The sequence below is a fragment of the Emydura macquarii genome, unplaced genomic scaffold, assembly GCF_026122565.2.
Source record: "Emydura macquarii macquarii isolate MOO-44397 ecotype Brisbane River unplaced genomic scaffold, CSIRO-AGI_Emac_v2 contig_1644, whole genome shotgun sequence".
Classification (NCBI taxonomy): Eukaryota; Metazoa; Chordata; order Testudines; family Chelidae; genus Emydura; species Emydura macquarii.
In genome coordinates, this window is record NW_027131781.1 from 4017850 (window position 1) to 4162028 (window position 144179).

The following is a 144179-nucleotide window of genomic DNA, read 5'->3' on the forward strand; positions in this document are numbered from 1 at the left end:
TCCACTTGGTCACCACTGACTAACAGAGTTCTACAGACTGCTATTCCGATACAGGTAACGAGTGGGCGAGGGTTGGGTGGTGTTTTGTTTTGTTTTTTTAAGTGTAATGTCTAACATTCAATATTCACATACAGTTGTGAAGTCAGAAGATGATGTGCCACTACCACTGACAGCAACACAAGTGCATTTTAAACCATATTTCCTTCTCTTTGTTTGACAGGTTTGTTTTTAGCAGAAATTTAATCTGTTGTGGCCAAAAGTAGATATTCACTGACAGAGCCATTTAGGCCCCAATTCAGTAAGCTACTTAAGCACATTGCTAACTTTAAAGCACATGAGTAGTTTCATGCCTTAAAATTTAACACGTTTAAGTACCTTGTTGATCAGGATCCCCTTAATTATTTAAAAGATTAATACTGGAGGTTAGAAAGAAAAATCTAGAGTGAAGGGGTGTCAATGCTGTTAGACGGGCTAGAGCCTATAAAACTTTTCTCTCTCAAACCAATACTTCGGCTTGAGTTTGTACTGAGTCTGCCCATAAGAATAACTGACACACTAAGGAGCCTGCAACGTGTTTGATGAAAGTGCTGGAATGCCACATACCAACTGACTACACAGTCATGTAGAACCAGAAATGACATTTAAAACACACTCCCCATGAGCTATGTCCTTCAAATACAGAGAGATTTCTATGGAACAGTACAGGTAGGGTTTATATCACTTTAAGCATAATAAATCTGCACTGAAAAGGGGATAAGAGGAATTCAGTTTCACCATCAATTGTAAATGGTGTTTCCAAAAGAAAAAACCTCCTACAACTTAAAACTTCAGAAATTCCTTTCCTTGTTCATTAACATTACTGTGAAGAAAATAATGCCATTTGTGTCCAAACTAAATAAGTAACTCACAGGACAAATGCACAAGTGTAAAATCTTCAGCATCCAAAAAATGAACTGAAGTTTTGGGCGGGGGATTTTTTGTACTTTTCTTTTTTTGTCTGTTTGTTTTACCAGTCAGGCCATCTTAGGTTTATATACAAAAGTAAAACTGAAAATATAGTTTTGTTCTCTGTACATGTCTTAATTTTTTTTTCCCCCAAAAAAGGAAAAACTTGTCTACGTTTCTAAACAGAGTAAGATAAAACCAAGCACAAAGATCTCTTTTTCTGACAAGTTCATTTAGTCCAAGAATTAGTCCAATGAAATAATGTCTGGCATGATGCCAAAAATAGATGCCGTGTCCGTGCTGCTTCTGTTTGCAACTGGATGGCCATGATTCTCTCGCAGGCTGTTGGAGGAAACCAGGCTGCTGTTACTGCCACTATTGCTACCATTTGTGGCGGGGAGAGCACTGCTTCCTCCTGCATTTAACTGATCGAGAAACATCTGGGATGAAGTGTATGGGAAAAACCGAGGGTGTAAGAGTTCTGGATCATCTGATGCAGACACTGCCGCAGCCGCAGCGGCAAGAAGGGAGGTGTTGTAATGCTATGGAAAAAAAGACAGCATGTTAAAGTTACACTCCTGACTCCACAGGTTTTCTTCACAGCGGCACAAACAAAGTAGAACACACATATACTTTCTAAGCCTCAAGAATACTAGAAGTTGACAACCCTTTGTCTACTCTCTGTGGTCCAAGTGTTACTTTGTAAGATAATTTGTACAAACAAATGGACTGAAGACTTTGGTTTCTAAAGCCAGAAGAAAATTGGAAACAACAGTGTTGTTTGCTTCTACTGGATAGTAAGCAATAGCTCAATATTCCAAACTATAATGAGGTACTACTCGGATGGTGAGAAGCAGTGTAACTTCCCTTTCTTACCCCCTCAAAAAAACCAACATCTATTGGCAAGAAACTATTCATATTTCAATGGAATCTTTTGGCCAAAAATAAGAGACACAGACCACCCACTACCAGGACATTAAAATATTATACTTATTTTTAATGTAGGAAGACCTCTCTTACTGAACTCCAGAAACAGATATAGGAGTAATGTGCTTAAAACCAGTAGGTGGCTGGGCGTGTTCCCAGCAGTACAGTTTTTTTTTAACATACAGGTGAGCCCCAAAAGAAGTGAGTTTTCAGCTTTAAAATGACATGAACGAGAAATACTAGTTGCTGACGAGCCTTTTAAAATTTAAAATAATTTGCATTTTGCTCTTTCTGCCATTGGTTTCCATTCTGCATTTCTCCTCACTGACAATGAAAACTGATTGCTCATGTTCACTTCCTGGTACTCATTCACCAGTGCAATGATGTGATATTTGCTATGCAACAAACTATGGGGCAATGATTGTTTCAGAAGAATTTCCGTTCCTGGTTTTTTTTATTATTTCAGAAAAATTTCTCTTGGCATTCAAGTTTTGTAAAACCTTATTTACAAATAGCTAGACATTGGTTCAATTTCTGCTTCAATGAAATCCCTTTACAAGGGTTTACTGTATTTAGTCAACACAAACTTTTGTTGCATTACTCGTTTTTCGCAACTTACCTGATTGTCTCCTGATAGGAAAGGGAAGAAATCTAATCCTGTGAAAAGCCAAAATAAAAAAAAAAAAAAAAATTTTTAAATAAAAAGGGGATTCAGTTTCTCAAAAGAACATTGCTCCACCCTCCCCACTGAAATCAAATAATTTAACCAAAGTGTGATACAGTTGATCATGAAATTTAACTCCTAGTTATACCCAGACACTGAAAGACAGTTTGTTGGAGAGATATAGTGTTTTCATCCCTTCAGGTATGGTTTAACCTGAGTTATGCATACAATTATCTTTTACGATCCCCAAAATAATATTTTGTATTACTGGACCACTAATCAATTGTATGTTTACATTCTTTCATGATAACCTGAACGTTTTATGTACAATTCATAGCCGTATGAAACCTAACCTTGTAAATCATAAGGCATAGGTGTCATGTGGAATGGGTGTCTGTAGTCTTGAATAAGTGATGTATTGATGAAGTTTGTGTCACCAGCAGGAAGGCTTGGAGTTCTTGACACGGGAGATGCTTGATGGGGTAGATTTAAAATGCTGCAAGGGAAAGAAAGGTTTACAAAGTGTGAAACCATCGTTGGCTTGAAATGTTAAAATACAGTTTGAAGACTGCAAAATCCTGCTTGGGGGAAAAAAACAAAACCCAAAATACCAACACATGCATCTGACAGAGCTTTAAAGAGCAAAGTTAGTATTTAAGCCATAATTCAAAATGTAGCATGAATTACAGGGAAAGCAAGTATCACTGAGGCGAAAGTCATATCTCTGATACCAGGGGACACCCCCGCATCAAATTTCAAAGCCTTGCTCCAAAGCATAACAGTCCTAGACCTTCTCAACAAAAAAACAGTTGTAAGACTTTCTTTGAGAGGGGGGAAAACAGCACATTTTTGCTAACCTTGCTCTCAGAAATGGCTGAACCGTTTGAGCAGAAATATAAAACAGTCTGAGGCAGACATTTGCATGGAAAACTTCAGCCCACATGATTAAAGTTTGGCAAAGTTATAAAGACATGAAAACAGATCTTATAATGGAAAGCGTTAAGACAACTTTAACTTTAGTCAGAGATAGCACTGCCTATAATAAACCAAGTATGAATAGCCATCACGAGTCAGGACAAAAAGACCTGAGGATTGAAGCGTTGAATATATATAATAATAAAAGCCCGCATAACACCCCAACAATTATTTCTACATGCTATACAAGGCATTTCCTATGGAACAACAGCAAAGGAGATCTTGACAAGACCCATGATCACTGAGTTGCTTTTATTACTGGAATAATCATCATTACAAACAGCACAATCCCTTTGTATAGCCCCAATATTTTCATCCCTGCATGTTTTGCCAGTGCTGCACTATTAACAGAATGGCTATTTATGTCTCTGGTTATTCTGGTTTTCTATATTGCTACTTTGCTGGTGGTAGTTGCTGGCAAAAACAGATAACACTCCCACACCACATCTATTGTTGCTGTTCTCAGTTGTGCACTCTGTTTCTAAAATTCTCTACTAGAACAGTTTAATTTCCAAGCCTCTCAAAACATTTGTTTCTTAAACTACACTGGCTTTTCAGTGCTTTCTTTTTTTGTCACAGATTAAAAAAATTGCTTCACTCGTACTACGTTTTGTAGTAAAACCCATACAGTTCGCCTGTAAAGTTGCAGCAGGACAAATATTCACTTCTGCTAGCACACCAACATGTTTTTAAATCCCAGTCTTTCTGTGAGTTGTGAGCTACTGTGATTAATCCATAGTTTGTGGTATCAAGTTCTGTTGTTATAAACACTCGGTTATACTTTGAAAAACGAACTTCCCAGGTGCAATTAAATTTCAGTTGAAATTTTATTTCTACCATTGCTTGTCATGAACATATTTTCATCTCAACTAAAAACAGTGTACACCTTCTTCTTACCCCTTATTATTTAGTGGTGATGCAGGAGATACAGAAGGACAGCTCCTCTTGGCAGACGGTTCTTCCTCCTCTTCATCTGAGGAGCTGTCTATGGTTAGATCAATCACTTCTACTTTCTTATTTTTATTCGATTGGTGGTGAGATGACACCTGATGATCCAAAGAAGAACTTACGCATCCTACAAAGATTTAAGAGCCAAGGTAATTATTCGAGCCATGATTACCATGTAGCATTGCAATGAAGGCCAGCGTTGCTCAGTTAAATTAAAATTATACATGCTTTCCATAAACAAAGCTTAGAAGCCAAAACAAAAGTGAAAAAAACCAAGATTAAAAAGCATTAACAAAGCTTCAGAAATGCAGATGGGCTCAAATGGATGTTAATGTTACTCAAACACCTTGCTATCGCTTAATCAATAAAATGCTACCACAACACAAAGAGAACTTTTATGTTCCATTGCTCACAGAGTCATGGTACTCTTCTAGAAACAACCCCACATTTTAATATTTAAAACAATTGGTTTAGCAATATGACATTTTGTTTGTACCTTCAAAAACTTAAGACTTACCATCAACTCCATTATAAGACGCAGTGACTTCTTGAACCTCCTTCTTTGATCTCATGGGAGCCCATGACCCATCCTCCTTAAACTGAATTTCATCGCAGTCTGTGCAGTACTTCAAGATTTCCATAAACAACCTGTGAAACAAAAACCTTAATATCCATCTTCAAAAAATAAAAAGGAAATGGAGAAGAACTTTAAATTAGAATGATTTAGAACCAATCTTTTGAAATAATTAGACCTATCTGAGAATTTCAGGCATTTTTCTCTCCTCAGTACAAGTTGTCAAAATGGAAACTGAAATTTTAAAATATTACTTAACATAATAACCTCCACATTCATTTAATTGTACAGTAGAATGTCGATCGTCCAAACCTTAATATGTTGAACTTCTTGTTGTCCAGAACAGGTTCATGCCCACTATGTATATTAGGATGAAAATTCCCTGATTTATCCAAATTTAGTCAATGACTTCCCTGACATTTAGATCATCATGGGTATAATGTATTTTTTTAGGAGTCCAATCATTTAGAACTCACATGGACTCTAGTAGACTGTATCAAGGAATGATTCGCAAATTGATAAGTAAGCACATTTTCCCAAGCAACACAGTGAGGAACAAGCACTGCTCATAATTGCACACCTCAATTTGTCTGGGTTACCATCACTTTTTTCCATTATGGATGGAGTAATGTTTTTAAAAAAAAAAAAAAAAAAAGTAAACACCCAGCTTCCTTAAACTGGCTGTGAACACAGCTGGCCTTCCCGGGTACCAAGCGGTCTGATGGGGAGAGCCATTTGTGAAGTAGGCTTTCAGAAATTATTTAATTTGTAATGTGGACAGGGCCACAGAGTAAAATGAATCAAATCCTTTAAAAGAGGAGGGCAGAGGGCAGACAATAATACTTTAAGGAGTGAATTTCCTATGGACTTAGAAAATATTTTCTCTACTGTTGAGGGCTAAAATTTAACGGATTAGGAGAGAAATAGTTAAAATAACATAATCACCTTGACATTTCTTCTTTACCACGAGAGCTATGGATGTTACCTGTTTGGTGACTCGTGTAGCACTCTGTAGAAAGATTTACCTCTGGGAAATATGTTTCAACCTAGGAAAGAGTGATCCTTCCCAGTAATTAAAATTAAGCTTTTTCTCCCACATGGAACCATTAGAAAATTCCACACTCACCCTCCGTTTTTGGAGAAGCAAAATCCAGGTGGATTGGGATCTAAAGAACTGAATCTATATGTTGCATGGTGTCCATGCTTTCAGTGGGCTTTTTTGTTTTTTTAAGTAATTAGCATCAGGGAAATAAATCCATGTAGCAACTCCAAACGTGGAATGTGCATGAAATTTAAGATAGATTTCTGCTATAAGCCATTTCAAATTTGTATGGTACTGTTCAGTTAAAAATATCTATTATTAAACTTTTTATTATTATTAACAATTTCAAAACTTGCCCTGCTATTCCTACCTAGAAGTTTACCTTGATGGAATATTCTTCAACAACATTTCAGGGAAACAAGAACAAAAGTCTTCTCGATATTAGAAAGGATAATGCCGTCTATCATCTACTTTTATATTACTCAGTTTATATCTAATTGTTAAGTGAATTGTTTCAAAATATTAATGATGGTGCACCTGCTTAGTAGCTTTACAGAGATCAATCTGTGAAGTAAGTCCGGGTGACATGAAATGAGTGCAGTATCCACAGAACCCATTTTACAAAAGAACGCACTGTATCCCAGACACAGTACATGGCTCAATTTATGCACTGTATTTTGTTCCAAATGTTACTTACCCATCAATTATGAGGTGTTCATACGGAGCCTTCTTGTCACATACAGGACAAACCCAAGTAGGTTTCTTCTCATTCATTTGAATATACAGAGTGGCATCAAAACACTGCAGATGTGAACATGTCAGGGCCCTACATGGTATAGTTAGCCGCATTTTTCCAAGCTTTAAGAGGAGAAAAAAAAATTAAATTGTTGCTTCTTCTGAAAAACAACCGTTCATTTGTTTTAACCAGGAAGATAGAAACTGAACTCTAGCACAATTGTAAGCACTAAGTATTTAGAGAAATATGTGTTCTGATTGCTATATTCAAGTCACACTCCTTTGCTCTGGCTTTTCTGTGTATCTGATAGTATCAATAAAAAGTGCTACTACAAATAGATTTTTTTTTTAAATAAGTTCATACACGGGTAATGGAAGACCACTTCATTTTTATACTGCTGGCTCAAAATGCAAAGTCAATCTACCTTGTATCACTTACCATAGTATTTATGACTAATAAATACGAAAAATAATTATTCTCCCTCATTGGTGTGTACATATTCCAGATATTTACAGAAATACGTCCACCCCCTTTCCCTAAACCTAGCTTAGCCATGCTGTACCTGTTTAAAACTCCAAGGCCCAAACCAGGGACAAATACTTACACAAGCTTAACTTTACTCACAGAAATAAGCACATGCTTAAGCACGTGAAGGATCAGAAACAAAAATCTTTCCAGCCAAGTCTGTTCCTCCAGCTGCATCATTTTCATTGTTCTCCCCTAGGGGTCTTCAATTTACCCATATGCTCCCCGTAAGGACGTGCATACATATGAATACATAGATGCAATCACGTAAGAGGTACATATAGGGAGACCACACATTACCATTAAGCATACGATTTAGTCACAGGGGACATGGATTCTGTGACTTTACCGGACCTCTGTGACTTCAGCTGCAACTGCCAGCAGCTGTGACCAGAAGTCCCCCCCCCCCCCACGGCTGCAGCCGAAGCCGAGGCTGCGTGTCCCTGTCCCACAGCTTCAGCCAGGGCTGGGACCAGGGCTGTGTATCCTCACCCTGCGGATGCTGCTGTGTGCCCCCTCCCATGGCTTCGGCTGGGGCTGCCCCTCCCATCCCCCAGGACTGCTGCTGGAGCCAGGACTCTGTGCCCCCCTCTCGCCCGACCCCCAGTGGCTTTGGCTGGGGCCACGGATGTGTGTCTGCCTCCCCAGCCCCCTCTTGCTGTGGCAGGGCCTGGAACCCCAACCCACGGAGCTCCAACTGGCATTCCCCCCACCCTGTTACTTTTAGTAAAAGTCAGACAGGGCACAGCTCCTGTGAATTTTTTGTTTATTGCCCACAACTTTTACTAAAAATAACCGTGACAAAATCTTAACCTTAGTCATCATATATTACCTCACCATCTCTCTGAGGAGATGTCATTACATATGCAGTCCTAAATTCCTCTGGCCTTTTTGGCTGCTATATCATACTAAAAGCTACAGTTAATTTGCCATCCACGCCACCTAGTCTCTTTCAGCATTACAGAATACCTACAGACATATTGTGGATGACAACATAACAGAAGATCATGTTCAATCCCAGCCTCTGACTGTCTTTTCGTTCTGTGTTTGTACAGCACCTAGCACAATGCTTTTAACTGGGCTATGCTCTTAACTGGGGATCCTAGGTAATACCACCACCCAATCAACAACCGCAACCCTGAGATATGTCCAAAATGGAAAAATATTCTCCAGGAGAACAGTGTACAGGCATACCTAAGCAACGTAAATGATCACCCTCACACAGCGTACTCAGAGTGCTCAGACTAAGATTTAGATAAGAAAAATCTCGACAAAGAAAATACCGTTCAAAAACCAATCCAGAGCCTAAAATGATTACAGGCTGTGTTATTTAAGTAAAATACCTAGTGGAACTGTTTGCAGGATGCTTTCAGAAGTGACATGGCTCCTAACAGGCAATACAGGGCTGGTGCCACAGGATGGCACTCGCTCTCAAAACAGCAACAAAGCTAAAAACACCAACACAAGAGAACAAAGGCTCTGCTTGCAGTGAACTTCTGCAGCGACCTTTAAGCAGCCTGAAATACCTGCTTCCATTCTCAGCAACATTCATCCATACTGTTGTTTCTAACCCTAATCTTGCTTTTTATTCTTCCCTCTGGTTTTCAATCACTGACACAGTAAGTCACCACCAGATGGAAGGGGGGAGAGAAGGGGAGTCATACATCTCCCAGAGGAATACACAGTGCTGCTGGTATAGAGAGCAGTCAGCAGGAGGTGCTATGCATGCCATGTGTTTGGCAACCCCTCCACCAATACCCAGGACCAAGCACATTATTTTTTTCACACAATATGAATCCCCCCGATCCGTGTCTGTCCTAAATTCATCTCTCCCAGATGGGAGGTCAATGGCTCATTTATCTTTTGGGCACAATGCAATTCACGAACTACCATCGGTATCATGAGTAAGCATGTTGGAGCTAGAAGACCTTCGTTTTCCAGAACCGTGATGCTTAAGTATGATGCAAAATAAAAAAACCAGCAGCAGCAGAGCTGTGCTACAGGGATATAAAACTCTCAGGAAAAAACAAGTATTGTAACGAGCTTGGTGCTATCAGACGTTGAATACATTAGAATCATAGAATATTAAGAGTTGGAAGGGACCTCAGGAGGTCATCTAGTCCAACCCCCTGCTCAAAGCAGGACTAACCTCTGCTATATCATCCCAACCAGGGCTTTGTCAAGCCGCAGCTTAAAAACCTCTAAGGATGGAGATTCCACCACCTCCCTAGGTAACCCATTCCAGTGCTTCACCACCCTCCTAGTAAAAAACTTTTTCCTAATGTCCAACCTAGACCTCCCTCCCTGCAACTTGAGACCGTTGCTCCTTGTTCTGTCACTCTTAAACACATTCCACCAAATAATGCAATACCACACACATCAAGAAATAGATGTGATCTTCTCACAGTACCATTTCCACGGTGCACATATCATTTGTGAGTACTAGTTAGGACTTAATAGGATACCTAAATACAGTATATGTAATGTGGACAAGTAATGATGGTCTCATTTTCTAACTTTGGCATGAAAACTTATTGGGTTAGATCCTTCAGTGTGGCCAGGCTGTGTTAATGTTCCTAAGTAAAAGACATAGAGGGGAGGGAAACTTTCGGATCCTCTTTACACCCCACACAAAGGAGCAAAAAAGGTTGAAGTCCACTATTTTTGGCTGCAGTCTCGCTTCAGTTAACCTAATAACAATATTATAGGCATTTACTGTGTATGTTCACAATAACAAGGAAAAAACTAAAAAAAAGACGTTTAGAATTTGCAGAACCACAATAATTGCCAAATTTGGATTTCTTTTCATGTCAATTATTTACTCCTGTCCTCAAGGCTGAGATTATTTTTGACACATTGTCTTCAAACTTTCTCATGCAAACTGTCCTAGTAGCAGCCCCTTCGCTTGCTAGATCCTGGGTCAGCTCCTTCCAGATCCCTACTAGAATTCACAAAGTGGGGGTAGGGTTTATTTGTTAAAGCAGCTTACTTACTAAATTTATTTGTTAAAGCAATTCAGAACACGCTCAGAGGTGGTTTCTCAGTCCCTTAGAAACTTTATATTTTTCTCCTCTCAAATTTAGGGCCCAGTCTTGCAACCGTTATTTGTGCACGTAGTGCCATTTATTCCCTTAGAACTACTTTCATAAACAAGCTTATGCCCGCAGAAATTTGTTAGTCTTTAAGGTGCTACAGGACTCTCGTTGTTTTTTCATAAACAAGAATTATCTTGCAAGTAAAGGCTGCAGGACTGGGTTTTTGGCAGCCACTTTTCATCATGTAGGGCTGAATACATGCCATGCTTTACATTTTTTGGTTTTGCTACTTGAATTACTGGAGAGAGAAAAAAAGTGTGCTAAAGATGAGACTTTACTCTCCTATAACTCAAAAATGTTGAAGAGATTTTCTTCAAACTTTCCAAAGGAAAATTTACCTTGGGTCTGAGACCAAGCATGTAAAGTTTCTGGAAAAAAATTCTTCCTGGAACTGAAAGTTATGTATTAGCAAATGAAAACAAGGATTTGTCATACAATTGTGTTCACATGAATACTATGTTATTAGTCGCCATCCTAGTCTGTTTATATTGCAAACCCACTTTACAGGACACATAGGAAGATAACAGTCTCTACCCTTAAGACCTTCTGCCATGACAGAATAGTGAAAGAGGAACAGTGAAAGCACTTTTTAACTAGACTGCACTAAATAAAGGTCACACTGAAAGATGACTCCCAGAGTGTGAGCATGTCACATACAGAAAAATGTGCCTAAAATAATCTGTTCTAAACTTTCAGTTTACTGGAAGAGACTAGGCTTAAACAGACAGAGGGAGCACAGACTGAGCAATAAAACCCATTCCACAAGAGACACTTCTCAACACTAAATTGGGTATTTCATTTATATTTGACATCAGCACTAAAAACTTAATTTTTCGTTTCTGAATTAACTTTAATTCAGCTATCTTTAACCTTGCAGACTGGACCATGGAGACTACTACTGAAGTAAACATCTAACTCCCAAAGAAGCACAAGGATTGAAGTGATTGAGCTCCATTAGCACGGTTAACTCCTAATAATTAGATAGATAGGTTCCTGGATTTAATAAATGGATTCCTATTATTGCTTTCTATTGGAACCTTATTAGTATTTAACTTTAGGAAGTAAGAGCATTGTACTTAAAGAATTAAACCATGACAGTACTAGCACTTCCTAAGGTAAGGAGGTTCCAACAGTACACAACAAAAATTTAACTATAAATATTCAACAAAATAAAATTACTCTGAAGTTAATATTATTATGTATAAAAGAGTGCTCTCAACTTTTAAATTAATACATTATTTTTATTACATCTCTCAAACTCTAAAGAACAGGATTTCACTTTTTACAAAAGCAATACTCCTGCACTTTCTTTTGCTGAATAAAAAGAGTACTTTTATCAGGTGACATATGTGTTAAATACTATTATAGCTGATATGTGCCATATCAAAAAGCCTTAAGACTGAAGATTAAATATCAAAATACCCAGCACAGGTATAAACATACAATAATTTGTCTAACAAATATTTCTATGAAAGAGAGTCAGCGATGTGAATTGTACTCTTTGCAAGATGGAGTTTTTGTATCCAAAAATATCTTTGCATTGTCAGAATCAAGAGGCCATTTAATAACCTTACAAATAAGCCTCAATTTTGCTAGGCAACAGAATAAGTAGCTAAGTCAGCTTTATTCTTGAGAGTCAGATTTCAACACTGAAAACTTTCAGCATCAGGCTTGAGTTGATCTAGACAAATCAGGAAACAGATGCATCCTTATTCTTGACACAGTTTAAGTTTTAGCTGCGATTAAGACACCGTTAATAAATGACAGAGCACACAGTGATTAAGTGTGTTAAATTGCAAGGGAAAACTAAGAGTATGCAGGCTGCAAAAATAAAGCTCATAACAATTATCATTCATATTGTGTAATTCAACTGGTGATCAGAACTGTAATACGTACAAACTATTGTTTAAGTCCTCTTATTTTCCAGCTCCTTTCACCTTGGTTAACAGTTGAATAAATCTGTTCTGATTGGTGTATATCTGATCTCATTTCCAAATTCCATGGGACTTATAATTAAAGTAATCTGTGAGTTGCACAGATTAGTATGGGAAGCAAGCAACCCTGTCTATTTCAAATTTTGTAGCAATCTTTATTTGCTTACATTTCCTTTGGCCTATTGCTTCTTTTTTAAATTGAAACAATAAAACCCTACCATTGAAGTGTAGGTATATACCTATCAACTTCAGTTACAGGAATTTAACCCTCTAGATCCAGGAGCCAGTCACTGATGTGTGTGTATACACAGATACATCCTTCTTATTGCTGATAGTGGTTGTACCATGGGCAAGCACCAAGGAGTTAAGCTATGTACAATATCTAGATACACTATCCCATTTTAGGATCCAACCCTCGACACTTAAACATAATTAACTTAAAGCACGTGCATAGCCTCAGTGAAGTGAATGGTACTCCCATGCTCTAAGTTAATCACATGCTTATGTGCTTTGCTGGATCAGGGTCTTAGGCACTGGATCCCAACTTCACACAGTTAACATACAAGTGAACACAGCGTTTAACTTGCATTAAAACTTGTCCTGTAACAGCCACTTCAGTTTCATCAGAACCAACTTTGGAGGAATTACTTTTACACTTACTGGACAGAGAAGCGAAACTCTTAAACTGGTTGTAGCTATTTCACTGTCTGGGTCTGCAGTCAGTTTCTCTTTTACTGCCATTTGCAGGAAGAAAAAATAAAACACAGAAAAAGCTTGTTATACACACATCACCAGGATGATATAATAATACACATGCCTAAAACAATCTGCTTTAAACCTGCCATTTGCTGTGTCTACTGGGAATGAGCAACATTGACTCTGGCAGTCTGTAAATCTGAAGAAAAAAATTTGTGTGTGCATGTGTAGAGTATAGTTCCTATGCAGTGTCTACTCTCCAAAACTTCAGTGGAGCACCACAAAAGGGGAAACTTCTTAAAACACAATATAAAGCAAAAAAGCACAGATTTAATATTTCATTTCTAAAAAAAGAGTTTCTACATTAAAATATTAGATTTTTATGGGCAACCCATTTTAAAGTGGTATAATCTCTAATAAAGCAATATCAAGTTCTTTGATCAATTGCTGGATTTAGGCACATTAAAGAAAAACCCAGCATTTTGTTAAATCCTGCATGTAGGCTAGCAACGCTCTGAGCTTTTGAAATAAGTATTAGGGGCTCCAATTATTCAAGAGAAATGCACCAAGGGTTGCAAAATTGATAGGCAAATGGAGGAGCATGACAAGGCACTCTGACAGAATAATGTTGTAAGGATTGTAGTCATATATAAAGGTGCCTCCCTTCCACCTCTTTCCACCCTCTATTTTTGTCTATAAAGAACTATAAAATGTAACACAGTTGAGATTTAAACGCACAAAACTCAGGCAATTCCAAGTGACAGTGGCACTGTGATCCCTAGGTGCTGCTTCTTAGTGGTTATTTCATTAATGTTTATGCCTTGTAAGTGCGGTGTGGCCACACTTACACAAAGTCCTGGAGGAGAGAAGAGAAGTGAAGTGGCTTAGGAAAGTTTGTTGGATTGCCTAATTTTTGTGCCCTTAATCTCAAGTCATAATGTTATATTAACATGGTTTGATACACAATTGTTCAATATTATTTTTGTACTTTCTATTTAATGGTGTTGTATTCTATATAGGCTATTATACTGTGCTCATCACGAGAGTATCGGAAGTAAATGAAGCAACATGACTTAAGATCTGTCACGTTTGCTCCCTCATCCTCTCCCTGGGAAGAAATGTGCCCAGCGGAGTGTTCTGTTTTGGGTTTTTTAAGATGTTAATTACACACACATTACCATATCTTTACATTAGGGACGACAGGGTCAAAAAAACGCACCTTGCACTCAGACCACAAGGAGATGAGGTTTGTGACGGTCTGGTGGGGAAGGTCATTCCACAGCCAGGGACCAGCCCCCGGCAAAGCTCAGTCTGGTGCAGAGATGAGCTTTACCCTTATTGTAGAAACTTCCATAGTGCCAGAGGAGCCAAGTGGTTGACAATAGTCAACAAACCTATGTGTTGGCATCATGGACCAACATCAGCCATTGAGTTCACATGAGGAACTCTGAGCAAAATGCCAGTTGAAATTAGTTTACCATTTTTTAACAAATTAAAATTGGATAAGTTGAGTGGCCAAAAATTCTCTTGCATTTTTCCTCTACAATGGCGATGGACTTACTGGGTTAGTGCATAATGCAGGCAAAGGCCTTTGATTACTCAGATTTAGACTGGATTTCAGTGACCGCCATTAATGGAATTAATGGATTCTAGATTTTCTCTTTTTAAAAGAAAGATCTCTGCGTTCACTATATGTTTTTCCCTGCAAAGGGTGAGTTAAGCAATGGTATGTAATTGGGGGGGTGGGGGAAGCTAAGAGTTGCAAAGTTAAACCAGGAGTTGTGTGGAAGCCGCAAAGAGCTGTAACTGTCACAGTACTGCAGTGAAACAGAACAGCCAATAAGTCTGAATTAAGTTCCCTGAATTTCTGAAGGGTGGGGAGGTTTTTGCTTTCCTTTCTTATTCCCATGATTCAAGAATTTAGATTTACAAAAAGTAGCCTCAAGTATTGTAGCAGTGGCCAGTGCCAAAGATACAAAAGCTGTTTGTTTATTTTTAGATAAAGAATTTGAATATATCAGACGTACTTAGAGCTTTAGAATGATCAGGATTCCTTATTCCTTTTGCTCGTAACCTCTGTAGTAAAACTGTAGAGGACAGCTGTTTTACGAGATAAACTGCCATAGAATAATTCTGGAAAACAAACATACAAAGAAACATCTCAGAGCTGATGTAATCAAAACAAAGAATCTGCATAAACACCATATAAAATTTATAATCTCCGTGATTATGTGGACCTAGACATCAACCATTGCTACAAAATGGAGGCATAACATTTTCAGGCTACAGAAAATCCACGGTATCTATGTTTTCAATAGGTATTAGGAAGTTCATAGGACCAGGATTTTAGTCTTTAGTAGAGAAGCAGCAAGGCGGATCACAAGCTCCACTGAGATTCCAGCCAGCTCCAAGGGAAGTTATGTATTCAGCTATTCTACCAGCACAGTTATAACTTTTCTCTTAAAGTTTCAAATCTGCATCCTGGGGAATTTAGTCTACAAGCAATTTATAAAAGATAATTTCATATAAAGTATAAAGCCAAGTGCAGCCCTGCACACACATTTAAGGGAAACAGTCATGTCAAATTTGGGCTCAAGTTCAAATTGTGAAAAATAAGCTTTTACAAAAGTTAAGCCCAGTAGCCATGCTTCGATGAACATATTTCATTTAACTGCACTTGTAACAAGTGGTCTTTAAAAAAAAAAAAAAAAAAAACCAACCTTTGCATTCTCTGCAGTGTTTATAACCCAATCTCTACAGCACTGCCCTGACACATGAGAACCTGAAAGGGAAGTTGATTACAGAACTCCACATCTAGTTTCATTGTTGAAGCTGAGAGAGCAAACTAAAACTGTACAGTTGTGAAGAGTTAGATTTTTAAAGTTCTTTCGGGGTTTTCATATTAACAATATTGTATCGTAAGTACATTGTCTTTTTAAAAATAGCATGTGAAACCATGCAGTACAAGCAGAAACCCCCAAGGACAAATGATAATGACCAAAAAAAAAGGTGTCCCCTCATGTTGCATACCAGGAGCAGATACAAAACTATTTGTTATACTGTCTCTCTCTCTCTAACCTCCAGCAGCATTCACAACTATTTTTTTTAAATAGAATAATCACATAAACAGGCTCTTTTAAACAGTTTATCACACAAAACACATGCTAAGAATGTTCTTTGAGGGCAATCCCCCACTTCTGGATCCCTAAGTCACTTCCATTATTTATTTAGGATCATGATAAATATGAGAAAGGATTCAACCATAGGTGGTGGGTGGAGAGGGAACCCAGTCCCTCCCAAAATCTATTCTCTGAGCCACTCCACTGTCCAAGTTCAGCAGGAAAAGTCCCATGTTTGGCTGAGCCAGGGCCCGAAATGGGCTGGGGCATACCATGGGGATGGCCCCATCTGAATGCTGGATTCCTGGCAGATGGAACTAGATTCCTCAGCCCCAGCTGAGGGTGCTGACTCCTAAGTGGACCTTCCCAGGAAGGTTCACCGGAATGGGGTTAGAGTCCCTGGGAGACGATCCTGAGGGGACTGGGGGAAGCAGGAAGGAGGAGAGTCCTGGAGGAAGGGGGGTGGGGATCCAGAGGTGATTGGGCCCAGCCCCACAGCACAGAAGCAGCCACCTGCATTGTGAGTACAGGGTGGCCTCAACGGTGCATCCCTCCCGCCCCCAAGGATATTTTTACCAGTCACCTATAACTTCAATAATAATATGTATGTTACCATAAAATTTCACAATTTAAAAGGCATCAACCTCCACATGATTTTAAATATTTTAATGTTACTAAAGATGCTTCCATCATTAAAACCCTCTACTGCTTTAACGTGTTTATTTAATGCCTCAATTAGGACAGAAGTTAAGGAAATGCTAATTAACACTGCGAAATTATTTACCGACAGCTTGAATCTACAGTTAGGTACTTGCCTAAGGCAACTTTCACAGAAGTCTTTGCAAACAGATTGTGCAGAAACCACAATTATGACTTCACTAAGGTATCCTCTATCAGCTGAGACATGTAACCCAACATTTAAAAAAAACAAATGCCACACTGTTATCTACCATGCACGTCCATAAAATAAAACTAATTTCTACTGATTTATTGGAAGGGTCTCAAATAACAGAATTAGGAAGCATTATTTCTTGTGGGGGAAAGATCTGACTAATTGATTTTGTTAGATACACTGAGTTGATTTGCCATTACTCTTCTAGTTTTGGTGACTATACATTCAAAAGCTTTTGCAAGATACAGTTATGCAATTTTAGTTACAGCAAATGTCCTTTTACACCCTGGAAGCTTTGTGAAAACAGCTACTTCACTATAAAAACAACATTGAAAAAAACTAACCCAATGACAGAAAAAAATTGCAGTAAACTAAAGCAGGTGAATTTTCTTGAAAACTTGTTTTACATTTTTGGAGGGTTTTTTGCCTAAAACACTGGTGTTTTAAAAAGAGCATGCAACAGGCATCTATTCCATAATCTGACTGCAGATCTTGTCGTGTTTCAACTTAAATCCATTTTGATAGGGGGAAAATACAAGAGCGATGTATATCTCACTGTTGTGCATGGATGGGCAATAACTATTTTTTCTACACTGTTTCAATGAATCATGGGTTCCAGACTACATTCAGAATAGATGATACTTCATCTCAGACTAATTCTCAGACTCTAGAGAAATAGGATGGTTGCTGTTGGCAAAGCCACAGTTTATCAGCATTTCTCAAGTCCTCATTGATTTTATGATGTTATGATTTTGTTTCACCGTGAACATACAAATTCTCAATGCATTGATCACTGATAAAGGATTGGGTCTCAAGGAGTAACTATATTATCCACCCACACACACATCCCAAAATATAGATTTTCCACAGGCTCTCTCAGATGGATAGAATTCCTGGAACATCATTTAAAAGCACTAATTACAACATTCTGTCTTCCCCCCCAAAAGCTGCTATAAGACAAAACAGTACAGTTAATATTAAAGTATGTGGATAAACCCAGCTGTGAGAATTGAAGCGTTAAATGGCAAGGTTAAATCCCCCATGCACTTCTGAGTTTTCATGCTTTAAAAGATTTACCTCTGCATTTTCAGAGTTAAGAAATACTCCCCCATGCAACTTATCATGCAGTGGTAGGCCAGCATTTGATCTATTCTAAGGTAATGTGCTTCAGCACACAGGCATAGAGCGGTAGAGAAAAAAAAAGAGGCAAATAAAAAATCCTTAGTTACCCATTACTATACTCTGTAAGCATTTTTATCACCAATTAAACTTGCTTGTTAGCTTTCTAATGTATGCTGAAATACAGATGACTAATAAACTTTTCTCTAATACATAGATCTGACCAAATAGTAACTCACTCTTCCAATTTCTGCAGTCCACGAAACGACAATGGTGTTTGGTACCGTTGTAGACAATCTGACAAGTGAGGTAATGTTGATTGGTCGGCTAGGTCGCTTTGGTTCAACGCCATTTTTGGTTGGTGGAAGATAGCCCTAAAATGGAACGATTTTTTTTTCATTTTTCCCTTTACAAGAGATATTTTAATCTCATTTTTACCTAACAAAAATTCCCCACACTGTTGTGGAGGGATATTAATCCACTTATTTACTAAGTATTTAAAAACACAATCATCAGCCAAGATCTAAATCTTGGAATTGTGAATACCACTCCAATTTGAAAACTACATAAAATCAATCTCATCTTCCCAATGCAAATCTTTAGATTTAAGGAATTTTATACCAGCTATTCTACATCAGTTAGTGTTGAAAGTTTACCACAGCAAACCTTGGAAAACCGTGCAACAGTCAAAGTAACAATATGACAACTCCTAGAAATCATGATAAAAGTTACACAGTCATAGACATTTAGGAACCAACTCATCACTGCAGAACCAGGCTTGTAAATTTAGTTTTAAATATTTATTTGTGTGTGGACACTACAGGTATGTCTACACAGCAATTTAAACCTGTGGCAGGCTTGTGTTAGGTTACTTGGGCTGCAGGGCTGTAAAATTGTGGGCTCTGCGACCCAATGAGAGAGCCAAGCTCCAGCCTGAACCCGAACAAATACACCACAATTTTACAGCCCTGCGAGCCCAAGTCAGTGACATGGGCCAGCTGCAGCGGTTTAATTGCTGTGTAGACATACCCTTTGACAACTTGGGTACTTAGGTTTGAGCCCTTTCCCTTACGCAGCAGGGCAACATTTTTCAATCCACCCCAACCCTATCCACTGAAGTATTAAAGGGTACCTTTCTGCAAACTCTTTTCTCCATTGTTTGTAGTGTTCAACCCTGAATGTCTAAAGACTACAGTCTAGGCTGGTGGGTTGCCACAGTAATGTAAATCAGTGCCTTGATCTGTTTAGTCCTTCAGGTCAAAGAAGATCTCTTTTCCGTATCTGTATGGTGACCAGTGCAATGGGCCCCCAATCCCAACTGGTGGCCGTGGGTGCTACCCCAATATAAATATTTACTACAAATTATTAGTCTCCTGCCTGGTTCTGTTGGATGTTCTCTTAAGAACCACAGTTTGCCTAACGCTTTATCCAGTTCATTCACTCACCAACCAGCAATCAGACCCTCTCAAAATGTCCAAACAAACATTAAAATCATGGAATCCACTACTCTTGGCAAACATACATCCTTAGCTATGATACTCAGATTATACAAATCAAAATAATATCTATTACTTACTGGAAGGCTACATGGTTTCCCATTTACTTTCACACAGAGATTGGGTGGGAAGTGATCTTCTTGTGGACAACTGGTTTCTGATAAACAAAACCTAAATGGAAAGAGTTTTGATCACCTTTCATATTTAAAATGTCTTAAGAAAGTTCTTAAAGGACTTCATGTTACTAGAAAGGTATTTTCGCTATTGAATTATGTATGTGTGTTTAGGAAGATTCAGATGATGGTCTGAGCAGCATGTGGAATTAAATCTTCAACTTTGATACGTAAGTCTGGAACTATTGGGTTGATCTGTATTGCTATGTGACCAACAAGCAGAAAAGCCCCAAACAGAAGTACAGCTTTGGATGAAGAGGACTCTAGGTTCCTCCGTGCGTGTCTCAGATTCCGCAGACTTGCTTCCATGACTCCTTCATTGTGAGACGGAGCATGTTCCTGGTACCAGAGCCCTTTAATCTCTGCTCAGTTTCTCTTCCCTCTATCTTCTCTGCCTGACCTTACCTTAGTAGAAGCCAAGGTTTTTGCAAAGGAGAGAATACATGCTACTTCTCCAACTATTCCTCCTCTACTAAGATAAACTGGCCAGCTGCTGCAGCAGCTAAGGCTTCTAGTGTTATTCTGATGCTCAAGGTCAGGCCTTCTACCTCAGTTCAGACAGTTTCTGATAACGCTAATCTCAGTATTCTGAAGGGATGTTTGCTGCTGAAAACTGTATTAGACAGACTGTCTTTTGTTCTTTGACGTGACTGTAGATCCCCAAGACCTTGTACGTGACAGGTGTGCTGATGGGCCAGATCCAAAAGTAATCTTTTAGTTCCTCTAGATGTCTGCTAGGGGATTGCACTACCCATTCAGAAATCCCACTGATTTAAAGAGAGATTATAGGACCAAAACACATTTAAACTGTGGCAAGTCTGTTGGTAAACCCAAAAGAGACTGATCGTGATTTCCCCACCTCCTGTCTCCCTGGATGAAAACAGGGAACGGGGCTGCTCTGCTTGACAACGTCACCAGCTGAACAAAGTGGCTAGCATCCCAACAGAAAACATGCTGGCAAACCCTCTCTGCTTCCTCTATACATCTCCCTGAGGGAGGCCCGGCACCCACATCCAACAACAGATCTGAAGTGGGGGCAGGAGCATGAGCACAACCTAGAACAGCTAACAGAGGGAAGTTGTGGTCACAGTTGAGGGCAGCTGGGGCTGCTGACAGACTGGATGGAAAGCCATGAGGAGCTTCTGGAAAGCGCACAGAGCAAGAGCAGAGAGCTGTAGTCTGCTCTTTTTGCAGCAGCCCCAGGCTGGGATGACTAACAGGAGCCAGCTCCTTCCTATGCCTCCTTCCCCCACTCTTATTTCTCCCCTCACAGCCCCTGAAAGAGCCATAATGATTAATGGGGAGCATACACATTAGAAGATGTCATAATAAGGTTTACATTTCCAAACTATTTAAAATTCCTCTGGCCTAAAACTGTATTATTTGAATACTGTACCTCAGCTGGACTTGTACTGTGAAGTCACATTTGGTCCCAGAAATGTCCCTAGCAAAGATATGACAAATACAAATTAAAAATATGGCACATACAAAAACAACCTGAAAAGCAAGGCTCTGATGAGTTGACTACTCTACCATAATCTGCGATACTTCATCTCCTGTGCAGGCACGCTCCTCCAAACAGATTGATCAATCCTAAAGTGAGCAATTTGATCAAACACCCATTGAAATCAATGGAAGTTTCCCACTGACTATAAAGGGCATCAGAATAAGCCTCTTGCCAGCAGTTGTGACCCATTCTTTTACTACTATACCTACACTTTCCATATTCGCCACTATCCATGGAGCATCCTCCTTTCTCCGGTCTGTCAAACTACCATGCTCTGTTCTTTGAAAACACTTCTGAACTATTCATCTCTATCATAAACAACGAGAGTCCTGTAGCACCTTAAAGACTAACAAATTTCTGCGGGCATAAGCTTTTGTGCATCTGACGAAGTGGATTGCAGCCCACGAAAGCTTATGCCCACAGAAATTTGTTAGTCTTTAAGGTGCTACAGGACTTTCGTTGTTTTTGCTGTATACAGACTAACACGGCTACCCCTCTGGAACATCTCTATCAGGTTGATCACAATAACTGAATCAATATTCTCAATCTCTGAATCTTCCTTGTTTTTATATATTAGAAGGAAAATTCCAACAAGCCACCATGTTCACATACCTAAGAGGAGGAATCACATCATCACACTCATCCCCTTCCCTCTCCACCCTATCACTCGTGAGCTCTTTTGGGCAGAGTCTCTGTTTTTTGTATGTTTTCTGTGAAGCCCCTAGTATAAATACTGGGTGCTAAGACAGGTTTAGGCTTGTTTTGGTTTTTTGAAGATACTGTAAACTGGTTCAGTTTCAGAGTTCAGAAATACTATCTTGAAGGATTTATAGAAATCTTCATTTCACTTACATTGAACTGCTGATCTGCTGCACTTGTTGGGGCGTCAGTGCAAATGCAAAACAGGTTTCTCGAAATCGCTGGCTATTATCTGATGCTAGAAGAAAATAAGACAGAATCGCTTTAAAATACAGCAACAGGAAAAGTAGAAGTAAATGGCACCTTGCTTTAGAATAAAACTAAATAGCTGAATATATATTTATGCCACGTAGTGTTAAAAATATCTGAAAGTTGTTTGTTTTAGTAACTTATTTCAAAGGCACATAGATAGGCACCTTTATTAAAGCTTTATAAAAATCAAAAGAAAATATCTGAATGTTTTAATGAAAACAATATTAAGGCAGTGACAAATCAACTGAAGAAACAGAATGGTAAATAGGAAATGCTCAGAGAAATAAAAAAAGCTTAACACAGTCAAGACTATTGTTTGGCATTAAGACAAAATGAGTCAAAAAAGCCTTTATGATCACTTTTTTCTCAACTCATTTTCATTATACACTCATGTATTAACCTGTAAAAGTACATTAATTATATACATGAGAAAAATACAGAATTTACAGTTGAATAAATGAGCAGCTCCTCTCAAAACCACAGGAAGATGCAATATATATGTAACAATATATGCTATATACTCTCACCTCATGAGATGTACAACTCAGGCATAACAGTTGTGCTTAATTTATTAAAATATAAATCTTTCAACATAATGCAACACAGGATCCATAATAAAATAAACATCATGCATGTACCAACACATCTGGTGGTGAGGGAGGAGCATACGAAATTCTAAGCTACCCAAGAATGACGCTTGTGCCTGCAACTTCTCCCTTGCGTGAGGATACCGCAAGGATCACTGTGATGTTATGTACAATACAATCTGTGAATAAAATACTTCCAACTGCAAGGCTGTTAAAAATGACACCTTTCCTAAGCACTAAAAGTTGCTTGCTTTTAAAAGATATCCATCTAGGACATTTTTGACATGCTCATCACCATGGTATCAGAGGACAATTTATAACAAACAAACAAAAAACCCATTCAATTTAATTACTTCTAACTGTTTGTATCACATTATGATGACTAACTCCTGCTTTGTGTTTTAAACACCTACCAGTTTGATAATTTTCTACTTTGCTACAATGCACTTCCAACTCATTCCTGAAGAACCATAGATGTTTAACAGGATACCAGAAACATCAACCCAGGGTAAGGCAACAATATAACAACAGCTTGGAGCCAATTATAAAATGGACACTGTAGGTATTTGATTCTAACCATTGCAATGACACTTTTAAACTACATTCAGATCTTTATTTTGTGTCAATGTCACAGGTATTGGGTTTTGTCATTTGCGTGCACTGACAACATGCAGAACAGCTCATTATAAGATATTTTATTGACCGGATGGGTCAATATATACCATCAACAGTACTTATGAGGGACTATAACTGTTGAGCTATTAAAATGTGTGTGCAGGCAACCAATAAAGCCATACAGATATAAGTAGACAACATGCCAGTAACAGAAAAAAAAAAAGCGTGTATATTTACTCTCCTGTCATTTATACTAAGTCATTCATTTACAATATCACTCAGGATATATCCTGGCTGGTTAAAGATACAGAACATATGTAAAGTAGGACAGTGTTTATTAATAAACATTTATACTATGGTAGCACCCACAGACCAATCAGGATTAGGTTCTAGCACATGGCATCAATCCAACAGCTGTCCCTGCTAACCACTCCTACTGCCCCCAAACTCCTGCCATTTATTCTTCTCAAAAATGCAGAATATCGTTTCTTCCTCTGCCAAACCGGAGATAGTTCATTCTGATGCAAGGAGCAAGATCCAAATCAATCACAACTATGACAATTTATGAATTTTGGAAAAGTATAAATACAATGCACACAAAGTACAATATGGACAAACCATATATATTACACAAACACTCCATAGCTAGCTACAAAAGAACACGCTAATAAGTGATCTACTGTATTCAACCCAAGATAAACTATCCAATCATTCTAATATGCTGCCCTACAAAGAATGTTTGTTTGTTTTTTTAAATGGGATTGTTCTCTTCTTTGTTTTTGTTTTTTAAGATACAAAAAGTGGCCTGTTTCTTGTTTTGATTTTTCAATTTCTTGCTTGTTTTTTACCTTAGAAATTTCAAGTCTGGTTTTGCTAGAGAAGTTCTGGAAGGTCTCAGGGATGTTTGTTGTGAGCTGCAAAACCTTAATTGAAGGACAAGGGTGTTGAATGTTTAACAAAGACTTCCTTTATCAGACATTTAATTATTCAGTGAAGTTAAATAGGTGTTAACAAAGTTCTAGAACAGTCGGACTAGAAATCTCTTCAGCACCACCATCAGTCTATGTGAAACCTAGATGTAGAATGCAGGGAATTAAACTAACAGAGAAAAACATTTTAAAACACACACATGCATACACACTCTCTCCTTAGATATACATAGACAACAAAAAAAGGCATAAACTCCATTTTCCACCCTCTTCTTTGCAAGACACTTTTAATCCAAAAGCTTGTTTTGAATTTTGCTAAGAAAACATATACAGGCCCATGACCTTGAAAAGTAACTTTGAATCCTCTGCGTACTATTTCATGGTGCTTCCCAGTTCAGTCAAATTGTTACCATCTTAAAATGTAGAAGTACATTCTTATGTGCTGACATGGGAGATTCCATAAGTCAAACTTCTCCACGTGCTACCGCTTTGGAGCATTTCTAAAAGAAAGGGATGGCTTTTGCTTTAATTGATTTAGTTTCAAAAGATGTTATTTTATAGAAATGATCACCCCTAAAATGTATAACTTTTAAACATCTGATGAAATCATAAAAATCTTAAATGAGCCTTTCTAAATTTAGTTTTTTCATAGGATTAGTGTATTTATCAAAGAACATTACCTAGGTTTAAACAAATGGTGAAAGAAGTAAGAAAAAAACTGGGGTTGTTTTGTTTTGGCTTTTTTTAAACCATCATTGTTAGTTTACATTCCAAGATAACTGCAATGAAAACATCTGAGTTTTTCTACTCTTGGCTATCAATTGAATGCCCACACATCCCAATATCAGAGGAGAAATCAGCATGTGATAAACCAGTGGTTCCCATACTGTCAGTGATCTACACACATGTGCTTGCTCACAAGCTGCAGGCTCTGCTCCGATTGCCAGGTGCAAAACAACATTGTCCAAATATTGCTTTTCCATGTAAGCAATCACAGGAATGACCCCTAACTGCAAATGGAAAGGAAGTGTCCTTATGAATTGAAGAAAAGTTGGTCCAGAAGCCACTTAAAAAAAGGTTTCAGAATCCTAGTCAGATAGAGCAGTAAACAAATGATAAACACTGTCATCACCATCTGCAGGAAACTGTGTAGCTCTGTATGTTGGTTAAATGCTTGCTCCAGAATAGCATGGAAGTCAACATTAGTTTGGATGTGATCTACCAAACCTCTGCCTGTTACTATTAGTAGTGATACTTTCCATCTGAAAAACAACATTTAAATGTAAATATGTCAAATCGTAGAATTCAGTGTGCATTCTATTAACTGAATGTAAACTTGTAAAATTAATATAGTCCAATAGGTAACAAAGACCACAATTGTATACTTGCATTTATATTCCTTTGTAATATCAAGGTCAGAGTCACTTTTTAAATGACATGTGCGATTGTCTTGAACTCTTAACAGCTCAGGAAGTGTTTAAGTTCGTTTAAGTTTAAGTACATTTAGAATGTCAGACTGAGTGTTGTGTGTATGTACACACAAGAGAGCTTTAAACAAGATACTCATTTAAACCTTTTACATTTACCACATTCTAATTTTTCGAAGGGCAAGTGCAAGGTCTGAAGCAGGTCAATCCTGCCTCAAAATATCACCATGATTGGTGATTTGAGACTTTGTGCTGCCAACTGCATCTGTCTACCCAGACATCTAAGCTCAGCATCTTTGTTTGTAACTGGTTCTTCTAAAAAACAATTCTGTACATTCGAAGAAAAAAATACAGGAACTGATTTTATTTTAAATTCATTTTAACTTCTTTCTTCTGAATTATTTCAGTGTATCTCAGCTCTGCATATTTCAGAATGCTAAAAGCTTGTATTAACTCAAAATATAAGCATGTGCCGTGCCATGCCTCTTAGTTTCATAAGTAAATGACCTCTTCATTCAACTTATTCATTTGTTAAGTCTTCATAATATTCTTTTCCTACAAATTTGTCTTAAGTGGATCTGTTTTTGGCATGATAATATCTCACATGAATAAATAGACAAATAATATATTAAGGAATCACTTAAAAATATATATATAAGAAAGTCAACAGATGATCTAACAAATATTCTCTCTTCTCACTCTGCTTCTGAACTGGACAACTAGCTGCATGTGGCCGTATTCTATTAGTGAAATAATACCTGCCAAAATCTGAAGGAACCCAGTGACTGATACATTTTAAATACACTGTAGATAAACAATGTACATTTAACAGTCAACACACTTCAGTTAACTTGTCAGCCCCCTGTACTGTACGTAATCCATTCTCTAAAGTTCACAACTGCGTTTGACTCAAAGGTGCAGGATGAAGAGTAGAATGAGCATATTGAAAATTATGTCTTCAGTCTGGATGCAAGATGCTGTCCATAAATTGCTTACCACATTAGGGGATGGGTGGGTACTGAACTTTGCATGACCTGTGTTTGTTTCAGTGTTACAAAATGTTACCAGAGGTTGGGTGGGTCTTGAAATGCACCAAAAAATGTGTTCCGTAATTTTATGGACAGCCCCCATGGCACAAGATTACTGAGACTTTACGCTTCCTAGTCTGCATGCTTGGGAAGCAAAATACAAAATAATAAATCTTAAGGGAGCAAACAGGTATGAACAATGGGACTGATTTGAAGCTGCTCTGTAATAACTCATGAATATTACGTTCTATCTGTTTGTCTAACAGATATAAGGGGAGTGTGTCTTAGATCAGCATTTTTCAACAACCAGTCCATGAACCAATGCCTGTCCCTGAGAGCTCCCTGACATAGTTTAGGACGGCAGCAAGCTGGTCTCTAGTATCAAAAAGGCTGAAAAACACTGCTCTATCTCATCAGATATACTTGGCTTGGCTTCACTTTCACATCCTATGATGATCTTTCCCCATCTTACAGATCATCTCTTTCATTTAGTATCAAGAAGTCAGCTCCCACCTCCAATTGGCCTATGAGGCCAGCCTCCATTATCCACTTGTTAAATTTTCAAACAAGAAGCTTCCTGCTTTCTCCCACACGACCCCTCCGCCTGAGTGATGCTCCCTGTAAACATCTGCAAAGTTACCTCATTATCCTCCTTTAAACTCTCCTTTGCCATGATGCCTACAAAAAGCTTGACAACAGTTAGGCCACTGGTTTGCTGAGATGACAGACTTATCAGCATGACCAATAATGTCTCATTGTTTCCTTGTACTCTCCCATCTGTGGTGTCTCTTATACTGAGGGCTAGACTACACTTAAAACTTACAGCGGCACAGCTGTATCAGCTGCTGTAAGAGCGCTTGTGTACCCGCATTATAAAACCACCTAAATGAGCCAATAGCTGGCTATGCGCCTAGTATGGTCTTTCAACCTTGTTTTAAGAGGCTGAGGCCCTGCCCCTTGTCAGAAGCCGTTGACTCCATGGATCTAGCCAGGGATAGCATTCTTGGGGTTTGTGCTTCAGGAGTTGAAGAGGAGGCCGCTCTCTTCTTACCTCAGACTGGTCAGAGGATCTTACTCGGGCATGGAGAGTGAGGGTCGATAATTGATCCTGACGATCTTGAGGGTCTCTACGGGGAGGAGTGTGAGCTGGAATCGTAGGCTGGACGAAGGGACTTCTCCATCAGGAGCAATTTTAGTCTAACATCCTGGTCCCTTCTTGCTCTAGGTTTCAAATCAAGGCAGTGGGAGCAATTCTGAGGAACGTGTTCCTCTCCCAAACAATGAAAGCACTCTGCGTGGCCGTTTTATCACGAAGGCGGCCCCACAGGAGATGCTCCTCTTAAACCTGGGAGAACCAGGCATAAGGGTGAGGTAACAGCTTCCTGACCGGGAAGGGAGGGAAGCAGAAAGATGAAAATTTACCCTATGCCAAAGACTGTAGGGTCATAGAAATTAAAATAAAATAGTAGGAAAAACTACTACTACTAATTTTTTTTTTTTTTTTTTTTTAGAAAGAGGAAAAAACAAAGAACTATGTATCTATCTAAGGGAGAGTTTACTATAGAACTATCTAAGGAGAAGATGAAAAACATGCTCTGCTAAAGGTTTGTTCCAGACCACAGGCAACAGAGAGGAACCAAGGGTGATCAGATCACATAGCGCTATATATACTTCCCATGCGCTGCAAAGGCAGAGGAGATCTGACAGGCATGGAGAACCCATGGGGACATCACTCGAAGAAGAACTAGAAAATACCTAGTTTGCTACCAAGTAATTTTGTAGGGTGATTTTTTTTGGGGGGGGCGGTGGGGGGGAGGAGAAGAAGGTGGGGAGAATACATTCACACTAACAAGTCTTGTTATAGGCAGGCGCAAAGAGTACTGCTGAAAAATGACACTGGGTCCAAGTTAATGCTTTCAGCACTGGATCCAGAAGCAAGCATATAAAAAGCTCAGTTATAAGAAATTCACATTATTTAGGAAGTATTTGGTACAGGATTTACAGTTGCAACGTAAGTCAACAGAAGCTAGGAAATTCATAGTGAAGTCTAATGTACATTGCTTCTCTCCATTTGATTTCAAGATTCTCTCTGGTAAGCTGCGCTGCTACAAGAAAAGCTACTATAGTAGTCATCCTAGGGGAGGGGTAGGGAAAGAATTTATCTTAATCAGGGTCAAAATCCAACAAAATATCCCTAACCAGCTCCCCCACCACATCCTGTATACAATATACACTTCCCTCCTGTTAACCCACCACCACCAAACCCTGGTCTTAGCACTAAGTTTCTCCCTTCCACTCTAATCAGAGAGGCAAGAATTAGAGGACGCACCTTTTGAATGTTCTATCCTTTGCTCCCCTTAATTCTCCACCACCATTTAAACGCATCTGTATAATACAGAGCATAGGATGGAGTCAGCTGGAATCTGACCAGGGCCATAGAAGAGTGCTACCACTTATGAGAAAAGAATGCCACTAATCACAGTGGTGTCCGTCACAGGAGCACATTGGACATTTGAACAGATGAATTCTTGGCATCTAGGAATGTAAGTGATGGGATGTTCTAGGCAACCAAAAACGTTAACATTCTTATGTCTGTGCAACAATACATGACAGCTTGGCTCCAAGACTTGGAACAGAACAGTCTAGCATTTAATAAGCAACTGACAATCATGATTCCTACATTCTTTTATCTGTTCTGCCACTGACTTGCTGTGACACCATGGCCAACTCATTTAATCTGAGTGCCTCATTTTACCAAGCTGTAAAAAGAGTCTAGTAACATTTCTCTCCTAGATGCTGTGAAGCTTATGTTTGCGAAGTCCTTTGAGATCTTTGGATGAAAGCTGCTAAAGGAAATGTGCAAATTATTCTTCTCGCTCATGGAAAGTGACCCCAATTCCTGCCTACAGTCTCTGGAAGAGAAAGGTAAACCCCCTTGTCTGGGCTGCAATGGAATTGCACTAGAGAATCTGTCATTGTGCAATGACAACGCAGCATTCCTAACTGTAAGTGCAAGACATACACGGTCACTTAAGTTCTCTATTTCAAGCTTTGATCAATTTGTTGTAATCTCAAATTCATTTATATACACAGAGCTTTTAGCAATTAATTTTTAGAAGCTGAAAGTAAAAAAAACCCCTAAATTTAACAAGGAAGAAAAAAAGCTTTTTGAACAAATGCCTAAGTGCATATGATACTGACAGATGGAAAAGACTAAGGGCTACAATTAACTCGTGTAAACATCATGCGTTTTAGAACTTTCCATAACTGATTTTATATACAGAATAAAGAATGCAACTGGATAAACAGTTGTTTACACTATCTTTTTATATGTATTATAGTATTTCTGAGTAATGAATACAACCTCTGCTGACTTTCCCAAGGTCAGGAACGAAATTCATCATTGATACTTGTTACCCCATCCTCTTCTCCTCGCTCCCAACACCACATTTGTTTGGGTTTTATCCACCTGCTGTGTCTTGTCTTTTACACTGTGAGCTCTTTTGGAGCAGGGACTGTCATTTACTATACTTTTGCACAGTGCTAGTGCAATGGGGCTCCCTTGGCACTACCACAAAATAATTGTTAAACAACCAAGGCTCTTAACTGAAATACCCTTTCTAAGACACCAACTAAGCCAGGGATCCCTGAAAGTCAATCCAAAGTTTTCAAACCTGGGTGCCTAAAGCTGGATTCCCAAATCTGTATTTAGGCATCTAAACATGAGCAGCTTGGTTTTTCCAACAGTGCTGAGCATTAACAAATCCCACTAACGATCTGCAGATGTTTAGGGGTTTTTTTTTTGTTTGGTTGGTTTTTTTTAAATTGAGCCACTTGATTTATTTAGGCTCTTAAATCTGAATTTGGGGGGCCCAACTTTAGCCATCCAGGTTTGAAATTTTTGCTGTCTATCCTCTACAGCACTGAGAGCAGCTAAGTCATCTTTAAGGATATTAACTATCTTTATCAAGGCACCCATTACAGCAACATCACAATGCTGGTTAAAGGGGCCTTGTGAAGGGAAGTATATTTTCAGTTTATACTGATGTGAAAGTGGTTGAAATTCCATAAGAAGAGTATGAGAGCTTGGGGCAGCCACCTGAAGCAAAGGCTGAGATTATCTTGGGAATCTGCCTCTTAAAATATGCAAACAAAGTTTGGGGATTAGGTAATTCAGATAACAGAGTTCCTACCAAGTCCTATTAGGACAACCACCAAATCCTTGTGTCACCCTAGTTTTCTCTAGCTTTTTTAATTTTTGTTTTTAAGCTATTGTGAGGAGAGAGAGAAGCACTGACTGAGAAATTCCAGATTAAGGCTCCTTCTAATGCCACTGGCCCTTCTGGTATCTGCTAAAGAAAATTGAGATCTTTCTGTTGGGTTTGGAGATCAATAAAGTATCAGAACATTTCCCAGCTCAGCATCCTCTCCCACGTATAGATGAGTGCACAGTCTAAACGGAATGTTTTTACACACACACACACACACAATTTAGCAAAGCACTTCTGCACATGCTTTACTTTGACCATGGGACTACTCATATGCTTTGAATTAACCATGTGTTTAAGTGCTTGTTAAACTGAGCCCATGGTTCCTTCTGGCACAAGCTTTCACACTTAAATATAAAAATCCCACTCTGATCTTGGACAGGAAACATCTAAGAATCAGCCATTGCTGGACCCATTCAGAGGGAGCAGATATGCCTTTGAAGACATGCATACACCATACTGAAGTATCTTGTAAGAAGATAGACCTCAGTTCTGAAGATAGCAAGGTAGAGACTGAGCAATCTGCTACAGTGTAAACTAAAAAACTATATTCCATCGCCTGCAACTGAAAAACTAACAGACTGGTTTGAAACTACACTAGACTTGGGGGAAAAATGGAGACCCTAGACTACAGAATGCCTAATTTTTGTTTTTAAGGGATATCACGTGCAAATAAAAGTTGAAACCAAAAATTACAAGAAATTAATGTGTTGTGTTTCTAGTTTAGTCAAACCACAAGAAAAAAATCGGCACTTCACTCTTGCATATGAAGAGTTGCAAAACCGGAAATCAACAAAACACCAAGTTCTTTCAGCTCCTCTTTGAGATTTCTGAACTTCCTCCCACAAAGCACATCAGCATATGTGTCTTTTCTTTCTCTCACTTTTTACAGATTAACTTTGCTTATAAACCTCACCTCGGTTATGCATAGCAAGGGGTCTGCTTACCGATGTATGAAAGGCAGCAATGGCTACTAAGTAAAGTATTTGCAGCTTCAAAATGGGACTTCTAAGTGTATAAAGTTTTCTAGTGAATAGTCTTGACTGAAGCCAGTCTTACAAAGACTTAATTCTGACTGCAGTTCAGTGATACCATCTAGTCTCAAATGCGCTGATTGCTCAAGTGTCAGCTAAATTTTTATCACATGATTTATCACTCCTTTTAATGGTTACTTTTTAGGTAAATGTAAACAGAAGATGTGTTACTCTCCCAACTGCTTCCAGGAAGCAAACATTGGGTGAGGGGGGGGCAGGATTTCACCCACTGAAGTCAGTGGGAACTTTTTTATTAGCTTCCACAGGACAGGATTTCACCCAAGGAAATTCACCTCAAAAGGAAGAACTGGATTTGATTGAGGCCCAGGGCATCCAGCAGAAGTTCCTTCCACCTGCTGGAGACAGGAATCATTGGAGCCTGGTAGCCAAGAAACAAATCCTTTACATAGGTACAGGGACATCACTAAAAGCTCTGTTCTGTCTTCCCCTGCAGGAAGGATATGATTTTGTCTACCAATGGCCTTCCAGCAGGAGAAGATAGAAGAACAAAGCTTTCGATGATGTCCCTGTACCTATGTTCAAAATCATAACTTATTCTAGATATAAGCCGTGTATCTTTTAGATCAAGATACAGCAAATGCCAGTTTATACCGGAACATGACTAATTATTAGCTATGTGATAGGTAACCCTATTTTATTTAGTGAGGTTCTGGAAGAGTAAATCCTCCTACAGTACTTTTTACCTTTTAATGTAAAAAGCAAGTTAAACAATTCTCAGTTACATACACAGCAATTGCAGATATTTGTTGAAGTTGTTTACAACACTGTTCAGAACAACTATATAGCCAAAACATTTAGTGACACACACACAAACAAATACCACCTTCTCCTTGCAAGAAATGGATATAAGTATTTCTAATGCTACCTTCACTATGGTATCTGAGCACCAACAAAGTTATGGAAGATCAATATTCTCACACTGCTAAACACCAGAAAGATCTAGTTTGTAAGTGTTAGCACAGGGAATAAATTCTAAATGTAACATAAAAAACAGGCAATTAGAATCCCAGAAACTGCTTTTCAAGTAGGCTAGAGACACATTATCATTCTAGAGAGAAATACCTAGGTTGCTCATAGTTCAAATGCTTCAAATACTCAAACATATCAACTATAATTGCATTACAGAAAAAGGTTAACTATTGTTTCCATTATAACCTTTGTTGCTGAGTGGACTCACATTTGGCTATCCTGATATATGTTTGGCTAAAGATTGGTTTGAGGGCACTCAGTACCTGGATAATCAGGCCCAAAGTATGTACACTGAAATGTACATTTTTTAACTTTGGGGTAAAACAAAAAGTATGTATGTACCCATTTGATAGCTTTTTGGATGGTTATACTGGGAAAAATTCTGGTTCTACTCAAATCAATAGCTCCTATTAACTTCAATAGGCTCTCTCTCTCTCCCCGCCCCTACACACAAACGCAGGTCTGTTCTACACCCCAGTACTGCAGCTATGCTGACCTAACCACTGGTATAGATGCAGCTAGGTCCATGGAAGAATGCCTAGCTACTGTCGCTCAGGGAAGTGAAATTCCTACTGCAATGGAAAAACCCCTCCCATCGCAGAAAAATCATGTTTAATGCAACCATTGCATTCTACAGTAAGTCCTGTGATCATCAGTTCAAATTTGAATGAATTTCTTTAAATTCAGAACTAATTCAATAGAGTTTGGTTAACTACATTAGCAGTACTAAACACGTTTTAGCGCAAAGGAGATCCTCAGCAGGCAAATTATACCACCAAAAATATACTGCTTCAGCATTTGTCCCTTCATGTTACAATTAGATTTTGACAGCTCATTATATACTGAAGTCACTACCACAAAAACCTCAGTTTTTTTAAATTAAGTAAATGGTTTAAAGTTTTGCTTTTACAACACAAACTACAGCTATTTTACACAATAAGAGGATATAGTGCATCAGCTATTTGCCGATGTATTTGATAAGGGTTTGACATTTGTAATTGACATCACATCAACTTCACCATTTTCTGTTTCATGTGTGTCAGTTTTAAGCTGCTAAGCAAAGATTAGCTTGTCATATGCACGTTTTCTGATCAGATCTACCAAGTCAATTGTGAAAGCAGGATGACCACCAATTAGCTGCCTATCTGCATAAAAAGTGTTTTGTTCAAAGGTCTTTCTATGGTATACATTGTAGTAACTGACATTAAATTTTTGCAATTTAGTGACACAGTCTGTAAAGGCTTTGTATGCTTCTTTTATGTGACCCGATGTGATTCCTTTAGAAGCTATAAAGTCTTCGTTACAGTTTTCAAATATATTCAGATATTTTAGAGTTATTCTGACAAACCAAAAACAGGCTAGCAACCTAACAATTCTCACGTAGTTTAGTGTGCCAATATAACATACAAAGTGTGTTCTCTTTAAACATTAATATTTTACAGAGAATCTAGAAAGGGCCATGTTTTTATAGTACAAGAGCATTCTGAAGCTAAAACAATACCCTTTCAGTATTTTCTGGGAGGAAAAAAATACTCCCTCCCCACCGAGCACACACAAGCTTGGAACAATTTTAGAAAAGTTCTATAGGTGGTTCAGATGATGTTTTCACTAAATAGGAACATAATGTACTAGTTTAATTCTTCTGAGTGAATCATTGCCAATTGGTTTAGACAAGATAATTTTCAGCAAGATAAAGATATTACACCCAGAAGTGAAGTCAAGTCACGATTGCTTGCATCAGTCAACTGTAGGTTCAATCCAGAGTGTTTTAGTAAGACATATTAGAGAAGAGTTTGTACAAACCAACACAACTCAAAGAAGATTCTTCACTAAGGGACTTTGACAGAATATGCCCCCGTGTTCACTCTTTACACACTATTGAAATAATGTTGGTACAGGGTATGCCTTCTGTGGTATCATTTAAAAAACTCATAACTTACTAATCAATAACATCATGACACAATACACATAGCAACATTATATGTAAAGTTATGAATATAAGATGAAATGATGACTGCACTATGCTTCCCAGATAAGGCTAGGGAGTGGCTAAACCAGTTCCTCAGAGACAAATGGCAAGCAACAAGTCTGATGGACCATTCATCACCTGCTAAGTGGCCATTCTTTAGCCAGGAAGGGGGCAGGGACAAAAAATCTATATTTTAGCAAAGAAACAGCGTGGAATTTCCTTTCTTCACCAGGCTGCCTGTGACTTCCAGCTGGAAATGCTTCTCAAAGAGGGACAAGACTATAAAACTAAGGGGCAGACACCCCAAGACATCCCTCCCCCCTCTCTCTTCCTGCCCATCATATTCTCTGCACTTGAAAAGACAAAAGGAAACAGTGGTTGCGCTTGGGGGCGGGGTCCTGGCCAGAAGAGTTTCGTCCATAATCTTGCAGGAAGCATGCGGTGAGAAGTTCTGCTTCAACCTAATACGGCGTAAATTAGACACTAGTAAGCAATCTAGATTTTTTGTAACCATTTCTGACTTTATGCCTCATTACTTGTATGCACTTAAAATCTTTTTGTTACAACAAGTTTATTAAGTGTATTGTTTTACTAATCCAGTGTGCAACCTGAAGTGCTTGGGTAACTCCATTTGGGGTAACGGGTTGTGTGTATATTATTCCCTTAAAGGAATAACAGACTTAATACATATGTACTGTTCAGGAGAGGGCTGGGCAGTACAGGACATACATGTCATACATTGAGATTCAAAGTCACAGCTTTATAAACTGTTAACATACGAATTGCCAACATCACATGGCAAAATACATACATTAAATAGCCTTAAATCATCAAATCAGACCTATTCATTCACTAGTCCATTTGTAACAAGCCTAACACAAAAGTTTTTAAATCACTGGATTTTGACTAAGTTATCAAGCAGCATTTTTCTTTCTTTGCCTGCCTATCTGTAAACTTTGATTATCATTGATGGAAATATATTTTTGTTGATTTGTGTGTGCAGTGAAACTGACATTTATGGACATTCACCAATAAAATCTAATCCTTCCAAAACTAATCATGACCAATATGCATTGCTAGAACACATTGAATTAGAGATTATACTAATCAGCTTGCATCAGGTGCATCATCCAATACAGATGCTTTCTTGACTTTGCAACACCTAACATTGCTAAAGATCAACTGTGTCCCAAATACCACCGAGCTGAGACCAGACATCTCCTATTCTCATAAGAAAAACAAGCCTATTGACAGCCCTCTTTGGGGCCAGAAAGGATGTGGTAATTCCTTCAAGTCTCAATGCTACAGACAATATAACCTTATAATCTTTTTTATTAACTGCAGGGCTGTTGAAAAGCTAAACAAGAGTTGTGTACTGGAAATGCTCTGAGGGCAAAATGAGCGAGTCTGCAATTGAATAGAGCAATGGCAGGGAATGACAATTCCACTACTCTGTGATACGGAGTCTGCTATTTTGAGTTCTCAAAAAGAGCACAGCTGTTCCAAAATACTAGCAATGTAGATTGAGCTTTATAAGTCCAATGTGGCTTCATAGCTGTTTTGTCCCTGCACTGGAACAGCTCATTACTGCAAGCTATACGGTGTATCACAAGCCAAGAGAAAGTAAAAGGTGGCTGAATAATTATGTAGCCCTCTAACCTGGGCTGTCTGTCACAAAGAACATAGTGCAAGGAGCTGTGGCAGCGACTCTAAATGGAAGGTCTTCAATTGTGAGGGAGGTAAATCAGAATTCCAGTTTCCCATCAATACTGCCCATCTTACAGGCATAGTAATATTAGAAGATATTTTAACAGTCTGGAGCTACATTATAAAGAAACAAGAGATAAGAGGCTTATATCGATTGCCTTTTTTTGTTCTTGACAATAGAAAATGGCTGATAAGTCCCATTTGCCTACCTAATAATTGCATTAATTAGTGAACTGGCTACCTACACTATCTGAGTACTAAGGGTGTAATTCTATTTTGAGTAGGACAAACGAAACATTTGTGCCTTTTCTAGAGTTTACTAAGGGTATGTCTACACTGCTGAGTGAAGTCAACTTTCAGCAGCCGATTTTTAGAAGTCACAGCAGCGTGTACACACGACGCTGTTTACGCAGGTCTCGTGCGTCCACACTCACCACGCTTATTTTGTCTTTCAAAGCAGTGCACTGTGGGTTGCTATTCCACAGTGCAACTAGCCACAGTGGCTGTTGGGACGAGTGTCATCGTCCCACGATGCAACGCTGCTTCCCCCTCCCTTCTTCCCCCAAACAAACAGGAAACCAATTTTCACGCTGTTTTCTCGCCATTGCTTCGGAGACATCGAGCCAGCTCAACTCTGTCCTATTATTGTGAGTGTCACAAATACATCGCGGCTTATCATCGAGTATTTTCGAAGTAGAGCAAGAAGCTGAAGCACAGGCAACAGCGATGCCATGAGGCTGCCCTGCTACAAGCCATTGAGCAAAACAATTCATGATTGCTGCAGGCTGTAACGCATCATCTGCAGTCCATGGAGCGCAGGTTCTGGTCCAGGGAAACAAGCACAGGCTGGTGGGACCGCATCATTATGCAGCTGTGGGATGATGACCAGTGACTGCAAAACTTTCGTATGCAAAAGGCAACTTTCCTTGAACTGTGCTCGGAGCTGAATACTCGCTTGAGACAAGCTGTGACGGCGGAGAAGAGAGTCTCCATCGCGCTGTGGAAGCTGGCAACTGCTCAGTTGGGAATCAATTCGGAGTTGGTAAATCTACAGTGGGCACCGCCGTGATTCAAGCATGCAGGACCATCATTAGACTTCTGGTATGAAGGATAGTGACTTTGGGAAATGTGCAGACACAGTGGACGGGTTTGCCATGATGGGGTTCCCAAACTGCGGGAGGGCAACTGATGGGACGCACATCCCTATCTTAGAACCTGCCCACCTAGCAACCGAGTACATAAACCGCAAGGGGTACTTTTCCATGGTCCTGCAGGGCCTTGTGGATCACAGGGGTCGTTTCACCGACATCTATGTGGGGTGCTCTGGGAAGGTGCATGACGTGTGCATATTTCGTAATTCAGGGCTGTTCTCTAATATGCAGGCCGGCACTTTTCCCCCCCAACCAAAAAATTCACATCGGGGGTGTGGAAATGCCCATAGTGATCCGGGGGGATCCTGCTTACCCCTTGCTCCCTTGGCTAATGAAGCCATACGCCAGGCACCTTGACAGTGACAAGGAGTGGTTTAATAAGAGGTTAAGCAGTTGCAGAATGGTTGTAGAATGTGCCTTTGGGTGTTTAAACAGTAGATGGAGGAGTCTCCTCACTAGGCTGGACATGAGTGAAAAGAACGTCCCTTCGGTGATATCTGTGTGCTGTGTTCTTCATAGTGTGTGTGAAGCGAAGGGTGAGAGGTTCCCCCAGGGTTGGGCTGCAGAGGCAGAAAGACTGGCCAACAATTATGAGCAGCCAGATGCCAGCAGTACGCTGAGAGCTAACCGTGGAGCGCTTTGAATTAGGGAAGCTTTGAAAACCAGGTTCTGCAATGAGATACAGAACTAATTTCTGTTCCTATATGTTGTTTGCCTTTGGTGAACATCCCTCCTCCCCCCCACAATCAATATCTGTACCCTCCAGATCCCTCCAGAGCAAGATATGATTTAATAAAGAAACGTGTTGAAATGATGCAAACTTTTATTTATGAACATTCAAGTCATGGGGGAAGGGGAGGAGGGTTCATTCATTGTCTCAAGGGGTAGGGTGGTAGCTTGCTGGCCAGCTGTCACTGGGGCCGCTGCTGCTTTCTGCTTGCCTTCACTGGAGTGGAAGCGAGCATGTCCTGTAGCCTGGCCAATCTCCTCCAAGATCTCTTGGGGGCGGGGGAGGGCAGCAAAGCCCTCGGTGGAGGAGCATTATGGAGGGGCTGCAGCGGTACTCTGTCCTGCCTCCGCTCCTCGTGAAGCTCCACAAACCGCCGGAGCATGTCTGCCTGGCCCACATGATTCGCAGCATCTCCTGCATGGTACTGCGATCATGCTCCTGTATTTCTCTGCAGCTCTCCCTGTCCATGTCCATATTCTGAGACAAGGTCAGCCGCCACGCTCTGAGCTCGGTCGCTGAGGCATTCATGAGCTCACCAAACATGTCATCTCTTGGGTTTTTTTTCCTCTTTCTAATCTGCGATAGTCTTTCTGCAGCATTTCTTGAGGGTGGGGCCAAGGCTGAGGTGTCTACAGAAGGAAAAACAATTCACAAGGTAGCCATTGTTAGCAGAGTGAAGAAAATGATACAACTGCAACAATGTAGACAATACTCCCCATGCAGTGCACAGGGCAAACACAGACCCTCATTCCACTCCTGACATCCAAGAGGGGTCTGCTCGCTGTGCCCTTACATAGAGGATCTGCAGACACCGGGGTGGGGGAGGGTGTTTATAAGGTCTGCTTAAACCACATAAAAGTAATCCAAGTGACTTGATAGGACACTACAATGGGGAATACAAAGGTACAGGGCATCTGCTGTATAGCATGCGCCGTCTTCCCTAGGTGACCATGAGCGATATCAGTCTCCTGAGGGTCACGCACGAGAACGGGAAGATTTGCTGCACGCAGCGGGGTACCAGCTGTGTTCCGCCATGATGCAGGCTCCCTTGATTGCAGTGTGGCACAGCAAAGTATCCCACCGTGGAGGGAGGAACAAGGCAGCCCTCCCCAGAAAACTTTTGCAAAGGATAACAGATTACCCACATGAAAGTTTCCGTGAGATATCAACTGATGATTATCAGAGCATATTTCATCACAGAAATAAACTGTTCCCTGGGTAACCCCCCAGTACAGTCACCAAAACACCTGAAATCCCCCTTCCTGCCCCCTCCCCAATGTAAAAGGACAGAACTGCTAAGAAGAAAAAAAACTCACCAGATGTGCCTTCCCCAGGATCATTAGTGCTGTCCTGTGTGCTGCTGGACTGCTCTGGGGTCAGGAATAGGTCCTGACTTTCAGGGAGAAAGGACACCCCGCTCTCATGCACCCTGCTCTCCTCAGCCTCTTCCTCCTCCTTGTCCACGGATTCCTCATCATTGTCCATGAACTGTGACCTAGCGGAGGTATTAATGCTGTGGGGCGGCACCATGGTGGGATTGCCACTGAGAATAGCATGCACCTCATTGTAGAAGCGGCATGTTTTGGGCAAGGAGCCAGAACAGCTGTTAGCGTCCCTGGCTTTCTGATATGACTGACGCAGCTCCTTGATCTTCACACGGCACTGCTGCGCGTCCCTCGTGTGTCCCTTCTCCAGCATGCCCTGGGATATCTTCCCGTAAATGTCCAGATTCCTTTTGCTGGCTCTGAGCTGAGCCAGAACTGACTCCTCACCCCACTGACCGATGAGATCTAAAACCTCTGGTCGATTCCATGCTGGAGCGCGTTTGGGCTTTGCAGTAGCCATGAGGAGTACTCTCTCCACGCTGGCAGCACAGGAAATGAAAATTCAAATCTTCCCAGGGCTTGAGGGGATGGGGACATTTCCTGGTAGTATGACCACAGTACAACACAGCGCAAATGTCCAGAGCAGTCGCAATGGGGCATTGTGGGATACCTCCTGGAGGCCAATAAAGTCAATTTAAGTGAAGCTGTGTCTACACTGACACTAAACTGAATTAATACATTCAAATTAGGTGCTACGCCACTTGCAGAGGTGGTCTTATTAAGTCGACTTTTGCCACAACTTAAGTCGACTTAACAGTAGTGTCAGTGAAGACGCAGGTGTTCAGAGATCGACGTAAGTGACTTTATGTCAATCTCCATCACAAGTGTAGACCAGGCCTGAGAAACAATTTTGAAAAGGATTAAGTGAAACCTAAAATCAATTAGGCTACACAGAATTCAAGAGAAGTCTCTGACCAATACTAGAAACTGACAACGGGTTCTGTTTGTGAGAAGTAGGGAGCTAGTCATTCTGAATTCCAACTCAAGTCACCAGGCTGGCCTCTTAGCGGGAAGAGGGGGATGAAATCAAATAATTCCTATTCAAGTCTAAAAGGTCCAAGGAATAAAGAAAACCAAAATAGAACAGTGCGGGCTGTATTTCAAACAGGAGAGAAGTCACAAGGGCCTGGAACATGCAGCAGCCATTTGAAGACAAAGCAAGCGCTCTAGAAGTCTAACACACTTGGGGGAGGGCGGGAAAGGAAGCTTCCTTGCAGCAATGAAGGGGATACCAGAGTCATTCAGGGCAACCATCCATCAAATAGCCTAAGACATTAACTAAAACAACCATGTATCCAATAACAACAAAACAAATATTTTATTAAAGTAAAGAAATTAATACACAGCCTTTTCTATACATCAAGGAAGGCAGGTCCACAACTGTATTTACATTTAGAACTACCTAATTGTAAACCAGTTATTTAAAGTTTAAGAGGTTTTTTGTTTTTTTTTTAAAAGCTGAATCAAGTGTTTACATCTGCAGATTACCAACTGCTAAACCAGTGAGTTTCTCCTCACTGACATAAGAATACATATTAATGCTTTTTTCTTATATTTGTGGCTTTTTTTCTCCAAATGCCCTCATGATACCTGTAGTCAGTTCTGCTAAAGACTAGAAAATTACTATTTACCCTGCCCTATAAGAAAAAACCAAAAGGACTGGGTCTCGCATACATCCACCTAAAAGCTCCTCCCTCCCGCAACAAGTGGAACAAGGAGTACAATTCTTGTAAAGGTACTATCTTCTCAGTCACGGCTTAATGGAAGAAAAGCACAGTCCAAAACATAGCTAGGTTGCCCATGTTTTGATCTATCAACATTCACTATGCCCCTTAATTAATTTACAAGATATTTGGCTTGAATGTAAGTTGCATCCATTGTACTCATCCTTGCATTCTGAAAGTTCACACATGGGAAAAATAAGCAACCATATATAAACTGTTTAAGCAATAAGTCATGACAGAGCACAAATTATGATCTCTTAATTTAGGCTTGGTTTGTTAGGCATAAAGCTAACAGTGGAGTACGCTGACCACAACTAGGAATGAATGCATACCATAACTCACGTTCTAGAGTGTCTTAGGGCTTGTCTTCACTTACCTCTGAGATTCGGCGGCAGTTGACCGGAGTTATGCAAGTTTTTTGCGTAGCTTGCGTAACTCCCATCGACTTCTCTGCTTCTGTCCTGCGCGCCATCTTCACTGCACTGCGCCGACGGGAACCGCATTCCCGTCAACGCAGCGCTACGCTACTTGAGGAGGTGGTCTTAATATGTCAATTTCTGGATCGACTGAGTGGGTCTTCACTGACCGCTCAGTCGATCTAAAGAAGTCAATGTGACAGCGGCGAATTTGCTGCCGTCAGTGAAGACATAGCCTTAGTGAAATTACAGTATTATAGTGTTATATTTTAAAGTGATGAGAGAACATTCTGAACAGCTAATTATCCTGTACTGCAGTCATTGCTGGTAATTTCTATAAGCCAATTAGAGATTCCAGACAAACAAAATAGATAGGTACAAAAATTGTGTGTAACGTTGTGTCCTATCTGAAGTAGGAAGGATAACATTTATTCCACATCTGTTAACCAATTAGTTTCTGTTGCTGCATTCTTACTAGTTCCTTGATTTTTAAAGAAATAGCAAGTAAAACAACTTGTGATCCCACCATAGTAGCAACATACAAAGAGGATAAATACTCCCAGATCAGACCTTGTTCATGCATGCACCCATTGAACCTACAGACACAGAAGTTATCTGCTCATTCTCAGAACAGAATGAAAGTATATTTTGTATTCGGATTTCTCCCACGGGTGTCTATGGAAGAGTGGACGTAGTTCAAATAGCCACTGGGAGACAGAAGTTTGACTTTTCAAAATCAATTACAGAATCAAATGTGTTTTGTTTGTCTCTAGGAAGTTCTCTTTCACAAAGCAGATAACTGGTTCCACACTCCTACCATTCCCACAGCCACTTCCTTGTAGTTATCAATGCGATATCCTTACAAGTAGAGTTTTCTAGGGTTCCAATTCAATAAAGCACTTAAGCATTCCAGAAATCCCACTGAAATCACGGGGACTACTTAAAGTTAGGAGAGTGCTTAAATGCTTTGTTGAACCAGGTACCAGAACCGAAGCACAAATTGCTACGTGCTGCTCTGTAAAACTCCAGATTATCCTAGTCAGCTACACAAATATTTTGTAGAAAACAACCACACAAGGCATTTTAAATACAAAAAATTGCAGCCTCTAAAAGATTGCAGATCTTTCATAGGCTAATAAATTTAAGTTCAGAAGGACTATTATGATTACTTAATCTGATTTCCTACATAACACAGACCATAGATTCTTTTTGTTTTTGCTGGGTCCAAGTTTCTGTTGATGAATTTTCTGTTTTAACCACCTGCTTTTAGTTGTTCAGACTTCCTTATTTTTTAAGTTCTCTTTTCTAAAGCTTCATGGCATAGTGCTTGTTTTTTGCCCATTCCTTCCAATGCAGATGGTGAACTTCTATACTGCAGGCAACAGTACTTAGTGTCTCAACTATACTTACTACTTGAACCAATTTATGGGTGTTACTTTAGATGATGAGTCTCCTCTTGTGCGCTATAGAACAAGCTGTGACAAGAGGCAACCATTTCTTGTATCCAGAAATATTGGTTCTCTAAATCCTGTCTTGATGTAACATTTAAGACAGTTTATATGCTAGAAGCTGAAGTCCCCCCATTATTATTGAAGAGGTATTCAAAATACAGAATTAACAACATTATAGCCTTACCTAGACTGGTTGGTTTTATCAGTTCATCCAGCAAGTCGTAAAAAGGTAATTTCTGAAGCTTTATGTCTGGATGGACAGGGTGAAGCGCAGATGTAAGGTGGGGAAGCTCCAGTTCGTGTTTAGGTCCCAGAAGAGAAACAGGAAGCAATGGTGACGTTGCAGGGTGGCCATCATAAGTGAGCTGTGGAATGGTAGATGGAGACAAAGTTGCTGTCATGGAAGTTGAGTGTACGCTGGGGAGAGACATGTCTGCAGGTGTCATGATTTTCTGAGGGAACCTCCGCCTATAGAGTTCTTTAATTTTCATTTGGACAGCAGGGCTGCAGCCGGCTTTTAACAAATGCAGTGCTTTTGTGAGAAGTTCGTGTTTGCGTCCGTGCTTGTTCCTCCCTGCGTAGCCCAGAAGTACTTGCAGCTCAGAAACTCTAAGGCTCATAACCATTTGCTTGAAGACAAACAAAATTCATAATTATTAGTATTACTGTTAACATATCTGCAGTGTTCATACTTTTCTGTTAATCTTTTTGATCTGATAGTTTATTAAAAACCTGACCATTTCTATCCCATCCTTGACTTCTAAAACACAACTTAAAATGTGACCTTGGTTTATTGAATACTAGCATCAATATAGATGTACTGAACTTTCATTTGCTAAGGGTGATCCAAGACCATCATGGCAGGAGTGAAAATTTTAAGAAAAAGAGGGCCAGCTTAAGAAAGACCAGGGGAGAGAGAGAGGAAGGAGGAAAGCTAGAAGGAAGATTTGTAAGGTGAGTTACCAGTACATGATTCATAAGTTTAATATTTTTTCTTTCAATCGTACATTTCAATAAATGCAGTTATGGGCTAATAATTTTGGTTTCACTAACATGACCAGAAAGTTAGTGAGTACCTGGAGCGCAGGACCAAGTTTTAAAACAGCCTTTTGAATTTGCTTTTGCTACATGGAAATTTAGAGTAGTGTTTACAACAAAAAGAAAGCTGACAAAGAGCATGAATTCATTCATAAAAAAAGAATGAGAGAAACCATCTCTAAAATTCAGAGCCCACTGACAAGTACCAACCATCACAATGGACTATACTAATGAAATAACTTCAACATAAAGTTTGCAGTGTATTCAATACAGGTATTTCTTTGGAAGGATATTTTGTTACCCATAATCTTACTTGATTCCTACTCTTAGGGTTTTACACTGCTGCCTATATCACCATAGTACTTGAGCATAATCAAAATATTTTCAAGTTAGAAGAAGAAATTACTAGCGTAGTCGGTGTATTTCTTTTAACTATCAGTTTCTTTTGTCATCATTGTTGTTTTTCATGTCTTTCCCCATATCTACTAGTCAATTTTCAACCCCCCATGTCAATCCTACCTCTCCTCTCCCCCACATCCCTGTTAAAAAAACAGAGAACTTAAGAGAAGGCAATAAAAGATGCAGCTACCTTAGCAACGATAGCTAGCAACTATCAAGGACTAGTATGCTCCAAACTTGAAAAATATTACAACATTTTATCAACATAACTTCAAATACTATGTTTTTTAAAATGCATTCTGTTTAAGCTGTCTACCTCAAGTGGCTCCTCTTAACAGGAATGAATAATAAAATGTTAATTTTAAAAAACAACATACAAGTACATGTGTTTATAGTCTATGCCATTTAAGATGAAGGACATCTATTGGTTTGCCTCAAGATCCATTTTCTCTTAGGCACTTATATCAAAAGCATTACATGGTGCTGACTTAGTTTTTTTAGGGTGGGAGTTTTTACATGCAAAAGAAAACCTCCAAAGAGGTGGATAAAAAGACAGCCACGAGAGCCAAAGCATTTGACAATGTGTAAGTTTGGTGATACTGGTATTTTAAAAAGGTGTGACAGAACTTAAATCAAGTGGCAAAAAAGAGAAGAGGAACTAAAGTATGCATTGGGGAGGGAGGAGAGACATGGCTGCAGATTTCAAAAATAGAGAGGTTTATTTATCAGTTTCATTTGGCACTGACTATCACTGTTAGCTGAATTAATATTAATTTTTAGGTGCCATTTCCAACCTAAAATTAGCAATTCACTTCTATTTTCCTCTTCACACACACAAAATATTATATATAAGCTTCTCCATTCCATTTATGGTTGTATCCTCTGGTCCCCTTACTCTTGCATAGTCTCTCCTCCTGTTTCCCAAGATGCCTTGCTGAATGAAACTAATGACAAGTCTAGACTGTTTCATGGAAAATTAAAAGCCCATAATCCAGCACCTAAAATGATCACCTGGTTTTTCTTGTCTGGAGTGTTCTAAAACCCGATCTTTATTATTTCAGTATTTCTGATGTCCATTTACAATGATAAATTCCAAGATAATATTAATTGGGTTTGAGGAGTAATTAGCATAAATTTGGGCCTAAAATAACTGCTATATTTTGCAAGCAGGTAGTGTCAGGTTTCTGCGATTCCACAGCCATGGAAACTGCTGTGGAGTCCACTCCTTCCCACCATTTGCTGCCTTAGTATAATTTAAAATCTAAGCTTCCATTTAAAATAAAATGTTGCCACTTGTGGTTATGAAGATAACTTGAGATGTGAAATGAGTATAAACTGATGCTTTGATGTCTTCCTTGGGTCTTCAAATCACCTCAAACAATAGTTCTGATATGTATATTGCCTCACTCACTTAATGAGTTGTTAACTCTGAAACCTAAAATATGACAGTATTAGAGAGGATGCTCACTACTTGCTGTTTTAGCAGAAACATCTAAACTGCACGCTTACCCCACAAACCCAACCAATCTTCTCCACCTCCCTAGATGTCAAGGATCTGAAATGTTCCCTACCCGGCTGATAAAACCTCCAGCTTCCTGCATGAAATCTTCAACAGTGTGGGTAGGTGTTATCAATAAAGAGCCTGTGGTATACTAAAAACTGAGGGAACATAATATATATAAAAAAAATCAGCTTCTGTACTGATTATGTAATTCATCTTCATATTTAAAAATGAAGGTGTCACAGAATTACTACTCTGTTAACCTAAGAACGGCCATACCAGGTCATACCATTGGCCACATAGGCCAATATTCTGTCTTCTGACAGTGGCTGGAGCCAGATGCTTCAAAAAGAATGAACAGAACAGGGCAATTATTGAGTGATCCATCTCCTGTCATCCAGTTCGAGCTTCCGGCAGTCAGAAGTTTAGGGACACCCAGACCATGGGGTTACAACAGACAAATAGGATCCAAGCACCATGCTGCAGAAATTAGGGCCAGCTTGGTGCAGAGTACGCATGGTTTGGGCATAGTTGAGAGATCTATTATCATCTTTTATATGTGCAGCTACTCCATATTCCTCTTCTTGCTAAAGGGCATTTCTTTACATGGATTTACTTAAGTAGAGCAGATGAGATATTTCATAAAAAGAGGGGGTGTCTTAGAGCATTTCAGTCACTCACAATATAGTGTTGACAACTGAGAGGGAAAGTGACATTTAAGTACATCTGAGACACTGAAATACAACATTTTAATCTTCCTTGTGTTTAAGAGGCTCGTTTGTTAGGCACTATAACAAAATCACCTATGGCCCCAGCTAAAACCTCTCCAACACATCATCAAGGATCTACAACCTACCCTGGAAGACAAGCCCCCACTTTCACAATTCCTAGGAGGCAGGCCAGTCCTCGCTCACAGACAGCCTCCCAACCTGAAGCAAATATTCACCAGCAACTGCACACCATACAATAGAAACACTAACCCAGGAACGTATCCTTGCAACAAACCCCGTTGCCAACTCTGCTTGCATATCTACTCAAGTACACCATCGCAGGTCCTAACCACATCAGCCACACCATCAGGAGCTCATTCACCTGCACATCTACTAATGTGCCATACGCCAACATGTGCCAACAATGCCCCTCTGCTATGTACATTGGCCAAACCAGACTGTCTCTACGCAAAAGAATAAATGGACACAAATCAGACATCAGGAATGGTAACATTCAGAAACCAGTAGGAAAGCACTTCAATCTCCCTGGACACTCAGTAACAGACTTGAAAGTTGCCATACTTCAATAAAAAAAACTTCAAAAACAAACTCCAGTGCGAAACTGCAGAGCTGGAACTCAGATGCAAACTTGACACTATCAGACTAGGTCTGAACAGAGACTGGGAGTGGCTAGCCCACTACAAAAAATAATGTTCCCTCTTTTGACATTCACACCTTCTCATCAACTTGTGGATGGCCTCATCCACCCTGATTGGATTAACCTCGTTAACACTCGCCCTCCTCACTGTGATATAACTCAGCCATCCTTGCATGTGTATATATACCTACCAAACTGAAGTTTCCACTTCATGCACCTGATGAAGTGGGTTTCTGCCCACCAAAGCTTATGCTCAAATAAATGTGTTAGTCTTTAAGGTGCCACAGAACGCTCGCTGTTGAGGCGTTACAGCTGAAGGGTTTAAACAACTACTATAACCATTTCCTCAGTGGCTAGAATCCCCCATAATTCTGCAGTTTTCTTGTTTTGGTAAGAATCTACAGATTCAGTTCTTGGAAACATTGGGGAAACCCAGGCTGGATAAGGAAGTTTTCCAAATAGAGAAACACTCCATGAATAGGTATTTTCCCTTTAAAGGTTAAACACAGGAAATTTGTCGTAAATACAGATATGATGAAAGAATGGTTCATAGTTTAAGCAAGATTCATAAACCAAAATAAGTAACATTCCTCACTAACTTCCTATCCTGAAACTCCTGTACTTGAACCTTATTTTTAAAAAAGTGCAGTAACTGAATGACACTTGCAACATGAAGTTAAAAATGACATTGGGTACACCTGCTTAAGGGGACACAGCAAGTTGAAATCTAATCTGTTTGATAAATCAACTTTAAAATAGTTTCAGGTACTTCAATGCTGATTTTTGTGGGTTTATTATGTGCTTCCCCCCCGTTTGTTTGTTTTTAAGAAATGTTCTTCTTCCCTGATGTAGTACAAGAGAGCTACAGGAAAAACACAGAAACTGACTAAGGCCATGCCCATGCTAGCATTCCGCCAGCCCACTTATCAGTTAAGGTGTGAAGAGGTTTGATCCCTGACCGACACAACTGTGCTGGCAGAATCTCCTAGTATAGATGGAGTTATATACCCCCAAAACTGTGCTTTTACTGGTCTAGCTTGTTTCTCTTGGGAGGTGAGGGGGTGGAATAAGCTATGCCAGTAAAACCCCAGTTTTGCCAGTATAAGCTGCATTCACACTAGGAGGAGCCCTTTGCCAGTGTAGTATACCAGTATTCCTTTACCAGTAAAGCATTCCTAGTGCACCTCTGGCCAAACTGAGTGGGGAAACACTGACTAGACACCAAATGCTGTCAAGCACACAAAGTAAACAATCTGAAAAAAATAATTAGTTCTCTTATTTCTCCAGCCTAGTCTACACTTAAATGTTTTTCTGGTATGGCTATACTAGCAAAACTCCTTTAGCAGAGACACATTTTAATACAGTATTGTGTCAAAGCAGAGTATAAGCAACTAAGTCGAAAAACACAGAGGGGCTAGGATAGCTGAAGGGCTGCTTGACTCATTAGTCATGACCTTGTCATTTTAAAGGCTAGATCTAACCTGTAAATATAAATCTGACATTTCTTGTTTGGCTACCTAACACACAAATATATGCATTAGTCATGAAGAAGAATTATCTCACGTATAAAAATCTCACCCTGATCTTCTGGTGCTGCATCTCATGGTTCATTTTTCACTTTAAGACACAGATGCATTGATGGCCTTGGGCGAGTCATTTAATTTCTGTATCTCAATGGCCTCCTCTGTGAGTGATGTGCTGACTAAACCCTTTGAAAAAAGTCCTCTACAAGTACTATTCAAAATTGCCCTCCTAGCTTTAAGACTCTCGTGGACTTGTCCCACCTGACTTCTGACATGGATGCATACATCTACTTCCCTCCGAATAGGAAGGGATGTTCTCCCATTTTTGCTGCCTCCAACTCTCAATCTTCCCCAATCCTTTCCAGACAAATAACTACTTGTTAATAAAGACAAAGTTTTAGCAAATAGTGGAAGTAAAGATTGTACAAGTGCTAAAGGAGCAAGAGGGAGATTTTTACGTAAATCTCTCACATTAGCTAACACTTTCTCCTTTCAGTATGTGCACTTACTAATTTTTTTTTTTAAATGATTCCACGAAACAAAACTGTTTATGCTGTTTAGGATATACCCAATATTAGCTACACAAGCTGATGGTATGATTCCCATCTATTGCCACACCAAGTTAAATCTCAAGAATGACCCAACTGTGAGAGTCTGCAGAACATGTCCACGTCAAAGTATGAATTCTATTTTGTTTTGTGGATCCCATTTTGGACATTGTGGATTAGAGCCTCTGTTTTGTAGCAGAGCCTTGACACTGAGTGGACAGACTATACATGAAAAACTCTGACAGAGCAATCAAGGGCTGGCAACATCAAACTTCCTTACTGGAACAACAGGTTTTCTGCAAGGAAGGCCATTGACTTTGAATGTCACTAAACAGAAAGCAGGGGGGAAGAGAAAGAGAGGGGGCTGCAGCCGGGACCTCCCCCCAGCTTGCAGCACCAGGGCAACGAGCAAACTTGTAATGCCCAGTACCAGGGCCCAGAGTTAGCATACTACTGTGCTGCAGATTTACACTCAAGCTTGCTGCACACTAATGGTTTGTCTAGACAAGCATTGAGACCCCTAGAGTTAGGAATAGCAGCACTCAATCACAACCCAGTGGACATAGAAGCATACGAGATTCAACAATTGGATCACATCATGACAGATGGCTGTCAGTGCAGAGGGAAAAACAGGGCCAGGTTCTGACACCAAGCATTCAGTTACTAAAACACTTCTAGTATCACAAGATATTTTCTTCAAAGCAGCAACGCACACCTGATTGACATTGTCATTAATAGTTCCGACAATTTGCTGGGTGCTTTACAGAAAGGGTTCTTTCCTAGAAGTGGTTATAACCTGAAAGACACCACTGAGAATGAACATTTCTACATTCACAGTAGTTGGTCAAGTGGCATATTTAAAGAAGTCAGGAAGGACAAATCAGTCCAGGATGGTGACTAGAAAGTTGTCATCCTTCTCTGGAATGTTACTGCATTGGCAGACACTTTAAAATATGTATTTGGATGGGCACCAGACCACACTTTTTGCCTGATGCCACACAAAGTCCTTTATCACACCCCATCCATTATTCTAAAAGGTTCTACTCGGTACTAATGAAGCTGAATATCTTATTATTTTTTTAAAACAAAATTTTTAACCATGTCTCACTGTGTGTGACTTTTTCACACTCTTGAGCAATGTAGCTAGGTTGTTCTACGTTGTAGGTGTAGACCAGGCCTGAGTAGATAAGGAGAACTGGCGGAAGTTATTGTTTAGATGACCCTTAAGGATTCTGACACATTTAATGTTTGCAGAGTTCTATAACTATTTCCCAGGCAAACATGAACAGATTTTTTTCTTCTACTGTGAATCAAACTATAAACTACTACTCTAGGAGGTTTACAGCATGGTTCTAAAATATGGTTCTAAATGAGGTCCTCAAAAATTCATCCTCGTTCACAATGAAAATCATACTAAAGGATTAAATCATAGCATGAAAAGGGTCTCCCTTAATCTCACTATACCAACAGCATCCAGCAGTATTAACACATTGTTTCACTGCTGAATAGCTCTGTGACGCTAGGAACAAGAGTCTCTCTGGATCTTCTGGTAAAATCTTACAATTGCTGGTGATGAGGCTTTAAATCAAGAGTGGCTAAGATTTGTTCATCCCTTCAGGATTTTACAAACTACACAGCTGGAATCTCAGGATCACAGGAAGATTTATGAAAATATTAGCAAGAACGTCAGGAAGAATAAAATACTCCTTCACTGTTCTGAAGTCACATTCCCTAGTCTTAAATCCCATTTTGTAATAAGACTTGCACAAGCATGCTGTTACGGCAGGACTATAAAAATTGTAATCAGCCAATTGAAAATGTGTAAGAGAGAAAGACCAAAAAAAATTCATGGAAGCTCAAGCCCTTCCGTGACAGGCTGTAACTTCCTGTATCTGTCTAATGCATACAGAACACTAAAAGGCTGAAGTTACAGTAATTCAATACGGAAGGGAGGCAAAAGCAGAAAAGTACAGTAATAAATATACAACACACTATAACCTTTATGGAGAATATTGCTATTCATAATGAAAAACTCTGCTCCTTTCTAGCATTATCCAAGGAATGTTTTCCCAGTGTGGTGGGGTTTTTTGGGGGGTTTTTTTGTTTTTTTTTTTAAAGTACAAAATAATAGGTAAGGGCCAACTAGGTGTCCCTGTATTATACAAATAAGGATGTAGTATCCTTTACCTGAGGAAAACCTTATGTTTTGTATTTGTGCCCTGAGTAGATTAGTTCAGATTAGTTAGTAGAATTCTTCGTTTTGAACAAACACGTGCATTCACTCATACAATTTGCAATTAAAAAAAGTATCATGTAATCCTATTTTATTGTTAAAAAAAATTCACTATCCAACTGATTTCAACATGCTACAACTGACAGGAAAGAATGAAACTAGAATTGATCCATTGTGCCTGTTCCTGCTCATCTAAGTCAGTCACCTTAAGCAGCTCACATGTAAAGAGTATCTAGTTCATGGTTCTGATTTGCTAATATTATGCTTCTCACTCCAGGCGCAAAGGTATGATATACAGCTTCAAAAGTCAGATGCCATTTACTGTATAATGTTCTCACACAAACACCTGACCGTCTTCATGCTAGTAATACAACTGAAAACCTTTTAACACATCAGTTCAAAAAACAGTTTTATCACTTCAGAGTTATTAAAAATTCTCTTTGGACATCTAAGAATAGAAAAAAATCTCTTTCTGGCACAGTGGCTTGCTGATTTAGTATAGATTAAATTCCATCATTTTGATTTAATATCTCACAAACGAGCTGTAGTTGATGTTTAGAACCTGTGGTCTCGTTCATAACAGACCCAGCAGCTAATGAAAATTCCAAGAGGTTATCAGAGCACATCAGTGTCAATATATTCCTGGAGGGGGTATAATAATAGAACAGCTTCACACCTTCTGTCTTGTAGTTTGGCCAACAAACTTAAAAACAAAAACAAAAAACCCAAAAATAAGCAAAACAAAAATACACAACTTGTCTGTGTAAGTGGTTTAAAGCCAAGATTTTTTTGAGCATCACTAGAAATTTCTGGGTATCCAAATGCCCAATTTAAGATACCTGAAACAGGGGGACTCGCCTCATGCATGCCTGCTAATGGCTAGGTGTGGTACCACAACCTTTTTCCGCTCCTGGCACCCCCTGCAGGTTGTCGACCTTGCTAGACATGTCTTTTTTAGTGGCTCAGTCCTCCGGTCAAATCACACAGTCAACAATGAACCACTTCTGGGATAGCAAAGAGTTCAACACACTGTGTATCAGCCTTTACCAAGGTCTTTAGCCCACATCTCTGGGCCCTTTACATCCAGCCCTTTGCTCAGGTTTCTAGAGTAGCTTTGCTCCCTTCTCGGAGCTTAGGCCACGTCACCAGTGGGCAAACCCAGGCTCACCCATTACTCCGGATTCCAACCCAGGAACCCTATAAACAACAGCCATGTGCTGCCCCCTTTAATTAGTTGCTGCTGCATTTTCTTGGCCTCTTCCCACCTGGTTCCTTTACCTTCGCCTATTTCCTTAGGGTTAGAGCTCTCAGGTCCTCTCACTCCCAGGTTTAGCAAATGTAGCCCGTCACACTCCGTTGGCCAGAGCAGAACACCCTTCTTCACCCCTCTTATCCCAGCCAGGAACCAACCTGCTAAGGCCCTGCAGCTTCTTTCATCGGAACCTGCTCGGCTCAGATTGGCTGCTTCCTCAAGGTCTCTCTAGGCAGGCACAGAGGACCAACCTCTGCTGCTCTTTTCTGGGAAGGGGTGTAATAGCACCACAGGAACTCCAGCAAGGGGCCACGAAGGGGCTGGTACACCCCATCACAACACCTTAAAAGGGCTTGGCTTTCAGGAAGTACCAAGCATCCAGATTTTGAAAACCAGACCTCTTTGCAGTGTCTCAAGTTGGTCACACAAAAGTCACAAGTCACTTTTGAAAATCTTGGCCTCAAGTCTATTCTAAGGTGGGAAACACTCACCTGCATCTAAATGATCTTCAATATGGAGCCAAATAAGTACCTAGATGGATATAATATGTGGGAATGACGGTTTTTATTTCCACCGGAACTGTTCTCTAAGTAAAAGTGCTCTGACATCCTATCTGGAATCTCTTCTCACTGATAGACATGCTCGATACTGCTCAAAGATCATCTCCGTTATGGTCAGGTGTTTGAAGCCAGAATATTTTTAGAAGCTTCCTTTGAAGAAGGAAGAAAACTTTGAAGAAAACGATTTCTAAGACGAATCAACCTACCCAAAAGTGAGGAAGTAAGTTGGTGAGTGGTTTCTAATCATACTTAACAGAAGTCCTTTGACATTGAAACAATCTCTGAGCAGTAGCATTTTACTCCAAACGTATGCACAGAAGGCCCTAAAACTTGCCATTAATACTATCATGTTTCTGTATCCCGTTCATCTGATGCCGTCACAGAATATACCATAACCTGGAAGTAGCAAGTTCCGTCTGCTCTCAATTACATCTGTGGAACAAACTAGTGCCAATAGCATAAGCGTTCTGTGGTCACAAACAGGCACATACATGTCTATATATTGCATTGGATACAGAGTAAAAATAATTAAGACCAAGCTTAGTCAGCTTGGTTGGAGTAATCAGTGCTCACACGTTTTAGGCTGAGACTTGTACTACTACAATTCCAGTTTTCCAAGTTCATAGAAGAGAGAATTTTGAAGAAACCGGCAGCACATGGGCTCACATAGGACTGTTTTCTGGGCACATGAAACCATATTTAATCCTATATCAATAAATTGACTTAGAGATCTTTAGGGACACCTACCACTTGTTGGAGACAAAACTAATGGAAAGCCCTGACCAGGAAAGCCCACTCTGAGAACAAATATCAACATTCACTTGATAGCATGGAAGATATAAGATGATATGATAAAATACATTCTCTTTCCAGTGAATGACTATCTGTCATTACTAGCTGCCAAAAGTTTAGGACTCTGAATGCCATCCTCCCAATGTCTTCAAGCATGTTCCATGATTTTCAGAGATATCGGTGGCATTTGCTATGCCATATGACCATAAAATTGCCACTTAGCCATATTTAGGCTGTACTTCAGTTAATACAAGTCACATCTGATTTTAATCCACTCCAGAAGCTTTATCTTTCTCAAGAGATTTTATTCACTGGGTGTACTAGGTTATTACTACTTATATTAGAGTTTGCGCAATATTGTAGTAACCTTTATTTTACTTCTCGGAAACTCAAATTTTCTTCCCAGTGCATTCAAGCTTCATTTTCCCCAGTGTATTTAGCCTTGCAGATAGCACTTGTTTTACAGTGCTAGCCAGTAACATAATGTTAAAGACAAGTAATTACAAAAAACTAACACCACAATTTTTGTATCTACAATGAGGTGTCTGTGTAAAGAATAAAATAGCTTTTGGGGTAAAGACAAATGAGGAAGGTAATAAATAAGACATGCTTTCAAGGATCTGGGAATAGGATTATTGTCAGACAAATTTGTTTTTTATTAAAAAATGCTCTTACTCTTGACTAAGCCCTCAAGCTGGTTAATGGGACACTTAATTCCTGTGTAACAAGCCTCACTGGAGCCCACCTAGGTCTACAAATACAACTGTGTTAAGGACCCCAGTTACAAAACGGTTGGACCTTGACTCAATTACAATATGTCTAAAAGATAACATGGGAAAATTATTCCACAGTATCTGTGAAATTGAGCCCATTAGTCATCTATGGAGCATTCAAAGTTCAACTTTGTCTATCCCATTTTCCCTTGTAGTATAACAAGCAAAAATTAGGAAAACGTTTGCTTTTACAAATCATAATGAAGACAAAAAGATAAGCAACCATTTTTTCCACTTTTTGCAAGTCCTTTTTATGTCCAGATTTAAGCATCTGCACATTTTTGAAAAATCAATGCCCACATATGCAATTATAAGTATTAAACTGCGATTTGCAGAACAAAAATCCAATAAAATGAAACAGGAAGTTCCACTTTAGCCAGAACTCTTGATCACAGCATTGACTAGAGATGGAAGCTGTGTTTTTATTTTGTAAAAATATCATCTCAATGGCACCACTGCTCTTTAAGAAGCATGGCATATGCGCCGATGAGTTCTTTGATGGCTGCTGAGATGGATGCTCAAGTGACAGTCACCACGGTCCACAGGTAGGGCACATACACACACTAGCAATGATTCCTTCCTCCTAAACATCATCTAGTGCAAAAGATAAATACCAAGTTGCTTTTAGAACTCAATTTTTAAAAGAAACGATGGACTAAGATTTATTATACTGAACTAGAATGCAAGTGGAATGTAACTAATGTACTCATACATATTGCAGTGGGGGGAGGGGGAAGAAAGGACTGCCAGAAGTTGTTTGTGGAATATATTAAGTGCAAGAATTACTGCAATTCAAGATAAAGACTATTTTTGCACTCTATTTTGTTGCTACTTGGTTTTGGTAGCAGTCATTTAAACCTCTTCAAACTCCAGTACACATGTCCCTCTCTTCAGTCTTGTCAGCCAAATTAAGTGTTTGTTTTGAGCAAACAAGTTTGTTCCCATAGCACAGATGTTTACGCATCTTCAAATTGAATTTTTCTTTAATCTCTTCTTTACATTTTCTTTTACTTTAGAGAGCTGCAAAGCAATCTGTTCTTCATGTCCCATCATATGCCCTGAAGAATATACACTTTTCTACCCTTTACAAATAAGAGCACGATATTGAATTTTAACTAGTTACTTAACATGAAATGAAACAACACTTGGAGTATATTAATTTGAATAAAAGAATAAATTGTGCAGTCAAGCAGCTAGAAACAGGATAAGACACACCTTAAAGTTTGCAACATTAGACTTTTACTCCATGGTCACAAATTCCCAAGCAGCAGCATAGGAGATAGCAGCAGACTGGACTGTCATTCATTACTTCAGGTATCTAGATGAGTTTCAGTTTATAACTCAGTATCTAAAGTTAATGTCAACGCTGGATACTGAACTGCATTCTGAAGCCAGCATACATACCTCCACAAAGTAACCAAGCAAAGTCACCATGCCTATATCTTGGTGGATGACAGACCTGAGAAAACAGATGTTCCATTTCCTCTGCTGCTATCATCCCAAGACGAAAATAAGTGACAAATTTATTTTCTGGCTTTGTGGCATCTCCCTCTGAAATATGAATTCCCTCCCCTTGTTAATTACACCAACAGGCATACAAAAGGAGTGATTCTAAATTGTCCAAGACTTGTCTACATATGGAGTTGTCCCTGATGAACTATTCCAGAATAAGTGTGCCCACAGATGACGTTAATTGAGATAACTCCATGTAGACACAAACCCAGTGTATTACGGCAATAGATCTTACAAGACCTTGCATCCCCCCTGCCAGATGCAGGAGACAGTTTGACAGAGTGCTCACAGCAGTGACAAGCCAACTTAGGGCAGGTCTACACTAGAAGTGCTACAGTGGCACAACTGAATCGGTGCAGCTGCACCACTGTTACACATCTGGCTGGCAGGAGACCACTCTCCTATCGGCATAATTACTCCACCTCTGCGAGAGGCAGAAGCTATGTCGGCAGGAGATGCCCTAAAAAGGACGCTTAAGCATTACTGCAATATCCACACAGAACTAAATTACGAGAAATCTGGGAATACTGCCCTAAAACCAAATATAGAAATGTTACTCTTGATTTTTGTACTAAATTGCCCACATTGTAGTCATGTACAAAACGCTGTCCTAATCCCACAAAAGGAGTCACATAACAGTCTGCCCACATGGATTCTTCTGTTGAGATTAGGCCCTATCATGTTAGTTTGTATTGTGCTTATGGAGAGATGAGCACACAAATTGCGTTCTTCCATTTGTTTGTGAAGCAGCAAAAAAGCATTGGAGTAAGTTAATCTTTTTGCCTATGTACATAGTTATTAGTATGAAACAGAGAAGCTTTTTACTTTACCATTATAACCCTTACACTACATTCCCGCTTATACCAGTCTCCGTGTTTCCACTGCATGAATGTGGCACTTTCCAGCAGTCAGAATACTCTCTTCAAATCCCAATACTCACTCGTGGACATCCTCACCCTAGCTTAAAAATCACCTCTGCTAAATAAGTTTGACTACTTTTGGCACAAGGAAACCCTAAAATGACTATAATTAGTCACTTGACAACACTGTGTAGTGTTAGTTTCTGTTTCATCTGTATAGTCAATTTCCCTTGGGTCTTTCATACAGCAGGGGAGAGAGAAAAACAGTGTATAAAAACTGGTAAGGAGACTCAGGGGCAGAGCAGGTCTAGTACCAATAAACAACCTTTAACTTCTTTATTACATTTGACTATATTCTAAGTTGTCAGTATTCCTTTAAATCGAAGGTTATCCAGACAAACAGACAGAGAAATTTCAAAAGATAAATTAAAGACCTATTGGAAGTCTTAAATATCTATTTGTTTTATTCATCAAGATGTTTTCTTGCAAAGCAGAAAACCACACAAACAAAAATAGTGATTTCTAAACATTTTAGATTAAAAGAAGCCAGTCCCACCATATAAAGATGTAATACACACAAAAACAGCAACACTAGTAAAGGCACAGCTGTTTAAATGAGATAATCTGGGGGGGGGGGGGGAGGGGAAAAGAGGGGAATCAAGCGACCACTAATTCGGGTCACCAGGAAGCAAAACGAACAAGCTACCTCTAATTAAGCCATTTACTCAGCTAACCCTTTTCAAACATGTAACATTTATAAAAATACCCATTTTTATAAGGTGGAACAGATTTTTCTAATGTATCTTTTAAAAAAAAAAAAAAAAAAAAAACATATATGAAGTGTTTACGTTTGGGTACAATATACAGCATGCTGAAAATATTTTTGACATTCACTTCCTTGGGATGACCCAAAATTATATTTGTGGTTCCACTACTGAGGCCAAGGTAGGGAACAAGAGAAAGGTCTCAAGCAAGGAGCTGGGAGCAAGGGAGGGCATGGATTTGGGACTAGCTGGGCAAGGAGACTGGGACGGTGAGTGGGGAGGGAATACTGGGACTAGTTAGGTAAGGAAGAGCAAGGACTGGGACAGGTTGAAGAGGACAGAGAAGAGGAGTCCTGCTGGGGATAGGAGGGAAATACAGAAGAATCTGGGCCCACTAGAGCACAGTCCCCTATGGAGCCTGGAACAGAACTCAAGAATTCTGATGAGTTCCAGAGGGGTAGCCATGTTAGTCTGTACACAGCAAAAACAACCAGAGTTCTGGAGCACTTTAAAGACTAACAAATTTAATTTCAGCAGGCATAAGCTTTCGTGGGCTTCAGCCCACTTCCTCAGATGCAGTTGGTTTCACCTCCCTCCGCTATTATAGCAAATATCTGTGAAACCCATTGAAAAAATTTTCTAGAACCCTCTAATCTGGTCCACATAGCAATAACATGTTATCCTCCTCCATTAGCTCAAGTGGCAGAGATGGTAGATCTAAACCAAGCTGATGAATCATGTATGTCAATATGATGCCACACAATGGAATCTCTGGTTTTTTTAGCTTGCTTTTTTAAAAACCCAGGAAGTCACACACACACAAAACAAAACAAAAAACCGCTCCCTTAAAAAGACATTGAAGTTGCAAAATCAAGCACTTAAAAGTTAAGAAATTCCAGAATTAAGGTTGTTGGTCTCCCACCCACCCCATCCTGTTTAATTACAGGATCACATACCATTTTTTTTCCACAGAACCCATCCTGGACAATGCTTACTTAGTGAGTAGGTAATCAATATTTTGTTTCCTCCCCTTTTTCAACATGTGGACCCAGGCATTATTTACTGCACACTATTCAAACTCTGCTTTGAAGACCAAATTAATTTTCTTTTGGGGGTTTCTTGGGTATGAGAGCTTCATAATTTTCATAGCAATCCTGAGAGATGCAGAAGTATTATTAATTCAACTTTACAGGGGGATTGAGAGAAGGGAGACAAGAACAATTAGATTGGCAGATTACCCCATATTTCCCTACTGCAGGGTTTCTTGCTGGCTACCATCAGAGAAAGGATACTATAGAAGATAGATTATCGGTCTGATACAGTCTAGCTGTTCGCTTGTTCCTAAATACACATTAAAGTGTGCACAGTGTAAGTTTCAATTAGACTTACTATTAGAAACAGAACTGGGGGGACAGAGGGCAGGAAACTCTATTGAACCATTACCAATGTTTTAAAGAAAACATGAGATATTGGAACTGGTCCTTTGAAAATGTAACTTTCAGGAAACAGACCTAAAACAAAAAACCCTTGTACTGACATTGTAACAACTGTATTACCAAGGATGTGCATGGATCCAGACATAGACAAGAGTCACATTCAGATATTCTTATTTGGAAAGATCATGGTTCTAAAAACCATGCCAGAATATAAGGAAAGAACCAGAATATAGTGCCAGAATATAAGGAAAGAACATAATTAGGCTAACTCCCCTGGATGTTGAGAAATGTCAATTTCCATTGTTTGTCTCAAAGCCAATTTCAGGTTTTAGCCCAGAGACAACTGGGGAAAGTGGGAGGGCAGGACACCAGCCTGGTCCTGATTTGGTAACATGTTGCTGTGGTCTCTACCCTCTCTCAATGCCCTGTGTTTTAATTTTCTCCCTCACCAGCTGCTAAAAACAGTGTCCAAGCACTGAGACTAAGTTGTTTCCCAGCCATCTATTACACTGGCAGAGTGAAAGTAACAGCCACTCATACCTCCCAGTCACGCCATGCCCTCCAGCCTCACTGCCACTATCACCCAGCCCTTTCAATGTTGAACATTAATATCTATGCATTTTCATGTTGTTATCATAATACACTGTATTTTACACAATAGTCACAATATTAAGGTCCCAAATACCATAGCCATGCCCTCCAGTTTTCCAAACTCTCCTGTTTTTACTATGTCAACATGTAACACAATTCTCAGAAAAATCACTTAACATCTCACGTCTGATTTTGAGCCAAACACTAATTTATTTAAATACTCCAGTGTTAAACATTAGCATAAAACAGAATTGGTAAGTGGATTTAAGTCCCTTTCACTTTCAGGTCACTTCTTCAAATCCAGTTCAAAATGATAGACTTCTTGACACTATCAGCTGTTTCGGTGTTTATAAGATATGCTGTTAATCAGTAAAGTTCCCAGAGGGTTTTGTGGGGGAGAGGGAACAAAAACAAAAAACCATCAACCCACAACTGTTGGAGAAAAAAAATGTTCTTGGTGAAAGAGGGGAATGGGACTGAGCCATCAATTTATATTCTTCAATGACAAGGTTCTTTAAGCCAAGATTTTGAAAAGTGAGTGGTGATTTTGAATGACTAATTTGACACACCTTAAAGGGCCTTGATTTTCAGAAAATGCTAAGCACCAATCCTCTAAAAATCAGGCATCCAAAAATCACTACTCATAAGTCTTGGCCCCCAGCCCTAGTTGCAAAAAACCCTTCAAACCAAACAAGATTGTGAAGTGAAAGTCTGCAGACAACTCCAGTGCTTTTGGCACTGCTCACAGCTTTACCATTTATTGAAATTAACAAGACACTGGTCACTCTATGGTTGCTATTCAACTATTTAAGGCAGCAGTGAAACTGTCAAGAATCATGTCAATTTCATTCTGTTTATGCTTGAAAAAACCATGTGCAGCAACAGAGCCACACATTAGATCTATATACTAGGCAGGACAAGAAGAGAAGGCTGGGGGTAGGAAGAGTAGTAGTGACTCAACCCTTTCACAGCAGCCAGCTGAGTATTGGGCTATGTTTACACTGCAACCTTATAGACTCAGACTATAAGGTCAGAAGGGACCATTATGAGCATCTAGTCTGACCTCCTGCACAATGCAGGCCACAAAACTTCACCCATCCACTCCTGCAATAGACCCCTATCCTAAGACTGAGTTACTGTAGTCCTTAAATAATGATTTAAAGACGTCAACGTACAGAGAATCCACCAGCAAGTGACCTGTGCCCCATGCTACAGAGGAAGGCAAAAACCTAGGCCAATGCCTATGCCAATCTGTCCTGGGAGAAAATTCCTTCCCAACCCCAAATAGGGTGATCAGTTAAACCCTGAGCATGTGGGCAAGACTCACCAGCCAGACACCCAGAAAGAATTCTCTGTAGTAACTCAGAACCCACCCCATCCAACATCCCTTCACAGGCCATTGGGCATATTTACAGCTAGTAATCTAAGATCAGTCAGTTGCCAAATTAGATTGTCCCATCATACCATCCCTTCCATAAACTTATCAAGCTGAGTCTCAAAGCCAGCTAGGTTTCTTGCCCCCACTGCTCCCCTTGGAAGGCTGTTCCAGAACTTCACTCCCGATGGTTAGAAAATTTCATCCAATATCAAGCCTATGTCAGCAAAATTCATATTGCTCTGGGGTGTGAATATTCCACCCCCCTGAGCAACATTAGTTACACATAAGTGTTTGTGTGAATAGCGTATGCCGCTCACAGAGATGGGTTTTTTATGCTGATGGGAGAGCTCTCTCCCATCGGCATAGAGCAGTCTTCACCAGACATGCTGTATCAGTACATCTACGCTGCTGCAGTGCTTAACACACACACACACACACACACACACACACACACCCCTTCGTTTTTCTCTTCCTTCCTCCCCTCCTTCCCCCCCAAAAAAGAAGGCTCTGGGTTTAAAGGAGAATAAGGGGAAAGAGGCTTAGAGATCCTTCTCCTTTTCAGTATCCAGAGCTTCAAACACCAATCAGCCACCGAATGGTACAAAAGATGTATTCCCTGAGCAAAGTCCATAGATAGCAGCCTGGTAAGAATCTCAGCTGTGGGTGATGGGCTTCTGACCAAAGAGCATTTTTCCCCCCATAGGCCTTGTTGATGCCTTTGACATCTTATGTAACAACCTCTCTGAGTAGCAAGTACCTACAAGGTCTTGAAAAATATACCAGACACTTGTCTCATGTCTTTCCGCTGTCTCTTGTCTCATTCGCTGGCTATAGTCCTCTCATCCTTAGGCCTTGTCTTTAGTAGGAAAGTGCAGTACATTAAACAATAATTAGAAAAATGTTAACTAATGTAACAGCTTGCAACATGTTTTTGCCCTTAGAGTGGACAAAGACAGTAGTGTCATTTAAAAAAAAATGTTAGCTGCTCATGGTTAATCCCAAGGCAAAATCACGTTTAACGTTGTGTTAGTTCATGCATTTCCCACTTGCACTATAGACACCACCCTAAGAGATGATTACTCTAAGTCAGGGTTGAAGCACATGAATGAGGCTGACTGGAAGCTGTTCTGCAGGAAGAGGGAGTATTTCACTTCTCAACACCACCAGTCTGGTACTCTCTCATCCCCTCTTTCAAACACTACATTTATTTCATAACAAAAAATAAAAGGATTGCCTTAATTTAACTCATTTTCCACCCAATGGAAATAAGCTCTGTATTCTAGCTAAAAATGTATACATCAAGTTTCAGAGACCTAGAATTTAAAATCTACAAGTTAAAAATCACAAAAAAAACCACACTACAGCATAGATATTGTAGTTAGCTCAGCTTGTGCCACACTAATGACTGCTACTAAAATCGCAGTGGAGGAAGGTCATAGTTCAACATCAAAGCTATTTGGTCAAATTTTCCATAGAAAAGAAAGTACAAAAACTACATTACAGAAATGTGAAAGGGCCAAACTAAGGCAATCAGAAAGTCATGATGGCTTGGGCAACTTTACCTCAGCTCCTTGTGAGCAGCATTACAACAGCCTTTTTCTACTACTATCACATGCTATTTTTAACATCCCAGATACCTGCCTTATTCAGAGCACAAGATGGATGGTGCTCAGTGAATGAAACAGCTGTTCAGTATTTCTTTTCATATTTATTGTTCAGTGAATGGCCCCTCCTTCATTTATTGCACGCAACCAAATCATGCACTGAATAAGGATTTCTCATTTAATAAATCTTTACACAGTGATCATCGATGTATTAGTTGAGTGACACACACACATTAATGTATTAATCCTCATAACATCCCTATTATACATATACAGAACTGAGGCACAGAGAAATTAAGAGACTAACACAAGATCACACAGGGAGACTCTGGCAGGGAGAGAAACAGAACTCAGACCTCCTGGGTTTCACTCTGTTGCCACAAGCTCATTCATCCTCTTACAGTAAGCTTCTGCCACATTCACTACACAACACGCAGCTTCCACTGTGATTAAGACAATGATGCCCTGGACCTACAACAATTTGCCATACAACATTATTCAGGTGCAGAATGAAAGTGACAGTCCTGAAAGACATAAAAAGCATATCACCACGATCAAGACACTTTTGTAATGCAAAGGCACAAGGAGACAAATAAATGCTTTGTCATTTCCTGCTTGAGTCCTTCACTTTGTGACTTAGTGTTTTTATAGTTTACTTTTTATATTCAACTAGTTCTTTGAGTCTCGTCTACTTCCCCATACACCTCCACTAACCAGTAAGATACAGCACTGCCTATTAGCTTTCCTAAGCTACGCATGCATGTGCAAAAACAATAGAGTTACCATGCCCCTAAGAGATTACAAAAGCCAGTGTGCACACATAAAGTACATACTCTTCTAGTTTTGATAAATCACAACTAATTTTAATCAAAGTCTCCAGATCAGAGATGACTAATGCTGCCAAATTTCAAGTTTCTACCATTTATTACCAATGTGCTTGAGCTGTTTAAAATAAAATAAAAAGTATTTTTTCTTTCACTCATTTCCTGAACAATTGACTCAAGTATTCAGAAAAATGTCCACTCTAAAGTGACAAAAGTCTGTCAAATTTCAGCCAGAAAATGATAAAAAAAAAAAAAAAAAAAAAAAAAGGACTGAAGTTACAAGCAGCTGAAAATAATCTTAGAATAAAAACATGGATGCAAACTCAACTACAGGGATCCCTATCCAAAATGCCTGCAATACAAACTGAAATTACAATATCTTTTGTTAGTTTGTTGTGAACCATCCAGCAACATGCTTCAGTAGATTCATTGAAGAGATGCTGCCAGGTGTCATCCTAGGGTCCAAGGTTTTACAAAATCTAGGGTAAAGAATGTTTTGTTTTTATTCCAAATAAAAGTTCTAGAATTAAACTTTCCTCTGCGTACTTGCAAAAACAAGGCAGTATTACGGAGTACTAGCAACTCCATAGTTCGAGGATGAGCAGAGATTCAGGTTCAACTGATTTTTCAAAGTGCTCAAGAATTTACATGCATATTCAAGTTGTCCTGAAAACTGCTAATCCTCATCAGAGGCTGGGATAGAGCTGCTGGTACAAATTTGGGATCATTTCATCACAGGGTTCCTGGGATAAAGTGCACAGAAAGGACCTGTCAGTAAAATTTTCCCATCCATATAACACTGTTTGCACATTTCTGTGGCTTAGACTATGGCACTGATCTGTACAAAATTGAGATTACTCAACTGAATTGGATCTCAGTACATTATGTGACAGAGTGGGATGTGTGTGAAAAAATGGTATAGGTCTCCATCAAACCAGGAACTCCATTTTGTTTGGTGATTTCCATTTTTGTACAATATCCCATTTTGTGTGCTAACTGCCATTTTGTGTTGTGTTAAAAAAAGACAAGGTCAATTTGGCACGGTCAGTCTATTCCAGACACTGCTCTACCACAGAAGACTGTAGGACCTCCCCCAGTGAGGATCACCAATGAGAGTATCCTCAAGGGCCATCAATTGAATGATTCTCAACTGGCCCAACTCATAGACTATAAGGTCAGCAGGGACCATTATGATCATCTAGTCTGATCTCCTGCACAATGCAGGCCACAGAACCTCACCCATCCGCTCCTATAATAGATCCCTAGCCTATGACTGAGTCATTGAAGTCCTCAAATCATGGTTTAAAGAGTTCAAGGTATGGAGAATCCACCAGCAAGTGACCCGTGCACCATGCTGCAGAGGAAGGCGAAAAACCCCCAGGACCTCTGCCAATCTGCCCTGGGGGAAAATTCCTTCCTGACCGCAAATACGGCGATCAGCTAAACCGTGAGCATGTGGGCAAGACTCACCAGCCAGACACCCGAAAAGTATTCTCTATAATAACTCAGAACCCACCCCATCGAACATCCCATCATAGGCCATTGGGCATATTTACCGCTAGTGGTCAGAGGACAATGGGTTCCTTCTTTTGGCTGGGGCTGGAATTACCCAGTTTAGGTACATGATAAAAGATGGTCAGAGATGTTTTTAAGGAGGGGTATGCTTTTTGAGAAGAAGGCCCATTCATCGCCACAGAAGATGGGGCTGGAGGAAGAGAGCAGGAGGGAACCTGCAACGCTGACCAGACCTTAGACTCACAGAGGTGGTGAAATCAGATTAAGGGGTGGGGAGGAGGGTGAAGAGAGAAAAAGAAAATAGTGTGTTTCAGGACTATGGTGCTCTATCCCACTCTAGTGATGGCTGGGCCTGCTATGGCCTTGGCTAACAAACATGGGTCCTTTATTCAGGCAGCAGAGTCGCATGGTTTTAGAACCAGAAGTTCTAGCTTTGATCCCCACTGCTGCTAAGTCACCCAGGGCATCCCATCACAAATGCACCGTGAGATGGGGACATCTTGGAGCAGATGCAGTGCACTGTGTCAACCAGGCAAAGGAGCTCAACTCATAACACACGCACATGGGCCATGTCTACATTAGGTAAATATACACCTATTCTTCAATGGAACAGTGAACATATTTAAACTCTAGCAAACAGACAAGCTATAGTTTTACCTTAATAATACTGCTTGAGTTGAAGTGTCACCTCGATTAGCTACACTGAGGTAAAACTACGACTTGCCATACCTACGCTAGGATTTTCAAGGGTTGGCTAGCTCATTGTAAAAAAAAAAAAAACCCTTATGACAGGGCATACTTACTCCCCACTGGTTCCCAAAGAGTTAATTCTACCCTGTGGGCCAAGGAGGCCCTGCCTCCTCAACCCTGCTGGGCATGCTCTGGCTGGAGACTAGGTATAAGAGGGAGCGATGCAGCTCAGTTGGGGCTCACTGCTGAAGTAGGAGGATACTGCCTGTCTGCTTCAGTCAGGGAGCCACAGACCTTCCAGGCTGCGGAGGCCAAAAGCCATGAGACCCCGGTAGACCTCAGGATGCCTGGAACTGGCTGGACCTAGTGGGAGCCAACCCAGCTGAAGGAGCACAGGACACTGAAGGTGCAGATGATCACTGAGGAGACAGGTTTGGCAGTAGCCCAGGGGACTGACTGCTAAGCTGGACAGGTCAGCGTGTTGCAGTCTGATCCCTACTGACCCAGTGGCAGAACACTCCATTGGTGTCAGGGCCTGGGCTGGGACCGGTGGAGCAGGGAGGGTGTAGGGTCCCCCTCCCTGGCCACTGCCCACCTCAGGTGGCTGCCCAAGCCCTTACAGCTCTGCAGGAAAGGGCAGCCATTTTGACTTTGCACCCCCTGCGGCTAAGGAGACAGATGCAGGCTGTGACACTAGGCCTGAAAAAGCCAAGCAAGTTGCATGGCCCAACTCTGACCTTTCAAGATATATTATAGGAAAATACAATGGTAGTGAGGGATGTTCCTTATAAGTAGACTAGAGCTTTGACATGCAAGTGTATTGTTGGTAGTTTGTTTACGTATCTCGTTAGAGGTTAGCAATGTAGATAAACTGCTTTCCTGTCTCACTGCTCTATTGATTAAGAGTTCAAAAGGAACATCTGAACATTTAGATGGAACTCTGAATGTAACAATTACTGTCTTGTATTTCTCTTTGAAGTTGAAGTAGTAAATACTAGTAAATGGTTGTAAATGACCAATTACTAGTTATATTAGCACAAGGTTATGGGTTGCACAGGACATAAGATGATACTTCAGAGTCCCAAGTAATCATCTATTAATTGGTCAAGGAGACACCTGTCAAGAAAATATCGGTCAGCCTGCATGGATTTATAAAAGACTCTAGTGCACTGATCCGTTATCTCAAATCTGTCCAAGCTTGTCAGGGAAAGTTTGGATTGCAAGACTGAGACCCCAGCACCAGTCTGGAATCACTCTAATTCTCATGGGAGAATTTGAACAAACTCTGCACGTGGACTATTTAGTCTTAATTTCTCTGGACTGGATTTCTAACAGACGCTCTAAACAAAGACTGATGCCTCCAAGCTGTTTGGGTAACTTCAGAGACTTTGCAAATTAAGAACTTTGCAATTCAGTTCACTTCTTTGAAACTGACCTAAGCTTTATTTTCATGTGTGTATGTACACTGACCTTTTAACCATTACTCCTTCCTCTTAAATAAATGTTTGTTTAGTTAATAAAGCCAATGCTTAAGTGTGTATTTGGGTAAGAGCTGAACTACCCATTGACCTGTTTGGTGATGTCTGATCCTTTGGGATTGGTAAAATCTTTTTACATATGATAAAGATTTTCAGTAAGCCCCAGCATATCTGACTTGGCTGTCTGGGTGCTAACCAAAGGGCTGGATAGTTTTAAGGGAACTGAGTTTTGTCTACTGAATGACCAGTGAGGGCAGCAGAACCTGTATGTTGCTGACTGGGTATATCTTATGGAAGAAAAAGCACCAGTATTTAGGGCTTTGCCTGCCCCATTCTTTGGGGTTTGCCCTGTTTAAGCTATCTCAGCCTGGCTCCCCTGGAGGCCAAAGTCTCACGAGGCTGTAGTGACCCCTCCCACAGCCCAAAAGAGGAATAGGGCATGTTTCACTCATGCCACCCCTCTCCCACAGGAAACAAACAGTAGCCCTTGAGCCTGAGCACCACCCAAAGACTGAATACAAATCCTGCCCTCAGTTGATTTCTGGGAATGTCTGGTACTACTCAGCCTCCTCTCTGCTGGGACTGTAAAGGAGATTCTTCAGTAAATATTGCCTCAACTGCAGGCTGTGTGATGGAGCAGCACTTGTAACTCCCCAAGTTAAGACTGCCTCTTGAACAGAGGCTTGCTCAATTTTTCAAAGTGTTCTATAATCTACATATAACATTTTGAAAACTGGTATGCCACAACAAGGATAGACTGTGTGGTATAAAATTTGGATTCAGATGGTTAAGAGTCCTGAGATACAATTCCCCCTCTTAAAATGTAAGCTGCTTTTAAAATTCAGATCTATAATTTATTTTGCATGGCTGCCCCTCCTCAGTAGGCTGCCCCTCAGCTCAGCTACTCAATAGCACCAATTTAGAAATACGTCTGTATTACACTACAGAACTTTTACTAGCTCTGCTTACTACGGTTGTACCTCTGAACTATTTCTTCAAGAACTGTGAGCAACACTGTTTAGGTGGAAACAAGTACTGCCCCTTGAACTGAAGATCCTTTGAGTTCAAATCCTCATCAGGAGACCTGCATGTTGTGCACATTAGCCCGCTCCACCCACCTTTTGTGTGGTGTGGAACCACAGCACAACTCCTTTTGCAAGTCTGAGTGGTGCATGCAAGTTAAGCAGCCCACAACTGTACATGCAGTGCACCTGCCTAACTCCCACCCTTGGACAGTTTGACAGCCAGTATGGCATGTGACATGGTGGCTTGAGGGCAGGATCATATGAAAATGACTAGTTCCCACACAGAAACTGACACCAGAGAAGCCAACACAGAGGACCCAGCAAGGGCAGATCAGTTCTACATGGATCAATTCTCCTGGTAGGCATGATGGATCAGCACACTGCTGGAAACAGACATGCTTGTTACATGACACAGGCATGCACAATGAGACCCGGGAAAGAGGGAGAACACCTACTGAGATGAATGAAATACTTCATTCCTCTGAGTCTACCATACTGCAGATAGGTGTACTGCAGCCCTTCCCCCTACACTACCCCAAAAATGGAGTAAAGACTGAGTAGGCTTGGAAGGATCAGATTTTTAATCCGTAACTGTTGATAAACATCCATTTCACCATACACACAAACTGACAAAAAGGATATTTCCATTAACTGAAATTTACAGCTAGGCAAGGAAAAAAAAATACCCTTTCATAACATAAATATGATTTAAGGATTTTTACTTTGTATATTTAACATGATGATTCAAAAAGTTAGTTTTATAACTTAAAGTATCTGAACATCTGTCATTAAATGTCCCCCCAAGTTCCTGCAACTGTGAAAGTGCAAACAGATAAAAATAGAAAAATGCTTTAAAATAAAACACTGCTTATCCAGCAAAACTCTAAAAAATAAAAATCAAGTGCTGCCAAGCCTAGCTCTGAGTCATCCTCCTTCTCCCTTGCTGTCTCCAGCTGGGGGATATCTGATGGGCTGTGAGGCTATGTGCTATCTTCCCTCATGGTAGTAGCCCCTGCAGCCTTAGGAGGGGCATGGTGGGACCAGGAGGAAGGCATAGCTGAGAGATGAGTGGTGCATCCAGCAATTCCCCTTGTGTCCCTTCACTACTGCCACTGTCTCAAAACAAAGGAAATTCACTGCCAAAAAAAGCTTCACTGATGCAGCATTAAAGTTGTCCAGCCTTGCCTTCTACACATCAAGAGCATGGAAGGTGGCTAAACTTAAACCGCTGAAAGCCAGGTAGGGGAATTAATGTAGTGTCTCCCACTCCGTACCCCCACACCCTTTACTCTGCCCCACTCATCTGTCAGAGGTAACAGAACTGTTCATCCTGGGCCTAAGGGTTCCCAGAGACATCGCCTTTGTTTCCCCACTGAGCTTTGATACCCTGTGATGCACGCAAGCAGACTGCTTGAACCACCCCACAGAGAAACAACGGATGAAAACAGAGGATGCACGGAATGTCAGTGCAAATGGAGAGCTGGGGTGGGCACAGAATATGGGACTTAGAACGGAATGAAACTTACCTTCCCCTATCTTGAGGAATGTAAGCTTCTGGAGGAGAGAGTGAAACCATTCTAGCAGCCTGATACTTTTCAGATATTTACAGGACTTTCAGGCATTCTTAGACTTTTAGAGCCAAGAGGGGCCATTACAATCATCTAATCAGACCTCTTGCATAGCAGTCCAGAAAACAGGTATCCCCATTTCCTCTATCTGCTCTTTCCACTTGGCAGGGCAAGATACAGCAGCTTGCTACAACAATTCTTGGATCAACAGAGCTACAGCTGACACAAGGAGGATTAGCAAGAGCATATGAGAAGGAAGATGGACCTAGAAATGAGTCAGTCACAACACAAAACATGATAGATTGTTAGGGCTAGGTCAGATTTTATTTGGTCCAGGTTCCTAGTGTCAGGTCAAGGGGGACCGAGTGAAGATTATGGGGACAGCCCATGGGAGATATTGCCTTAAATCTGTATTTTTTGGTTTTCAAAGGTTTATGTTTAGCATCCTGTGTGTTCTGGAAGGGCATGAGAGAACACTAGACAACATTAACTTTGTATTAACAGTTTTTTTGGCAGTGATTATATTTAAGCAAGAGAGCCAAGAAAGACTAATTTATTTTTTACTGATGAAGATACTGAAATTCCAAACGTAAACAGTTGTTGAGAGCTGTAATGGTTGAGAGCTTTTTTTTTTTTTTTTTTTTTTTTTTGGTAAATTCTTTCACTTTTAATGACCAGGGAAGTTAACAAAAAGAATCTACTTTTTAAAGATATGCTTTTTAAACTCTTCCCTTTCAGTAACCATTTACACTGAAAAGAATTAGTTTTACCATATGAAATTTCTGCATAAGTAAACATTTTCCCTTAAAAATATTCTCAGTGTTAATTAGCTGAGAAAGTGTTGCAATAGTGACAGAGCAATGAACAGTGCAATACATGAGAGAATCAACAGTCAGAGGCAAAACTGAGTTTTATCGAAAGGATTCAACCATGCAAGCACATGTCAAGGTGGCCAGCCAAACAATGCACTTTCCCAAAAGGAAAGTTTCTCTGTTTAAAATACAGATGTGCCTACAAAAATCCAGAGTCAAGGTTTCTTCTCACAATGAACAGCAGTAGTTCAGGCACTTGAGGTATGAAAGGTGTACATGGTATATAGTGGCAGCCTTATGACACAAAAGCATACTTACACTCTGCTTCAACTTTGTCGTTCTCATAAGGCCTTGATTCCCTTCTATACATCCAGATAGAGAGGAGCCTTCCATCAGAAAGGCACCTCAATGTCTTGCATTGGAGCCACATCACCTGAGTGTAGCAACAGCAGCCAAAACAGAGATACCAGTATTTCTAAAACAAGTCTACATGCAGAAAAAAATGCTGCCTACAAACAGAACTGAAGGGCTAAATACCAGTATTCTGAAATGAAAGGAAAGTAGAGTACTGAAGCCCCCTCAGTCACAAACCCTCTGGGATCCTGGATGATCTCAGCTCCCAGAATGCTTTCTCCTCACCCACAAAATAACCTTTTAAGTCCTTGGTTCCCAATACAAAAGGTACAGGTTCTGCTATGGACTCAAGCATTATTGCAATCAACAGGGATTACAACAGATACTTAAGGAAAATGGAGAGAATAACCCCTCAGAGGGAATGGAAGGGGGTGAGGGTACTTTAAAATAAATCACACAATACTTAAACCTCAATTGTTTAACAGTTTGGGGGTTCGATGGTAAGGAAAAAATTGGTCAAAATGTTTGGGCTCTGCAAGAACAGGTTACAGGGACGAAAATAATCATGCTAAACACAGTTGTGAAATGTTGCACTTATCTTTATGCTTCACATAAAGGCAGGTTCATGTCACACTATTCAAAATTAAAAGACTAAAATACCAGTTTTTGCATAAGAATGAAGGGGCAGAATATCTATTGTTACTACATCCTGCTTTATGGGATACATTTAAGAAGATTCCCTTACATGTCTGTCCCACAGCGTATTTCACAAATGGCCAAATAAGCTAGAATCTTTCTGTCCTCTAAAAGTGCCAGGGATGGGGGAAATCAAGCTAGAGAAGAAGGCTGAGATCCTTTACCTGTACTTTCTTTTAAAAACTTCCAATCTTTTAATAGTTAATTATATTATTTGTATCATCATAGCACCTTATACCTTGATTGTACAATAAAAAGGGAAATAAAATGCAAGTTCCATGCAAAAAATAACTCATCAGCATTTATTAAACTACTATAAATGGTTCCTGCATCTTTCCTCCGCTTTCCCTCAAGAGTCCATGAATAAAAATTCTACTCCTAACCACTTGAACAGTCTACCAAGGGTTGTGATGGATGCTCCATCACAGGCAATTTTTTTTTTTAAAAAAGACTTTTTTTAAAAAAATATATATATATATATATATATATGCATGCATGCTTTATTTTGGACAAGTTCTTTGGCCTGCATTATACAGGAGATGAGACAATGGTTCCTTCTGCCCCTGGAATCCAATATACCTCCCTGCAAATACAGTAGAGGCCATCCTAAAGAAGTATAAACCCTTCAAGTATGTGCACACTATATTTGTATATATGCAATATAATTTTTATTGGCAATATATTGAAATGCTGTGGGTTGGACTTTTAAAGGGGAACAATGATGCACAGCTGCCCACTTCATTCGTTTGATCTTTGCAGTTCTAGTGTGAGTAAAAGTTTAGAGGTATCTAGTTCAAAATACATTGGAAAACATTTTCATATTTAATTTTGCCCAGGTCAGTAATGTGATCTATTGACTCAAGAAAAACAAACTTAAAAGCATAGAAGTGTGCAAGTCAAAATATAAAAGGGTTAAGTAAAGATGCCTGTCAAAAAAAATCTGTACATAAATTCTAAATGGACATTAAAATAGTTAGCTTATATTTATTAGCACTGGCAATGCAATTTAACTTAACTTCCATACAGCGCTTTGCATACTAAGAGATCCGTTTATCATTATTATTACTACCTGAAAGCTATACTATTAATGTGCCCCCATTATAACAGCCTCCCTACACATAGCAAAAGAGTTTTTGAATTTTTTTTAAAATCAGCTTGTACCCACTCACTTTTTTGTGTTAATACTATGATGTATTTTATTCTAACTCTTGGTTCACTTTTTTTAAAAACAGAAATTGTATCCAACAAAAAACACACCAGGGATCTGTTCAGTCCCCAAAAGCACTTTCTTAAAATGATAGGAGAACAAAGAAGGAAACCTCCCAGCATGCGCTTTCCAAACCAGCTTCTTAGGACAGCATCAAGACAGACAATACTAAAGCACAAGCTTTTCTTTTTTATTCTTTGAACCCTGTATAAGAATTGATTACCCAAAACTGTGTAATGGTTTCCAAAATACTTGAGTAAAAGGCAAAGATCAGAACAACCTAATAACCCATATAGAGATATAAGAAATACTGAAGGAAAGGTTTAATCACTCAAGTATACTTCCTCTAATTAGAAAGAGCTTTAAATAGCTTACCCCAAGATAAATTAGAGTCTGCATGCAGTTGTATGGGGGGAGTAATTAAGAATAGGGAAATTCTCACACCTCTCCCCTTAGAGTTCAGGAAATAAAATAGACTTTCAAAAGTCACCTTGTTTCATTAACAAGGGATGAAAACAAAATACTGGTTCAATTTATTCAGAACTTTTAATATACCAAGAAATATGGTACTCCTACGCCCAAGACCCACAAAAGACATTTGGCTTTGCATGAATGTTTTTTCAAATAGCACAAAAATGCCCAAGTCCTGTAGAATATTTCAGTCCTTTACATCTTCGTTAGGAAATGGGACATCAATTTATGCTTTATGCCAAATGTCTAATTCACACTTTTGTCTGAAAATTGTACCTTTTACAAGTAAGTGACTGAGAAAAATAGTTCTAATTTTTTTCTCAATTTTAAATATTTGACAGCACTGTGTCGTCAAGGTCACTGTTTTCTCTGTATAATTCTGTAGGTCCTTCCCACAAACAAGACAGGAAAATGTTATTTCAAGAACAAAAATTGGCAAGAGATGCTCAGAGGCAGGTACCTTGCAACTACTTAAGTTGGAGTTTTGTTTAAGTTTATTGGATTTCAAGTTGATGGCAGTCACTTAATTGGTCTGTGGATGAGAGAAAAGGGCAAATTTTGCCTGAGAAAAATAATGCTAAAGAAACTCAATATTCACTTTACAATTTTAAATAAATTTTAATTTGTCTTAAATTCTGTTTGAGAGTTTTCATTCAGGTAGATCCCCTTTTAACATCAAATCTAGTATGAGGAAAACTGATTTCCTTGAGTATATTCTTGCTTAATATATTTCACACAAATTCCAACATAACATAACACCTTACTGTTAACACACTCCCTGTAAAGATTCACTTCATCCAGCATTTTAAATAGGATTTCTCAGGAGGCCTACAACCCAAGATGTAATCTACCCATAACTCAGTAAACAGATGTGATGTTTCTTGTTTCACAACATGCAAAGAAAAAGATGAACAGGGAAGAACAGAACCTGAAAAATGTATTTTGACTGGGCAGGTGGAAAGCTTTTCTTCACAACAGGGAGCCTCCGGTCCATCAATTTGTAAAAACTATAAGGTTGTGTTGTTTATAAATTGCAGCACTAACCCTTGTGGCTACAAATATAATCTTCCAAATGTACACCAATGCTATGTTTCTTTCCCAGGTCTGTAGATTTCAGCTGCAAGTACTGGTGGTCTTCCCAAACAGCTGTAGAGTGAAATTAACAAGCTACTAGTCAGTTTCACAATTACCATTCAGAATCCTGAAGGCAGCAATGAAACTGAAAAGAATCATCTCAATTTCTTTCTGCTGCTGGTTGGGAAAGCAATGAACTGCAGCAGCAGAGACTAGCATAGGAAAAGGCCAACAAACAGAAAAGGAAAAAAAGGCAAAAATAGATACAAAAGACAAGAAATGGGAAGAACGCTGGATACAAAGACAGCCCTTGCTGACAGCAACTGGGAGGCTGGGGAAGAGGCAGAGTAGGAAAATCCTCCTACCCTTTCCTTCAGCAGCCAAGACAACACCCCTCCCCTCTCTCCATAAACAGTGTCAGGAGGTTCTGTAAAAGCAAAAGACTGGAGCATCACATTTATCAGACCTTTAAAGTATTGATACAGGTGACTGTACTAACAGGAATCCAAGTCTTCTCCCCCTTCTCAACACTGTCCCTCCACTAATGCCACCTCTCACCCATCCAAAAAAAAATATTGGGTATCAGTTTCTGGCTGGTAAATTTTTCAATCCATCCAAATCAATCAACCTAAAAACATTATTAAACATACCAACCAAACCAACTGCTGTGAAACTGTTAGTGTAGAAAATATAAGAGTGCATGTTGCTGACTGAATCTAAGATGAATTAAGCAGTTTAGCAGGGAAAACAAATTTCAACCTTTTATCTTTATTATGTAGACTGCATAATTTTTAGAAGGTTGGAAGGAAAGTGGGAGAAAAAAAGACTTCCTAAGGTCTCGTGCAATATGACCAGCATGATCCCCCTGAAAACAAAAGGTAGTAGAGGATATTAACAAGATCCATTCATCTTCGACTGGCACAGAGAATCGCCATCATTGTGTACACAGATCCCAAAGGAGCTAATTGGCTTCCTGAACAGGCACAGAATGTTTTTGTTTGTTTGTTTTTTTTAAAAAAACCTCTTCACAACCTGACAAATTCCCAGTCACTAGATACACCCAAAACCAAATCTCAGATGGACGGGAAGAGGGAAAAGACTGAGACATTTTGAAATATTAAGGAAAGGGGATTGCCTTGGACAGAATATGCATTACACATTATATACTCTAAAACCTCTTACTGTGGATCTCATTCTTCATGCTGATCAGAAATATATAAGAGTTGGAGGAAAGAAAAGGAGAAAACCTGCATATGCATTCATAACATATAAGATTTCCATTATGATCCTCAAAGTTATTTGCACTTCACTTTTATTTTAAAGAGTCAGAAGGAACAGCATCTATGGTTCTCTTAACAAATAGTTATATTGCCTCCTCAAATCTATGGTGATCCCAGCCTGACCACAGCACTGAAGTTGTGAGGGGATCCACCCATGCCAAGTTCGCTCATTCAGACAGCAAGTACCTCATTTTAGGATTTGTTTTGAAACAGATTTTTCAGAAATCTCTCTTGAAAGACATTGCAAATATGCATTCCTATGAGACTTTAAAACTCATTTAAATCCCCTTTATTCAAATTATCAAACCCAGAGACAGAGAACTATGTGAGGGGACAGAGGAAAGTTCTCTCCAAGTTCTTTCCTCTCCTAAAGAGGGAACACCCATCAACTGGGTTTCCTTCTATCCCTCTGTTTTCTGAGAGCAATTAGGGGGTTTTAATTATAAAGCAGGCGAGGCTGTCAGTTCAGTGAAATTAAACGACAGTTCCTCCTCCAGCCTCATCATAACACACATAGCAACCCAATCCCCCAGATTCCCTCCCCCTCTTGTACTAACTAAAGCATCTCCATGGGGGTCCATTAAAAAAAACTTTTCTGAGTGCTCAGGATTGGGGGAAGGGTGAGGATAGGAAGGAGGATCTCTGGCAACAGTCCTCTTCTCTCCCATCCCCACTGAGACACTGAAAGATAGAGAGAGATGCATCCTTCTCCTGTGATCACTCACTCGGTTCTCTTTGGCCTTTTGATGAGATTTCTAGCTGCGCTAACCCTCCAGGAAAATACTAACCCTCCAGGAAAATACAACCACCGTGTGCAGTAAAACACAGGCCACCACTCATATTTCCTTCCTGAGGCAGAGCCCCCCCACCCCACGTCCACAGCCCTTCACACAACACGAAGTGGTCTCCCTCTTCTCCTCAATGGGAGTTGGATATTTGGGGTGCAGGGATAAGTTCCCTCCTCCAGACAGTGTATGTATTTGGGGGAGGGGGAAAGTTGCAGCAGGCACATTGAACCAATGTGATTCCTCCAACACAACCCGTCCCTTGGTCCCCCCACGATGTGAGTGTGGACCCCGGGGGCTGGGGCTGAGGGCAGGGAGCTGCTAATGCTGGATGAGGAGAGCCTCAGTTTCCCCCTCATCCCAGTCCTTTGAGATCACCCCTCGGCCTCTGCCAGCACCGGGAAGGCTTTTGGGGCTCGGTTCTCCCCACCCCCAGAGAAGGAGTGTGGGGATGGGCAGAGGGAGGGCATCTCCCCGAGGAGGAGGAAGGGGAACTGGGGAGGAGGAGTGTGGGGAGCCTGGGACGGGCAGGGGGCAGCTGTGAGGGGGCTGGGGACGAAGGACAGGTCCCGTCCCCCCACATCTGGGTTGGCCCCACAGCCCGTTGCTAGGGGCAGCCGGAGGGCAGCCCGCCGGTCGCTGCGGGGAGAGGGCTGTGGGGAGGCAGAGGACAGCTCGGGCCGAAGGACAGATCGCCCCCAGCCTGGCTCAGCCCCTGCTGAGAGAGGAAGGGGGAGGGGCAGCCCCCCGCACCGCTCAACGGAGAGGGGTGTGGGGGCGCAGAAGGCAGCTGCGGAGAGGGGGGAGGGGGAAGGCAGCTCTGGCCGGGCGGGGGCGGGAGGGAGGGAGCAGGACAGGTCCTCCCCGCTGGCTTGGCCCCTCAGCCCTTTCTGCTGGGGGGTGTGCAGCGGCAGAAGGCTCCCCAGTAGCAGGCAGGGCCCGGCAGTAGCGCGCTTTCCCCCGCCCCCACAGCCTCGCCGAGTCCGGCGCTGCAGAGGGGCCGGGTCCCGGCGGCGCGGGCAGCCGGAGCGGGGCGGGGAGGGGGAGGATGGCGGAGGGAATTGAAGCTGCGCTTTACCTTTAGTTCCGCACTGTCCGCCATCTTGTAACTCCCGGCGCAGGCGCAATGAACCCCGCCGGGACCCCGCCCCGCACGCCGCGCGCCGCGTTTGAATCACAGGGCGCCATCTTGTCCCCCCCCCCCCCTCCCCGCCCGGGCCGAGCGCGAGCGGGCGCGAGCCTAGCGGGTGGCCTGGCTCATCTTCGGGGGGGAGTAAACGGACGATGCGGGTGACGGGGGAGGGGTGCGGGGGTGCCAGAGCAAAAAGGGGCCAGGCAGGGGGGGCAGGGCCGAGGCTGAGGCTGAGCAGCCCCGAGGCCAGCGGCTGGAGGCAGAAAGGGTTAAATCCTCTAGTCGCAGGGGCTGGGGTGCCTGGCCTGGCCCTGCTGGCTCCAAGGAGCCTGCGGACCCCGGTATGGGGCCTCCTGCCACTGCTGGGGCGGGGCCCCCACCCCTTGTGAGCCCCGGGACACCCTGGGCAGGCGCGGGGGGGGCCTGGGGTGCTGTGTTCAGGCCCCGCCCCCTTGTCTGAGTGCCTGCCTCAGGGCCCCCTGTCAGAAAGCAGGGCCGAGGCCCCCAGCCCGCTGCCCTGGCCCCTCACTGGATTTCACCCCGCCAGTAACAAATGTGAACCGGGTCGTTAACGCCAGCCTGACTCTGGAGTCAGAGGCTCCCCTTCAGACTCCCCCGGCCGCCTAGCTTACCCCCGCCACGCTGGACTTTGCGATAACAGGTCACATACCCAAAATCACATCGCAGCAGGTTGCTCCCCCTCCCACGAGACCAGTCACTTATCCCAGATCACCTGGCCCTTGAGAGCTCACACCTCAGCGAACACGGGTACCCCATTCTAAACTAAACTAACTCAAGGTTTATTAGCTAAGAGAAAGGAAATGAGAGGTTAGAGCAGGTAAAACACAGGCACAAGTGAATCAGATTGTAATTCCAAATGATGTCAGTGATGTCATAAACCCAATTTCCCAAAAAGTGTATTTAGGGTTCCCAGATTTTATCTGGGGCTTTCCACTTTGCATGTGGTACACTTCCTTGTAAGAGTACAAACTGTCCAAAGATAAAGGATCTGTCCCTGAATCCATCTTTATAGCTTCTCACAGAAAACAAGCTGAGAGGATCACTACCCACAGGGCTTTTCCTTTAATGACAGAGAGTGAGGAATGTGTTTAGAGTCTGACTTCTGATCATCCCACACAATGACCACTTGCTTTGAAATAAGAACTCTTCTGTTAAAGTTCATTTGCATTCCACAAGGCTTCTTTCTCCTTTGATGGGTCATATAGGTACACGGGTATACACAATGTAAATATTTGCTATTACAGTATAACAGGATACAGATACGTGAAAACAATGCAAGTAACATCATTAGTTTTCACGGAGTTTAAACACCAAATACACTCTTATACATTTAACAAATCACTTTCATCTGTACTAATACCTAGTGAATTGACCTGGGACTTGCACATGAGCTGGCATCTGGCTCATGGAGAAGGGGGCAGCACCACAGATGATACAAACTTTGGCTGTGAATGCTAAAATAGGGGCCCTGACACCCATGACAGATTCCTGCATACACCCAAATGCAGTGCTCACAGCTTCTATGTGAAAGTGAAAGCTACACCATTTTAAGTCCTGCTACCATAGAGGAGTTGTGATGATTTTTCAGGGTTACCCAAGCTGTCTGTGGTGAATCACTACAACCTGCTTACAGCAGGAGGGAGCCTTGTGTTACCCATCACACGTATAAACCTTCACCAATTACTAGTTATTGGCAACTAGGGTGACCAGATAGCAAGTGTGAAAAATCAGAAGAGATGCTGGGGGGCAGTAAGTGCTACATCAGACAAAGCTCTGAATATCAGGACTGTCCCTATAAAAATCGGGACATCAGGTCACCTTACTGGCAAAACAAGTGCTCCGCTCTGAACTCAACAAGCCTCACTCTTTTTCCAGTGCAGGCTAGCAATTTACATCCTCCGTTTTGTTATACTTGAGTGCCCGATTCCTTGTCTTCTGAACACCCACAACGCACATCGACCCACTGCCTCCTGGAAAGCAGCGCTAGCAGCACTAGTTTCAAATCAGTTCAACACCTTTCTTAGCACAATGCACTTAGACAAGTTTATCGTAAAATCAAACTGAAGTTTATTTAACAGACTGAGATAAAGATTCAAAATAAATCCAAGTAAAAGGATTTGGAAACAGAAGGTTACTGGTAAAAGAAAACATGCAATCTACAGCCTATACTTAAGATACCTTATTAGACAGGAGTGTCTCTCTCACCCAAAGGTCATTTCTTGCAGCACTTGTCCAGTTGCAAAAGCTGGGATCCAATTTTCATGAGCCAACCGCCCTGGCAAAGTCACTCCTGTGATGGATAACCATTTGGGCCATTTTTCTTTTCTCTTATTCAGTAACAGGCTATTATTGGCTCACAGCTCCTCAGGCCTCCTCTTCCAAGAACTCTCCTGGGATTCATGTGTCTTTGAGTATGCCTATGGCTGCCTCTTCCACAGAGAGTAAATACAAATAGGCTCTTGTCCATTGTTCTCATGTTGATTGGGCTCCCAGACTCCCCCACCTCAGGTGATAGTTTTCACACCAAACAGATCTGGACCACAGCATCTTACATGTTACTTAGTTCTAAAATTGTCATGGTTATTACAAGATGTTTGTACGGGAATCAATGAGCTAGTTCTTAGCTTTCCAATATTGAGAAAATGGTCAAACACAGATGTAATCTAGCTGCCAGGGCAGGTGTATGTCACAGGGGTCCTGGGAAGCCTCTCATGCGTGGAGGTTGCACTGAAGAGCTCCTGGTAACAGAGGTGCTCTCTCACTGCAGGGACCTCCAAAGAAGGATTTTAACTGTGAATGGAAAATATGGGTATAAATTACCCATTTTTCTCCCATGATGATCTGAAAATCTTGGCTTTATGAAAACAAAACCTCCTGCATCCATAGTCCCTAATACTTTAGACATTATTGGAAGCTGTAGTGTTTTAGACTGTTACTGTCCAACACTATAGTACTAACTATAAGGTTTATAATGTGGTGTTAGGGAATGGTCCCCTCCCCACTCAGAGCTTCATGTACTGCTCTTTGGGGAAAGCATCACCTCCTTTTTGCCTTCTGGAGTCTGTCTGGATTAGACTGTTGCTGACTGCCACCATCCAGGGCAGCAATCTAGTGTGGAGTGCTCGGCTTACTGCCAGGCTGTCCCCACAGGTGTTCTCTCTCGTAGGAATTGCTGTACATGCAGTGGGAGACATAAGCTGTGCACATGCATAAAGAAAATGTGTAAGTTCTTTCTGCACCAGTGCAAGAAGAAACGGGGGGGGGGGGCAGCCCTGAGTTTTCCTAGCATATACAAGATAAATGACTGCTGTTTTTTTCCTCTCTACAAAGAGCAAGGAGAACAGTGGGAGATGCCTTTTCATGGATTTTAAGGCCAGATGGGACCATTACATCATTTAGTCTGATGATCCCTTCCAGAAGGGAAAGGATGGCTGTTGGACTCAGGAGGATCCAGAATTTTCCATGGCACTTGTGAATGAGCTGGGTTCCTTTACCAGTAGGCATGATAACGTAATGCCTTTTAGAAGGCAAATAAGTTATAACATTACTTATGAAAACTTAAAGTTATGTAGGTTGCAAAAATCAAGCAACTTAAATGGTACATGTAGGTTACTCACGCAACCTCAGTTTGGCTCCCTTGTCTATACATCCTGATAAAGTTTGTTTACATAATTACATACTATTTTTTTCCACATAACTTCTGCCTCATTCAGTTCACAGGATGGACAGTGTTCATGAAAATGAATCAGTCAACTGTTTGATATTTTGTTTGCTGAATTCAATTAGTGCCCCCTGCCTACTTCAAAGCCTGCAATTAATACAGAATTACTAATTTCTTCATGGTCTTTTCTAGGGCACTTGTCATCACAGTACAAGTACTTCAAATTCATGAATTTTAAATCTGCACTGCCAGGTAAGAGGGCAGTAATATCCGCATTCTGTGTATGCAGAAACTAATATGAGAAAACTTGGCTGAGGCCATAAGAGGAATCAGTGGCGGAGTCAGGATTATTATTCAGGACCTCCTGAACCCCAGTCCTGCGTTAACCCTTCTCATGTTTGCAGTTAGCCAAAATTTGGGATCTAACAGTTTGTTGCCATTAGGAGGAGAAATTGATGATGGAGTCAGGTATATCTTTAATGCAGGCCTATTTATTTACCAACAGTGTACGTAAAAAGCCCTGGTTTCCTGAACACAGGAGGAATCAAACTGCAGAAGACAGTTTCTTTGCTCACCATACCAACCTTCTCTCCAGCCAGCACTTTACCCAAAAGCGCTCTCTCAAGCTTTTTCTTAGGGTCACAGAATCATAGAAGATTAGGGTTGAAAGGGACCTCAGGAGGTCATCTAGTCCAACCCATTGCTCAAAGCAGGACCAACTCCAACTAAATCATCCTAGCCAGGGCTTCGTCAAACTGGACCTTAAAAACTCTAAGGATGGAGATTCCATCACCTCCCTAGGTAACCCATTCCAGTGCTTCACCACCCTCCTAGGGAAAAAGATTTTCCTAATATCCAACCTGGACCTACCCCACTGCAACTTGAGACCATTTCTCCTTGTTCTGTCATCTGCCACCACTGAGAACAGCCTAGCTCCATCCTTCCTGGAATCCTCCTTCAGGTAATTGAAGGCTGCTATCAAATCCCCCCTCACTCTTCTCTTCTGCAGACTAAACAAACCTAGTTCCCTCAACCTCTTCTCATCAATCAAGTGCCCCCAGCCCCCTAATTATTTTTGTTGCCTTCCACTGGACTCTCTCCAATTTGTCCACATACTTCCTGTAGTGGGGGGGGGGGTGGACCAAAACTGGACACAGTACTCCAAATGTGGCCTCACCAGTGCCAAATAGAAAGAAATAATCACTTCCCTTCATCTGCTGGCAATGCTCCTACTGATGCAGCCCAATTTGCCATTAGCCTTCTTGGCAACAAGGACACACTGTTGACTCATATCCAGCTTCTTGTCCACTGTAACCCCCAGGTCCTTTTTTGGAGAACTGCTGCTTAGCCAATTGACCCCCAGTCTGTAACAGTACTTGTCCTTGTTGAACCCCATCAGATTTCTTTTGGCCCAATCCTCCAATTTGTCTAGCTCACTCTGTATCCTATCCCTGCCCTCCAGCATATCTACCACTCCCCCCAAGCTTTGTGTCATCCATGAACTTGCTGAGGGTGCAATCAACCCCATTCTCCAGATCATTAATGAAGATGTTGAACAAAACCAGCCTCAGGACCCATTCCTGGGGGCTGCCAGCTAGACATGGAGCCATTGATCACTACCTGTTGAGCCCGATGATCTAGCCAGCTCTCTATCCATTTTATAGTCCATTCATCCAACCCATACTTCCTTAACTTGCTGATAAGAATACTGTGAGAGACTGTATAAAAAGCTTTGCTAAAGTCAAGGTATATCACGTCCACCGCTTTCCCCACATCCACAGAGCCAATCATCTCATCATAAAAGGCAATCAGGTTGGTCAGGCATGACTTGCCCTTGGTGAATCCATGCTGACTGTTCCTGATCACCTTCCTCCCCTCCAAGAGGACTTGCTCCATGATTTTTCCAGGGACTGAGGTGAGGCTGACTGGTCTGTAATTCCCCAGATCCTCCATCTTCCTTCCCTTTTTTTTTTTTTTTTTTTTTTAAAAAATTTGGCACTATATTTGCCTTTTTCCAATCATCTGGGACCTCCCCCAATCGCCACGAGTTTTCAGAGATAATGGCCAATGACTCTGCAATCACATCAGCCAACTCCCAGGTCACACTATCAGGACTTCTCTTGTCATGTCTGGGGCTTCTTTGCTTCTTCTCAGTGTGTTTCTCTTGTTTCTTTCTGTCTCTCTGTCAGACACACAACTGCAATCAAAATCAGTCCCCAGCCCATGTTTACATTCAGGCCCCAGTGAAGTCCTTCTGCCCACATAGTTCAGATTCTTCAGTGGCCTTAGAGGTGGCCTGTGTTTTGGGTGTTGACTCCTATTGTTTGAGACATCTCTACCACAGGGACATTTACTTGTTCCCTCATTTAGACTGAGTAGAAGGCTTTATTACATTCCCCAGCTTCAAATAAGTTTTTCCCAACCCCCTTCTCCCCCCACATAACAGACCTCACTGCCTTATTGTTTAGGTTCTGAGCTGCCACAGCTCCCATTGTCTTCAGTTGCAGTTCTGATTGTTTGGCTATTCTGCATGTCAGGCCCCCGAGGTGTCTCAAGTCGGGCTCCCAGAAAAATGAGGAACAATTAGTGGTCACTTGACAATGTTTTAGGTTAAATGACTTGCTCAGCATCACATTGGAAGACCACGGTAGAGGCCAGGATGGAACCGAATCCTTTGTGACAGTCACAAAAGCATCCTTTCTCTTCCTGCAGCCCCTGCCTTGTTCTTTGCACACCTTCCGACTTGTAGAGCAAACGAGGCAGGGTTCAAACAAACCACCTCATGCACCTCATAATCCCGACTAATTGTCAGCGCACTGTCCATTTTGTACACGGAACACATCCTGTGGAAAAAGCAGTGTGTGATCATGTAATTATAGAGATTGTATCAGAATGTGTACAGCCAAGGAAGATAAATTAAGGTTGCATGGGCAAGTTAAACTGGCATTTTCTAATTTCTGAGCTCTTGATTTTGCTATCTAAATAAGGTTCTTTTAATGGAGGGTTTTTGGTGGAAGGGATAATTTTGTTTTGTTAATGTGATGTCTTAGGTTGTTTTAAAGAGGTAGAAACATTCTCTTCTGTCACTCGAGGTAGTTAAAATATTTATAAAGACGAATCTGGGTACTCCCCATATGTTTATTGTCAAACATTTTTACAATGGAAATCTTCACCAGTCTACCTTATTAGCATGCATGTTTAGTCTTACCAAGACTGCTAATCAATAAATAGCCACCGTGGGGGCCTCAAGCCCTGGTGCACCTTGGTCCCTCCGCTTCTCTGCCTGTGGCACAGAATAGTCGAGTGTCCTGTGGCTGTAATTCTTTGGTCTCATTTCAATTGCTGGGTTTAGTGGGCAGGTGCTGGTGGCCTGTGATATACAGGAGGTCAGACTAGATGATCATGGGCCTTTCTGGCCTTACACACACAGTTTCCATGGATATGTCAACTCAGCAACAACAAAACAACACCTGGGGCACTGAGTCATGGAGCCCAGGTCAACTGACTCAAGCTCATGCTGCCTGACTCACGATATCAGTGTAAATGCTAGCGCCTGGGCTCCAGCCTATGCCCTAAGACCATCCCCCGTCACCAGGTTTCGGGCTCCAACTCCAGCCTGAACATCTACCCTGCTATTTTCAGCCCAGCAGTGCGAGTCCCGCAAACCTGGGTCAGTTGACCCGGGCTCTGAGACTCACTGCCATGGTGGCATTTTTTATTTTGCTGTGGAGGCTGCCTTCGGATACATCTCGCTAGCCAAATACAGCGTGCACTTCTCAGTTAGAAGTCACTGAACAGTGGTTCCCTGAAGAAAATGGGAATATAAGACTCTAAAACAAATTCAAGAGATGTCCCTGTCCACAGATGTACCATTCTCCCATCTCCAGAGTTAGCTATTTCAGTGGACTAACCCAGCCCTGTTGGCAGTACCTTATTTTAAGTGACATTATAGAATGAAATGATTTAACACAGGCGATAGATAACCTATTCATTTGTTTCCTGCAAAAGTCTTTCGCTGAGTCCAACACCAACATGCAAATCCCTCTTTCAATGTTTGTGCCTTTAAAGGCTTGTCTCCCCATGCAATCTGTTTCCCACCGAACACCTGGCACTTATGCAGGGGCTTTAAGAGCTTTGCTGAATCAGGGCAAAATGCCATCAAGCCTGATATAGAGCCATAACTCCTCTTAAGGCAGGCAACCTTAGAGTATTGACTATGGCCTGCATGGGGAGTTTCCTCAATTATATGAAAGGAAGGAAGCAAAGTGTAAACAGAAGAGTGAAGGAAGTTCAAATGCCAAACCCTGGATTATCTCAAAGTACACATTAATATACTGTATCTTTTTATATCTATGTGTTGATCTCATCAATGAAAAGGCAATGGACTTTAAAAACAAAAACAAAAAAAACAACCTTCTAAGCCAGAGCTTCTTATAATACTCAGTAAAAGACTTTGAAACAATCACTTCACCCTGACTGTTGTGGGGAGAGAAGAGATTGTATTATACATGGTGTTAAATTTAAGCACAACCCCTTCTGAAATGACAAGCAGCTGAACCATTAACATAACAAATTGCTACTTACGCCAAAGTATTTAGCTTTTCTGACACATTTTGTATCTATGACTCCTTCTGCAGACACAGCTGACACAGATCCATTATTTCTCACTTTGGACTTAATATAACTACATTTTGGTTTTATAACTATCATATGTACTTAAGTATAGATGAAACAGTTTCAATTTTTTTTAAATATGCAGTAAGGGCTATGTATGCAATACATTTGGGCTTTTTTCTCCCCCTCAGATTTAGGGATTGGGATCCCAGGGCAAGAAAAGGTTTTGTTTACACACTGATGATTTTCACAGATTCTCCCAAGGTTGTTCTAGCATTGATTCAGCTCCACTGGTAGTATTAAGGTGAAGCACTAATGTAAACTAGCCATTATCTCCATGTCACTTACAGCTGCTCTTTTAATATTGCAAGTGGCTTGTAAACAGAGCTGGTACAAAAAAATGGGGGGGCAGGAATTTTTCATTTTGAAGTGGTTTCCATTTTTCAGGGTTCAAAAGTGGCACAAAGTCTTTGTTTTCTTCCAAAAAAATCCATGAATTTTTTTTCAAAAAAGAAAATCAGGTTTAGAAGTTTCAGTTTTCAAATATTCAAAATCTTCCATGTTCATGCCCCTCCTTTTGTATTGCCATAGTGCAATAAAATGATTTCTAAAGTCCACTGCCCACTCCCACCATTTTCATTTTGCTACTCTAAAACTTTTCCAAAATTTCCTCAACTTTGTAAAAGTTACAGGATGGCAGAATTAGTTTCATTTTTCCTGGAGGCTGGATTCTCCTCCCACTCATGCCAGTGTAAATCAGTAGTAACTCCACTGAAGTTAGTGGACTTACGCTCTTGTAAAGCCTATGAGAGGGGAAACTCAGGCTCCCTAGTCTTGCTCCCACACTAGTGGGAGATGGGAATATTATGCAGACAATTATCATCCCAGGCTTCCTTTTACTCACCCCATTAAGCCTTGGGATTGCAGCATATTATAGTGGGAATGACCATTATAGATAAGGTTGCTTCACTATCTCTGTTCTAACACCTTATCTTCATCAGTTTAGGAGTTTCTGAAACTTTCCCCTTTCTTTCTCATTTTCCAGGCTTGGTTTCTGCCCAAAGATGAAGCAAAAACCAGTTAGTCCATTTTTGAGAATTTTTTTTGTTTTACTCAATCTGGTTTCCATTATAAACAAATAATTGCAACTCATTTTTAACAGCTCTGTAGCTGGAATGTGTAGACCTATAGACTATTGAAAGTTGGCATTGAAATAGCTCTTACTGAGAAAAATGTAGAGAAGAATTCTGGTGGAAATTGCTTTGATACACAAGCAGATCTGTGGACCAGTCACTGTTCCAGATAAATCAAGGCCATTCATGTCTTTATATGCAAAGTACATGCAGAATTCCACAATATGCTACAGATTAGGTTTAACAACATAGGACTACTAGTGAAGTGTCACTGGCATATGCAAACCACCTAATCTCACTACTACATTAGTTGAATTAATTACCTCATCCCCTGCATTGGGGCTAAGGAAAGATATGTTGCTAGCTGAAAAAAAGAAAACATTCAGTCCATGCTGGCTAAGTTATTAAAACATGCCTGAGAGAGAATTTACCATATAAAAAAACTTAAGTCAGTTAAAATAGATTGGGCCATGTTGCCAATGAAAATAGTGTAAATATACAACAGTGAAAAATATTACAAGGCACTGCATATGTGTAGCTAAGGTTGTAGAAAAGGTTTTATATTGCCTTACTTGAGAAATGTGTAGTGTTTGATCATGCAGCTAAAGACAATCATCATGTATTCTCACAAGGGGGCCGAGTTACAAGTCATATGTGCAACCATCATTTGGGGCATTCCTTGTGCAACTTAATTTCTTTTCAGGAAGTTTTTTTGTGTAGCTATATTTTATAATGCCAGAGACTCCAAACCTAGCTACATCCAGGTACAATGGGAAAAGAAAAAAAAAATAGAGTGGAAAGTTTTAACTTTTGTGTATTTTAATCACATTGTTGAAGGCTTTGTGTGTGTGAGTATTTTCTCTTCCTGGATTACATGCATTCCAACTCCAGTCAACCAGTTCCTCAAGTACTTTGTTGATGCACACGTTATTACAGTTTTACGACAACAGCTACATGAGCCGCAATTGGCCCTTTTTTATTATTTGTTTAACCTCTTTCTCCCCTTTAATATCACATGAGTGAATTGAGTGTTTATGAAAGTGACTATTAGCGCTGCTTTGACCTGGTCAGTGCCCCGCAAGCTTACTTACATTGCTCTGCCAGTGTCCCTTAAGCCTGACTTGCCAGAGTTGTTTTATTTTACGCCTATCTTGAATAAAATAGACCAGAATAAGGCCCCAAATTCATTGGCAGGTAGGCCCAAAAGCAGGTTCAGACGACAGTTTCTCCAGAAAAAGCAAGTACACTTGCAGAAAAAGCATGCACCACCTACATCCCCAATGATTATCTTCATGTTTGGCTTCTGAATGAATGATTCCTTAAAGGTTCACACACCTCTGCTCCTCATAAAAAAAAGATTCCCACATACAAGGAGGAGAGAGATTGGATTATTTGTAGACAACTATGGTTCCATGCAAAGGAAAACAAAAGTTTTGACCAATTATTTAATGTATAGGGTCCATAATCTATGCAATTCATCAAAGACTATTTGTATTAGACGGACATCAGGCTGTAGGATAACTGCCTTCTCCATTGACAAGGAAGATGAGTAAATCACTTCCTGCTAGCACCAGCTGAGAAAACAATGGGCTGTATCCTGCAGGCTTGATGGGTTTTACTCAGATTTTATTCCAGGAAAACTCCCACTGATGGGTGGCTACAATAAGGATTTAGTTCTCTCCAGGGTTTATCTCTCTACAGACTTTTATTAGCACTGATAAGGAAAGAGTCACTTTTTAAAATGAATTTTAGGAAAGCTTTCTCAGAGCAGTGATTCTTAAGATATTTGACTATACATGTAAGAGCATTTCCTGCTCTGGGGGGATTGAATCCAGTTTTTGTCAACAAAATGCAGCTGCACTGGACTGCAAGCGTCTAGATGTAATTTTAAATCATTTTATTATCAAGTCTTATACCATGTAGACGAATTGCCAGTATAAAAGGATGAATGTGAAATGATTGTAATGGGCCATAACCAATTTATAATGAGGTTTAAGATGAAGTGGAGTATGAGTCTCCAACCTAAATAAAACCTAGGGGACTGGATGACTCAGAGGACAGGAATTGTTCTGGAACATGCAAGAAGTTGCAAGTGTAGGAAAACTACAGGATGTTTCCTCTGATTTTAGCTAAAACATTGAGGGGAATTGTCCTAGTTTGGCAAGTATGATGAGAATGCCTCCAAAACTTCATGACGGATTTGTAATTGAGCAGCATATGGATCCCCTTCCCCCCCCCCCACCCACCCCACCCCACACACACACACTTGCACTACACCTGCAGATCTAGCAGAAACAAGCACAAACTGGGAAATTCTGCCAAGGTTTTCATTGCAGATTTCCAGGACATTTTACATTAGATTTAGAGGGCCTAACCCTTTCAAAATTCAAGCTGTTTAGTTTCGTTTCTGAAGTTCTGTACAGGCTAGATCCCAGCTACCTGCAAGACCATGTGTTATGCTTCCCAGGGATACCCAGGCCTGAGAGGCACCTTGCTACCACCTGCTCTTAGCGTGAGGAAGCCCTGTGTATGCCTCTCAGACATCAGCTCCCCAACTCCACTGGCCAAGAGCAACACAAGCATTATGTGTACACAGGCCCAGTTTCTTCTCTACAGGTTAGCAACAGGTACACTCCAGCTCTCGAGCCCTCCAATAGGTCTCCCTGTATCATCCAACCCCTGGTCCACTGGATGCTGGCAATATTCCCAGATTAGCTTCTTTCAAAGAAACTGCTCGCTTCAGTTTATCAGTTCCACTTCAGATCACTGCTCCGCTTAACACACAGCTCTGATATAGGTTTATAGTGAAATCAAGCATAAGGTTACTTAAAGCACAGAGATTCAAGTAACAGCAAGAAGTAGCACTGGAAACAAATGGTTGCACACAAAACACACTCAGAGTGCATTCTAGAGTCTAGACTTAATTACCTTGTTAGGCTCATGTCTTGCTCACCCAAAGTTCTTGCAGCATTTTGAAGCCAGGCTTGAGAGACAGACATGCTGTCAGCTTGTCTCCTAGGGGAAGGACACAGCGTGTTTTTTTATCTCCCAGGATATACAAGTCCCATCCTTTGTCTTCATTCACAAATAGGACATTTCCACCCCACCCCCTTTCTGGTTCATTTCTTTCTGTAGATTTTCTCTTGTAGATTTTGCAGCCTTTCGCCTGGCACTGGACTCAGTCTGCAAATAGCCCTGTGTGGTGAGGCAGGCAATACACATTTGACCAGACGTGGAGGTACGTGTCTGTTGGCACCTGCCTGAAAGGAACCTGTCCCAGACATGTCACCTCCTGGTTACCTGCCTTAACTCCAAGGCCTTAAGAACACAATTTTCAGTATAGATACAGAACATCTTAAATATTATCCATTTTGCAACGATTATGACAACCAGGCAGCTACTGGCTCTCAGCAGAGACGTCATGTCACCCTTTGGTGAACTACTATGTACTATGTGCTACTATATCTGACCCAGGGGATCCCTGTAAAACCCTATACAACCGCTGTGCCCTCTGCCCATTGGCACCAAGAGGTCTCTGGGTCCTACCATGGTCCTGATTCAGTATTGCTCAGCACCTGGGCTGTCATTTAAACCAGTGCAAACTCAGTATTATTCTGCTAGGACAGCATTTTATGCCCACTTTGCACAGGGGAAAACAACTGTACAAGATGGTGGAAAGTGCAGTCCTGTAACAACAACAAGCTTTTTTCTTCTTCTAAAAGTCTGTATTAGCCTTTCCCCGCCCCACTATTGCTATTATCAGCGCAGATCCAGCAAAAGCAATGTTGGGCACATGAGGGTAGATACAGTGCCGGCAGGCACCAGTATTTTAACCACTGCGTTGTCTAGACCTGCTAAGAGCAGAGTTAGCTGAAATTCTGGTTTAAATGCCAGCCACCAGTCTATGTAGCTTAGCATGTGGGAGACATGATGCAGTGAAGAGAATTATCTTTCAAAGCACTCACATTTTCACTGTTCGGGTAATTTCCATTTTAAAAGAATCGCTTTACCCTAAAGAGCACTGCAAATGAAATGGAGTTACAGTAGCAAGGAGAGTTGATTTCAAACAGCTTATATAAAACCAGCGGAGCTAATTATACTGTAGTAATTACCTGAAAATTATATGTATGTTGTTTTTCCACCAGTCAATACTACTATTTTTGAACTTTGCTTTGTTCTCATGGATTGTTGGAGTCATGCTGTCTCTAAACGTTCTTCCAATCTCATTATTAACATGCATCGTCCCAAACACAGCCATTTCCTGAAAAAGTTGAATTGCAGATTGTGCTGTTTATTCAAAAATCTTTTGTTCTTAATTTCACTCCCCTCCTCAACATATCCAGAGCACCTCATTTTGGGGAAATGTGTATGCAAGTGAAATATTTGTAACAAACATTTTAGTATGAACTATATAAGATGGTAACATTGCTACAAGAGACTAGAAATAGCCTCCACTGGGGATTTAGTCTTGTCTGCCAGAAGTTACATTTGTATACCCTCCAATTATGTTCTTCTGTCAATTGCCCCTTTCCTACCAGCATCTTTTGGATAATCAAGAACTCTCACCTACCCTATTGTAATTTCAATGAGAAAAGAATTTTAAACAAGATCATTAGTCAACATGGAAGTTCGGATCATAAGAATCCTGATCAAACTTCTTGGTATGACCCTGATCCTACCTTCAATAAAATTAATGGCTCCATCAATAGTAGGAATAATTGTGATTAAAAAAAAGTTTTGTTTTGTCGCTCTCTCTCTCATTTTGGGTGTGTGTTACTGATGTCTATACAATTTTTCAGTAGCAAGCAGTAAAAGCGACCAACCAATGAAAGCAAGCACTCCAAACACTGTCATCACAACACTCCCAAGAAGGGAATGTTGTCCAGTGGCAAGAACAGGGAAGTGGAAGTCAAATCTCTGAATCATTCCTAATTCTATCACTGACTCGCTGTCCTACTTTGAACAAGTCATGAATTAATCTCTGTATGCCTCAAATTACTCTTTTGTAAAATGGGGACAACAACGTTTCTCTCATTGAGATGTTGAGAGAAATAATTAATTAACATTTGGAAAATGCTTTGAGGTCCTTGGATGAAAGGTGATCACGTCGGAATGCCTGCAACATTCAAATAAATAGCAAGAATATTAACATGTATTGCATCTAGTGCCTTCCTCTTCAAAGTGCTTTACAAACATTAATGAATTAACAGAGAAAAATATCAATGAAGATCCTATTTACCCATTCAAATTATTCTCCCAAAGCATAAATAACTAGAACTGCCTCCAAGGCAAAAATAATTATTTACAGAAAGCCTAAATGCCAGCTCCAGTATCAAAGCATAAATCCCCAGTGGTACCATCCATGGAAGATCTACTTTGAACTAAGGATTATTAGTTTATACTTTTAATTAGGATAATTGTACGCTGGGCCCAATCCTGTACCACTGAGCTTTATAGGAGTTTTTATAATTGACTTCAGGGAGAGCAAGGTTAGGCTGTCACTGAGGAAAAGAAAGAACATCAGACTGGCCCAGTGGTCTGGCATGTTAGACTGAGTGCCCCGCATTATAGAGTTTTATTGTATTGAAGTGTGCTGGAATAAGGTACATCAGGGACACGAACAAATAAGAGATAGCTATTCTCAGGATCCTGAGAAAGTGACCAACATTGTAAATAAATGCATTCATTTGTTACGTCTATGGAATAATGAATCACAGACAGCAGAGGAAATACTACAGGAGAGACATTCTAGTGCCAACATTCAGATGCAATATTCCTAAAAATTCCCCAGTCCGAGTGTAGAATTAAAAAAGGTAAAAAATGACAGTGCACAAGACTAACATTAAACCAGTTCTCGTAAGGAGCTGCACATTGTTTTAGTTCTGAAATTCCATATTCCTGCTGGCACCAAATAGAGCATGCCATCATTGCAGGATAACAAAGTCTGTCAATTTCCTGAAGAGTACACAGGAAACTAGATAGCCAAAATGTATTTTCACCAATGTTAAACCAATACTTAAAGAATGATAGAAGGTGTTTTCTTATATTTTCCCTTCTGTACCCTTCATCTCTATCTGAGCCTCCTTACTCAGATTTCAAAGTGCTACATGTAAATACAAACAGAAATAATACTCTGTGGTCATCTTTTTCTTTGCTCAGAATTTAATACATTTGTGCAGATCTTCGTTAGTATAGACACATATACAGTGTGCCAAAGACATTCCCTGCGAAGCTGCTCCCTGGCACACATTCCAGAATGTAATGGGCTATAGCAGAGTTTATAACAATCTATGACTGAATCCATACACTATGCAAGTCATTTTAAACAGCACATCGGTGTTCCACAGAAATATTTCCTTTTAGCATATCCTCAGTATTGGTAATACGAACTTGCCAGAAGTGAGTCCACAAAACCTAAGCTGTTCTTTATCCTCTTCTGCCTTTCTGTGAAGAAACGTCATCTGAGAATGCATTTTGTAGTCTAGCCTTGTTAATTTCATATGGTTGTTTCTCCAGAATTGGCTGAAGGCTCTAGAAAGAGATTCATGGATTAAAATGTCCTACTTAATCTATGGCACAATGGCATGCGGGCAAAACTTCAGCCTTCACCTAGGTTTGTTTGGTTGTTGAACAGAAATCACATATTACCTTTGGGAAATACTCCTAGTGCTAGTATTAAGCATGGGTTTTGGTCACTTTCCAACAGTTTTGTTGCAGTGGGGGATGGGGGTGTCTTTTTTGTCGTTTTTGTTTTTTCACATAATCCACTCCAGTATCACAGTTGCACTAACAATAATCCTTGCAGCTACTATACATAATGTTATATCTCATCTAAAGTATTTTATAAGCGTTACGTAATTAATCATCACAATGTCCCTTGATGGAAGGCAAGGATCCAATTAATTGCATATCATGTCGTCATGGCCCCGAGAGGCTAGCACATTTAAACTTAGATAATTCCTTGTGCAACGGACAGACAAAGTGTGGACTGAAGACAAAGCTTATTAATAAATACGCCATTGCTACAGAACATTTCAGATCAGGATGCATTGTAACACCACAGATCAGACTTGCACCTCAGGACAAACAACCAAGAGCTCTCTCTCGCTCTCTCTCTTTCACCGTATGCTCTTAGAATAATCCTCTGCTTCTCTAATAGCTCCAGAGGTTCCTCTGTTTGCAATTGTTAGCTCCCAACACAAAGAACTCTGGGTCTGTAGCTCTGCCCCAACCACACGAGACGTGTCTGTTCTTGGCCATATGCTTTCAGATGGACTGATAGGATTCCAAGACGTAAACAGGACAGTCCAGGCCAAGGTTATGTGACTAGGTCACTGGCAAACTCTGTAGCTGCCATAATTCATCACTGGTTCCTTTCCACGGGCAGAAGAAATGGTGGAAGCCGTACAGCCAATAGGGCACCATAGTAAGAATGCCTGAGCCTTGTCTACACTAAAGCTGGCGCCATTGCCACCACTTCTGGTGCTGCATCAGTGGCGAACTCTAGCTCGAAAGCTTACTAGAGTAGACAAAAACCTAAGAGAGCTAATAGCTGCTGTCTTCTGTAACTTCACTAGCACTGGTTTGATGACACCCGTTTTGTTCCAGACTGACCTGTCTTAAAACCAGTAGTTCCTCAAACCGACTCAATAGAGCCAGTGCTCACTACAGTTCAAATCAGGCCAGGAAACTCGGGGATTGGCTAACTCACCAACCCCCGCATGGTTTCCTTGATGAACATGGATATTGTTCCGTGTCCTGTTTCAGTAAAAATAGCCATACTCTCGTATTTTGCATTTCCCACTGGTAGAGATCAAAGCACTTTGACAATGGAGACCCTTTCGCAGAGAGGGAAACTGAGGCACGGAGAGGGGAAGTGTTTTGCCCAAGGTCACCCAGCAGGTTGGGGCAGGGCCAGTTAATTGAGCCCTGGCTTCCTGCATCCCAGTCCAGTGCTCTAGCCACCAGGCAATATTGCCTATCCCGTCTCAAACGACGTAGCTGGGTAGATAATAGCATGATGCTCACAGGAGTTAGGGAAGCCCTATTTGAACCAGGCTCGCCATTGCGCTGTTTGAACCCAGCATCCTGCTAGCATGGTGGACAGAGTTTACATTCTTAAAATTTGTGCTCCACTTAAATCAAGTTTGTTGCTCGCTCTTCTCAGAGTGCTCTTTGTTTTCCAGAGGACACAGACTTTGGAATCTGGAATGGCTCCAGACCCAAATTCTTTCCCTGTCTCTTTCAAGATGTATCTTTGGTCATTTCTTTCTTTCCCCGTTTTACCACATCATACTGCACAACGCAGCTTGGCTCAAAATAAAGCACGGGATTGGCTTAACCAATATAGACCTCTGGCTGGCGTCTTCCAAGTCACCAAAATAGAAAGGGGGGCGGGGGGGAATACAAACAGCTAGCCTCTGCTAGATTTTTCACTTTGCTGTGGATGCTTTCTTTCCATAAATATTTGTATGTAATCAACACTTGCTTTAGACACTGGAGATGTTTCATGTGGCTTTTTTCCACCCTCCCTCCCCTCACTGTTTAAACACGGAATTGCTGCAGGATTTTGCAAGTTGAGCCTGAGCATTTACTGGTGCTCCAGATGGGGGATGCAAGGGGAAAGAGCTTCTTATCTGCCATGCAGCATGTTATCTAAGTCAGCCAGCTGTGCTGGCAGCAAGAGAGAGAGAGAGATGGGGGATGGACAATGAAAGCGAAGACACAGCATTCCAGGAGGAGAAAGTGCAAACAATGGACTTTCCAAAGCGTAGGTCACTGTTATCTGTGTGTCTACAAACCGCACTGATCATAGACATGGGGGCAAGAGGGTCTAAGCTGAAGATGGTCACTCCATCCGAAGTCACCAGCAACTCCTGACACTCCAGCAATTGATCACCTTATTTTTAAAGGGCCAGCAGTCACAGCACGCCCAACCTTGCAGGCTCACAGAAGCCTTCCAATGAAAATCAGTGGCATTGCTCATGTGATATCCACATAAAAAGCTCTGTAACAAACTCACCTGTCACAAGCTTCCCTCTGAAAGGACCCTGTCCACTATTTCCTTATCGATTCCACCAACTTAATCCTTAATACACGGCTTCAGCTCCTGATGAAGACAGTTCCTCAATGACTGTCCAACTGGCTCCGTAGGATTTGAATTCTGGAGACCTAGAGAAGACCATCGGATGGCAAGCTGGTTAAAATCTCCTTAGTCTGAGTTCTAACACACCGCTTTGGAAGAAGAGTCGTTTTGCCTCTGTGAATGCTGCCAGATCCACAAGCCTGTTTGTGACAGAGAAAAAGTCTCTCCCAGGGGCTGGTTAGTGCTATAGTGGAGATCAGGCTAATGGCAGCATGAATCCAATTTTTATAAAACCAATTTTGAAACCAGTATGATACGTGCACCACCTTCTCTCAGCTATCACACTAACCCCGGGTGTTGCTTCTAATGGTGCTAGGTACACAGTTTTCAAAAAGAAGTGATGATGATGATGGATCTTCAAAGCCCTTTGTGACTATCAATTAACCCTCATCACAGGTAGGTGAGTATTACCATCCCCGTTTCATAGCTATGGGAAGGTGAGGCACAGAGGCTAAGGGCCTGATCTCGCCAGGTGCTGAGCATCCTCAATTCCCTTCGAAATCTGGGGGGGAGGGAGGGGAAGAAATCACAGATTAAAAAAATTCCCGCAATAAACAATTGGCATCTTTTGGCCACTTGTACCTGGGAGCGCCTGAACACCCCATGCTGTGGTCCCACCTGAGCTCCCTCTAGCACCAAATGCAAAAATATTCTTGTGGCAATGGTGACGCTACGGAGAACACTAGCGGCCAAATTTTGCCCTCACAAGCATAGCTTTTACACGTCTATTAATACAAATGGGAGCCTTGCATGTGAATTTGAGGATAGAATTTGGTCGTTCGCCTGTTGAACCATTATGTGGAAAGAAGATAATTAGGTATAATTGATACTGGAAAAAGCTAAGGACTGGGAAACGGAAACAAAAAGCAGGAGTAACAGATTTCTTCTTTCATGTTCAACAGTAATGTAAGAGCGTCTCATGATATAATGCTTTAGGAGTTTAAGTACCCTCTACTCAACCTCACAGCGTTCAGTACACTCTGTTCCACACCAAACGGAAGTGAATTGTTATTGGTTAATTAGAGTCTGTTCTTTATCAGTTCTGTGCAGTTACAGAACGTACATTTATGTACAGATTCTGCTTTCATTAGAGCCAGTCAACAGTGAACGCCTGTTACCAGCACCGTAGCTTTACGAAGGCACAAAAGCCCCTGAAGCTGGAGACTTATCCAGGGTGCAGTGCGTATTAACTCTCCCCGCATATCATGTACCCTGGAAGAACCTGTGGATGATGAAATGCTGGAGATAATGGCCACATGACCAGGCTTCTTTTCTACACTCAATTCTCAGAGTAGAATTTTTGCCACAGTTGAGCCACACATCATTTGGACAAGTCCTTTCCTTCTCGTGCTTAAGATGATGGAGATTCCCCAGTCAGTGTGGTAGAACCATCCATAGTGTTAGAAATAGAAGAGACCTATGCAGTTATCCAGTTCACATCCCTACATACATTTTCAATAATTACAGCCCACGTTCCACAACCCTGCCTCTCACCAAGCAGGATTTAGTCATGCAAGTGGCCCCACTGCAGCATCATTGAGACGCAGCCAACAGACCGAAATGTGATATTTTTATAGTCCATGTACCGTAGACTGCACTGTCTTCCGTCTTGCTGAGTTGATGATGCGTGATTTCATCCCTTAGAAGCTGTAACTCTTTACTTCTCTAATCTTATAGGAGGTCTTCCAGCTGCAATGATAACTAGTTGCAACTGATTCAAAAAGGCATCCGTTGATCTCAGGTAAGCCACAAAGTCATTTTCTTGCAGTACAGAGGCCATTACCTGGGCTCACGTCTCAATCGCGGACACATTGGGAGATTCTGGGTGAAATCCCATGGACTTCGGTGGAGCCAAGATTTCACACGCCATTAACAGTCACAATACTTCATGCCCTTTCTGTACAAAAAAATTTGGGGCCACATTCTACTCGCCCAATAGTCTCATTAATTTCCAAGGGACTATCCATATGAGTAACATGAGAAAAGTTTGGCCCTACGTTCTTTTTCCTGCACTTTGTTCTGCTGCTCTTGAGTTAATGAGACTTATGAGATTTTATGAGACCCTGGGCTTTTAGCCATTCTCTTTGCTTGGAGATTTCTTTGCCTATGGACGTGATTTTAGCCAACTCCACTGGCTTTTCTAAAACTGAACTCCAGCAATGTCTTAGAATGTGGTTCTGATTTGCCACATCTGTTATTTTTATGTATTGTTTTATTCCACAGAGATTTATAAGAGGTGTTACATAACTTTGCATCATCTCACATCCTTCAGCATGTTTCCACAATTAGAAGCCCATGTGTACATACCAGCATTCAAGTACATTCATTGATCCTGCCCCACATTTGTACATTTCTGTACATCTTTTAGCCCAGCCATCCTGCAATACAAAGATGAGCTGTGACTATGGTTTTCTTGTTTTCCCTAGGAACTTCACTGTCATTTACTAAGGCCCAAGTACAACTGTAACACGTGTTCATGGATCACTTTTGCATTTGCAATAAAAAACCCATATATTTCTTTAATCATGTGAACTGTTGAACAGAACCATTTTGCAATACAGGCACAAACAGACATTTATCCAGGGGATTGAACCATCCCTTTTATCTACACTAATGAGCTCATGTTACTGAAATATTTCAACATTATAAACATTAATATTATGAGAAAAAATATATTTACTCCCCAAGTCTATTTAAAGGACAGTATAAATAATGAACAAGTACTATCGTAAAGAAATGAAATGTAACGTTCTTGTTGGTATTCAATAGTAGCATCGTGTTGTATGGTTGGTCTCATAATAAGAAGAGGTTTTCGTCTTCAGAGCACTGATCATTCCTCACAGCCCTCCTGTGAGGTAGCTACAGATATCTGAAATAAATGCAATAATATACTCACAATCTGGAAAAGAGGCGTTGTGGAGTCAGAGGGAGTCCAGAGAGCAAGACAGTCTGAGCCGAGTGGGAGTTTGGTGCCAAATCCTATGGTGAACTGACACAGCGACGGGCAGAAGAAGTTGATAAATACAGATCCTTCTAAAAGCTTAGCAGTGCAGGGGAAGTGGCAAACAGGCCAGATAGTGGAGTAGAGGGTAGTGGAGTACCTGGACAGATAAGGAGGGATCCTGAAGAATCAGTCGCAGCTTCTATAAAGAATCCCATGCAGAATGACTGTGGAGAGTTCTGCATGCTCTGACTCATGAGTGAAGACAGAGAGAGCTATATTTGCATGTGGCCCATTTATCCTTTGTGACCACAATAGGCATTCTGCCGTTAGCGAACGCTTGGAGGACCAGACTTGGCGCCCAAAGGTGGCGATCAGTAACCCAGCCACTGATCAAGGGGACAAACTCTGAAAGGAAGCCAAAAACAAACAGACCAATCTGTGGGCCCAATCCGTGACTACGTTAGGAAACATGGACATATCTATAGCCCAGATCAAGAAGACAGGATGGTACACTGCCTCCGATGCACTAGGAGAAAAGGTATGCTGAGCAATTCTCACTCATTGTACTAATTTCGGAACAAATGACATGAGTGACAGAAGAGTCTATATAATAAATGGACCGGAATAGACAAAAGCAATGGAGAGATCTCCTCAATGAAGCTTCCAGTGCCAAGCATGAGTGTAGAAAAGCAAAGAATGATCCAGGAGACCAACCAATGGATGCACCCCTGCTGTAGAATGGCGGATTGTGGATTCACGCTACGTTGCCTTCTAAAGTTCACCATATAGATAAGATGGCATCTATTTAAACAGACTGGTGGGGAAGCAACCTCCGAAATTCATCCTAATCGGGGGTGGTATGGTGGTTTTAAACTAACTGGGAATGGGGAGAGAGGAACTTTAAATGGAAATCTGCCATGCTCTTGTTGGTGTGTTTGAATGTGAGCCGTGAGATGCCTACTCTTTTCTAGTATGAAGATGAGGTACTATCAGCAACCGGGATGTCAAAAGAAGAGGTACTAGGGAAAAAAACAAAACTGATAAATTAAAGATCAACAAGTCATTCCGGGTACACCCAAGAGTTATGAAGGAAATGACACGCTATCTGGCGTGACTCACAATCGTGAGTGCCAACCTCAGGGCAGACTGTCAAAAAACAGGGCAGACACCCCAAACTGGTTGTGTGGTCTAGAATTACATTTCACCAACTCAGTAACGAGTGTGAATTCCTAAAGTACCATCACAGTTTTACTACAGAGTCGCACACAGTCCCCGTGGGCATTCCAGTCTCTCTTGCCACCCAGGCAAGCTGGACTATGTGATAGATGATCACTTGACACTAAAAATCACAACATTATTCAGGTTACTCCCAGTCCAAAGGATAGTCACTTACCCCAGGTCAGTTGTACTCAGATCGCAAACCAAAGACAATGCTTGTAGCCAATCCTGTAATAAACTAACTAAAGATTTATTAACCAAGAAAAGAAAGGAGGTTGTTTAAAAGGTTAAAAACAGGAAACATACACACACAAATGAGTCCCAGTCTTAGATTTAAAAAGGTAATTCAAGCTTCTCTAATAGGCAGCTCTGTACATCATTCAGAGCTGATCCTTGCAAAGCAGCATGGGGATTTCTTGTTTATGCTTAGGAATCTTTGCCCCTCAGAGTCCAGACAGCACAAAGATCCCAGTTTCTCCTTGTCAGGGATTTTTATCCCCTTTCACCCCAGAATCCAAGCTGATGAGATGAGATCTTGTGGAGATCTCCCCTTCTTGGAGGGAGTGAGGAATGCAGTCAACAAGATCTCTGTCTTTTGAGGAAACACAATGCCTTGTCTGCCTTCAATAGGCCATCCTGTGTGCAGGACAAGCACTTTATCTGAATTAATGCTTCTTTTCCTGTTTGGTGAGTTACACAATTAGAGAGGTTTACAATGAAAATGCTCAGTATAACTTTATACCACGGGTTACAGAGGCTAGAAGTGAGATCAGCACGTGCGGCATCCTGCACTATTCGTAAGGTCTAGACACCAAACACATTCTTACAACTCTAATATTTTTCTTACCTGTGGGTTAATGCAGTTAAACCAGACTGGTTTCCAGCTGTGCATTTGTCAGTGTTCAGCGAGGCATTGAGCCTTAGCATGAGCTGGCACCTGATCTGCCAGTGTCACAGGAACAAGCACCTGAGCTGCTAACTGCAATCTGCCGTCTCTCATTAAAATCAGCTGTCCTGCCAGAGGAGTGAAGGTTAGTAAATGTCATATCTATATTTTTGAAACGGATACCTGAGTGATCTGGGGAATGTAAGATTATTGAGCTTTGCGTCTACACCCAGTAAACTCATTGAAAACAGAAAACACTCAAAACAGAATTATAAAATACCTAGGTAACCAGAATATGAGTTATGATATAACCAGCATCATGGCGTCTGTGAAAAAATCATGCCTCACTAATCTACTCGAATTCTTTGAGCAGGTCATTAAAATAATGGGTAAAAGAACTGGCTGATTTGGACTTTCAAAAAGCCTTTGACAAAGTCCCTCACAAGAAGCTAATAAGGAAACTAAAGTAGTCACGGGCGAGAAAGTACTGTCACAGATCAGAAACTAGCTAAGAGACAGGGAACAGAAAGTAGGAATAAGCAATCTGGTTTTTCGTGGCAGAAGGTTAACAGCAAGATTCAGCCTAGAACCTGTGTTTTTTAATATATTTTAATGATTGAGAAAGGGGGCATTTACCTTAGAGAAGATACAGATAAGAAGGATAGGATAAAAATATACTAAATAATGAATGATAGAGAGAAGGTAGATCTTCACTCCCTTCTAGTACAAAAACAAGAGGACATTAAACGAAATTGAAAGGTGACAAACTTAAAACTCATAAAAGGAAACTTTTTCAACACATCCTACAATTAGCCCGTGGAACTCATTGCCAAATAAAATAATGGAGACCAAGAGCTTAACAGACTTAAAGAAAGGATTAGACATTTCTATGGATAAGAAGAATATCCAGAATTATAATAGTAAGGATTAAAAGTAACCAAGGGTTTTGGAAGGAATAGAAATCTTCATGCTTCAGGCATCAGTCCCACAATAACTAATAGGGGTCAGGAAGAAACCTTCCTTGAAGGCAGGCCACAGCTGCCATTTGTATAGATTCTTGCACCTTCAAAGCTGGTACTAGACACTGTCAGAGACATGATAACTGACTGGGTGGACCACTGGTCTGGTACAGTCTGACAAGCCCTTGTTTGAGGAGTGCTAACGTAGGCACAAGCTTTATTGTGGCCAGCCTGTCTTACAAACAAGAAGTAGCTCTTGTTAGCTGCCAAGGTAGTTTCATAGAACGAGTCTTTTCTTTCCCCACTCATTTGCTCTTTTTCCTCTTCCCTCCCAAGTTAAACAACTAGAGCACTGCCAAGTCTATGGGTATATTTTTAAAGTGACTCCCCCTCCTCCTCACCCCCACCCTTCTGTTGCTGGAAAAGAATTCCCAGAGGAGACCATTTTACTTTGTGACTGCATAGACTGAGGTTGAATTTGATTAAGCTTTACACTAGAAGACTCACACTTATTACAATGTAACCTTTTTTTTTCCTATAGGTGAACCACTGAGAACTTTCCAGCCCGGCACCTCTCTACTGAAAAACTCAATCTTGCTCTCTTAGGGCAAATATTCTGAATGCAGTTTCTAATTTGGACCATTACTCTGGAAAACGTGATTAGCGCTGTGAAAATGAATTTTTATGAGGGAGGACCGTGTTATTGCAAGGTTTATTTTTCAAGGCAGTAGACCTACTCCCAGCAACAGTTCCAGGATTGTGCTATTCGGAATGCCCTTGCAATGGTTTATGGCAAATATGCAACCAAAGTCTGGCTTGACTGATAGCGTTTGCTTTGGATGAGTTGCCATGGGATTGCAAACAACGTGCTTGCTAACTTGGGGCATGTATCATTCTGCCTGAATTTTCTTAAATATTTTTTGCACAGTTTATAGCATTTCCAGACCCCCTATTCCAAAAAAAGTCTCAGGAGTAAGACACACAAAGACAACCACTAATGACACCTACGGTCAAACAGGAGCATGTTGGATCTGCTCACAGGCACACGAGTCCTCACCAGCTCTTAAAAGTCAAAGTAAAATATTAAACTCACTCCTGAACAGATGCTTTGCACAGAACTGGTCATCGGCCTTCTCAGAGGAATGCAGGAATATTGTGTGGTGACTCTCTGGAGAGGGTATGATGGGGTGCCTAGCCCCACACACGGCAGAGCAGGTTAAGTTAGGGCATTTAATCTTATAGGCTGCACCAGGAGCTGATCCAGGGCTCAATAAAGCCTAATGGAAGATGAAGTTCAGCTGGGAAGGAGCATGTTAGGCCTATATAAAGGGATGAAGCTCCCCTCCTCCCCTCTCCCCCAGAGGGGACTGTGCGGAAAGGAACCTACAGTCACTTCCTGGGCAGGGAGAAGGAAGGAGATTAGCCAGAAGTCAGAGAGGGAGTCTACAGTTATTCCCTGGGGCAGTAAACCAGGGGGGCAGGCAGAAGATAGAGAAGGGAGTAGGAAGGAGTTCAGGGAAATGATGATGGGGTCTAGGAGTAAGCAGACCATAGTTGCTGGACATAGGGTCCTTGGGCTGGAACCTGGCGTAATGGGGGGCTTAGGTTCCCTGGCCACCCACTGGAAAAGCAGCAGAGGAGCTGGGCTTGGACTGGGAGGCTGTCTGGAGGGGCATGTGGGCAGCTTATCCAACAGGACTTTAATACCCCGGCAGGGGAGGACTATACAATGCCCTGGCTGGAGGGCTGAGTGCAGGAAAGTGATGGGGGGGGGGGATGCAGTGTGAGCGACTGTCAGAAGGGGGTGTCCAAACGTAGCAGCAAGGAGGTGACCGCCCCCCCCGGGTGAGAAAAGCCCGTGACAAGGGTTTTATGTCTGCGTACTGAGTGTGTGACCCATCTGTGCCTAGGGCAGGCACCTGAAAATGCCAAGGTCAGGGCAGGCTGTAAAAGGAGAGAGATTCTCCCAGCACTGGTGGGTGACACTGAAGTCAGACTTCCCAACCAGCCACAAACAGTGCTTCTGATTCCCTGCACTGGTTATCAAGAAGCCAAAATAACAATACACACAGCCCCCTTTACTGCCTTTCAGTCTCTGGCTCCCAATCGGCCATTAGGTCCAGTAAAAAGATCAGTTATTTAAACTCCATGCTCATTAGCATAATGGTTTCTCCTGACCCCAGAGGGTCAGCCACAGCACCAGATCAATATAAGTTTGGATCTTACCCAAAATACCACGCTGCCAGCCAATCCTTTAGTAACTGAAACTAAAAGTTTATTATACAAAGAAAGAAACAAACTATAAGAGAAGTGTTAAATAATTAAAGCAATCAGACACGTGCAATTGATTTGAAAGTCCGTATGTAGCAGGTTTCTACTAGAATTGTGGAGTTTGCAGGCTTGTATAGTCCCTCTGCTGCACAGCCAGTACCTGGATGGGTCTCAGTCCTTTCTTTCACAGCTTCAGTTCAGTTCAGTTGTAGATGAGTTGATCCAGAGGTAGGCTGGAGACTAAAGACAAAATGGACATTGTGCAGCTGCCTTTTATGTCCTTTGGCCTTTTTCATGCTGCTTGTGGAATGTTACAGGAATACGATGGAGTCCAGAGTCACATGAGTCAATCCTGGTGACTCATCAGGTATGTCCCCGTAGCCCCTTGTACCTTTGAATCTCTTAATGGGCCATTAAGCGGGCTATTGCTGCAGCCATCCTGTCTGGGGTGTCGCCCAGACACAGCCCAATTTGAAATACAGATGTATCAACCATATCCATAACTTCCATAACACATGAACATAAACATGGTCATTTTACTTAGCACATTACAGCCTTTCTAACCGTACCTGACACAGCATATCTCACATGAATTATGATGATTTTGACATACTGACGTTAAACAATATAATAAATCCCCCCCTCCAATCCAGCCAGCGTGACACCCCCAACGCGAGATTGGTGTAGAAGGGAGAAATCAGAGCTCCTGAATACACCTCAAGGGCCCCCCTAAGCCAGCCAGCGTCCCAGAGTGGGCATGGGCTAAAATAAACCCTACAGCTCGGCATGCCGGGGAAAAGAACCAATTCCACGGCGCTACGCTTGGCAGGCGTTCAGTAAAGGGCATGCCCAGCAAAGGTGGTGGGCTGACGGTCCTAGGGAACAAAGGTGTCTGTCTATCCCAGAGCCCGAGCAGGAGCAGTGCAAGCTTTCCCTGCTCCCCCATCATTGCATCTCAGCCCTGTCCTAGAGACACCACAGCTCGGAGGAAAACGCTCCATGTGCAATTCGGTACGTGTCCTCTCTGCGGACAGCCTGTGGGGGGCCAGCTAGTGCTGAATTGGATGGCGATCAGGGCACCTGTCCACAGGGAACAAAAACCCACCCGGGCCAGATCCTTGGGAAACTGTCCCAGTGGAAAACATGTGACGAGGATGAATGAGAACGTCCCTGGTGCCCGAACGGCCGCGGTGCTGGCTGCACAAGGGCCTTTCTTGGTGCCCCCAAGTGGACGAACGTTACCCACATTCCGATCCGTCAAGCCATCTCTTGTCATCCCCACCCGCTCGCCTGAGAGCTGGGCAAGTGTGTACCTGGAATATGGAGCAGGTCCCAGCGCTTTGTTCTCAGGCTTCAAACGAAGAAGTTTGCGGTGCCGGTTTCTCTGGGGCGGGGCGGGGGTGCTCTGAGTTGGGATCTGCTTGTATTTTAGCAGCGATTGACCAACCGGGGGGGGGGGGGGGGGGGGGAATAGACCCAGGTTAGGGTTTGGTGCGGCTCCAAGGTGAATCAGGGTTTGGCTGGAGAACTGACGGTGCGGGGCCTTCTCCAGGCTCCCCGCTCTGTCAGGCTGCTCCAGCCAGCGAGCGGAATTTGATGCTGGAATCTACTCCCTCCCGCAAGCTGTGATTCCTCCAGGCCTCTCCCGTCTCAGGGGCCCCCTCCCGCAGCAGAGTCATGCTAGCGCCCACCCGCTCCTCTCTGCCAGGGGTGCGGGAACAGTTTTTATAGTGGGGGTGCTGAGTGCCCTGGAACCCCACTACGAACAATGGAAACCACTTCAAGCCGGGGGTGTGGCAGGGAACCAGAAGTTGCCTTTTTATTAGATTTCATCCCCCTAGCAGCCATTTCTAAGATGGGAATGAACAGATCCAGAGGAGGGGAGCTGCAGTCTGCCCGGGATTCAGTCCATACACACCTGGGGACACCTGCAGCCCACTTGATTGGCGAGAAATAGGTCTGCAGCCCATAACGAGCAAACCCTGTCAGCTGAATGAGGGCCTAAAAGGCTATGAACATAAATACACTCCACATGGCACCAGCCTTTATAGACTGTGTGGGCACCAGCCTGCTCTGGTTTTGACAAGCAGAAACAAGGTGCATGCCCACGCTCATTTCGGAAAGAAAGCCATCTAGTGGCTGATCTGAAAAGTACAACGCGGCCTTCCACCATGGGGACAGCAGGAGTGCCTTTTTAAATGCCAGGAATTTATTTCCAGTGCCATAAGCTTGCTGAGGGGAGTCTGAACTGGTAAGTGAACTGGTTCACTTAGCTTTTCTTTACGCCCTGGGCAGTTACACACACTTACATAGCCAGTTGCACCGTCAGGTCCATAGCATGTAAGGATTTATCCACACACAAACTTGCACCACTTTTACTAAACCAATGCACATGTCTGTATGGACACTCTTGTTTCAGTTTAAGTGAGATTTATTTCAGTTTAGCATAAACCTATTCCTGATCAATTTAAGCTAAACTAAAGCAAGGGTGGCCATGCAGGCTTCTGCACAGATTTAACTCAACTGGTTTAATATTTATAACTTAAATTAAGCCACTGTAACTCTGCATATAGACTAGCCCAACACATACTCATTCTTCTATATGGGTGCTGTCCTAGGAAGGTCCAAATACTGAAGGATTAATCACTGGTATTTTTGCCTGAGTAAGGACCTCAAAACTTGACACAGTGCGCTCAATTAACTCAAAAGATTCTTGTACAGCTCTGTCAGAGCTGGAAGCTGTCAACAAATTGCCAGCTGCCATTCTCTACATTCCTTGGATTTATTTCTTACGTTTCAGGTTTGTTTGAACCCACTGAAGCAAAGGGGAATCTCAGAATAAAGCTGGCGAGTCGCATCAAGATTTTTGGATCACAGTAGTTTTAGCAGAGTATGTGGGACCGGAAGATCCAGCATGTGACCAACTGTTACAAGTTTCATTAGGAAACCAAAACAAAACCACAAAACTCAGTCTGGTCAGAGACAGCAAGTAGTTATGCTGCCCAGAAAGTTTTTGCACAGAACTCTGCTGGTCTCATTTCTACATTCAAACCGAAAACTGGCTGAGTTTCACAAAAATGTTTCATTTGCAAAAGTTGGCACTGCCGTTGGAAACTTTTAAGAGGTGTGTGTGTGTGTGTGTGTGTGTGTGTGCGTGTGCGCGCGCATGCGCATGCACGCATGCACGAGAGAGAGAGAGAGGGAAAGAGATACAGTTAAGCACAGAGTTCTGTACACAATGGACTGGGAAACACAATTTGAGACGTGAAAAGATACGGTTCCACCTAAGCTGGTTTACAACATCTACTTAGTCTGTAAGCTCCTTGGGGCTGAGAGCATTCTTTTGCTCTGTGTTTGTACAACAGCTAGCATAACAGGATCCTGGGGAGGGCTGGGGTGCCCAGGTGCTAACCTCCTACAAATAATAAAACCACCACCATAATTTGGCTGCATACATATGAACATGTTCTCTTACCTTCCTGCCTTCTGTGAATGGGATCTAAACATTCTACGGTTTGGCTGCATACGAGAAGACAAGACGGCTTTTGCTGCACAGAATATGGGACAAGACTGGGTTGCTGGCACTCTGAATAATTTGGGGGAATCCTTGCACAACTTCCCCTTCTGTTGCAAACTGAATAAACGGTCAAAAAACCCACAGCACTTCCTTTTCCTGAGCTGGCCTCCTTGCCTGGGTCTAATATTGGTCTTGGTTTATGTAGCGTGTAAGCGCTTTAGCAGCGGAACATGGCTCTGTGTTTGTAAAGCACCGTGTAAACTCATCGCACTGTCTAACAAGAACAATGCTAAATCACCTTCAGCGGTCGGGCACCCCTCAAGGAAACCGTGTCCCTTTGTCCTGTGGGCTCTCAGGGAGAGTGAAACTGGATCATTCTGTCAAGGGAAATGCAGCCCTTCAGCCTCGTTATCCTCGTTTATGTTCAGGCTGAGGCCTTTAGCCTCCAGGAACAGTTGCCAAGATCACCCCCTGCCCCCCCCCAGATACTTACATAGCAAGATTCAAAGCACTTTTGGAATCTATTTTAAAACAGAAACCTCAAACAGCTAAGCTAGCACTTTCTGTCTTTGTGACTGTCCAGGCTCAACGTCCTCGCCAGGCCTAATTATAGCTCCATGCACTTTGCAAATGAAAGCCAGAAAGAAGATTTTCTTCTCAAACAGCAGACACAAGTTAGCCCCTGGGACCGGCACAGCTGGATTTTGGCTGACTGAGCTTTGCTCTTTCAAGAACTCCACCAAAATCCCATTCCAAGGGTAAAATTTTCAAAAGTTCCTTTGGGACTTAGGAGCCCGAGACCCTCTTTCAAAGAGATTTAGGTACCTAACTTCCATTGACTTTCACTGAGGCACCTCAGTGCCTGAATCCCATTTTCAAAATGGATTTAGGAGCCTAAGTGACTTTGGGACTCTTGAAAATGTTACCCCAAGACAATTTCACTTCATTCGCCAGCCTGAGCTCGTGTACAAGTTGCTCCAATTTCTAATTCCTGAAGTGATGGGCAAGTACTGATTCAGTAATCCGTATCAAAAGTAGGACAGATTTATTCAGTAACTCAACAAACGCACACACAAAACCCACCTCCAAACACTGGGAAACCAAGGACATATTTTAAAAACTCACTTTAAAAAAAAAATGGTTTTTGGGGGACATTTTTGTCTTTAATCCCTTGGATTTTCCAAAGAATTTGTTTCTTGATAACACAGTAGATGGGATCTGAAGAATTCCTATAACAGAAAAGGAGGCTGTTAAAGTGATATTTTATTCATTGCTAAGAACATAAAAATGCCCATACTGGGTCAGACCAATGGCCCATCTGGCCTAGGAGGCTGCCTTCCAACAGCAGCCAATGCCAGGTGCTTCAGAGGCAATGAACAGAACAGGCAACCATCAAGTGATCCATCCTCTGTTGTCTAGTCCCAGCTTCCGGCAAACAGAGGCTAGAGACACTCAGAGCACGGAGTTGCACCCCTGCCCCGCCTGCCTAATGGCCATTGATGGACCTGACTTTAAGAACCTCTTTAGCATGCACCTAATCCTCAAAGTGACTAGCACACTATGTATTTGATGCATTCGTATAACTATGGAAGGGGATGTTTGGTTGCTTTAGCAAACTGCTCAGGCTTCTTCAGTGATTGAGATTTTATTGGAGAAAGAATAAATTAACGGAGGAGTTCCGGAGGGGTAGCCGTGTTCGTCTGTTTTCAGCAAACCAGCCAGAGTTCTGTGGCACCTTAAAGACGAACACGTTTATCTGGGCATCAGCTTTCATGGGCAGGAACCCACTTTGTCGGTGCAGCATGCGTGCACAGCCTGGGGCCCCGCCAGGTGACACCCACTTGATTTGGGAGATGTCGACACAGTCCACGGCAGTGAGTCGCCCAGCCTGGGCCTGCGGACCTGGCACAAGCGCGCTAAACAGAGCTGCTTCGTCATTTATAAAAACAGAACATTCGGGTTCCAAGTTTCCTTTAACTTTATCTTTAAAGAAAACGTTTTAAAATGGACTAAATCAAAACAAGATCTTTCTGTTTTGTCAAAACAAAATGTTTCATGTATCCCCTGACTTTTTTTTTTTTAAAGTCACAGTTCCCCCCCAAAAAATTCCAGAAACTTTTGGTTTTGGTTTGACTTGAAATGGATTCTCTTCTGCCCTCCTTTTTCAGAATAGCCAGTGAACCAAAAAAATCCAGCTCTAGTTACAGGGCTGTTGCCTGATCACCAGCAGTTGGGGAGGTGGTTCACACAAATGAGTGGGGAGGTGAAGCCATGAATTTGCTATTAAGCTGAGGAAGGGTTTGAGAACTCCTGACATAAGTTCCATACCAAAAACTCCTTCAAAACAGACGTACACCATAGAAAGTTGAAAAGAAACTGAGGGGCCCTCCAAAAGGAGTGTCCGGGAGAGGTATTTGTGATGCTTCTCCAGATACCCAGGACAGTGAATGGACTGCCTCCAGCATGAGGGGGTCTTGCTCACGATAACTGGCGTTAGGTTCCCTAACATCACCAGCCCTTTGCCAGCCCTGTCTTTGCCTTGCTGATTAAGAAGAAGTGCACCCCAGTCCCCTTGAAACTGTCCCCTCTGATAACCTGCCCCTGACTCTGGCTATTCACAGAAATCCCAAATCCTCTGCCCCAGAGGAGCAGTGTGCCCCAGTTTTACCTTAAATCGCCAGTCCTGTATAGCATACAGAACTTGTAATAAAACAAGAGAAGGGTTATTGAAGACGGAGCAGATATTCAGCTAAAAATAAAAGTGGTGGAAGCAAATGGTTACACTACAAATCAAAAATCATAAAATGTGGACTAAGGCCTACACTTACTAATAGTTACCTTTCTTATCTGATCAAGTAGGTTTTCCCCCAAAGTTCAATCTGTTGCAAAATTAGCTGGCTTCACAGGAACCAGGATCCAAACTTCCACAAAACACCACAAGACACTTCCTCAGTGAATGGATCCAGAGTGCGTCTCGCCACTCTGTTTATACTGAAACAGTCTTTTGTCCTCGTTCATAGGCAGGGTGACCCTCTGTCTGTTGCAATGTTCCTTTTTAAACATCCAAGTGGTGTTGGTTGTTTGCAGTTGTCTCTGATGGTATTCCATTGATAGTCTCGGGATGGAGCAAAGCTGAACAATTGAACCTTGCATTACATCACTGGCTAACTAGGGAGGGGTGACAACTCCCTCCTGCTGGAACGGAGCATCACAGACGTATTATCTCCCAGTTACTAACTTTTATTCCAAGACCATAAACCATACTTTCAGTATAGTTACATCATTCCTTAAATATCACCTGCACACACACCTCGCAATAATAACAGTCTCGATAAGTCACAAGCTTTCTGTAGATACCGCACATTACCCCTTATGGATAAATACCCTGCAAGACAGTGTTTGGTGTAGCGAGTTTGTCAGGCCTGAGACCAGAGTAGCTTGCAAAGAACCGAGGACCCGTCACAGTATTGTAAAGAGCCCCCACACTGCCATAGGGCCCACTGGCCTCAGGACATGGCATCACGGTGTCACCTCTAGTGCCCCAGGTAGACCACTCCTTTGGCCCTCTGATCAGTGCTTAATTTGTGCTGGGGCTTGCCAGGGTTGAGCTCCAGCACCTCTAAGCTAGGCCGTTCATAGCCCAGGCCACTTCTGGGCTTGCCCCGTCAGTTACAAACGTAAAATATTGCTTGAGTCCCGGCACTTATTTCATTACCAGTGAAGCACTGCCTGTGATGGCCTGTCTCTGTCTTCCACGCCCCTGCCCTCTGGCCAAATCGCTCTCTCAATTCAATCCCCTTTTGGGATGACCAGAGTCCAACTGAATCCAAATAAGCACCTAACCCAACCGTCCTTCTGCCCCTCTGGGGCTACGCTGACTGTTTTCCTCCTCTTCGCCCCGCAGAGTTCTTCCTCGCCCCTGCGGTGGAGTCTGCCTCACAGAGCTCTTCTGGAGGCCCTTCCTCCCAGTGGCTTTTCCCACGGCCTCCACACCACAGGGACGCCCGCAGCTTCTCCCCAGGGGTCTCCCTGCTTCTTACAGGCCCTCGTCAGCCTGCCTTCACCAGGCCCTTCCCAGAGAGCAAACTCCCGTCTCCTCCCCGAGGGCGTTCTTTCCTCTCCCTGTGCAGGCCGCTCCGACCCTCCCACAGCTGAGGTCACTCACAGTAATTGAGCCATAGCAGCTGCATAGCAAACCAGGCTAGCGAAGGCATGTCCTGGGGAAGGCAGGCCTTCCTCCCCGCAAAGGGCAGAGCGAGAATGCAGTAAGAGAAAAGAGAATCCCCACGCATCCCCTGAGCAATTTGCCAGGAACCAGAGGGTTGCATCTACCGGAGCAGATGGCTGCTGCTCTTCATCCCTACTCTGGAGCTGCTGCTTACAGATCCCGCCCAGCATGCAAGGCTGTCTTGATCTGGGCAGAGGGAGATAGGGAGATCTGCACCATAGTCCCACCTCGTCTCTTCATTTCGCTCGGCCAAGGTAGAAAACACGGGGTGGAGCGTTGTGTGCTTCCACTCTCCATGGGCCGACCACTGGGTAACCCTTTTTATACTCCGAGCAGCACATTCAGCCCAGACTAGGCCACTCCAACCCCTCCCCCCAAACAATTTCTTCCCTTTCTGCAGCAGCGGAAGCACTGTGGTTGACGAGCCCCCAGAGTTACACGCCCAGCGATACCTTGGTGGGGAATTTCCTGCCACTGGAAATCAGGACAGGGCCCAGCTGTGCAGATACACAATGGCCTGAAATCATCAGAGGGTGCAGAAGAGAGTCACAAAAATGATTCAAGGAAATCATTTTATGGAAGAGGCGCTGCCCGAGTTTCAGGAGTTTGGATTCGATGATCTAACTGCCCCATCTGGTGTTAGACACTGCATCCACTCATCCCACCTGGCCCAGTGACAATAACACGGCAAGGGGAGGTGTTTAAATCCTAGTCTAGTCAGAACTCAGTGTGATCCTCACAGTGCTGAGCTACTCTGGGGATGGGCAACTTAGAAAGATGGGTAGGTGCTGATTTGTTAAAGGGCGTACGCCTGGCCTCCAATCTTGCCGGTGCTTTGGTGCCTGTGAATAAATTGCAGGTATAATCCAAAGCATTTAAATATCCCTCAACCCGACTGCACCCACAGCACGCAGGTCAGATGAGGGTGTCGACTTGATGTTGTCATCCACTTTTTTTTATAAGTGCTTTGTCAGCAGCAGAAGTAATCTAAAAAGTCCTTTTACAGTTAGGTCCAAAGCAGTCACAGCCCTGTCGCGTGGAATGATCACGTACACTTTCTCCAAACCAACAGCCACACATACGATAGAAAAATGGCATATGGGGAAAAGTCCGGGTGTCAGCTCATTGAAACAGCTCTGTCATTGGCCTGGAAGAACAACTCCATCGCTAAAGCAAACAGCCCTTCCGCTTTCCAGAATCTAGACTTCACCACAAACTCACGTATACACACGTCAGGCTGCTTCTCTTTTAACTATTTAAAAATCCTAACCCTGGCTGTTTATTTTCAGGGACTATCATCTGCATTCAACTATTGTAAGAGTCAAAAAACCTGAAGCCTTTCCTTCATTCTGCTGCTAAAGTTTAATTCACTCTAATTATTTCATATTCCATAGACTATAATGGATTCATAATTTCTAGTATATTAAGCACTTAATACGTTGTGTCATTTGAAGTCGCATATTAAATTCAGCAAAGTACATTTTAATGAGAGTTAAGTGGTGTGAAAGTATTAATACCACATCATAGTTCATTTTTGCACTCATATTTGTTAAGTCTTACCACTATATACAACTACCGTTGAAACAGGTGACTGTGTTTATTGTCCTGTCATTTCTGGCACATACCTCCCCGCCTGCCTGCCTTACCTTTTGTGGTGAATGCAGAACACAGCTGTGTGGAAGAGCTTGGTGAAGGATTCATCACTGCTGGCTGAAAGGTAGAGAAAGCCTGGGAAAGTTTGGATCCAACCAAGACAGTCGCTTTGTTTCAGCCTTTTCATTTCTTTCATTCGTGGCCTCCTTAGACCAGAAAGTTTCAGGCAGCGAGATCTTACTAAAACAACACGAGTATTTAGACCAGTGCAGAGGTGGTCAAGGATTCTCAGCCACATTGGATTTGACAGCTGAGATAAGTGAGGTCAGTGGTAGGAGCAGAACCCATTTCTCCTGCCCCCCCCAGCGCTAGCCTCAAATCAATTCAGCCTCAGCTGCCACTTGATCTCAGGTCTAAGACGCCTCTCTCTAGCATCAGATCCCCCCAGGGTCAGGGCTGTTTGGTATCTGGCTGGAAGACCCCCAATCCAAGGACACCTCAGCGTTCCAGGTGTCGTGCTGAGGACTCAGTGGCAGGCTTTCCCAGGACAATGCTGAACCAAAGCCCTAGCGTGGTGCTAGGGGGCAATGTGCTGATTCAAGTCCTCTCTGCTTCCAGATGCATCAAAAGCCAAGGCTTTGGGCACTGAGCATCCCACAGCACTTTTCATGCAGAGTCGGGCTGTTAGCCCCAGCTTTCTGGCCAAGTTCCAGCCCAGTTAATTAACAGTCTGCCTAGTGGAGGGCCAGTCCAGAGGAAGATAGCCAATGCCTTTCAGGCACAGCAAGCCCCAGAAGGTCTGGGACGCTGGCTGCCCAGCTGCTGACCTGTGCAAAGGCTAACAATGCAGGGGTGGAGAGCAAAGAAGAAAGCCTAGCTGCTCCATCTCTGCACTCAGGAGCTGCAGGCCAGGATGAGAGGTCACCTGTCTGAACTCCCTGTCCCCAGACCCCACCTTTCCCAGCACCAGACTCAGCCCAATGGCTCATCTCTTCTCTGAACAAGCAAAGCCCACAGCAATTTCTACAGGCCTCAGGCGGGAGCGACGCCCCCTGCACAGTCCCCAGTGCAGAAGGGCTTTTTTTTTTTTTTAAATGAAAGCTGAGATTCTTATCCAGTCACTGGACTCCAGGAACTGGAGCTTTAAGTAAAACATCCAGTACTGCATTTTTATCGTGATTCTCACAAGAGCCAGCAAGACTGCTGACAGAAAACACCTGGAAACGGAGAAATGTTGGTGCAACAAGGAAATCATTTATTTTTTTAAATTACATGTTGCCGGGTATTACAACATCTTACAAAGGTGAAACCCAGCTTGAAGGATTCCAAAGTGCTTTGCAAATCAGGAGGTACTTTAAAAAGCCACTAAGATGCTGCCGCCTCTGGGGTGGGGTGAAATAGATTTTTAGCAGCACACTATAACATGACAAATCATATAAACCAGGGAAATGAAGAGTGCTCTATTAAGCTAAAATTTCAGGGGCAATCTAGGTACGCAGTGCATAATTTCCAAGCTGAAATTGCATCAGCCATCTTGAGATAACGCCTCTACGCCTCTGAAAACTGGCAGGGGAGCTTTGATAATCGCAAGCGATCAAGAGCTCTGGTTTACAGCACAGCTGAAAGATGACACCTCTAACAGCACATTGTCCCCCAACACCAGGCTGAGGCACTGGTTCAAAACAATGCTAACTTAGAAGAAAGAGTGCCACCTGCTGTGCACTTTACACACACACACAGACACACACACAGACACACAGAGTGAGAGAAATCTACACATTTGGGCTGATTCTTTTACTGTGTGTCCTCATCTCCGCCTCTGCACAGAGTATGTAGAACGCGACCCAGTCACTATTTTGAGCTCCTCAGAGGAGCAGCGATATAAGAGCTGTTTGGTGCATTTAATTCCCAGAGCAGTGTCCATCAGTTCCCCCTTCAGCCAAGCGCAGAGAATCCCTTCAAACGGGTGAGGCCTGACTCTCTGGAGCCCTCCCCACCCCTGTGACAAATGAGTGTAGACGGCGACCAGAGAAGATGAAGTGTTTGCACAGGGCTGAATGAGGGCACAGGGTACAAGGCAATGGGGAATCTGGGCCTGACACCTCAGGTTACTTGGATAACGCAGCTCCCTCTGCTATGCTGCTCCTTCTCTTGCTGATCCAAGACATTTTGAAACAGCAACTGCATCTCCTGCGACCTGTATAATGTCCTGTACATTGGCTTTTACCTGGTTATTCAGTCAGGAACCAATGAGAAAGCAGAGCCTACAGGCCTCACTTATGGTTTCCCTTCGACCAGCATTGAATTGGGAGCGCACCCCTGCGGCAGCATTGCGCTGGGCCCAGTCCCTTTTCCCCTCTCCTCGAAGTAAAGGGAAATAGTCCTGGGGAGGCTGGACGAGACGTCCACTTGGCCATCTGCTGCTCAACCTCATGGCAATTCTGCAGCAACGGTAACTGCCAGGCATGTCTGCCAAGGAGCAGGCCGCCAGCGTGGGAGGCACGGTCATCATCTGGGTCCTAGGGAACGAGAGAAGACGAGCTGGAGGAGTTTATGTTGGCGGAAATGAAGCCTCTGAGCCACCCAATTGCGTTTAACATTGTCCTTTAGTTGTAGTGACAGGGGGACGTGGCCGGCACAGAAAGTCAGAACTCAGACATTTTGTATCGTAACACGTCACTCTTTATCAGATAAACTAGCACCTTTAATAGAAAGAGGAAAGTGGTTAGTAAATCAGATGCTGTCTGATTGTAAATGGATGGTATCACCACGTCATTTGGGTTGGAACGTGCCTCTGTCAGGTGCGCTGACGTCGTCACACCTGCAGCGCGCCAGACCTGGGATCGGGATTCCAATATTTTTGGTTTATTGTGCAATTTAATTTGAACTGCAACTAGTCACCGACAAGGCAAATGTGGTTCATTCAAACGCAATTACACTGCTCTTTGGAAATGTTGTAGGGCTGGTAACATTTCATGAAGAAAACCCTGCCTGTTCTGTCCTTCTCCAGCGGAAATATTCTGTCATCTGCACTTTGAGACGCCAAAGTCGTTTTCCCCCCCCCACAGCGCTTTGTAAGGTACAATATCGAAATGATTCTCAGCTTTTGTAACCAAGCTCTTCCCACCAAGAAGAGATCCGGAGAAGTGCTCTTGTCTATAATAAAAATGGACCAAAGAAATCACATGCAGCTGGTTTTCCCAGCAACTCTGACATGCCTAGAAATGTTGAGCCGAGGTTGGCAGGGCTAGAACTACCTGCAGTTCCGATTTCAATTCACACGGTGGCAGCCTTAGGATAAGAAATACAATCATCGACTCCAGTAGGCCCGGGTTGTTGGTTTTGGGGTTGGTTGTTTTTTTAATATCACCATATTTCCCCTATTAACGTTTCGTTTCATTTAATTAGCATCTGAGAAACTAATTAAACTAGACAGGCGCTCCCCACCATCAGCAATACATTGTGCAAGTATCAATAATCGTGCACCTACCAAGACTTCTGCTAGTCCTGAAAACGGTGCAGGCAACACCCAGCAATCGTGTAAACGCGCTTTCCTGGCCAGGCCTCCCGAAGGGCGCGGTTCTGCCCACGTGCCTTGAGTGACTGTCAGGTGAACCGCACCTGCCTGCAGCAAAACCACACCTGCGAGGAACAGAAAATCTGGGGGGCAGGTCGTGCTGTGCTGGAGCAGGGAGCGCAGGGGCGGACGCCCGGCCCCCGGCGGCTCCCGGGTCAGCGGCACTTCCCCGGGTGTTGTTGGGCGGGGGAGATAAAGGGAGCGCGGTGGGAAGACGAACCGGAGCCAACAAGCGCTGCTGATCGCTCCCGGGAATATTCGCCCGCCTAGGAATAAAGGGAGCTCGAAGCAGGGAGCAAAGGCTGCCCGGGCCTGGTGCTCGCCCTGCCTGGGGACTGGGGGGGGCGCGACGTTACCCCCCGAGAGCGGCTCAGCTGCGGAACTGCCCCGGGCAATGGGGGCGTGGGGCCGCCCCACCGCAGTCTCAGCTTGCCCTGAAAGCGGCCGGCCGCCCCCGGGGCTAGTTAATGGGGTGATAGTGAGTCAGGGGCACTTTCTACCCAAGGCTGGGCCAGGAGAGCCCCCGGCAGCCCCTGTGCGGGGCGGGCCGGCCCGGGCCCCACTTCTGCGCCTGACTCCCGCAGCTGGGGGAGGCGCAGGGCGCAGCGCTGTCCCGTGGGAAAGGCGCAGCGAAGCAGGGCCCGGCTGCCCGCGGGGGAAACTGGGCAAAGAAAAGCTTCACCCCCCCGGCCCTCGCCCCGCAGCGATCCGGCCGAGGGCGCCCCGCCGCGCTTCCTCTCCCCCCCGCTGGCCCAAGACGTTTCCAAAGAGGCTAAGCCCGGCTCTGGCCGGACTCCGGGTCTCACTCCGGTTTCGCTCCCAGCGGTCAAGGTGCCCGCAGGCTACCAAGCGCTCGGCGTGGGCCGGGCCTTCGCACCAAGGGCAGGCCAATGCCCCAGCTCCAGGCTGGCGCGCTGCGGGAGCGCCCAGGCACCGTCACCCCCGCTGCCTTCACACGCCGGGCGCACAGCGGGCAGGAGCCAGGGCGGCCCGGGCCAGCTCCCGCTCCGGGCCTCCGGGCCCCAGCCCCGCGGGGGTGGCCCCGGCCCTGCAGAGACGCTTCGCCCTGCGCAGCGGGCCGGCCACCCCCGGCTCCAGCAGGCTGGGCTGGGTGGGGTCTGGGTTGTCCCCGTCTGCTGGAGCCGGGGGTGAAGGCAGGGAGCGGGGGGGGGTTACTCAGACCTGCCCTGCCCTGCCCTGCCGCCAGCCCAGGCCGGGGGAGAAGCAGCGGGGCTGGGTCCTCCCCTGGCTCTTGAGGCCGAGCAGCTCCCGGGCCAGGGGGAGGCCGGGCCAGGCCCCTAGACGTCTGCTGGGGAAGGGATTTAGACACTTTGCCGCAGGCATTTCCCTGGACCTGCCTCGGGCAGCTAGTTAGGCCAGGACCCGGCCCTGCCCCTGCTGAGAGCGGGCCCACGTCGGAGCCCTTCCCTTTTACAATTCGATTCAGTGCGGCCCCACTTCGGAGCCCTTCCCTCTTACAATTCGATTCAGTGCGGGCCCACGTCGGAGACCTTCCCTCTTACAATTCGATTCAGTGCAGCCCCACGTCGGAGCCCTTCCCTCTTACAATTCGATTCAGTGCGGGCCCACGTCGGAGCCCTTCCCTCTTACAATTCGATTCAGTGCGTCCCCACTTCGGAGCCCTTCCCTTTTACAATTCGATTCAGTGCAGCCCCACTTCGGAACCCTTCCCTCTTACAATTCGATTCAGTGCAGCCCCACTTCGGAGCCCTTCCCTCTTACAATTCGATTCAGTGCGGCCCCACTTCGGAGCCCTTCCCTCTTACAATTCGATTCAGTGCGGCCCCACTTCGGAGCCCTTCCCTTTTACAATTCGATTCAGAGCGGCCCCACGTCGGAGCCCTTCCCTTTTACAATTCGATTCAGAGCGGCCCCACGTCGGAGCCCTTCCCTTTTACAATTCGATTCAGAGCGGCCCCACTTCGGAGCCCTTCCCTTTTACAATTCGATTCAGAGCGGCCCCACTTCGGAGCCCTTCCCTTTTACAATTCGATTCAGAGCGGCCCCACTTCGGAGCCCTTCCCTCCTACAATTCGATTCAGAGCGGGCCGCCCCGCCAAGAACTCAGCCTCCAGGCGCGCTGTGCTTAAAGGGTGTGTTTATTCAAGAACAGAAATCACTTACAGAGGGGGGCTGGCCCCGCACGGCACAGGTGGAGTGTGTGTGTATGCGGGGGGGGGGGGGGAGGGGGTTGTCAGTCTGCTTCCCTTGTGTGTAAACCGCCCTTTAAAGTGCTGTCACCTCCACCCTCGACAAGGGATCCTCGCAGGGGGCGTGGGGGGGGGAGAGATCAATAAATAAATAAATAAACCAACCAACCAACATCATAAATTAAAAACGCCAACGAATCACAGGACAGGTAAATATCCATTGCACATCGCCACGGGCTCCAGTCTGGACAAGGGGGCAGAGCGGGCGGCCTGGAGCGGGGCAGAGACCGAGCGCGGCTGGCAGGAGCCCCGGGCGCTCACAGCAGCAGAGCCGGGCCGGGGGGGGGGGGTCGATTCGTTGCGTGTCGTTTCGTTTCGTTTCCTTCGCTTTTGGTCCATCGAAACGGGGGGGGGGTGGGGGGGCAGCGGCCCCGATTCGCGCACTGCCTGCGGCTGTATTTACACTTCCAGAAAGGCCGGGCGCTCCACGGTCCCGCATTTACACGTGTCTCCGTAGAAATGGCTTGTGGCTGGCTTCGCCCTTCCGTGGCGCCGGGCTGCGTCCGCTATTTACACACCCAAGTCGCACGGCTTGGTGGTGGTGGGGGGGGGGTCGGGGGGGTGCGGCTCACTGGGGCAGCAGGGGCGGCTTGAAGGAGCAGGTCCCGGTGCAGTGGCGAGGCGTGAGCATTTTGCAGGAGAAGTGGTGCAGGGCGTCGTGAGCCTCTGGGGAGCGAGAGAGACACAAGAGGAGCAAAGCCGTTACTCCGGGCGGCGCCCCGCGCCTGTTCACACCGGACTCGCTTCGGCGCGCGGATCCCCATAGCCCTGGGGGGGGGGGAAGCAGCTGGGCTTCCCCCGACAGCAGCACAAACTCAGGTGCATCCTTCTGCAAACCGCCTGCATCAATTATCCCTCAATTCCCCCCCAGACACAGACAGACAGACAGACACACACTGCCCCGTTTCAGCCACAGCCCCTCGGCTCCCCGGTTGCTTCCCAGCTTATTTCACATCCCTGCGCCACAGAACAACCATCCTCCAGGCGCACGTCTCCCCAGCCGAGGCCGAGCGATACCTTTTAACTTCTGCTGGATGGAGTAGCGAGCTTTCCTCTCCTGGTCCAGTTCGTTACACAGGGTATCTGGGCAGCGGGGAGGGGGAAAACGGATCAGGGACCGGATTAGGACAGAGGCGACAAATCACCGCCCCGCCCCGCAGCTCGGACACTCAGTGAACCCCTGCTCCGGAGTCGGGGGTTACCGAACAAACCCCAACACAACAACACAACCCACCCCCACGGCGCGGGGGGTGCAGGCGGGCTGGAAGGCGCTGGCTGGGAACTGCGCTTTCAGGCAGATGGAGACAGACCCAATTAAAGCGAACTTGGGCATTACGTCCCAGGTAATTTTACGCCTGGGTTTTTAATTTAGAAAGGCTGGCGATGGCAGCGCGGAGAAGTTCAATCCCGGCTCCGCAATGATGCCTGCACGCCCTTCGGCGGCTCGCTCGCAATTCGGAGGCTAATCAGAGTACACGCGAGGATATGAAATAAAACAGAATTGTCGAATTACCTCCCATCGAAATGTAAATGGCCCGAGCCGCCGCCGCGGCTTCCTAGCAGGGCGTCCCCGGAGCGGAGCCTTACCTCTGACGATCTGCAGCTGCTGGACCATCTCTTCCCGGTAGGCCAGCTCCCGCTTCATCTGGTCCTGGAAGTTATCTGTGCGGGCGGCAGGCGGGGCGGGGTGAGAACGGGGAAGGCGGCTTCCTCCCCCCGCGGCCCGAGCACGCATCTGCTCCGGTGTGAACACCCCCTGGGCGCGGGGCCAGGTGCCACTGTGGTAATCGTTAACGCGCACACCGAGCGGCAGGGGGGGGGGCCGGTACCTTTCAGGCTTTGGAATTCCCGCTCCAGTTTCTTGCGCAGCTCCATCTGCTCCAGGAGCAGTTTTTGCAACTCATCTGTCCAGAGAGAGCAGAGCCGCGGGTGAGGAAACGCACCGTCCCGGCCGGCGGCCAGCGCCTTACAGGGCGTTAATCGCAGGAGCCAGTCACTCCTGGAAAGACACCGGCGGCCGCACCGCCCGTGTAAACCGCGCCAACGAAATCCACGGGGCCCGGCGCGGGGGACTGGCTCGGGACCTGCGCTCGCGTGAAGGGCGCAGCCGAGAATCCATCGCGCGCAGGGACATTAAAAACCCGCGCAAGCTTCGGACGCCCGGCACGAGAAGAGAGATTGCGGTCGCAGCGCGTCGCGGGTTTTAAAAGCAGCCTGGGCCATGAACCATTGCTGCGGACTCCGGATCCCGGGGCTGAGACAAGGGGACGCGTCAAACCCCTGCGCACTAACAACGCAAATTACCCCGCAGCCTTCGGCTTCTTCGCCGATGTATGGACAGTGATATGAGGAGGCGAGGCGAACCGGCGCCCCCACGCACCAGCCCGCGCCCTTCCCCTAAGCCCTCTGAGCAAGTCTCCATCGCTCCGCACTCGTCTGCACCCCGCTGCACCCCACTTCCCCTCCTGCCAGCCCCACGGCTGCATTTCCTATCCGGATTCAGGCCTGGGGCTAGGGCCCCGATATGTGGAGCTAGCCCCTTTACGCAGCACTATCCCGCTCTCTCTGGCTTGCCATCCATCCATTTCGCTTGCACAAAAGCAAAAGGAAGGGGGGGCGCGGGCACAGACAGCCCCACCCGCCCGTTGATTTCCCGGGTCGCGTTTCCCTGCGTGAGGCGTTGCACACCCACGTCCTGGGTTCACCTCGGGCCGCTGCAGAGATGGCATTGCTTTGCCGTCTCCTGGCGATGATGCCCTAGACGCAAATAGCCCAGACGTGCCTCCCCCCCCCCGCGCTCCTTCCAAGGCCTCGGGTGAAGAACTTAACATCGGGTTATTTGATCCAAATCCAGTGCACCGGATTGCAAAGCCCGTTTTATACCAAGAACGGAAACGTTTCAGTAAAACCCCGTAGATTCCTCCCCCCCCACACACACACACCTACCCCCCCCCCCACACACACACACACACCCGCTCGGCGCCCGAGGATACGGAGCGGATCAATCCGATTGTGGCAGGATACAGCTGAGAAGCTAATGGGGGGGGGAACCCCGCCAGAACGTCAGCAGAGCCGCACAGCTCACCTCGGGCCAGGTTTTCAATGTCTTTTTCAACGAGGGGGGTGCCCATAACGTCCAGGCTGAGACCGTCCTCACCTGCAGCGGGGACACGCCTGGGTTAGAGCGCGTCCGTGGGAGAGCCGGGCTCAGAGACCCAGGGAGACGCCAGCATTCGTTTGGTGCATCTCAGTGACTGGCGCACGGGACTGTCTGCCCCGATGGGACACATGCAGGGACCGGATTGTGTGTGTAAACAATGCCCCGGGCCGGGCCGGAGAGCTTACTACAGCCACGTAGGAGACACGTCTTTAAATAGCTGCGCCTGGAGATCAGCAAAACCTCCGGTGCACTAAACCCAGTTTGAATTTTAGGCTGTAAACTCCTCGGGGCAGCCCCCGGATCTTCTTCCCACGGGCAGAACTCCCAGCACCAGCGGGACATTAAACAACCAACGGGAGGCGAGGTTCCAGCTAAAATCGGATTCTACTTCTGGTGTAGTGTAAATGCCAAAATCCGGAGGGGTGAAAAAACATCAAGGAGGTAGCAACCCCTGGAAGTGACTTGCAATTCACCCGGTTATTTAAACATTTATCTGCCTCAAGCTACAGGGAACAGCGTTTTCTGGTCATTTAAATGAGCTCCGTTCGGGGGAGGGAGGGGGGAATAAGGGACCTCAAAAGTATCTGGGATTTAGCAGGAGACAAGCAGCGCAGCGGTGAGTTATCGGCCGATTTCCGCCGCAATCCTGCACCTGAACTTCACCAGAATCGGTTCCAAACCAAAAAAACCTCCTTGGGGAAGGGAAGAGCTCCCGGAGCAATGCTGCGGCCGCCGCTTACCTCGGTCGGTATTTACAGGGCTCGGATGCGAGACAGTCCTTTGGTCCTGATAGGATTTGCTGGGCTCTAAATCCTCTGCTGTGGAGTGATTGTCGTCTTTATCTTGCTCTTAAAGTGAATAAACCGATTTTCAACCATAAGCAACGAAAGTATGAGCCTAACATACCCTTAATTACATAATTACGGACAAAGTCCTTATTAAAGCCTCCTTAGCCAGCATCCTAATCGCCTTGCGGGGGAAGCAGATTGCGGCCCCGCAGCTTTAACCGAAGGTGCATGGCGGCTACCCCGCCAGGCGCCCGGGCTGCGAGACCGGAGAGTCGCTCGCACACAAACCCAACGACCCAACGACCCACCCAGGCCGGATCGAGTTGCAAAGAAGAATGAAAACAAAACAAAAACCAGGGGCTGCGTCTCCGTTTAAAATCCAGCAGCTGCGGGGAAGGTTTCGCTGCCCAGTTTTTGCAGAAGGTGCCTGCACCGGGGACGGGACCGGAGGGAGATGCTTTCCCCGGCACGCCGGTTTACACCCGGCAACGTTTGCACTTTAAATGAAGCCGAGCCGAGCCGGAGCAGCCGTATGGACGCGACCCCCGGCGCTGGGATTAGTGGCGTACAATCCCTTCCCTTAAAACAGCCGAATGGACATTTACATGGAGAGATTCAACTCGTCTATTAGCGGGCTCGGAATGGGGGGGATTGCCTCTTTTCTCTCCTCCCCTCCCCCCTTGAAGCCCCCCGAGAGCATCTGCCGGCAGAGTCCGTTTTACCGTGTGTCTCGGGGGTGCGAAGGTACGTGGCCGCCGCCCCCAGCCCAGCCGCGGTCTTCAGAGCCGGCACCGGCTCGTCTCGCTCCCGGCCGTAGACCTTCAAACAAACCGAGACGCGACAGGGAGTGAGCGTGGGGGGGTCAGACACCCGCCCCCCGGGAGCCCCGGCCAGCCGGTTAATTCGGGGTGGGAAAGGGGCCTCGGGAACCCGGGCAGCTCTTGGCCAGGGAGCCGTGGGGGAAGACGAGGAGCGTTTTATGAAAGCGTCCTGGTGAGCGCGCCGCAGAAAATGAGCCGCATTAACCGGCGAGCGCCGAGCACCGGAGCGGGTCAAAGCCCGCAGGCCGCCTGGGTGTGGGCAATTGTCCCCGCAGCATGAAAGGCAGGCCGCTAATCAGGTTAATTACCCGCGCTTTAATGCGGCTGCATGTAAATGCACAGGTGTGCTAGAGCATCCCTGGGGAAGGGAGACGGGCGGGGGGGAGGTGAATAGCGAATCGCACTATAGTGAATAGCGAATCGCAGCGTGCGGACTTTAACGCCCGGCCAGCCGAAGCCAGGAACCCGCCTCGCCTCTCCTTAGAAAGAGGGAGGAAAACAGCGGGCCTGCGGGTGCGCAGCCCCGATCCGGTCACTGCTGCGCCTTGTCCCTGTGGCCCGGGCCCGGGCCCAGGCGCTCTGCTCAGGACTGCGGCGCCCGCTCGGTCCATCTCTGCCGGGGTGCGTGGCGCTGTACATCTCGCCCGCCCGCACCTGCCCTGCAGCCGGGGCTGTGCGCGGCTCGAGCCCCAGGCCTCAGAGCTGCACCTGGGCAGCGCCTCCCTTGGTCCTGCCCCAGCCCCAGCCCCCAGCCCCGCACCTCGTAGCCGTCTCTGCTGCTGCTGCTCCGCGGGCTCCCCTCCGCCGGCGGCCGGCTCCCTTCCTCGGGCGACTTCTCTCCGCTTTTCTCCTCGGCCAGAGGCGGCTCCTCCGCCCGCGGCACCAGCAGCGGCGGCTCGGCGGCCTCCTCGGCGGCCGCCAACTCCTCGTCGTCCTCGGGGAAGCGGTTGGACTCCACGTCCACCTCGGGCTCGTCGGCCGTGTCGGCCCCGGGGGAGAGGGAGCGGTAGCTGGAGCTGCCCTCGCTGAGGAAGTCCGGGGACAGGTAGCCGGCCACGGCCCGGCCCGCCCCGCTGTAGGCCTCCCGGGTGCCGTAGAGCTTGGCGATGCTCTCCGCGTCCTTCACCACGGGGCGGAAGGCGGAGAGGTAGCTGCCCTTCCTGGGCAGGGGCAGGGGCAGCGGGGGCAGCAGCGCCTCGTCGCCGGAGCGCTCCTCCTCGGCGGCCGCCCTGGACAGGGCGCTGGAGCAGCGCTCGCCGTCCGCCCCGGAGCCCTCCTGCGGGGTGGCGCTGCTGCGCCCGCTGCCCGACGGCTCCGAGCCCTCCAGCTCGCTGTGGCGGCCCCCCAGGCCCGGCGGCTCGGCGGCGGCCGCCGCAGCGGCCGCGGCGGCCGCCACCACCACCGCCGTGGCGGCCGCCTTGGCCTGGCTCTGGGCCGGGTAGGGAGGCACAGGCAGGCTGCCGGCGGCCGGCCAGAACATGGGGAAAGGCGGGTAGACGCCGCTGTCCTTGCCGGCGGCCGCCTGGTGCGGCGGCGGCTGGGGCTGGGGCGGGTGGGGGTGCGGGTGGCCCCAGAACATGCCGGGCGGCAGGGCGCCCCCCTTGCCGGGCTCGGCGCCGCCCAGCGAGTCCTCCTGCTTCTTGGGGCAGAGGCCGAAGGCGGCGGCCGGGAAGCCGTAGGGGTGCGGGAAGAGCGGGGGCGGCAGCTTCTGCAGCATGCCGAAGCCTTTGCTGGGCACCGGGATCACCGGGTAGCTGCGCACCGCGCCGGCCCCGCCGTGCGCCCCCGCCGCCCCCGGCGGCTCCTCGCCGCTGCAGCGCAGGCTCTTGTGCACCGGGGCCAGCTCGGCTCCGCCCGGCGGCGGCGGCGGCGGGTGCAGGGCGGCCTTGGCGGCCGTCGAGGCGCCGCCGGCGGCCGCCCCGTGCAGGGAGAAGGTCCGCTTGCGGGTGCCGCCGTTGAACATGGCCTTGACATCCTCCCAGGCGTGGCTCAGGTCGTCGGTGGCCGTCTTGTCGCTGAGCTTCAGGTGGCGGCGCCAGGAGTTGAAGTTGGCGGCGTCGGGCTGCGTGTACTTGGCGTCCGGCGTGCGGTGCGAGTGGAAGATGAACTTGTTGGGCGAGAAGTACATGCTGCAGTAGCCGCACTTAATGCACTTGGCCCGCGAGCTGTTGTAGCGGGCCGGGATGAAGCTGCCCCGCGAGCCCCAGGCGCACTCGTGCACCACGTCGAAGGCGAAGTTCTCCGGCAGCTTGGGCGGCTTGTGCTCGCCCAGGAAGGACTTGCAGAGCCGCTCCGCCTCCCGCTTGGTGATCATGCCGCAGCGGCGGGAGGAGATGGGCATGGCCCCCGCCCGGCGCAGGATCTCCAGCTGCACCGGGGTGCACTGCACGCAGGTGATGCCCAGCGCCACCCGCCGGTTGTGGATCTCATTGTAGCTGTAGTTCTTCAGCAGCGTGTTGGAGATCTGCGCCAGGCACAGGCGCTCCTGGCCGTCGATGACCAGGGAGACGATCGGCACGCCGTACAGGGAGGTCTCGCCCACTTGGTTGGGCTTGAGGGTACTGGAGCCGGAGTACGCCTGCAGCTCTTGCTTTGAGTTCGGGGAGGAGCCTGCGTCGCTCCCGTTTCCCATCTGACTGGCAAGCGCCTCCATCTCTTCCCCCCCCGCCCCCAGCCAGAAATCCTGCGGAACAAAACACAGAGAGGCAGAGGTTAGCCAGGCGGCCGCGGTCGCTGCGCTGCCCGTGCCGGGCGGGCCACCCTCCACCCTCTGCTCCTGGGGGTGGGGAAAGCGGCCGGCCCGGAGGCCAGGCCCACTCCGGCCGCCCGCGGGCCCCGGGAGCAGTTTGACCTTTGTCTGGGCCTGGTAAAATGCGGTCTTAGCCGCAGCTGGGTGGAGAGAGAGCGCAGCCTCCGTCTGCACGCCGCGGCAGGGCCACTGCGCCGGGCAGAGCGGTCCCTGGAGCTGCGGGGGGGCCCGGAGACCTTGGCCGGGGCCGCCGCTCTTCTCGGGGGCTTTGGGAAGGTCTGGCGGTGTGTTAAGTAAGATAATCCCCCCCCCCCCCGGTCACCTGCGCTGGGCTCCAGACACATGCAGAGCTGAGAATGCGGGCCGGAATGGCATTTCAAGTCTAGCCGAACGCCTACATTGCACAGACACACACACCACACACACACCGCCCCACACACACACACAACATCGAATGTAAAATGTGAACGACCCGCACAATTCCCCTCTCTAGGTAGCGACCGCATCCCCCGGCGCGTTTAGTCACAAAGGTCAATATCACAGCCCGGAATTCCAGCGCCGGCTCGCCCGGCTTCGGTCGCCGGTTTCTCCCACCTCGGGTCGCCAGCCGGCCGCCTCATCTGCCCGTTTCGGAGCAGAAGCGAGGGGCACCTTCGTACAGTGTTTGGGGGTTTGTTTTGTTTTCATTTGGTTGGTTGTTTCTCCCCCCCCCCCCCCATTTTTCCTCTATTTTTCATGCCCCACATTTCAGAGGCTCGCTTTCTTACTCTTTAAACAAGCCCCCGTTTGTTTTGGTTTTGTTTCACTCGCCCCTGGGCCGTGTAAACGTGGCAATTGTCCGAATTCGGAGGAGAGGGACAGGGACTGTCATTAGCGCTGCGTGGAGTTGTATTTACACTTCGCAGGAGCTGCTCGGTAAATAAGCAGCTAACCTGCCGGCTCCACGTTAGATAACCGTGCGGGGACTTACAGGGACGGCTCTCTTAAATAAACTCCCGGTCTTTCTGCGGCTCCCGCTAATCCTGCGGTGACACGGTGCCGCCCGGGTTTAATCCAGCCCGCCGCGCTCGGGCTTGTGAGGTTCCCCCCTTTGCGAGCCGGCAGAAAGCGCTAACACCGAGCGGGGCTCGGGGACTGCGAGCCGGGCCGGAGCCGGCGTCTGCTGCTCGCTGACTGCGGGCCCCGGGTTCTTGTGTAAACGCGCCGGATCCACAACCGGACCGGAGCGCGCTGAGCCGGGCTGGACGTTCTCCCTGGTCTCATGTCAGGCCAGGAGATTAGGAGCGCGGCAGATGACTTACCCCCGACTCGCACAGAGAGCAGAAGGGAGCGGCAGCCAAGCCAATTAGCCGCTCGAAAGGGGATCACCGCCCTAAGCCGCTTTGGTTGGCATTACACGAACTAGCCGAAGTGGCCTCCGCTCCAATGTGAATAAAACCTCAGCCCCGGCCGCGAACCAACCTCCGCTCTCGGCAGCGGCTGCAGCCGCAGGGGCTCCAGGGGGGACCCGATCCTGGGCAGACGGATCTCCTGCCACTGAGTGGCGGGGAGGGTAGATTTTGTTGGGGGTTGGTTTTTTTAAGCCACTGGTTCCAGGCAGCAAGTCACCGCCCGGCCCAGCGCCCAGCCGCAGGGGAGCCCGGCAGGCTGGGGCCGAAGGTGCGGAATTAGGGCGAACGACTTCGCTAGAAACCCAAACGCTGCCGGCGCGCTAAAGCGGGAGCCCGTTGAAGGCGGGCTGCGGAAAGGAAGCCATGAAACCGCCGCAAACGCCGAGCCCGAGAGCGCCGCAAACGACTCCCGGCGTCTGCTTGGGTTTGGGGGGGTTTCCGAGCCAGGCAGCAACAGCCATGAAATGACAGCCCCGGCTGGTGGTGCAGGGCGGCGGGGGCGGGCATGCCTTACCTGGAGCCGTGCGATGGCCGGGACGGCGCTGTCTGGCCGGGCAAGGTCGGGCGTGCTGGTCAAATAGTCCAAGAACCACCCAAAACACCCCCCGACAAACCAACCCCCCCGGCCCCAGCTCGCTCGGTCCAGTCCCTGCCCGCCCCCGCTGCGGGAGGCAGAGGCATCCGAAACGAAATCAAGGTGAAGAGTTTCATGGAAGCGCCCGGGTTCCTGCCCGCCCTCGGTGTCTGCTCCTTTGGAAATGCGAGCAGGCGAGTGACCGCATGGCGAGTCCAGGGGAGGATCCTGATCCTCAGCTGAGGACGCTGCACATTGATCCGGTGACAGCTCAAAGAAGAGGAAGGCACACCCACTTAGCCCCGCATATCTACACCGAGGGCCGCCGGGACCCTGCCCACGTCAGTCAGATGCGCTCCAGTCAATCAAAAGCAGCAAGCCGGGGCTGCTTTCAGGGGGGGAGGGGAGATTGCTGGGGGGAGGCGAGGAGGGGGGGAGGAGAGGGGAAGGCAAAACGATTAGGAAAAAAGCCCCCGCTGTCCGGGAAAGGTAAGCGCCGGGCGATGCGCACCGTTCACCTGGCGAGGGGCGAGCCGCGCCAAGCGCAGCGGGACGCGTGCCCCCGGCCGGGCAGGCGCTAAGGCGGAGGGGGAGCGCGGCCGGAGCGCACCTGGGCTTTATTTTCTGCTCGCCCGAAAGTCTGTCCGGCAATGGAGGCGGTCGGAGGAGAGGGCGGCGTCAGGCCAGGTTGATTACCGAGCGGCTCCTCGCCGGGATCTGTTTCCACCCGGGGCCGCGCTTCTGTGGGAATAACAGATCCCTTGGAGCGGGCTGGACGGGGACCCCAGCCGGGTCAGACACCGGGGCGCCCGGAGCCGCCCGGGGAGCGGGGCTGGGGTGGCGAACGCTGAGCCCCAACCCCTGCCCGGAAAGTTGGCAGCAGAGGGTGCGTGGGACGGCGCGCTTCGTCCTTGAGATCGCCCCCCAGCCACGCTCGGTCTAGCGGGGCAGGGACCCTGTGGAGCCCAGTTCCCCGGCGGGAGAGAAGCGGTGAAAACAGGGCGCAGGGGGGGGGGGGAGAAGCCCGGGTGTGCAGCTGCTGAGAAAGAGCCAGTTTGTGTTCCCAGCCTTCCAGTGGCACCAGACCGCTCCCGGAGAGGCCCTGGCGGGGGCTGGCTGGGCCCAGTGCGGCAGCGAACTGGAGAGAGAAGAAGCGGGGGGGATCGATGGTTAGCGAACGAAAGGGATGTATTATTTATCCCGGGCAGGGGCCGTGCGGCCAGGCCAGCGAGCGAGACCGATCAATGCTGCTTTTCAAGGAAAGACGCCACGAAATTCACCAGCCCCAGCGACTCACCCCGGCCCTGGCTAACGATGCCTGCTGTGGCCGCCTGACCAGAGCCAGCAGGAAAAGGCCCGGCTTGTGTCTGAAACTTTGCATCCAGGGCTGTCCCCCCTCCCAGCCCGCCAGGCCCCGAGGCGAGCTCAGACCCCCCCCGCAGGCGAACCCGTGGATCAATCCGTGCCAGCCTGGCCGGGAACGAAATCCGGGTTCGATGAACTATTTCCAAACCGAGCCATAACCAGCCGCCAGCCCTGCGGGGACCCGGGCGTCCCTCGCTACACCCACGCCGCAGCTGCTCGGCGCTGGCCCCGGGGGAGCCGGGCGGGGGAACTGGAAGGGGAAAAGTTGAGCCGGGTTCTGCGGGGGGCGGGCCGCCCCGTTGCGGGCCGGCTGTGCCCGGGCGGCTTCCCTTGCTCGGGGGCTGCGGCCGGGCACAGGGTCGGGTTTTGTCTTAGTTCTGGCGAGGCCGGCCGTCCGAAACCGGGGCACGGCCCCGCCGGCGTGTCTCCAAAGTCCCCGCACATCCCGGCTTCGCAGAGACAACACACAACGACAACACGACGCAGCCCCTCCGCACTCACGCCCGTGGCCGCCGAATAGCGGCGGGACGCTCGGTTTGGCTGGGGGGGGCCCGGATTTCTTTGTAAAACGTGCGCAATGAGGACACCCAAAGCCTGACCTCTCCAAGGCGCAGAGCGCAGCGCAGCGCAGCGCAGCGCCCCGGCGCGCTCCTCCGGCTGTCTCTCGCGGCGCTGTGGCATTAAGTGCTCCTCATGGCCGCCTTAATTAAACTGTAATTAATCATACTGTCCGGGCCGAGTGTGAGCAATTACACTAATCAAACAGGAGTTAATAACGGCCGGCGGCGCGCCCCGGGCTAGCACTTTTGTTAAGCAGGCCCGGCCCCGCGTCCGCGCCAGCAGCTTTCGCCCGCCGCCAGCACATGGGCCGCGGCTCAGCGCCGGCATTGTCATGAAAATGCTCCGGCCTGCCCGGGAGCCGCGGTGTCATCGTACCGGTTTGTCCTTGGCAGCGGATTTGGGGCCGCCAATCCGGGCCCGGGAACAGGATGGAGCCGAGCCGGGCCTGGCCGGGGGGGGGTGGGGGGGGAGGGGCAGCCCCTTAGTGCCCCAGACCGGAATGATGCCCAGCTCCGGGGGGGAGGCAGAGACCTGGGGGCGCACACCCCTGCCCGCAGGAAAGCGCTGGTCAATGCAGCCGGTCGCACTCCGGCTCCCCATGGCTCCGCGCCGGCAGGTGGAAATGTCCCTGGGTTACCGGGGGTAAAGGCTCCATCCCTGCAGGCTGTGGGTAACCCCGGCCCGGCCGCTTTCCCTGCGCTCATTACGGCGGCTGGGGTCATGATTCCTCGCCTCTGAATTATTGAAAGCGGCCACGGCCTGGCTGCGGGGTGCGCCGGGATTGCGCAGAGCCGCCTGGTCAGAGGCGCTGGCTGAGCTGCGGAAGGGCCCGGGGCCCCTCTGCGCGCTTTTAGCGCGTCCCCTTTGCGAGCCGCCGCCGGGCGCAGGCCGCCTTTGGACCGGTGCAGCCCGGCGAGCAGCCCGGCGAGCAGCCCGCGGGAGGAGCGCGGCGGTGAATGGCGATGCGGCGTTGTTAGCGCAGGGGCGGCTCCGCGGGGAGTCGGCCGCGCTGGGGAAGGGGCTTTGGGGAGGCGGAGAAGCCCCCCCTGTTCCCCTCCCCCCCCCAGCGCAGGCCGAGATCCGTGATTTTAATATCGGGTTTAAGGGACAAAAGTCACTGGCGATATTCATTGGTGGGTTTTTGGTTAATTGGTTCCCATCAGGATCAGTCCCGGAGCGGGGCCGCTGCGGAGTTTTATGGCCGGTCGCAGGAAACGCGCAGCGCGGAGATTGAACGTCCGCGTTTTACAGGCGCAGGGGGGGAAGGCGCCGTGTTCAGCGGGGGGGGGGGGGGGGTCGGTTTTATTCGTTGTTAAGGCGCCGGTAATCAGTAACAACACACACACACACACACACACACACACACACCCCGTCTAGGCGGTGTAATACACACACACAGGACGGTGTTTACACTTGTGTGCAAACACACAGCCCGAGCGGTGTAAATACACACCCAGAGCGGTATTTACACACCTACACACCCAGTCTGGGCGGTGTAAATACACACACACAGGGCAGTATTTACACACCTATACACACACACACACACACACACACACGCGGGGGGTCGGGCTGGGGGGGTGGTCCCCGGCCCCTGCATAGCTGGGAAACTCGGGCCGGGGGCGGGGGCGGGGGCTGCTCACCTGGAGCAATCCTCCACCCACACTCGGCCGCCCTCAGGCCCCGGGGAGCCGCCGGGCAATTGGGGCTGAAGGTGGCCGGGCGGGGATCGAACCTGCGGCCGTCCGAGAGGAGCCGGGCCGGGGGATCCCCCCAGGACCGGCCCAAGCGGGAGTCACCTCCAGGGGAATAATTTACACCCTCTTCCCCAGACGCCGCGGTCTCAGCCCGGCAGCCGGGCCAGGCCTCGGGTCTCCCCGGCCCGGTGGGTCTCGTCCCCGGCCGCCGAGCGGCCCCAGGGGCCGGGGGAAGGTGCCCGGCCCGGCCCGGCCTTCGCTGGGAGCGCCCCGCCAGCCCCCTCCCTCGGAACAGTTGAATGAACTGCCGGTTGTGTCAGTTAATTAGGTTTAATTTACATAATTAGTACAGTATAAAGAGTATTGGGGATAATCAGGAGGTACGTCTCGCTCACTGTGTAAACACGGATTCGGAATTAAAACCCAGATGTAATTAAGGCGTGTGCGCGCGGGTTTTAATTGTGATGAATTTCTAATTAACGCTCAGCGCTCGCCCCGCGCGAGGAGCCGGAACGTTTTCGGGGCTTTTAACCCCCCCTTTGCACCGCGCTCGGCTCGCCGGGGGCCGGGCCCGGGCTGGGGGACGAGCACACCCCGCCACTGCCGCAGCCGGCTCTGCACCCCGGGCCCTGCCCGCGGGACCGGGGGGCTCGACAGCCTTCGCCGCGCGCGGACTGAACCCGGCTCCCCGGCCCGGGGCACGCCCGGGGGCGTTGGAGGGTTTCTGGTGCGCAAAGTGCGCAGGGGAGGCGGAGTGCAAGGCGCTGCACAGGGACTCGCTCACACCCGGGCAGACGGGATCCGGTGCTGCGAAATGCCGAGCAAGGCAGCTCGCGGGGGGGAGGGAAGGGCCAGAGAACAGGGACCGCGAGCACCGGCCTGCGGCTGTCTGACCCCGCGCACCGTGCGCCCGGCCCTGGAAAGCTGCGCGCAGAGCCGCTCGCCCCGGCTCCAGGCGCAGCCCAGGGCCCCGCACACGGGGGATGGACCCCGCTTCCCAGCGCGGGGAGCTCAGCGAGCCTGGGGCGTTGCCGCGGGGCGAAGAGCCGAGGAAGGGGGCGATGGGCGCGGGCTGCGCAGCCGGGGATGGTCCGGCGCCGGTGGAGCGGGACGTGCCAGTGCGCAGCAGGTTTACACCGACTCCCAAACAGGCGGCGTCGCTTCGCAGGCGGCGCAGGCCCGGCCGGCGGCACTGGGGGCCAGGGGCTGGTGGGGAGGCCGAAACTAGCGCCGGGTTCAAAACCGACTCAGGGGAGTTCAGGGCGGACGGGGCGGTCAGTGGCCAGTGGCCGGGCCGGGCGGAGATGCAGCCCCCGGTGCTGTGGGGGTCCCTGAAACCTCGGGGACGGTGGCTCGCCCCAGGACTGCCCGGCTGTCGTTCCCGGTGGAGCCCGGGCACCGGCCGGTGCAGCAGCGCGGGTACGTGCAGGATCCGGATGGACCCTGGCTCTGCCCCGGGACCGCCCTTCCCAGGTCTTAGCTCCCTGCCGCGGGCCGGGCGGACGAGCAGCACAAGGGGGAAGAACCGGCCCCAGGGCAGGGCCACCGACTCTCCCCGGGCGGCGGCAGGTGTTAGCGGCCCGGGGCCGCGCTGCGCTGCGCTGCGCGCTGACCCTCAGTGACGCGCAATTTGCGCCTGTGTCCCGGGCAAGCCCAGCCCACGCCGGGCGGCAGCAAAGACCCGCCAGCCCGGCTCGGCCTGGCCCGGGGCCGCGGCACTAAAAGCGGGGCCGGGGGGGCGATTTATTGTCCCCCCCCCCGGGCATCCTGCACCCAGGAGAGACTCTGCGCCCAGCCTGGCCACCCCGGCAGGAGCCGCTCCGGGGCCGTTTGGGTTTTCCGAGGGGGGGTCCCTAACTTCCGACGTTTGGAGCAGCCCCTCCCCCCCTTCCCCGCCGCACCGAGACTGCGGCGCGCAAACCGCTCGGTCCCCTGGGACCAGCTCCAGCCCGGCTCTCGGCGGGACCGGGACGCTGCAGGGCTACGGCGGGGCTGGGTTGGGGGGGAGAGGATGGGGGGAGAGGGGTCTGTTGCTCTCTTTTGAGCCCCGCATCTGGGGCGGCTGTTGCACGGACGTGCCCGGGCTGTCGCGGCAGCTGTGACAGATGCGCGGGTTACCGGCGGGGTTAAGGACGCCAATCAGCGGGGGGGCGGCGTTAAGGATGCCAATCAGCGGGGCGAGAGCGGGGCACCCCCGGCGCTGGGTGCGGGAGCCGGGCTGCGAACAGGCTCCAACTTTCCTGCGGGAAACTAACCGGCGGGGGGGCGCCGCCCCCCCGGGCAGCAGCCGGGCGCGTCTCTTTTAACCTGCCCTGGGGCAGCGCCCGGGACCCGGCCTGGGGCCGGGCGGCGTGTGAATGTCCCAGCCCGGCCCCCCCGCTCCCTGCCCAGGGCTTTGTTTGGGGGGCGGGTAAAGCTGCCGCAGCCGGGGCCCGGCCGGAGCAGAGGAGGCGGCAGAGATTGCCCCATAAATCAGGGCGCGCTCAGCCGGGCCGGGGGGAGTTTAATAAGCGCCGCGGCTCGGGCAGGCCCGGCCCCCCTGTCCGAGCCCCCCCCGTGACCCCCATAAATTTAATTTTCCCGGCGGATCAATCCGGGCTCCGCGCGATCGATCCGCGCCTCCGGCAGCCGCTCCCCGCCGGCCAATCGCCCTTCGATCCGGCTCTGCAGCGGGGGGAAGATGGCTCGGCTCGGCCCGGCCCGGCTGCCAATTAGCCGGTGACAGTTTAATCACCGGCCCGGCCTGGGAGGCTGGTTCCCGGCCGCGCACAGCGCGTCCCACCCGATGCGCTAATCAACCCGGCGAGGTTTGGCAAAGGTCAGCGGCGCAGGCCAAGAGACCCGAGAGGCGCCGCGGGACGGGGCGACCCGGGGTCAGGCCTGTGCCAGCCCGGCCTGGGCGGAGGCAGCTCCGCAGGGCCGGGCCCAGGCCGAGGAAACCAGCCCCCCCGGCCGAGGAAACTAGCCCCCCCGGCCCGCCGCGGCGCCGCCGTCTCCAAGCGCCCCTGGCGCAGGCGAGCCCGGCCCCGGCTGAGACAAACGCCCCGCTCAGTCCCAGGCGAGCCCCGCTTCCCAGCTGCCGTCCTGCACAGCCGGCTCGCCCCTAAAGCCGGGCACCACCCCCAGCCCTTCCTGCCCCGCTCCTGAGTCATCCCCAGGTGACAAACCCCCATCCGCTAAACCCTCCGGCTGCGGCATCGCCTGCCCCCCAGCCAGGCCTGACCAGGGAATTCCGCTGCAGGCGGAGCGCGGCCCTTTACTGATCCCCTGCCGGGGGCCCGGCTGTATCCAGGGCTCTCCCCGCGTCTCGTCAACCCAGCCCAGCACGCAGCTCCCCCAGAACCTCCCCCCGCCGCTTGCCCCTCGCTCGCTGTTTTGCTAAACAGGGGCCCCCAGCGGCTCTAAATCTCCCTAATTTCTCTCCCTCCAAGATGCGAGCTGGTGGTAAGTGATGTAGCAAAATGAAATTTACCCGATCAATAGACAAGACTCTATTGATTAGGTTAAAACAGCGCCTTCAAGACCTCCACCGCTAGACCGAGCGAAAAGAAGCGAACAGGAGCAATTAACTCTTCGTTAGCTCCCTGTCTGCGCTGGGCGGGGGACACTGAGCAAACCGACTGAGAGGGAAAGTGGAGAGAAGGGAAACAACCCTCAAGCCAGACTCGAAGAGTTTCTTAGCTGCCTTTGGGTTGTTGGCACCTGCAGCTTGACAGAGACCGCCTGGGATTTCTCTCCTCCCGGGTAAAAAGACAGTGGATTGCCAGAAAATTCACTCACCCTGCCCTTGGAAGTGGCCCAGCTGGTCCCTCTCTCAGCTCGGCCTGGAGTTTTGATCTCAACTGCTGAGAAGTTTTTCCTCCTTCTAGCTTTTAAAAGCCACCGAACATCCATTTTCCATTAAAAATCTCCTGGGCTGACCAGGTGCTTATAAACCTTGAACTTTCATTACAGGATTCCACAGCTAGACCGGCTGCAAGAGGAAGTGGCTGGGGTGAGAGAGAAGCTCTTTTCCTAGCCAGTGAGACTCAATCTATAAATCCTGTCCTCAGTGCAGGCCTGTAGTTTATGGGCAGACCCTTTACCGAAGGTAAAACCCCCCACCGTCAGTACAAGGCTGCAGCAAGAGGCCAGCTGCATTTTTCTAGGAGTAAAGACCCGGGCTGCTTACTCTTGGTGGTTTGTCTTTTTAAAAGCACACCGCCATATTGCGGCCCGGCCACAGATCTCTTTAAAAAATAATTCAACCAGAACTAAAAGAACTGCCACTGGGTCATGCTTCTTTAGCACCAGAGGCCAACATGCTGAGCCAATTCAATTCAGTGCCGTCCCCTGAATGAATGAACACCTAGTTTCACATTCCTGGGGGGCAGGGGCAATTGCTCCAGAGTTAAGGTTGTGACAGCGTTCCCATGACAGGCCTGATTTCAGCTCCCACTCTGCTGTCCACAAAGAGACATCTCTGGAGTCAGGTAGAATTCTCCTACAGTAGCTGACATGAACGGGAGAAAGGGTTCAGAATTCCTTAAAAATTCAGCTTGGAGCCAGAGTTTCAGTATTTTTGTTGGGGGGTTTGGTGCCACTTTCTAGCAAACACACATCATTCCCCTTTCCTGGCCTCCCCTAGCAGAGATCTAAAGCCCTGCTCTCTGCTAGAGGACGATAACAATCATTTAGCAATGTCCCCAAGGAAGGTCAGCTTTGGTGACCTGCTCTCGGAGGGATGCAGTATGATGCAGGTGAAGGCTGTGTTAAGATTTGCACTTAAAGCAGGTCTACAAAATCCCTTTGTTTCATTCTTTTCCAACGGGGGGGCTGGGCTCCTGGGGAGACAGAAGGACCACAGCCAAGCAGAACGATCGGGGTTTGAGGAATTAGGGGCTGAAGTTTGGAGGTGTGGGGGCAGGGGGTGCAAAAGGAGGAGGTTTGGGTAGAGAGGTCAGTGTCTCTGCACCTAGGCCTGGATGCACTGTTGGCTTTCCAGAGCACTTCACTTTCTATGGGCAGGGCCTTAACTTCAGCCCAGTGTTTGTGCTGGTATTTTAGTGGTGAAAGGTCACCCCCCAGGGAACCTTTGTACAGTCCCACGTGACTCCCTCACTCGCAGGTGGTTGGAGTCTGGCTGTGATAGAGGGAGGCCGCGAATGGTGGGCTGTAGTTGGAATCCCCTTCCCCCCCCCTTTACTTTAAACCTCACAAATATCAGGCACGTCAAGCCTGGTCTCTGCCGGAGAACGTGGTGGAGGTCTTGGATTGCATCTCTGGTGATCTCACACAGCTCCATGGAAGAGGCAAGGATGTTGAGTCATTAACAGAGACACTCCTCCTCCAAAACGTTAATTACTCAACTCCCGGAAGTTAAGGAGGTGTTAACAAAAACCAGACTATGAGATACCCTGAGTAAAAGTCCCTCCAGGTCTCCCCTTCCACTCTTCTGCCTCTCCACTCTATCATTTCACAACTACCGCAGCCAGGGGGCGCGTCTACACTAGCAACTACGGAGTCTGTACTTCTCCCCCCCTGCAGCTTTGCCCTGGGCAGTAACAGGCAAAGCTGTCATGTAGACAGGGCTCAGGAATTTCAGTCACTATGTCGTCTAACCTTTCTCTGACGCTATCTGAGCCCTGCCTGCATTAGTGCTTCCACCATTGCCTACCCCCAATGGAGAACTACGACTCCCATTTTTGCTGAATGTAGACAAGGCCAGTGAGTTTTTCAGGCCTGCCAAGACCTGGATCCCTAATGTACAAAGCGAGATCTTGTTTCACACGTTCCCAGGTCTCCTTTGTCCGTCATAAAGAAGCAAAAGCTCCCAAGACCCATTTCTCCTCCTGTGTGGGTTACAGTTAACCTCCCTCTGAAGGAAAGCGATGCTACATCGTTCAGAACACAGACACTTTAATACCAGACTCAGTTTTCCAGTTTGTTTAAACCCCTTAATGCACGACAGAGCATGTGAAGGCTGAAAAGCTTAAGTGATATTTTTTTGTGACAGCTCAGTTATTAATGACAGCACATTATTGATCATTACTTGTCACTTAAGAAAAACTAAGCCTAGGAACTGGAAAGGGGGTATTCTCTGGCAGGTGGAGTTCCTGCATTAGTGAAACCACCCTTTGGTGTATTTCCCGAATTCGGTTTTCTTTGCCAATAAACACACACACAAAGAGCCTTGCAAGCTATTAGTGAGAAAACAAAGAATGACACTTTGCCTTTGGAAAACTGACAGCAGGACAGAGTTTGTTAAGGAATACAAGAAACTAAAGTATTTTCTAATCCTGTACTGCAAATATCAATGCATTTAAGATAAAACTAATGCTACTTTCCCTCCTAGGATTAGCTTTGGCTGGTAATGACTACCGCTGGTACGAAAAACTTAACACATTGGAAAATCTGACAGAAAACAGTAACATTTCCACTATCTTTTTTCAAGGATTTTTTTTTTTTTGGGAGGATGGACTTTTTTCTCTCTCTTTCAACTGGTTCTAACCATGAGAAGCCATGGCTGGAATGGTACATTTCTGATGACATTACAGGGATATGGGACATACAGACCTGAATAAAAGTGATGTGAGGTTTCTGTTGAGCTCCTGATTGTCATTTTGTGGTATAACCACCTCGATGCTCGTTTTCCTTTCCTCTGATGGTTGTGAGAGAAATCAGTGCAGTCATGCCGTATGCTTTCTCTTAATGCTTTAAATAACCTCTGATGGACTCTTGTGGCATTTTCTGATGAAGTGAGGGCTGAACTGTTGGAGGCTGTGATGATGTTGAACGTCTTCCAAGGATTTCTGCTTTCACACTACAGATCTCTCATAATTTGGAGCTAATGTCCCAATACAGATTTCATAAAGTTACGGCAGGAACGAAAGGACGCAGAACTGGAGTTCTCAGGACTCTTAGATTTACCTGCTTAATGCCATTAAGCCTTAACCCTTAACACATCCAATGTGTCAAGCCCTGCCTGATCACTGAAAGCTAATTTCAATTTGTCATCATCTCCTTTCCGTGGAGTGGAAGGAGAGATGAAGCTAAATGGAAGTTTTGAAGGCGTTGCTGCTTTGCTCTAATTTGCTTAGCAGCAGGAATATCAAAGTAATTTCTAATTATGTATGTGTGAGAAGTACCGGAGAATGGATCTCATTCGCAGTTTAATAGCAGCACAAATTTCCCTCAGTGCTGTGAACGTGCCTCGCTCCTTCTGTCTAGGTGACTTATATGGTGCCATAGTACCAGAGCGCCTCATAATCTTAAATGGATTTATTAGTCTTTAACGTATGTATCTTCACAACAGAAACAGGGGAGCACTATTCTCCCCATTTTTACAGATGGGGAAACTGAGGCATAGAGCCACGAAGGCCTTGTTTACACCTAAGACTTAGATCAGCCTAGCTATATTGCTCAAGGCTGCGAAAAATCCTGCATCCTGAGTACTGTTGTTAGATTGACCCAACAACTGGCATAGACACTGTTAAATTGAGGAAAGGATTCTTCCGTTGGAGAGGTGGATGAAGTACATCAATGGAAGCCCCCCTCCCCCGCGACGCAGGAAGCATTTACACTATGGTGCCACCGCTGCAGAGGCGGTAGTGTAGACATGGCGTCACTAACTTGCCCAGTGCCACACAGTCTGTGATGGAGCAGAGACTAGAACCCAGGTCATCTGAGTTCTAGCTAACAGCATGCCCACTGGACAATACTTCCTCTGCCATAGTCTGGTGGGCCCACCTTTAAGGTGAGAGGGGAATCCAGTCTCTATGACTCTTCAGTCCTTAGGGATCTCTGCAGAGGCCAGTTGGGGTCGTGATTTGTGAGTTGCAAGTGTCTCTCTCTGAGGACTTTACGCCTTTCATGCAGGCCACATAACTGCCACTAGGTGGGAACAGCTTTCCGTCACTACCCCCAGTGGGTCTGACAGGAAACAGCAGTCTCTTAAGCAAGTGGTTGCATATTCCAGCACCAATCCCTTGGATCTACTCCAGTCCCCCAAGTTATTGTAGTACGGAATTCAAGGGTTTGGAGAGGGAAAGATGACAAAGGCCTCAAACGTCCACAATTACGGTCAGGTTGATTAAATATTACCACAAAGCCTGCAAGGTTAATACATCTCAAGGAAACGTAACCCTACTCTGTCAGGGTGTTACAACAAGCCTTTGCAAAGTCACATCAGTTGGCAACAGAAGTGTGAATCTGCAGGTCGAGACCCCCCTACCCCACCCTCCCAGATGAAAGCAAGAGAAAAAGCCTCGTTTTTACTCACTTTTTAACTAAATCTAAGAGAGACTTTTTATCCAGAGCAAGCTAATGTAAACTGTTAGGAGATAAATAAATGAAAGAGCTGCCTACAGGCTGGTTGGCTCAAAAGAAAGAAATTTGTCTCACTTTAGAAAAAGGACCTGAAGGTATTGGTCACATTGACTCATTCATTGTACTGTTATCTGCCAGGAAGGTTGTGACACAGGAGCAATTAAGACAAACTTTAGTCTATAAGTTCATGCCTGCAATCTCTATACTTCAAAACAAGATAAATGATACCTCCAAGGAAGGAAACAAAGTATTTTTCAGACTACCTCCAAAGTAACATTTAGGATTTGCAATCGTTCAGCAGAAATTTTTCACTACAAAGGGCTTCTGGTGTGCCCATATATTATTATCCACTTCACTTCTTTTAGTGACATTTTAGTTTTAACACACGAAAACTCCGAGTTACCTGCTTTATTTACTATAATAAAACCTAGCCTACACGCTGCACCCTTTTTTTTAAGAGCCTCCTCTCTGCATTAATGTGAACAGTGTGTTTTTATAACGAGCATTTTAATATAAAGATTGATTAAAGATGAGCCAATCTGTTGTGAAAATCTAAGTTGAAACCATAGTCCTAAGAAGCACACACTAGATGTACTGTAATGATTCAGCTTTCCTTTAAGGTAAGTCAGCTTGATAGTTTTCGTTCTTTAAAGAGTAGTAATGAAAAAGTAGGGCATAATATACAATATTTGTACTATGTCTATACAAAACTTACTGCTGTGTGATGCCTACAGAACCTATCCTGTAACTATGAGCTTTACCATTTGACAATGGACAGGCACGTGGCAGCCTGAGACCACTGCTCATTATTGGCACTGGAAGGGTGAGATTATCATCGGTAATTGTGGATAAACATCAAATTCATTGTGCACACACAGACCAGCAAAAATATATTTCCATCGATGAGAACAGAAATTTACAGCGAGGCAAAGTAGGAGAATTTAGCAGAGTGTGATTTCAGGCTATTTACTTTGTACATTTTGACATATGATGTTGACAATTTGTGTTTCAATGGTAAAGCTTTAACCACTTTTTGAATCTCAACATCTCCTGTCATTTAGTAACGACTGTCAGACCCTCCTCCCCCATTGTCTGACAACCCATAGTGTACTGCAACTGTGGAGATTTAAATAGATCCAAAGAGAAAAAAAAAAGCTTATAAAAAAATCAACATCCGTCAAAATTATTAAAAAAAAACGAATTTTGCCACGCCTAGTTATTATTACGCAAAAATCCAAGGTGCTAATTTTATCATCCTCTTGTCCACCCAACGGCTGCAGTTGGATCTTGTCAGAAACCTCGGTTCTCAGCTCGCGGGGGCAGAGCCCGTGTGTTCATCACTTTTTGGTACAGCACCTAACACAGCAGGATCGAGTCTTGACTGGGGCTGCTAGGCACTACAGAGAACAACAACATTCAAATGTTGCAATATGGGAAAGGATGAACAAAGGGAACGCAGAGTTCATGACCACTTTGCCAATAAATGCTTTTAAAAGCAAGAAGGTATCATGTCAGCATGGGAGGTACCTGAACGGTGCTGAATGCCCTAAATTTATATCAATCAGCAAGCAGCTTGTGTGTTGTCAATTACACCAAAGGGTTTCTGCAGGCTTCCCACTTTATGCACTGCTTTACAGGATTTTTACGCACCTCTAGCAGCCATGAAATACTCTAACATTTGCTTATATTATTTGTCCATCATTTACACAAAAGGTCACCAAGGAACCTTTTAATACATTAAAATGGACTAATGGCAATTTTTGTTTCCCAGTTTTTAACCTGTTATGAACAATGCCAATATGTCCATGACCAGTCTAATGCCAACAAAAAACTTTATGTTCATATGTTACAGCAGAACCTCAGCATTATGAACACCAGCGTTACAAACTGCCCGGTCAACCACACCTCATTTGGCACCGGAAGTACGCAATCAGGCAGCGGCAGAAACCAAAAAGCAAAAGCAAATCGAGTACAGCGCTGTGTTAAATGCAAACTA

The 144179-nt window shown here is 45.1% G+C and overlaps 3 protein-coding genes and 1 long non-coding RNA gene across 5 annotated transcripts; all 4 read right to left on the reverse strand.

Moving 5' to 3' along the window:
* Positions 1-1061: 1061 nt before the first annotated feature.
* PIAS1 (protein inhibitor of activated STAT 1) lies at positions 1062-78748 on the reverse strand. The gene is made up of 14 exons (XM_067555509.1): positions 78719-78748; positions 43914-44358; positions 22220-22304; positions 21257-21304; positions 19768-19858; positions 18431-18565; positions 15089-15194; positions 13026-13099; positions 6773-6933; positions 4977-5107; positions 4409-4586; positions 2890-3032; positions 2492-2529; positions 1062-1487 (listed from the first exon to the last, which is right to left on the reverse strand). The coding sequence occupies exons 1-14, from the start codon at positions 78740-78742 to the stop codon at positions 1191-1193; spliced, it is 1956 nt and encodes a 651-aa protein (XP_067411610.1). The 5' UTR covers positions 78743-78748; the 3' UTR covers positions 1062-1190.
* Positions 39948-40887, reverse strand: LOC137158263 (zinc finger and SCAN domain-containing protein 29-like). The gene has a single exon (XM_067556049.1). The coding sequence runs from the start codon at positions 40596-40598 to the stop codon at positions 39948-39950; it is 651 nt and encodes a 216-aa protein (XP_067412150.1). The 5' UTR covers positions 40599-40887.
* Positions 78749-93767: 15019 nt separating the features above from the next.
* LOC137158302 (uncharacterized) lies at positions 93768-104541 on the reverse strand. The gene is made up of 4 exons (XR_010921354.1): positions 104447-104541; positions 102356-102522; positions 97224-97372; positions 93768-94732 (listed from the first exon to the last, which is right to left on the reverse strand). It is a non-coding gene; the product is annotated as an uncharacterized lncRNA (long non-coding RNA).
* Positions 104542-120509: 15968 nt separating this feature from the next.
* SKOR1 (SKI family transcriptional corepressor 1) lies at positions 120510-130239 on the reverse strand. 2 transcript variants are annotated; one of them, XM_067555510.1, is made up of 9 exons: positions 130194-130239; positions 126300-128222; positions 125441-125537; positions 124671-124778; positions 123856-123927; positions 122600-122674; positions 122358-122432; positions 121788-121853; positions 120510-121436 (listed from the first exon to the last, which is right to left on the reverse strand). In XM_067555510.1, the coding sequence occupies exons 2-9, from the start codon at positions 128190-128192 to the stop codon at positions 121339-121341; spliced, it is 2484 nt and encodes an 827-aa protein (XP_067411611.1). In that variant the 5' UTR covers positions 128193-128222; positions 130194-130239; the 3' UTR covers positions 120510-121338. The 2 variants fall into 2 exon arrangements, with proteins under 2 accessions (XP_067411611.1, XP_067411613.1); XM_067555512.1 differs by having other exon boundaries at positions 122284-122432.
* Between the last annotated feature and the right edge of the window lie 13940 nt (positions 130240-144179).

What these genes read in the sequence shown, in the direction of transcription:
- LOC137158263 (XM_067556049.1), bottom strand. Translation starts at nt 40,598, where the DNA reads ATGGCTACTGCAAAGCCCAAACGCGCTCCAGCATGGAATCGACCAGAG.
- SKOR1 (XM_067555510.1), bottom strand. Translation starts at nt 128,192, where the DNA reads ATGGAGGCGCTTGCCAGTCAGATGGGAAACGGGAGCGACGCAGGCTCC. An exon ending in GCAGCAGAGACGGCTACGAG is followed by an intron (nt 125,538 to 126,299) that starts GTGCGGGGCTGG and finishes GTTTGTTTGAAG; the next exon opens with GTCTACGGCCGGGAGCGAGA. An exon ending in CATCCAGCAGAAGTTAAAAG is followed by an intron (nt 121,437 to 121,787) that starts GTATCGCTCGGC and finishes CTCGCTCCCCAG; the next exon opens with AGGCTCACGACGCCCTGCAC.
- PIAS1 (XM_067555509.1), bottom strand. Translation starts at nt 78,742, where the DNA reads ATGGCGGACAGTGCGGAACTAAAG. An exon ending in GATAAAACCAACCAGTCTAG is followed by an intron (nt 22,305 to 43,913) that starts GTAAGGCTATAA and finishes ATTTTCTTCTAG; the next exon opens with CATCAGATAATAGCCAGCGA. An exon ending in ACAGTACAAGTCCAGCTGAG is followed by an intron (nt 19,859 to 21,256) that starts GTACAGTATTCA and finishes CTTTCCATTTAG; the next exon opens with GTTTTGTTTATCAGAAACCA.